The sequence below is a fragment of the Pelophylax lessonae genome (genome assembly GCF_965119305.1).
Source record: "Pelophylax lessonae genome assembly, chromosome: 8".
Lineage (NCBI taxonomy): Eukaryota > Metazoa > Chordata > Amphibia > Anura > Ranidae > Pelophylax > Pelophylax lessonae.
The window spans coordinates 296,108,028-296,252,206 of NC_138775.1; the positions used below are offsets into that span (position 1 = coordinate 296,108,028).

Consider the following 144,179-nt stretch of genomic DNA (forward strand, 5'->3'; position numbering starts at 1 on the left):
CTAGTCCCAACTCCACAGGATGTGCAGTCACAGCCAGCAAAAAGATTTCTCCTCTGATGTTCAGCACCAGTGATTGTACACACAGTATCACTAATCCTTCACCCCCTATGAAGTGGCCACTCACCGAATTGCCCTTGAAATATCGCCTTTATGCATAAGCTGCATGAGCCCTTGCTTCTAGTCGGTCTGTCGTCGCTTAGGCACGTCCAGATCCTATCCGTCCACCAGGGGTCACTATCAGGCTGTATATCTCCTCAGTGCAATTTGTAAGCAAACGACATGAAGCAAGAGAGTAGTGTAATACTGTTTCGACTTTATTAATTAAATAAAACTTCCCTCCCCTTCAGCGTATATGCTTACATTTCAATCACCCTTTGCACGCATATCATAAACACAGAGGCTTTGAAAGGTACCGCCGCTCGCCGACCGCGAGCTAGTCCCTGCTGTGGATTACAGCGCTCCTGCGGCTAACAGGCGAGATCCAGAACAACAGCGGTATCCTCCCTTCGTCTCCTCAGCAGCAGCGTACGTGCATCCTGACCGGTTTCGTCTGGTAGACTTCAACAGAGGACTAACGTGCGCTGCTGCAATCAAGATTAATGTATGCAGCCGGAGGACCTCCCTCCCATCATGATTGGTTTACACCACTGATGGGTTCAAACACCTCTTCATTGCCATTACCTGGCCTGAAGGAAATTCAATATGGACATACCATAGAATCATTTTCTAAATACCGGAAAAAACAAGATTAATCGATACAAAACAAAGTTTAATACCGCTATCAACTCTCTTATTACTGCAACCAGTATCTGAATGGGTATTCCCCGGGTTTGAATCACACAGAACCCCAGTTTTTTTCAGATTGGCCATCTTTGCCCGATCTGAGCATGTATGTTCAAAATTTCCAAACCTATCGATTTGTAAAAATTGGTCATGGAGTTCTTTCTACCCCTAATTCTACATGCCATCTTGCCCTATCCGGATGCATACATCTTAAGTACTACTAATATTTAAAACGGTTATGCTAAAATCGATATAACCAAAATTTGACACAAAAATAAACCTACAGCACCTGGTATTCCCAGGTGGTCTCCCATACAGGTACTAACCAGGCCCGACCCTGCTTAGCTTCTGAGATCAGATGAGATCGGGCATGTTCAGGGTGATGTGGCCATAGGTAAAATGTAAAGTGCATTCTAATGGTGAAACCATCATGTATGACCACTATCCTCAAGATGTCATACTTATTACATAATTAGCACATGTCATGTAATTTCTGATATGTTTTAAAACCAGTAAATGTCAAATCTTAAATAAATCATTTCATAAATAGTAGATACATAATAAATACATTAACTTCATAAATAATAGGTACAATTCATATGTTGAGATTACAAGAAAATGTTGTTCATAGAGGCCAAATCGCAAATATAATATATAAAATTCGCTCTAAAATATCTTAGTCCATAACCAATGGTACTAAAGGTTAAAATATATAAAAAATAAAGGCGTGTTGCCATAAGGAATCAATGGTCGAGGCATAATCGTAAATTCGAGTAAAATTGGAGAAGGATAAAAGTATATATAAAATGGAATCCATAAAACGTCCTGTCTAAAAAATATACTTAATAGTTGCTTAAAAAACAGTTCAGGTCAAGTTCTATATTTAACCCGTTGGGCGCCAAGGAGTTTGTCTTGTAAATCCATTCAGTTTCCTTTTTGGACAGTTCTCTTACTCTATTGCACCCTCTCCAGTTGCTTGGCATCTTTTCTATACCCCAAAATTTCAGTGCTGAGGGGTCTTTATCATGCTTTTCCCTGAAATGTAGTGGGACACTGTGTTCCTTGAAGCCTGTTGTTATTTTATAAATGTGCTCAGAAATCCTGATGCCCAATTTTCTCTTTGTTCTTCCTATATACAACATACCGCAAGGGCACTCCATTCCGTATACCACGTGGGTCGTGATACACGTGATACACTCCTTTATTTCAAAGGTCTTCCCATTTGCTCCTGAAGTGAACTCCGTTAGACCCCGAAAGTGTGTATTCACTTGTCTGCAAGCCTTACACCTTCTGCATGCGTGAAATCCAGACAAGTCCCAGAACATCTTTGGTGGTCTGGGAGGGTCCAAAACTTTCCTCACCACTCTGTCTCCAATAGTGGGAGCCTTTTTGTATATAAATATTGGGTTATCCGAAATCACGGGGCCCAGAACCTTATCAAGCTTCAATATTCCCCAGTGCTTTTTCATGATAGATTCAAATTCCCTGAACTGGACATTATAATTTGTTATGAAGCCCCATTGGTGCGATTCATTTGGAATCTTATTAGTTGGAGCCAGGCAGGACTCATGTGAAACCGCCAGTACTTCTTTCACTGTCTCCTCCAGTACCTCCGGTCTGTATCCCTTATCGGTAAATTTGTCTGTTATCACGCGTGATTGTTCCAAAAAATCCTCCTCCAAGGTGCAATTCCTCCTTATCCTCAGCAATTGCCCCTTGGGGATGTTCCTTAGCCAGCACGGGTGATGGCCACTGTATACTGGAAGATAGCCGTTTCTATCTGTAGGCTTAAAATATGCCTTAGTGATGATCCGTCTGTTTTCGATCCGCACAGATACATCTAGATAGTTAATTTCTTTTTTGTCCCATGTACATTCTAATTTGATGTTGTGTTTATTTATATTTAAATGCTCAGTGAACTCTGCTAGCGATGTCTCTGTACCAGCCCAAATAAAAAATAGGTCGTCGATGTATCTTTTGTAGAAGACCAGCTGCTCTTTTCTGTGGGCATATATACTCCTATCTTCCCACTCGCCCATAAATAGGTTGGCGAGGCTGGGTGCATATTTTGCACCCATCGCCACACCTTTCTGCTGCGTGAAGAATTGTCCCCCATACCAGAAATAGTTGTGGGTTAAGCAAAAGTCCATAACTATCCCCAAGAATTTTTTCTGGGTATGTGGTATGTCCTCTCTCTTACTCATTGCCCAATTGAGGGCTAGTAATGCATCCTCGTGCTGGATAATCGTGTAGAGAGATGCTACATCAGCTGTTACAAGATATATCTCAGGGGCATCAGGCAGAGTTAGATTGTCCAACAAGGTTAAAAATTCCTTCGTATCTTTCAAATACGCTTTTAATTCAACCACACTTTTTTGAAGGAATACATCCAAGTATTCCCCAATTCTTGAGGTCACTGATCCGATACTGTTTACTATCGGTCTTGCTGGAGGGCAAGACTGATTTTTGTGGATCTTCGGGAGCGTATATATGGTAGGTACGCGATTAAAACTAGGGAATAAATATTTTTTCTCCTTCGTAGTTAAAATGCGTTCATTAAAACCAAATTCAACCAAATTGCACAAATCCCTTCTATACATCAATGTGGGGTCCTTAGGTAAAATCCTGTACGTGGTGACATCATTAAGCATGCCTATCAGTTGCTCGTGATAGAATTCTTTCTTTAAAATAACCACTCCCCCTCCTTTATCTGCTGGTCTGATCACGACCTCTTTTCTGTTTTCTAGGGCCTCAATGCCCTCTTGTATGTATTTAGGATTGGCATTCCTTATTGGTTTTATTTTCTCCAAGTCTGTCGTTATTAATTGTTTAAAAACCTCGATGTTGTGGTTGGACGTCTGTGGAGGATTAAAAAGCGAATTGTTTTTGAGTCCACTATTAACACTTGTTGTTGCCGATGGGACAATATTCTCCCGATTTTTACCTGGGTTTATATTCAAGAAATACTTCTTCATATTCAATTTTCGTGTGTATTTTTGAATATCCATGTAGACATCAAATTTGTTTAGCGACTTTTTAATACCGCATTTGAGTCCCGCATTTAATACGTTGATTTCTTTTTGGTTCAGCTCTATTTCAGCCAAATTATAAATCCCTTTTAATCCTGTCCCAGCCTTCTTTTTTTGGATTTTTCGTCCAGCTCGGCAGCCCCTACGTGTTGATTGTTTGTTGGCATATACTGGTTTGTTGGTTGTGGGCCATAGTCCCTCATGTCTCTGGGCGCTTCCCTGTTCCAGGGTCGACCCCTCCATGGTCTCCCGGAGTTCACTTCAGGAGCAAATGGGAAGACCTTTGAAATAAAGGAGTGTATCACGTGTATCACGACCCACGTGGTATACGGAATGGAGTGCCCTTGCGGTATGTTGTATATAGGAAGAACAAAGAGAAAATTGGGCATCAGGATTTCTGAGCACATTTATAAAATAACAACAGGCTTCAAGGAACACAGTGTCCCACTACATTTCAGGGAAAAGCATGATAAAGACCCCTCAGCACTGAAATTTTGGGGTATAGAAAAGATGCCAAGCAACTGGAGAGGGTGCAATAGAGTAAGAGAACTGTCCAAAAAGGAAACTGAATGGATTTACAAGACAAACTCCTTGGCGCCCAACGGGTTAAATATAGAACTTGACCTGAACTGTTTTTTAAGCAACTATTAAGTATATTTTTTAGACAGGACGTTTTATGGATTCCATTTTATATATACTTTTATCCTTCTCCAATTTTACTCGAATTTACGATTATGCCTCGACCATTGATTCCTTATGGCAACACGCCTTTATTTTTTATATATTTTAACCTTTAGTACCATTGGTTATGGACTAAGATATTTTAGAGCGAATTTTATATATTATATTTGCGATTTGGCCTCTATGAACAACATTTTCTTGTAATCTCAACATATGAATTGTACCTATTATTTATGAAGTTAATGTATTTATTATGTATCTACTATTTATGAAATGATTTATTTAAGATTTGACATTTACTGGTTTTAAAACATATCAGAAATTACATGACATGTGCTAATTATGTAATAAGGATGACATCTTGAGGATAGTGGTCATACATGATGGTTTCACCATTAGAATGCACTTTACATTTTACCTATGGCCACATCACCCTGAACATGCCCGATCTCATCTGATCTCAGAAGCTAAGCAGGGTCGGGCCTGGTTAGTACCTGTATGGGAGACCACCTGGGAATACCAGGTGCTGTAGGTTTATTTTTGTGTCAAATTTTGGTTATATCGATTTTAGCATAACCGTTTTAAATATTAGTAGTACTTAAGATGTATGCATCCGGATAGGGCAAGATGGCATGTAGAATTAGGGGTAGAAAGAACTCCATGACCAATTTTTACAAATCGATAGGTTTGGAAATTTTGAACATACATGCTCAGATCGGGCAAAGATGGCCAATCTGAAAAAAACTGGGGTTCTGTGTGATTCAAACCCGGGGAATACCCATTCAGATACTGGTTGCAGTAATAAGAGAGTTGATAGCGGTATTAAACTTTGTTTTGTATCGATTAATCTTGTTTTTTCCGGTATTTAGAAAATGATTCTATGGTATGTCCATATTGAATTTCCTTCAGGCCAGGTAATGGCAATGAAGAGGTGTTTGAACCCATCAGTGGTGTAAACCAATCATGATGGGAGGGAGGTCCTCCGGCTGCATACATTAATCTTGATTGCAGCAGCGCACGTTAGTCCTCTGTTGAAGTCTACCAGACGAAACCGGTCAGGATGCACGTACGCTGCTGCTGAGGAGACGAAGGGAGGATACCGCTGTTGTTCTGGATCTCGCCTGTTAGCCGCAGGAGCGCTGTAATCCACAGCAGGGACTAGCTCGCGGTCGGCGAGCGGCGGTACCTTTCAAAGCCTCTGTGTTTATGATATGCGTGCAAAGGGTGATTGAAATGTAAGCATATACGCTGAAGGGGAGGGAAGTTTTATTTAATTAATAAAGTCGAAACAGTATTACACTACTCTCTTGCTTCATGTCGTTTGCTTACAAATTGCACTGAGGAGATATACAGCCTGATAGTGACCCCTGGTGGACGGATAGGATCTGGACGTGCCTAAGCGACGACAGACCGACTAGAAGCAAGGGCTCATGCAGCTTATGCATAAAGGCGATATTTCAAGGGCAATTCGGTGAGTGGCCACTTCATAGGGGGTGAAGGATTAGTGATACTGTGTGTACAATCACTGGTGCTGAACATCAGAGGAGAAATCTTTTTGCTGGCTGTGACTGCACATCCTGTGGAGTTGGGACTAGTTTGCAATTGCAGGCTCTGAAGCACTGCAGGAACTGACTAATATACTTGCACACATACATTGTGTGTGCTGAAGCGCCGCTGAATGTATGATATAACGAACTGAGACGCACAGATTGGGCTATTATTATACATTTGATTTTGCAAGTTTTACGTTTACAGTGGCAGCTAGTGCATTAAAAGGATGCACAGAGTGACATGTTTTACATGATTTTATCTACATGATTTTATTTACTATTGATTCATGATTTGAGTAGATATATTTATTTCTTTATACCTTACACTGATTTATATATATATTTTAGCGCCGGGCGGGTGGTTGACGTTTTTTAGCATCAGTTACCTTTTACATTAGGAGGAATATGATGTTAGAATGTATAAGCTAACGTGCAATGAGATGATGATTGTCTTTACTGGTTGTTTTTCTTTTCTATATTTTCTTGAAGTTTATGATGGTGAACCAAATGCCTGTTATTCCTGATGAAGCAGTGACCAGTCTGCGAAACGCGTAGAATCGCCAGGCTTTAGGACACCCAATCACATATGTATTTTTCCAACCAAACCATTTGCACTTTTGCTGGATGAACTGTTTTTATATATGTTTCTATGAATAAAATATTTGATATATTTTTTATATGCTTGCCTTCTTTACTGTATGTATCAAATCCTATAAAGTCCCATTCACAAGCATGACCAGGACTGGATTCTAGGACCAGCGGGTCATGTATCTGTTTATTTCGTTTTTATACCAGTATACCTTCAGGGATGTGGATTTGATACAGAGAACAGAGCTGACATTCTCTTTAATGTTTACAATATAAATAATTCTAAATAAATATACAAATAAAAAATAAATAAAATGTAAAATAAATAAATAAATAATAATAATAATAATGAAAATGCTGTGGCTGCGATGTGAAAAATGGTATCCAGCATATTGCGTTGGACAGGTGTTGGTACAATGTATGTGCCAAATGTGTCTATTGAAGTAATGGGACTAAGCCACAGCTGTGTGCCGACCACTTGGTTGAGATTGTGCATTGCAATTCCACACCATGGCCACGTGCCAAGTGGTTGGCACGTGGCCATGGTGTGGTGTTGCAATGCAATATTCCCCTTGGAATAAAAAAAGGAACAAAAAGGCATTGAGGAGATGGAAGTTTTGCCTCCTGAACGCTTGCAAACCAATGATGGATGGAGCATTATTCCTCCCACTGACACCAATGATGGAGCACTATTCCTCCCACTGACACCAATGATGGGGCACTATTCCTCCCACTGACACCAATGATGGAGCACTATTCCTCCCACTGACACCAATGATGGGGCACTATTCCTTCCACTGACCCCAATGATGGGACACTATTCCTTCCACTGACACCAATGATGGGGCTCTATTCCTCCCACTGACACCAATGATGGGGCACTATTCCTCACACTGACTCCAAAGATGGGGCACGATTACTCCCACTGACACCAATGATGGGGTACTATTCCTCCCACTGACACCAATGATGGGGCACTATTCCTCCCACTGACACCAATGATGGGGTACTATTCCTCCCACTTATACCAATGATGGGGCACTATTCCTCCCACTGACACCAATGATGGGGCACTATTCCTCAAACTGACACCAATGATGGGGCACTATTCCTTCCACTGACACCAATGATGGGGCACTATTCCTCCCACTGACACCAATGATGGGGCACTATTCCTCCCACTGATACCAATGATGTGGCACTATGCCTCCCACTGACACCAATGATGGGGCACTATTCCTCCCACTGACACCAATGATGGGGCACTATTCCTCCCACTGACACCAATGATGGGGCACTATTCCTCCCACTGATACTAATGATGGGACACTATTCCTCTCACTGATACCAATGATGGGGCACTAGTCCTTCCACTGACACCAATGATGGGGCACTATTCCTCCCACTGATACCAATGATGAGGCACTATTCCTCCCACTGCCACCAATGATGGGGCACTATTCCTCCCACTGATACCAATGATGGGGTACTATTCCTCCCACTGACACCAATGATGGGACACTATTCCTCCCACTGATACCAATGATGGGACACTATTCCTCCCACTGATACCAATGATGGGGCACTATTCCTCCCACTGACACCAACGTCCCACCCCCCCCAAAGTCTGAAGGACAGTAAACTGGCCCTTTGTTTAGAAAGCTTGGAGACCGCTGTCTAGAGGAACAAGGTCACTTATCTCTCAGGTGATCACTTATCTCTTAGGTGATCACCTATTTTTCAGGAGATTACTTATCTCTCAGGAGATCACTTATCTCTCAGGTGACATTAGTTGTATCTTCATAATGTCCTTCTCACCATCCTTTTCTGAAAAATACTCCACGCAGGAAGAACAAAATCCCAATATGACCACATGAGGGCGCTATGTGATAATCATTGTAAGAGATCTGACCCAAATTAAAACATTATCCACCTCAGCCCTGGAAGGTTTTACCCCTTTCATGACAAGGACATTTTATGCTATTCAGCACTGCGCTATTTTAACTGGTAATCGTGCCGTCATACAACGCTGCACCCAAATGAAATGTATACCTGTATTGTGTTGTCTTTTTTACACAATTAGAGCTTTCTTTTGGTGGTATTTGATCACCACTGGGTTTTTTTAATTCCTTATAATATAAACAAAAAAAAAATGAACATTTAAAAAAAAAAAAAAACAATATTTTTTACTTCCTGGTATAAAACATATGCAATAAAATCAAATTTCTTCATAAATTTTGACCAAAATCTATTCTGCTAATTGTCTTTGGTAAAAAAAAAATAATAATGCCAATAAGTGTATATTGATTGATTTGTGTGAAAGTTATAGTGCCAACAATCTATTGTGTATGTACTGGAAATTTTATTATGTTTTTTTTATACTAATAATGGGGGTTATCAGAGACTTATAATGGGACTGCGATATTGCGACGACAATGTGACACTATCTGACACTGGGCGGGAACTGACTAGCGGCCACTGACATCACCAGTGACAATAATACAGTGATCAGTGCTAATACTGTACTAATGACACTGTACTAATGACACTGGCTGGGAAGGGGTTAACATCTCGAGGTAATCAAGGATTTGAATGTGTGCCTAACAATGTGTAATGTGTGCTGCTTTTTACTACAGATCTCTTTGTTTCTTTTCTCTGCAAAGCAATGATGGGACACTATTCCTCCCACTGACACCAATGATGGGGTGCTATTCCTCCCACTGACACCAATGATGGGGCACTATTCTTCCCACTGACACCAATGATGGGACACTATTTCTCCCACTGACACCAATGATGGGGCACTATTCCTCCCACTGACACCAATGATGGGGCACTATTCCTCCCACTGACACCAATGATGGGGCACTATTCCTCTCACTGACACCAATGATGGGGCACTATTCCTCTCACTGACACCAATGATGGGGCACTATTCTTCCCACTGACACCAATGATGGGGCACTATTCCTCTCACTGACACCAATGATGGGGCACTATTCCTCCCACTGACACCAATGATGGGGCACTATTCCTCCCACTGACACCAATGATGGGGCACTATTCCTCTCACTGACACCAATGATGGGGCACTATTCCTCCCACTGACCCAATGATGGGGCACTATTCCTTCCATTGACACCAATGATGGGGCACTATTCCTTCCACTGACACCAATGATGGGGCACTATTCCTCCCACTGACCCAATGATGTGGCACTATTCCGCCCACTGATACCAATGATGGGGCACTATTCCTTCAACTGACACCAATGATGGAGCACTATTCCTCCCACTGACACCAATGATGGGGCACTATTCCGCCCACTGACACCAATGATGGGGCACTATTCTTCCCACTGACACCAATGATGGGGCACTATTCCTCTCACTGACACCAATGATGGGGCACTAGTCCTCCCACTGACACCAATGATGGGGCACTATTCCTCTCACTGACACCAATGATGGGGCACTATTCCTCCCACTGACCCAATGATGGGGCACTATTCCTTCCATTGACACCAATGATGGGGCACTATTCCTTCCACTGACACCAATGATGGGGCACTATTCCTCCCACTGACCCAATGATGGGGCACTATTCCGCCCACTGATACCAATGATGGGGCACTATTCCTTCAACTGACACCAATGATAGGGCACTATTCCTCCCACTGACACCAATGATGGGGCACTATTCCGCCCACTGACCCAATGATGGGGCACTATTCCTCCCACTGACACCAATGATGGGGAACTATTCCTCCCACTGACACCAATGATGGGGCACTATTCCTCCCACTGACACCAATGATGGGGCACTATTCCTCCCACTGATACCAATGATGGGACACTATTCCTCCCACTGACACCAATGATGGGGCACTATTCCTCCCACTGATACCAATGATGGGACACTATTCCTCCCACTGACACCAATGATGGGGCACTATTCCTTCCACTGACACCAATGATGGGGCACTATTCCTCCCACTGATACCAATGATGGGGCACTATTCCTCCCACTGACACCAATGATGGGACACTATTCCTCCTAGTGACACCAATGATGGGACCCTATTCCTCCCACTGACACCAATGATGGGGCACTATTCCTCCCACTGATACCAATGATGGGGCACTATTCCTCCCACTGACACCAATGATGGGACACTATTCCTCCTAGTGACACCAATGATGGGACCCTATTCCTCCCACTGACACCAATGATGGGACACTATTTCTCCCTCTGACACCAATGATGGGGCACTATTCCTCCCACTGACACCAATGATGGGGCACGCATTCGCACGCACGAAACCCAGAAGCAGGCAGTGACATAACAGTACGTCGCTTTGCCTGTATGGGATGCCCATCTGCGGGAGGGATAGCCAGGCAAGGGTTGTGGGGAAGAGACACTTGTCTTTATTAACATGGGGACAAAGTGCTTCGCCAGAGGGATCCCCCCTGGCAACGTAAGGTTCCCCACCCCCTCCATGTAGAGGGCATTTGGCCTTATATTGTCTGGGGGGGGGGGGGGGGTTGCAGCTTGTTCCCCCCACCTACTTTCTTGGCCAGTAAGGTTGCATGCTCAGAAAAAGGTCTGGAATAGATTTATTTGGGGCGGGACCTTATTATTCTTTTTGTTTCTTGATTTTTGTGTGGGGGTTCCTCTTAAAATCCATACCAGACCCAAAGAGCCTGGTATGTTTTATGGGGGAACCCCCATACCATTTTTTTTATGGGGGTCCTCCTCTGATATCTAGAGCAGACCCTCGTCTAGGATGATCTAATCATTCCACACTCCGTCCAAATCTAAAAAACACACGTTTTGGTATGAGATACATTGTGACAGATATGAGGATCTGCTGGCACTTGTGGTTCCTCAGCAGCAGGTGTCCAGATCAGGTGAGATCAGGTAGCAGAGTGACACCGGCAGTGACAGATTTCTGGTCTGAGTGTGTGGGTGGTCTGTCTGTATCTCAGACATAGGAGTGTTTACTGATCCTTCCCTCCATACATCAACCACAAGCACCTCACTGACACATGGAAACCTGCGACTGGACCACCCACAGCCCCCGCCAACCACATTCACCAGGATGTCTGCCGGGAAATATCCCCCAAAACTGTCTGTGTGTTATTAATGGGGGTCCGCGTTCTTCCCAAATCTGACCCCAAATCTTCCATTCTTACAGAATAATATTCCAAACAGAATCTCCTCTAGAGATCACATGTACTGATCACTGAACAATGACACCCTGACTACCGGGGTCCCAGAAGAATGACACCCTAACACTGGGGGGTCCCAGAACAAAGACACCCTGACACCTGGGGGTCCCAGAACAATGACACCCTGACACCTGGGGGACCCAGAACAATGACACACTGACACTTGGGGGTCCCAGAACAATGACACCCTGACACTTAGGGGCCCGAGAACAATGACACGCTGACACTTGGGGGCCCCAGAACAATGACACCCTGACACCTGGGGGTCCCAGACCAATGACACCCTGACATTTGGGGGTCCAAGGACACTGACAACCTGACACTTAGGGGTCCCAGAACAATGACACCCTGACACTTGGGGGACCCAGAACAATGACACACTGACACTTAGGGGTCCCAGAACAATGACACCCTGACACTTGGGGGACCCAGAACAATGACACCCTGACACTTGGGGATCCCAGAACAATGACACACTGACACTTGGGGGTCCCAGAACAATGACACACTGACACTTGGGGGTCCCAGAACAATAACAACCTGACACTTGGGGGTCCCAGAACAATGAAACCCTGACACCTGGGGGTCCCAGAACAATGACACCCTGACACCTGGGGGTCCCAGAACAATGACACCCTGACACCTGGGGGACCCAGAATAATGACACCCTGACACCCGGGGGTCCCAGAAGAATGACACCCTGACACCTGGGGGACCCAGAACAATGACACCCTGACACCTGGGGGTCCCAGAACAATGACACCCTGACACCTGGGGGTCCCAGAACAATGACACACTGACACTTGGGGGTCCCAGAACAATGACACACTGACAGTTGGGGGTCCAGAACAATGACTCACTGACACTTGGGGTTCCCAGAACAATGACACACTGACACTTGGGGGTCCCAGAACAATGACACACTGACACTTGGGGGTCCAGAACAATGACTCACTGACACTTGGGGTTCCCAGAACAATGACATACTGATACTTAGGGGTCTCAGAACAATAACACACTGCCATTTGGGGGTCTCAGAACAATGACACACTGACACTTGGGGGTCCAGAACAATGACTCACTGACACTTGGGGTTCCCAGAACAATGACACACTGACACTTGGGGGTCCAGAACAATGACACACTGACACTTGGGGATCCCAGAACAATGACACACTGACACTTGGGGGTCCCAGAACAATGACACACTGACACTTGGGGGTCCCAGAACAATAACAACCTGACACTTGGGGGTCCCAGAACAATGACAACCTGACACTTGGGGGTCCCAGAACAATGACAACCTGACACCTGGGGGTCCCAGAACAATGACACCCTGACACCTGGGGGTCCCAGAACAATGACACCCTGACACCTGGGGGGTCCCAGAACAATGACACCCTGACACTTGGGGGTCCCAGAACAATGACACACTGACACTTGGGGGTCCCAGAACAATAACAACCTGACACTTGGGGGTCCCAGAACTATGACAACCTGACACTTGGGGGTCCCAGAACAATGACACCCTTGCACATGGGGGTCCCAGAACAATAACACCGGACACTTGGGGGTCCCAGAACAATGACACCCTGACATTTGGGGGCCCCAGAACAATGACACACTGGCACCTGGGGGCTCCCAGAACAATGACACACTGACACTTGGGGGTCAAGGAACAATGACACCCTGACACTTGGGGGCCCCAGAACAATGACACCCTGACACCTGGGGGTCCCAGAACAATGACACCCTGACATTTGGGGGTCCAAGGACACTGACAACCTGACACTTGGGGTTCCCAGAACAATGACACACTGACACTTGGGGGTCCCAGAACAATGACACACTGACACTTGGGGGTCCAGAACAATGACACACTGACACTTGGGGATCCCAGAACAATGACACACTGACACTTGGGGGTCCCAGAACAATGACACACTGACACTTGGGGGTCCCAGAACAATAACAACCTGACACTTGGGGGTCCCAGAACAATGACAACCTGACACTTGGGGGTCCCAGAACAATGACAACCTGACACCTGGGGGTCCCAGAACAATGACACCCTGACACCTGGGGGTCCCAGAACAATGACACCCTGACACTTGGGGGTCCCAGAACAATGACACACTGACACTTGGGGGTCCCAGAACAATAACAACCTGACACTTGGGGGTCCCAGAACTATGACAACCTGACACTTGGGGGTCCCAGAACAATGACACCCTTGCACATGGGGGTCCCAGAACAATAACACCGGACACTTGGGGGTCCCAGAACAATGACACCCTGACATTTGGGGGCCCCAGAACAATGACACACTGGCACCTGGGGGCTCCCAGAACAATGACACACTGACATTTGGGGGTCTCAGAACAATGACACACTGACACTTGGGGGTCCAAGAACAATGACACCCTGACACTTGGGGGTTCCAGAACAACGGCACACTGAAACTTGGGGGTTCCAGAACAATGACACACTGACACTTGGGGGTCCAGAACAATGGCACACTGACACTTGGTTGTGCAGAACAATGACACACTGACACTTGGGGGGGGGGGGGTCCCAGAACAATGACACCCTGACACTTGGGGGTCCCAGAACAATGACACACTGACACTTGGGGGTCTCAGAACAATGACACACTGACATTTGGGGGTCCCAGAACAATGACACATGGACACCTGGGGGTCCCAGAACAATGAAACACTGACACTTGGGGGCCCAGAACAATGACACCCTGACACTTGGGGGTCCAGATTAATGGCAAACTGACACCTGGGAGCTCCAAGAACAATGACACACTGACACTTGGGGGTCCCAGAACAACGGCACACTGACACTTGGGGGTCCCAGAACAACGGCACACTGACACTTGGGGGTCCAGATTAATGGCAAACTGACACCTGGGGGCTCCAAGAACAATGACACACTGACACTTGGGGGTCCCAGAACAACGGCACACTGAAACTTGGGGGTTCCAGAACAATGACACACTGACAGCTGGGGATCCCAGAACAATGACACACTGACACTTGGGGGTCCCAGAACAATGACACACTGATAACCGGAGATCCCAGAACAATGACACATTGACACTTGGGGGTCCAGAACAATGACACACTGATAACAGGGGATCCCAGAACAATGACACCCTGACACTTGGGGGTCCAGAACAATGAAGCACTGACACCTGGGGGTCCCAGAACAATGACACCCTGACACTTGGTTGTGCAGAACAATGACACACTGACACTTGGGGGGGGGGTCCCAGAACAATGACACCCTGACACTTGGGGGTCCCAGAACAATGACACACTGACACTTGGGGGTCCAAGAACAATGACACGCTGACACTTGGGGGTCCCAGAACAATGACACACTGACACTTCGGGGTCCAAGAACAATGACACACTGACACCTGGGGGTCCAGAACAATGACACACTGACACTTGGGGTTCCCAGAACAATGACACACTGACACTTGGGGGTCCAAGAACAATGACACCCTGACACTTGGGGGTTCCAGAACAACGGCACACTAAAACTTGGGGGTTCCAGAACAATGACACACTGACAGCTGGGGATCCCAGAACAATGACACACTGACACTTGGGGGTCCAGAACAATGGCACACTGATAACCGGGGATCCCAGAACAATGACACCCTGACACTTGGGGGTCCAGAACAATGACACACTGACACTTGGTTGTGCAGAACAATGACACACTGACACTTGGGGGGGGGGTCCCAGAACAATGGCACCCTGACACTTGGGGGTCCCAGAACAATGACACACTGACACTTGGGGGTCTCAGAACAATGACACACTGACACTTGGGGGTCCAAGAACAATGACACACTGACACTTGGGGGTCCCAGAACAATGACACACTGACACTTGGGGGTCCCAGAACAATGACACACTGACGCTTGGGGGTCCCAGAACAATGACACACTGACGCTTGGGGGTCTCAGAACAATGACATACTGATACTTAGGGGTCTCAGAACAATGACACACTGACATTTGGGGGTCTCAGAACAATGACACACTGACACTTGGGGGTCCAAGAACAATGACACACTGACACCTGGGGGTCCAGAACAATGACCCACTGACACTTGGGGTTCCCAGAACAATGACACACTGACATTTGGGGGTCCCAGAACAATGACACATGGACACCTGGGGGTCCCAGAACAATGAAACACTGACACTTGGGGGCCCAGAACAATGACACCCTGACACTTAGGGGTCCAGATTAATGGCAAACTGACACCTGGGGGCTCCAAGAACAATGACACACTGACACTTGGGGGTCCCAGAACAATGACACACTGACACTTGGGGGTCCAGATTAATGGCAAACTGACACCTGGGGGCTCCAAGAACAATGACAGACTGACACTTGTGGGTCCCAGAACAACGCCACACTGAAACTTGGGGGTTCCAGAACAATGACACACTGACAGCTGGGGATCCCAGAACAATGACACACTGATAACCGGGGATCCCAGAACAATGACACCCTGACACTTGGGGGTCAAGAACAATGACACATTGACACTTGGGGGTCTCAGAACAATGACACACTGATAACAGGGGATCCCAGAACAATGACACCCTGACACTTGGGGGTCCAGAACAATGACACCCTGACACTTGGGGGTCCAGAACAATGGCACACTGACACTTGGGGGTCCAGAACAATGACACACTGACACTCGGGGGGTCCAGAACAATGACACACTGACACTTGGGGTTCCCAGAACAATGACACACTGACACTTGGGGGTCTCAGAACAATGACACACTGACACTTGAGGGTCTCAGAACAATGACACACTGACACTTGGGGTCCCAGAACAATGACACACTGACACTTGGGGGGTCCAGAACAATGACACACTGACACTTGGGTTCCAGGACAATGACACGCTGACACTTGTGGGTCCCAGAACAATGTCACACTGACACTTGGGGGTCCAGAACAACGACACACTGACATTTAGGGGTCTCAGTACAATGACACCCTGACATCTGGGGATCCCAGAACCACCCGCCCTCCCAATCACGGTGGGTACAATCTTTCAGATGTGGCAATTGACGTCTATGGGGCACTCCTAATCCTCACCATATCTGGTGAAATGTCCCCCGTCAGTCTAGGACAGAATCATCCAATCACAGGTCATCAGGGGTCCTGTGCCCCCCCCCCCCCCCCAGTCACACGCTCTCCCCAGGATCTATGTCTATTGACAAAGTGCGGGTGGAAGGAGCCATGACACACAATGCAGACAATGGGTTAGGTGGGAAGTTTGGGATTAGTTACAGAGGGGAGGTGGAGGAACATCTCATCCTTCTCTTTAGTAACCTGTGCCCCGGGGGAGGGGAGGGGGGAGAGTGACAAGACACTTAATTAGACAACAGACCACCCAACAAGACCCCCCCAAGCACAGAGAACACTACCAGGGTCATAAGGGCTCCGCAAGACGCCTTAACCCTGCAGGGGCCACATCCAAGTCTGACCGCCGTGTAATGTACTGACACCGAAATCCGGCCAGTAAATGCCGGACCCCCAAATCCCCGGACCACCAACAGACAGATGTGATAGATGTGACCGGCTCAGTGATCTCTGTACAGCGCTGCGGTATATGTCAGAGCTATATAAATGTATAATAATAATAGTGTGTGACTGTGGGGGGACATTAGAGTGTAAGCTCCTCTGGTACACAGACTGATGTGACTGGCTCAGTGATCTCTGTACAGCACTGCGGTATATGTCAGAGCTATATAAATGTATAATAATAATAGTGTGCGAGGATGGTGAAAGGGTTAATGTCTGGTCAGAGGAGGGGGGGGGGGGGAGGGCGTCCTGCCTGGGTGGGCTGCAGCCATTGTTGTGATAAAAGGCTGCTCTTCCCTCCATGTGGATTAGTCCCCTCTGTCACCGTGCAAGGCTGCTGTGTCCAGTCCTGGGTGGCCTCCGTCCCAGCATCATCACCCCCCCCCCCCCCAACAACTGCCCACCATCACTGACAGGAAGTGCACTCATCACAGACAGCGAGGATGTGCGATAGTACATAGGTATGGACCATTCACCGCTCTGCGCTCCGTACCGGCTGCGTGCTCATCGCCAGTCCGGACTTATATTGTAAAACTCAGATTTACTATTTATTCATCAATATTGATCATAACAATTCACTGATGTAAAATCTGATACAATGATACAAAATCCGATACAATGATATAAAATCCGATACAATTATTTAAAACATGATACAATGATCTAAAATCTGATACAAGGATACAGAAATCCCATACAATCATATAAAATCCGATATTTGATAAAAAACCTGATGCAATGATATAAAATCCGATACAATGGTATAAAATCCGATACAAGAATATAAAATCTGATACAAGGATACAAAATCCGATACAATTATTTAAAACACGATACAATGATATAAAATCCGATACAAGGATACAAAAATCCCATACAATGATATAAAATCCGATACAAGGATATAAAATCCGATACAAGGATATAAAATCCGATGCAATGATATAAAATCCTATACAAGGATATAAAATCCGATACAATGATATAAAATCTGATACAAGGATACAAAAATCCCTTACAATGATATAGAACATGATGCAATGATATAAAATCCGATGCAATGGTATAAAATCTGATACAATGATATGAAATCCAATACAATGATATGAAATCTGATACAATGATATAAAAAAACCAACACAATGATATAAAATCCTATATAATGATATAAAACCCGATACAATGATATAAAAACTGATACGGTGGTTTTGAATCTGGGACAATTAAATAAAACCCAATACAATGATATCAAATCCGAGACAATGATATAAGACTTGATAGAATGTCTTTTTAAATCTGCAAATTTCATTAAAATAATCCCTGGTCATCCTGCCATGGGGGTCAGATACTTCCTGTTATGGGGTGACAACGCTCTGTCCCCAATCCCCAGTTGTGCTCTTGCTTTGTCACATAATCCCCTGATGGAGGCTACAAGAGGCTGGGTGACACACGTTGTGCAGGTATTGTGTGCAGTTGTAAGTATCAGGGCTCTGGTCTACAGGAATGATGTGCAACAATTTTTTTCCTGAGGGGGGGGGGTTCAGCCTTGGACACCAAGAAGCAAAATATTTGGATGTTGTGCTGCCCGTGTCATCACTCGATTGCCCTAACAATGGGAGGGGCTTAAAACTTAACACCTTTCACTGTGTACATTGTAACATATAGCACAAACCTGGTATACGAAAATATTCTTTAATTATTGTGCTACAAAAAGAGTGTACTGGGGGTCAGGACTGTGTGATGCACAGAGTGCAGGGGTCAGGAGTGTGAAATGCACAGAGTGCAGGGGTCAGAAGTGTGAAATGCACAGAGTATAAGGGTCAAGAGTAAGCAATGCACATAGTGCAGAGATCAGTAGTATGTAATGCATAAAGTGAAGGGGTCAGGAGTATGCAATGCACAAAGTGCAAGAGTCAGGAGTATGCAAAGCACAAAGTGCAAGAGTCAGGCGTATGCAATGCAGAGAGTAAAGGGGCCAGGGGTGTGTAATGCCCAGAGTGCAAGAGTCAGAAGTATGCAATGGACAAAGTGCAGGGGTCAGGAGTGTGTAATGCACAGAGCAATGAATAGAGTACAACAAAAATAATCGTCCTCCATAAGCCTAAATCCCTCCAAAAATAATTAAAGGAGTAGTGGTGCGCTTCAAGGGTTAGCTCTTGTGGATCTCTATTTGGGTTGGTGGTAGTGGTGTGTGTAAATCTTGATTTGAAAGTGCTTGGCGTGATAGATTTAACATTTATATTACAAAAAAAAATTAGATAATGAAAGTGCAGGTGTGTCAATCAGATCAATGCGTGTGTCAATAAATACATAGATCAATAAACATCAAGGTTTTTCTTCTTTACAAACAAATAAATATATGAATACGGTGTTTGTTTTCAATGTGTGTATCAATAAATGAATAGATAAATAAATAAATAAATATCAGAGTGCTTCTTCTTTGCCAGCGAACATCAATAAATAAAATATATAAATCCAGTGTTAGTCTTCAATCTGATTCATAAACAGTAAAAGATATATATGTGCTCAAAATAAAGTGCTACATGCAATTTCTATTAAAACAGTGCTGGAAGAAATATATGTAAACAGTTCAATTGCAATCCTTCAAATACCAATATCAACTGAGATAGTCCAAAAAAAGAAAAAATATTTTAAAATATATAGAGAAAATCCAAAAAAAACTTGTGTGAATACGTTCCTCGCTTATATCCGTGCTTCACTCATGCAATTAAGTGACTGTGATCTCCTTCACCTTGTGTGTCACCTCTATGTGCTCTAGCCTCTCACCTTATAGGCAAGATCAATATGCCTTTGGTATCTATCCAAGCTCAACGATAGACTCAGTTTCTCTCAATCCGGATCCTTACTCTCTTAATGGAGCTGATTTCTTGGATTCCTATAAATGTTTGTCTCGATCGTTTTTCTAGTACTATCCTCCTTGTCCGGTCTTTAGTGTGCCTCAGAAACAAAGACTATTCATAGTGCAGTATATCCAACTCATTTATTAAAATATAAAGATTTGCACTTACAAATGAGGAAGTCACGTGACCTCGTGACGTAGCGCGTAGGAGGAGCCCTATACCCGGAAGTGACGTTACAACGGAGCCCGATCTCCACAGCGGCGGCTGGTTTTTTGTTTACATGCTGAATTATCATGCCCAAATTGTAAGTGCAAATCTTTATATTTTAATAAATGAGTTGGATATACTGCACTATGAACATGGAAAACAAACACCGTATTCATATATTTATTTATTTGTAAAGAAGAAAAACCTTGATGTTTATTGATCTATGTATTTATTGACACACGCATTGATCTGATTGACACACCTGCACTTTCATTATCTAATTTTTTTTTGTAATATAAATGTTAAATCTATCACGCCGAGCACTTTCAAATCAAGATTTACACACACCACTACCACTAACCCAAATAGAGATCCACAAGAGCTAACCCTTGAAGCGCACCACTACTCCTTTAATTATATCGTTTACTGCTTTAGTATCAGTCCCAGTGGCGCTGCAGCAGGGATTCTCTTGCCACCTCAGATAGCGCAGGGATCACACACACCCCTCCAAAAATAAGATTTCCTCCCCAGTACAAATTCACCCTCAGCAGAAATCCCCCCTCCCCCAGTGCAGATCTCCCCCCAAAGTATAAATCTTCCCCCCAGGACAGATTTATCCCCCAGAACAGATCCCTGCCCCAAGATATATTCTCCCTCACAAAACAGATCTCCCCCCCCCATCCCTTGTATTTGGTTCCCCCAAAAGATTTTTTCCCCTCTCTGTACAGATCCCCCCATCAGTACTGCATTTTATAGGTGGATCTGACAAATCTCCACGAATTGAATGTCATAATACTGAGCAATATTGGTACAGAGACTGATGTGACTGTGGGGGGCAGGGGGGGGGGGATTAGAGTGTAAGCTTCTCTGGTACAGAGACTGATGTGACTGTGGGGGGGGGGGCATTAGAGTGTAAGCTCCTCTGGTACAGAGACTGATGTGACTGTGGGGGAGGGGGATTAGAGTGTAAGCTTCTCTGGTACAGAGACTGATGTGACTGTGGGGGAGGGGACATTAGAGTGTAAGCTCCTCTGGTGCAGAGACTGATGTGACTGTGAGGGAGGGGACATTAGAGTGTAAGCTTCTCTGGTACAGAGACTGATGTGACTGTGAGGGAGGGGACATTAGAGTGTAAGCTCCTCTGGTACAGAGACTGATGTGACTGTGAGGGAGGGGACATTAGAGTGTAAGCTCCTCTGGTACAGAGACTGATGTGACTGTGGGGGAGGGGATATTAGAGTGTAAGGTCCTCTGGTATGGTACAGAGACTGATGTGACTGGCTCAGTGATCTCTGTACAGCACTGTGGTATATGTCAGAGCTATATAAATGTATAATAATAATAGTGTGTCACTGTGGGGGAGGAGACATTAGAGTGTAAGCTCCTCTGGTACAGAGACTGATGTGATTGGCTCAGTGTTCTCTGTACAGCACTGCGGTATATGTCAGAGCTATATAAATAAAATAATAATATCCCAGTGTGAATACAGCATAATATTGCTCCTGGGTTTCCTGGCACAGGACTGCGGACACCCCTCTGTGGTGTTGTGGGGTCAGGGGGATTTTGTCTTTCTCTAGAACAGCTGCTCACTGTGGCTGTGATCTATTATTTCCTAATATCCTCATTCGTATCGGCTGTCCGCTCTCTTGTCTCTGATGTTTAAATTGTAGCAATTTGTGTAATTCTTTTAAAGCAGCAGGATGTGTGTGTGTGGGCTTCCTGTGTCATGTAAATTCACTTTTCACTGTGATAAAAGGCTCTGCTCACTTCTTACCATAGGGGGGCGCTAGACACTGGGGAAAATCTTCAGCAAGGAGCTCAGCTGGGGGGGTTCAGTGCTTTCCATATGGAAAGTGACAGCATCAGACCGGGGAGAGCAGAACACAAGGCCAGGCCAAATCATATCAGGCATCCAGGATCATTGATACAATGTTTATTTATTATGATGATTAATATTATTAATAATAATAATATTGTTAAGCTGTAGCCACTTGACCTCTGGAAGGATTCCCCCCCCCCCCCCCTTTATGACCAGGTCATTTTTTTCTATTCACACTGCGCTACTTTAACTGGTAATTTCACAGTCATGCAACACAAATTTAATTTATATCATTTTTTTTACATAAAGAGAGCTTTTATTTTGTTGTATTTAATCACCACTGGGTTTTTTTATTTTTTTGCGATATAAACGGAAAAAGACTGGAAAATTAGAAAAAAGGTATTTTCTACTTTCTGCCATAAAACATATCCAATAAAATCAAATTTCTTCATAAATGTATTCTGCTACATGTCTTTGATAAAAAAAAAAAAGTTACAGCATCTACAAACTTTGGGATATACAGTATAGCTGAAAATTGATCAGTCCTGATGTACTACTGACGGCCTATTTCATTTCTTGAGGCCCGAAAACTCCAGGGCAGTACAAATACCCCCCCCCCCCAAATGACCCCTTTTTGGAAACTAGACAGTCCAATGTATTTAGTAAGAAGCATGGTGTGTTTTTTTAAGTTGCAATTTTTTGTCACAATTTTTTGAAAATTAAGAAATTACATTTTTTTTTTTTTTTTTTTTTTACATTTTTCATGTTGCAATTTTTTGTCACAATTTTTTGGAAAATGAATAAATGAAATAATTTTTTCTTCACTTTTTTTTTTTTTTTACATACTGTCACCAGTGCAGTACACTGTCATCATGTGATTGGGGTAGCCGTGATCAGGGACAATGACTAGTGCAGGGCCAATGGGACCTGGCGCCTGGGATTTGTCGAGCCCTGGACTGATGACAGTATGTAAAAAAAAAAAGAAAGAAAGAATTTTTTATTCAATTTTGAAACTTTTTTTTAACATTGTATTTCCTTTTTTTTAATATTTTTTTTCATTTGGTTGAATTTAATCAGCACTGGGTTTTTTATTTTCTGCGATATAAACAGAAGAAGACTGGGAATTTTGAAAAAAATGTATTTTCTACTTTCTGCCATAAAAACATATCCAATAAAATCAAATTTCTTCCTAAATGTATTCTGCTACATGTCTTTGGTAAAAAAAAAAAAAAAAAACCCACATAGTGTATATTGATTGGTTTGTGTGAAAGTCAGAGGTATTTAGTAAGAAGCATTGTGAGTTTTTTTTAAGGTGCAATTTTTTGTCACAATTTTTTGAAATTTAAGAAATTTAATTTTTTTTTCACAATTTTTCAAGTTGCAATTTTTTGTCACAATTTTTTGAAAATGAAATTGAATATTTTTTTTTACTTTTTTTTTTTTTCCATACTGTCACCAGTGCAGTACAGTGTCATCATATGACTGGTGTAGCAGTCATCAGTGACAATGACTAGTGCAGTGACAATGACTAGTGCAGGGCCAATGCGACCTGGCGCCTGGGGTTTGTCTAGCCCTGGACTAGTGACAGTATGTAAAAAAAAAAAAAGAAAGAAATCATTTTTTACTCAATTTTGAAACTTTTTTTAACATTGTATTTCCTTTTATTTAATATTTTTTCATTTGGTTGAATTTAATCACCACTTGGGTTTTTTATTTTCTGCGATATAAACAGAAGACTGGAAATTTTGAAAAAAAGGCTTTCTGCCATAAAACATATCCAATAAAATCAAATTTCTTCCTAAATGTATTCTGCTACATGTCTTTGGTAAAAAAAAAAAAAAAAAAAAAAATCCCACATAGTGTATGTTGATTGGTTTGTGTGAAAGTTATAGCATCTACAAACTTTGGGATGTACAGTTTATCTGAAAATTGCTCAATCCTGATGTCCTGACGGCATTTCTTGAGGCCTGAAAACTCCAGGACAGTACGAAAAACCCCCAAATAACCGCTTTTTGGAAACTAGACAGTCAGAGGCACTTTGTAAGAAGCATGGCGAGTTTTTTTAAGGTGCAATTTTTTGTCACAATTTTTTGAAATTTAAGAAATGTAATTTTTTTTCACATTTTTTCAAGTTGCAATTTTTTGTCACAATTTTTTGAAAATGAAGAAATAAAATATTTATTTTTACTTTTTTTTTTTTTTTTTTCACATACTGTCACCAGTGCAGTACAGTGTCATCATATGACTGGTGTAGCAGTGATCAGGGACAATGACTAGTGCAGGGCCAATGCGACCTGGAGCCTGGGGCTTGTCGAGCCCTGGACTAGTGACAGTATGTTAAAAATAAATAAATAAATAAATCATTTTTTATTCAGTTTTGAAACATTTTTTTAACATTGTATTTCCTTTTTTTTAACATTTTTTTTTTCATTTGGTTGAATTTAATCACCACTGGGTTTTTTATTTTTATTTTCTGCGATATAAAGAAAAGAGTGGAAATTTTGCAAAAAAAAAGGTATTTTCTACTTTTTTCTTCTGCTATAAAACATATCCAATAAAATCTAATTTCTTCCTAAATGTATTTTGTTGCATGTCTTTGATAAAAAAATAAAAAAAATCTCAAATAGTGTATGTTGATTGGTTTGTGTGAAAGTTATAGCATCTACAAACTTTGAGATATACAGTATATCTGAAAATTGATCAATCCTGATATACTGACTGTCATCATATGACTGGTGTAGCGGTGATCAGGGACAATGACTAGTGCGGGGCCAATGCGACTTGGTGCCTGGGGTTTGTCAAGCCCTGGACTAGTGACAGTATGTTAAAAATAAATAAATAAATAATTTTTTATTTAGTTTTGAAACATTTTTTTAACATTATATTTCCTTTTTTTTAACATTTTTTTTTTCATTTGGTTGAATTTAATCACCACTGGGTTTTTTATTTTCTGTGATATGCAATATATTTTAAAAAAAAAGAAAGAAAGAAATATTTTTTTTTTCAATTTTGAAACATTTTTTTAAACATTGTATTCCTCTTTTTAATATCTTTTTTTCTTACTATTCTTTTTTACATACTTTCAGTGGAGTTCATTGTCACCAGATCAAAAAGTTTGGAAAAAAAATAATATTTTTTTCTTCCTGTTATAAAACAGATATAAACAAAATTTAATTTCTTCATAAATTTACGTCAAAATGTATTCTGCTACATTTCTTTTGTAAAAAAAAAAAAAAAAAAAATCCCATTGGGGGGATATTGATTGATTTTTGTGAAAGTTATATTGTTTACAAACCATGGGATATATATTTGAAAACTGCTCAATCTTGATGTACTGGTGGCCTAATCTAATTTCTTGAGACTCTAAAATGGTAGGACAGTAAATACCCTCCAAATTACCTCTTTTTGGAAAGTAGACAGTCATAGGTATTTAGTAAAAGGCATGGAGAGTTTTTTGAAGTTGCAATTTTTTGTCACAATTTTTTGGAAAATGAAGAAATGAAATACATTATTTTTTTCACATTTTTCTAAGTTGCAATTTTTTGTCACAATTTTTTGGAACATTTTTACATTCTGTCACCAGTGCAGTACAGCATCATCATATGATTGGTGTGGTGGTGATATCAGGGACACTGACTGGTGACAATATGTTTAAAAAAAAAAAAAACCTTCAGTCCTGGAAGCTTAACCGCCCCCCCCCCCCCTTCATGACCTGGCCATTTTTTTTGCGATACAGCACTGCGTTATTTTAACTGACAATTGCGCAAAAGTCATGCGATGCTGTACCCAAATAGAATAAATAAATACATTTTTTTCCCCCACAAGTAGGGCTTTCTTTTGGTGGTATTTAACCACTTTAGCCCCGCTCACATGGAGGCTACTGCGGCAAAGTGCCGCGATCCCGTCCAGCGACATAGACCTACGTCGCTGGACTCCGCCCCTTGTGGGCGGCGCTCGCGTGCGCCGCCGGAGGCTCGCTCCCGCTGTGTTCATTCACAGCGGGAGTCGGGCCAGGGGAGGAGCAACGGCGATTGCCACTGCTCTGCCCCGATCGTCGGGGATCGAGTCTGGAGATCCGCCCGCTGTGTGTAAACACAGCGGGCGGATCTCCATAGTGACAGGGACTGACAGATCAGAGTGTTCAGCATAGCTGGACATCCGATCTGTCCTTCTGTCACACAGTCACCTCCCCCCCCACACATCAGTAAGCACCAGGCATACATTAACCCCTCCCTCTCCAATAAAATTAACCCCTTCCCTGTCAGTGTCATTTTTACAGTAACAGTGCATATATATAGCACTGATTACTGTAGAAATGTCACTGGTACCCCCAAAAGTGTCAAAAATGTCAGTCAAGGGTCCGATCTGTCCGCCGCAATGTCGCAGTCCCGCAAAAAAAATCGCAGATCACCGCCATTACGCGTTAAAAAAAAAACACCAAAAATGACAGAAATCTTTCCCTTAGTCAGTAAACGCAATAACTTTTGCGCAAACCAATCAAAATACGCTTATTGCGATTTTTTTTACTAAACATAGGTAGCATAAAACAAATTGGCCAAAAATTTAAAAAAAAATTGATTTTTACATTTTTTTGGGGGGGGGATTTCATATAAAAAAATGTGAAAAATATTGTTATTTTTTCAAAATAAACGCTCTTTTTTTGTTTATAGCGCAAAAAGTAAAAATCGCACAGGTGATCAAATACCACCAAAAGAAAGCTCTGTTTGTGGGAAAAAAAGGACGTAAATTTCGTTTGGGTACGGCGTCGCACGACCGCGCAATTGTCAGTTAAATTCGCACAGCGCCGAATCGCAAAAAGTGGCCTGGACGGAAGACAGCAAAATCCTCCGGTGGTAAAGTGGTTAATCACCTCTGTGGTTTTAACTTTTTGCACTAAAAACAAAAAAGACCACCAATTTTGTAAAAAAAAAAAAAAAATATATATATATATATATATATATTTTTTTTTTTTTTACTTTCTTCTATAAAGCACATTCAATAAAAAAAAATGTAGAAAATCCAATTTCTTCATCAATTTAGGCCAATTTGTATTCTGTTACATGTTTTTGGTAAAAAAAAAAAAAAATTCCCAATAAGTGTATATTGATTGGTTTGCGCAAAAGTTATAGCGTCTAAAAACGATGGAATAAATACAGAATTTGTTTTATTTTTTTTTACTAGTAATGGTGGCGATCAGCGACTTATAGTGGGACTGTGGACAAATCGGACACGTAACTGACACTTTTTTGGGGAAACCAGTGGCACTAATACAGCGGTCAGTGCTAAAAATATGCACTGTCACTGTATTAATGATCCTGGCTGGGAAGGGGTTAACATCAGGGGCGATTGAAGGGTAAAATGTGTGCCTTGGGAGTGCTTGCTAACTGTGGGGGAGGTGCTTGTAGCAGAAACAAAGGATCACTACCTTCCCTATTGAGAGAAGAGCAATCTGCCTGGTTTACAATCGAACGATCGCCGGGTGCTGGCAGACATTGAGTTCATCAAACCCGCTGATTGGCTCCCGCTGTGTCCACACCCGGAAGTGCTGAATCACGTCCAGGTACGCGGATCTGCGCAAAGGAGCCGCCGCCCCGTAGGAAATGTACGAGGGGCAGTCAGCAACAGGTTAAACATTTGTTAACATTGTATTTCCTTTTTTTTTTTTTTTTTTAATATTCCAATATAGCAAATTATTCATTTTCTTTAGAGCCAATGATGTCATCAATGGGTTTCTATGCCTCTCTATGCATCGCAGGCAGATCATGGCTGGTGGGAGAGGCCAGCAGGGGGCAGTACTGAGCTTCCTGAAGTGCCGGTTCACATTTGTGCGATCACAGACATCGCATATGATTCGGAGCGCGCTGCTCATAAAATCACATGCGATCTCTGTGCGTGTGCATACAGTTTGTATGGCTGAATTTGCACCGCAATCGCACTAAAACACGCACAGGACCCTTTTTTATTGGTCCGCGGCAGAATCGGATCGCATGGTGGTTCACACTAGTGCGATATCCGATTCTGTGTGAACTTGCAGATCGCACTGCGATATGCGATCTGATCTGGGGGTGACGTTAACTTTTAATTGACACCCCCAGTGTATCGCATATGGCAGTGTGAACTGCCAGGGGTGCGGATGCGATGCGGGATCATGCTGTATATTCGCAGCCTTCCCGCACCCCGGAAATGTGAACCGGCACGAAAGGATCAAAGCACCGCCCCCCTCAGTCCTGATGTAAGAAGTGGGCGGGCTCTTGGAAGGAATTATGCAAATAGCAAAATGCCTTAAAGAGAGGGCTTTCCTAGGCAGAGTGTATTTGCATAGGTAACGCCCACACGTTATGCTGAGCCTCCATGATTGGAAGAACTAAAATCCAATGAATAAAAGGAGCAGGGCAGGGACAGGCAGGCTGGGGAGCAGAGAGCTAGATGATACTGGACGGCCTCCAGCCAGGAAAGGAGGCGGGGCTCTGTCTGACTTGCTGCAGCTTCTAATGCACATGGTGAGAAGCTCACAGTGTGAGGGAAAATCAGAGGAAGCCGCATCAGTCCAAGTGAGGAGCCGCTACACCTGTGCAAGACTGGAGGGAGGGGCAGAGTTAGAATTAACAAATGGCACTGTGAGCAGAATGAGGGGAGGAGCCTGTGCTACATCTGTGCAAGACTGAAGGGGAGGCCGAAGGGAGGATTTTATGTTGGGGGGGAGAAATCTGGTGTGATCTCTGTGGGGGGGGGGGGGAGAAATCTGGTGTGATCTCTGTGGGGGGGGGAGAAATCTGGTGTGATCTCTGTGGGGGGGGGGGGAATCTGGTGTGATCTCTGTGGGGGGGAGAAATCTGGTGTGATCTCTGTGGGGGGGGGGGGGGAAATCTGGTGTGATCTCTGTGGGGGGGGGGAATCTGGTGTGATCTCTGTGGGGGGGGGGAATCTGGTGTGATCTCTGTGGGGGGGGGGAGGGGAAATCTGGTGTGATCTCTGTGGGGGGGAGGGAAAATCTGGTGTGATCTCTGTGGGGGGGGGGGGTCTGGTGTGATCTCTGTTGGGGGGGGGGAATCTGGTGTGATCTTTGTGGGGGGGATCTGGTGTGATCTCTGTGGGGGGGGGGGGAGAAATCTGGTGTGATCTCTGTTGGGGGGGAGAAATCTGGTGTGATCTCTGTGGGGGGGGGGGGAGAAATCTGGTGTGATCTCTGTTGGGGGGGAGAAATCTGGTGTGATCTCTGTGTGTGGGGGGAGAAATCTGGTGTGATCTCTGTGTGTGGGGGGAGAAATCTGGTGTGATCTCTGTGTGTGGGGGGAGAAATCTGGTGTGATCTCTGTGGGGTGGGGGGATATGGTGTGATCTCTGTGTTCGCAGTCACGTACCTCACTTACTAATGGAAAGTGCAGAGGAAGATGATGTGATATGTTCGGAGGGGGGGGGGGGGGGTAATTGCACTGTGTGAGTAAAGTGCAGATATCGATCAGCAGAAACTGTAATTGCCGTGAAATAGACAAAACATTCCGCAGTGAATTCCACTATGATGTCATCAACAAGCGGAGAGCAAGCAGTACGACACCCACTACGGGCGACCGAGACACTGCGCTCAGTCCTCATGTTATATGTCCGCCCCCCCCCCCCCCCGAATTCAGGACACCAAACACCCCAACTAATGTGAGATCTTTCATTATTATTATACATTTATATAGCTCTGACATATACCGCAGTGCTGTACAGAGATCACTGAGCCAGTCACATCAGTCTCTGTACCAGAGGAGCTTACACTCTAATGTCCCCTCCCCCACAGTCACATCAGTCTCTGTACCAGCGGAGCTTACACTCTTTTGTCCCCTCCCCCACAGTCACATCAGTCTATGTACCAGAGGAGCTTACACTCTAATGTCCCCTCCCCCACAGTCACATCAGTCTCTGTACCAGAGGAGCTTACACTCTAATGTCCCCCCACAGTCACATCAGTCTCTGTACCAGAGGAGCTTATACTCTAATGTCCCCCCACAGTCACATCAGTCTCTGTACCAGAGGAGCTTACACTCTAATGCCCCCCCCCCCCCCACAGTCACATCAGTCTCTGTACCAGGGGAGCTTACACTCTAACGTCCCATCCCTCCACAGTCACATCAGTCTCTGTACCAGAGGAGCTTACACTCTAATGTCCCCTCCCCCCACAGTCACATCAGTCTCTGTACCAGAGGAGCTTACACTCTAACGTCCCATCCCTCCACAGTCACATCAGTCTCTGTACCAGAGGAGCTTACACTCTAATGCCCCCCCCCCCCCACAGTCACATCAGTCTCTGTACCAGAGGAGCTTACACTCTGTCACCTCCCCCACAGTCACATCAGTCTCTGTACCAGAGGAGCTTACACTCTAATGTCACCTCCCCCACAGTCACATCAGTCTCTGTACCAGAGGAGCTTACACTCTAATGTCCCCTCCCCCACAGTCACATCAGTCTCTGTACCAGAGGAGCTTACACTCTAATGTCCCCTCCTCCACAGTCACATCAGTCTCTGCACCAGAGGAGCTTACACTCTTAATGTCCCCTCCCCCACAGTTACATCAGTCTGTGTACCAGAGGAGCTTACACTCTAATGTCCTCTCCCCCCACAGTCACATCAGTCTCTGTACCAGAGGAGCTTACACTCTAATGTCCCCTCCCCCTCAGTAACACACTATTATTATTATACATTTATATAGCTCTGACATATACCGCAGTGCTGTACAGAGAACACTGAGCCAATCACATCAGTCTCTGTACCAGAGGAGCTTACACTCTAATGTCCCCTCCCCCACAGTCACATCAGTCTCTGTACCAGAGGAGCTTACACTCTAATGTCCCCTCTCCCACAGTCACATCAATCTCTGTACCAGAGGAGCTTACACTCTAATGTCCCATCCCTCCACAGTCACATCAGTCTCTGTACCAGAGGAGCTTACACTCTATTGTCCCCTCCCCCACAGTCACATCAGTCTCTGTACCAGAGGAGCTTACACTCTAATGTCTCCTCCCCCACAGTCACATCAGTCTCTGTACCAGAGGAGCTTACACTCTAATGTCCCCCCACAGTCACATCAGTCTCTTTACCAGAGGAGCTTACACTCTAATGTCCCCTCCCCACAGTCACATCAGTCTCTGTACCAGAGGAGCTTACACTCTAATGTCCCCCCACAGTCACATCAGTCTCTTTACCAGAGGAGCTTACACTCTAATGTCCCCCCACAGTCACATCAGTCTCTGTACCAGCGGAGCTTACACTCTATTGTCCCCTCCCCCACAGTCACATCAGTCTCTGTACCAGAGGAGCTTACACTCTAATGTCTCCTGCCCCACAGTCACATCAGTCTCTGTACCAGAGGAGCTTACACTCTAATGTCCCCTCCCCCACAGTCACATCACTCTCTGTACCAGAGGAGCTTACACTCTAATGTCCCCTCCCCCACAGTCACATCAGTCTGTGTACCAGAGGAGCTTACACTCTAATGTCCCCTCCCCCTCAGTCACACACTATTATTATTATACACTTATATAGCTCTGACATTACCGCAGTGCTGTACAGAGATCACTGAGCCAATCACATCAGTCTCTGTACCAGAGGAGCTTACACTCTAATGTCCCCTCCCCCACAGTCACATCAGTCTCTGTACCAGAGGAGCTTACACTCTAATGTCCCCTCCCCCACAGTCCCATCAGTCTCTGTACCACAGGAGCTTACACTCTAATGTCCTCTCCCCACAGCCACATCAGTCTCTGTACCAGAGGAGCTTACACTCTAATGTCCCCTCCCCCCACATTCACATCAGTCTCTGTACCAGAGGAGCTTACACTCTAATGTCCCCTCCCCCCACAGTCACATCAGTCTCTGTACCAGAGGAGCTTACACTCTAATGTCCCCTCCCCCCACAGTCACATCAGTCTCTGTACCAGAGGAGCTTACACTCTAACGTCCCCTCCCCTCAGTCACATCAGTCTCTGTACCAGAGGAGCTTACACTCTAATGCCCCCCCCCCCCACAGTCACATCAGTCTCTGTACCAGAGGAGCTTACACTCTGTCACCTCCCCCACAGTCACATCAGTCTCTGTACCAGAGGAGCTTACACTCTAATGTCACCTCCCCCACAGTCACATCAGTCTCTGTACCAGAGGAGCTTACACTCTAATGTCCCCTCCCCCACAGTCACATCAGTCTCTGTACCAGAGGAGCTTACACTCTAATGTCCCCTCCTCCACAGTCACATCAGTCTCTGCACCAGAGGAGCTTACACTCTTAATGTCCCCTCCCCCACAGTTACATCAGTCTGTGTACCAGAGGAGCTTACACTCTAATGTCCTCTCCCCCCACAGTCACATCAGTCTCTGTACCAGAGGAGCTTACACTCTAATGTCCCCTCCCCCTCAGTAACACACTATTATTATTATACATTTATATAGCTCTGACATATACCGCAGTGCTGTACAGAGAACACTGAGCCAATCACATCAGTCTCTGTACCAGAGGAGCTTACACTCTAATGTCCCCTCCCCCACAGTCACATCAGTCTCTGTACCAGAGGAGCTTACACTCTAATGTCCCCTCTCCCACAGTCACATCAATCTCTGTACCAGAGGAGCTTACACTCTAATGTCCCATCCCTCCACAGTCACATCAGTCTCTGTACCAGAGGAGCTTACACTCTATTGTCCCCTCCCCCACAGTCACATCAGTCTCTGTACCAGAGGAGCTTACACTCTAATGTCTCCTCCCCCACAGTCACATCAGTCTCTGTACCAGAGGAGCTTACACTCTAATGTCCCCTCCCCCACAGTCACATCAGTCTCTGTACCAGAGGAGCTTACACTCTAATGTCCCCTCCCCCACAGTCACATCAGTCTCTGTACCAGAGGAGCTTACACTCTAATGTCCCCCCACAGTCACATCAGTCTCTTTACCAGAGGAGCTTACACTCTAATGTCCCCTCCCCACAGTCACATCAGTCTCTGTACCAGAGGAGCTTACACTCTAATGTCCCCCCACAGTCACATCAGTCTCTTTACCAGAGGAGCTTACACTCTAATGTCCCCCCACAGTCACATCAGTCTCTGTACCAGCGGAGCTTACACTCTATTGTCCCCTCCCCCACAGTCACATCAGTCTCTGTACCAGAGGAGCTTACACTCTAATGTCTCCTGCCCCACAGTCACATCAGTCTCTGTACCAGAGGAGCTTACACTCTAATGTCCCCTCCCCCACAGTCACATCACTCTCTGTACCAGAGGAGCTTACACTCTAATGTCCCCTCCCCCACAGTCACATCAGTCTGTGTACCAGAGGAGCTTACACTCTAATGTCCCCTCCCCCTCAGTCACACACTATTATTATTATACACTTATATAGCTCTGACATTACCGCAGTGCTGTACAGAGATCACTGAGCCAATCACATCAGTCTCTGTACCAGAGGAGCTTACACTCTAATGTCCCCTCCCCCACAGTCACATCAGTCTCTGTACCAGAGGAGCTTACACTCTAATGTCCCCTCCCCCACAGTCCCATCAGTCTCTGTACCACAGGAGCTTACACTCTAATGTCCTCTCCCCACAGCCACATCAGTCTCTGTACCAGAGGAGCTTACACTCTAATGTCCCCTCCCCCCACATTCACATCAGTCTCTGTACCAGAGGAGCTTACACTCTAATGTCCCCTCCCCCCACATTCACATCAGTCTCTGTACCAGAGGAGCTTACACTCTAATGTCCCCTCCCCCCACAGTCACATCAGTCTCTGTACCAGAGGAGCTTACACTCTAATGTCCCCTCCCCCCACAGTCACATCAGTCTCTGTACCAGAGGAGCTTACACTCTAACGTCCCCTCCCCTCAGTCACATCAGTCTCTGTACCAGAGGAGCTTACACTCTAATGCCCCCCCCCCCCACAGTCACATCAGTCTCTGTACCAGAGGAGCTTACACTCTGTCACCTCCCCCACAGTCACATCAGTCTCTGTACCAGAGGAGCTTACACTCTAATGTCACCTCCCCCACAGTCACATCAGTCTCTGTACCAGAGGAGCTTACACTCTAATGTCCCCTCCCCCACAGTCACATCAGTCTCTGTACCAGAGGAGCTTACACTCTAATGTCCCCTCCTCCACAGTCACATCAGTCTCTGCACCAGAGGAGCTTACACTCTTAATGTCCCCTCCCCCACAGTTACATCAGTCTGTGTACCAGAGGAGCTTACACTCTAATGTCCTCTCCCCCCACAGTCACATCAGTCTCTGTACCAGAGGAGCTTACACTCTAATGTCCCCTCCCCCTCAGTAACACACTATTATTATTATACATTTATATAGCTCTGACATATACCGCAGTGCTGTACAGAGAACACTGAGCCAATCACATCAGTCTCTGTACCAGAGGAGCTTACACTCTAATGTCCCCTCCCCCACAGTCACATCAGTCTCTGTACCAGAGGAGCTTACACTCTAATGTCCCCTCTCCCACAGTCACATCAATCTCTGTACCAGAGGAGCTTACACTCTAATGTCCCATCCCTCCACAGTCACATCAGTCTCTGTACCAGAGGAGCTTACACTCTATTGTCCCCTCCCCCACAGTCACATCAGTCTCTGTACCAGAGGAGCTTACACTCTAATGTCTCCTCCCCCACAGTCACATCAGTCTCTGTACCAGAGGAGCTTACACTCTAATGTCCCCTCCCCCACAGTCACATCAGTCTCTGTACCAGAGGAGCTTACACTCTAATGTCCCCTCCCCCACAGTCACATCAGTCTCTGTACCAGAGGAGCTTACACTCTAATGTCCCCCCACAGTCACATCAGTCTCTTTACCAGAGGAGCTTACACTCTAATGTCCCCTCCCCACAGTCACATCAGTCTCTGTACCAGAGGAGCTTACACTCTAATGTCCCCCCACAGTCACATCAGTCTCTTTACCAGAGGAGCTTACACTCTAATGTCCCCCCACAGTCACATCAGTCTCTGTACCAGCGGAGCTTACACTCTATTGTCCCCTCCCCCACAGTCACATCAGTCTCTGTACCAGAGGAGCTTACACTCTAATGTCTCCTGCCCCACAGTCACATCAGTCTCTGTACCAGAGGAGCTTACACTCTAATGTCCCCTCCCCCACAGTCACATCACTCTCTGTACCAGAGGAGCTTACACTCTAATGTCCCCTCCCCCACAGTCACATCAGTCTGTGTACCAGAGGAGCTTACACTCTAATGTCCCCTCCCCCTCAGTCACATCAGTCTCTGTACCAGAGGAGCTTACACTCTAATGTCCCCTCCCCCACAGTCCCATCAGTCTCTGTACCACAGGAGCTTACACTCTAATGTCCTCTCCCCACAGCCACATCAGTCTCTGTACCAGAGGAGCTTACACTCTAATGTCCCCTCCCCCCACATTCACATCAGTCTCTGTACCAGAGGAGCTTACACTCTAATGTCCCCTCCCCCCACATTCACATCAGTCTCTGTACCAGAGGAGCTTACACTCTAATGTCCCCTCCCCCCACAGTCACATCAGTCTCTGTACCAGAGGAGCTTACACTCTAACGTCCCCTCCCCTCAGTCACACACTATTATTATTATATATTTATATAGCTCTGACATATACCGCAGTGCTGTACAGAGAACACTGAGCCATAGAGTGCAGCTCTTCCACTACGACTGGATCAGCGTTCCTCTGCTCTACACACAGGTCAGTACCGTCTATCTGTAACCTGACAACGCCTTCTCCCATAACCCCCTGCAGTAGGCCGGCCTTTCGCTTTTCTTTATTTGCATAACCCTAATGTATCCTGGGTAATATATTTTGTCATTTGTAGCTTGATAAACTCTTGCAAGTGGTGTTTTTGTTTGACTTATCATTTTGGGCAATCAATTCTGCACCTTATTTGGCTATGTTTTTGCTTAGAAATGATACCGTCTACGGAGTCACCCTGACTGGAGCAGCATCCGTCTGCCCCCGGAGACCTCCTTTAGAGCGTTGGTCCTTTATACTCTGGTTTCTCTTCAGATCGAATAAATCTTTCGCCTTTTACTAAAGATTTCCGTGGAGAGGAACAACCATGAGTTTCAGAGAATTTTTTTATGCCCAGCTGATGCTGGGCTTGCTAATTTGTTAAACATATAGAGTGAGTTCCTTTGGTTTGGAAAGACGATGAAACAGTGTTGAAGTTGTCACTTCTTTGTCCGTTGGTGAAGTGTAAGAACAATTATGAGTTTCAGAGAATTCGCTGATGCTGGGTTTGCTAATTTGTTGAAGAATAGAATAATTAGCTTTACTATGAAGGAAATCAGGAAACTTCAAATTTAGGTCTAGAGAGATTTGTTCCATGAATTGCACTGATAGTATCTTCATTTCAATGTAAATTTAGGCAGGCCATAGATGAGTCGAAAAAACGATCGTTCTGTCGCTTTACAATGGCAATACTGTACACGTTTGTGCCATCATTTGTTTCGTTTTTCAAAACAAAATCCGGCATTTTGGATCGGGCATTTTTCGATTGCGACACAAAAATCGCTTGACACAGCTGGCACACTAATGGTGCGAAAAACGAACGACCAAGAATTTTAGTTCGGTTTGTGACCTGTCCATGGCCTGCTTTAACCCCTTCAATACCGGGCACAGTCACCCCCTTCCTGCCCAGGCCAATTTTCAGCTTTCAGCGCTGTCACACTTTGAATGACAATTTCACATCATGCAACACTGCACCCATATGACATTTTTATAATTTTTTCCACACAAATAGAACTTTCTTTTGGTGGTAATCACCGCTGGGTTTTTTATTTTTTACAAAAAAAAAAAGGAAAAAAGAGAAAATTTTGAAAAAAAAAAGTTTTTCTTCCAAGTTTCTTCCAGTAAATTTTGTAAATAAGTAATTTTTCTCCTTCACTGATGTGCGCTGATGAGGTGACACTGATGGGCACTGATGGGCACTGATTAGGTGACACTTATGGGCACCAATGAGGCGGCACTGATGAGGTGACACTTATCGGCACTGATAGGCTGCACTGATGGGCACTGATGAGGTGGCACTGATGGGCACTGATAGGCTGCACCGATGGGCACTGATAAGGTGACACTTATGGGCACTGATTAGGTGGCACTTATGGGCACTGATGAGGTGACACTTATGGGCACTGATAGGCTGCACCGATGGGCACTGATGAGGTGACACTTATGGGCACTGATAAGGCAGCACTGATGAGGTGACACTTATGGGCATTGATGAGGTGGCACTGATGAGGAGGCACTAATATGCCGCACTGATGGGCACTGATAGGTGGCACTGATATGCAGCACCATCCAAAATAACCTGCCTGGATGGTGGCTAGAAAAAAAAAAAAAAAGGAGAGTAAATGGGTGGTGATGTGCACAATTAAAATAATTAAAATGAAAAATGACGGAAAGATAAAAAATCAGCAAGGGAAAATATCTATATATATATATAATATTATATTATATTGTAGAATATTTATTTTCCTTACTGATTTTTTACCTTTCCATCATTTTTACTTTTATTTATTTTGATTGTGCACATCACCACCCATTTACTCTCCTTTTTTTTTTTTTTTTTGTTCTAGCCACCATCCTGGCAGGTTATGTTGGACGGTCCTGTTTTGAGCTGCTGGCCCATTATGGAAACTTTTCTCACAGCTCCCAGGTCAGACGTCTCCGGTGGCTGCCGGTGCGATTTTGGCATGCAGCATCCTGAATCCATTTTTATGAGTATGGATCCCTTAGTCTGATTCCCACATTCCTATCTACCTGATACATTCCCATGTTCATTACTGTGTTATATTCTTTTAATCATTTTACTTTATAGATTATGTCTATGCATCAACCCCTGAAGAGTGAGACTGAACTCATGAAACGCGTCGGGTAACCACAGATGCCATGACACATTTACTATGTACTTTTTGATTACTGTATGTACCAATGTAATGGATTTGTATACTTCGGCCAACTGTTCGGCATTATGACACCTTTTCCCAGTCTAATTGCTGGTATATACTCAATAAACTTGTACTATGTTTTTATTACTGGTTGTGTGGCACTTCATCTAAAGTCCCAATGGGCAAAACTCTGCAAATGTATATGTAATAGGAAAGGAGGCGCTTCGCAGGGTACTACCAACCATATTTTGTTTCTTTTGGGTCTGGGATAAGATGTAGACAGTTGGTTAGGTCTTCAGTATTGGGTCTAGGTAGGATATGGATTGGGGGTTTGGTTGAGTGTTAGGTGTTGGGTTTAAGATATGGATTAGGGGTTTGATTGAAGGTTAGTTGGTGGGGCTAAGATAAGGTTTTAAGGTTCGGTTAGATTTAGGGAGTTGACAAGAATCAGGAGTGAAGGTTTGATTGAAGGTGAGGTGGTGGGACTAAGATAGGCTGTAGAGGTTTGGTTAGGTCTTTGGTGTTGGTTATAGGATATGGATGGGAGGTTTGGCTGTGTTTTAGAGGTTGGATCTAGAATAAGGTGTAGGGTTAGTTTAGGTCTACAGTGTTGGGTTTGGTTGAGTGTTAGGTGTTGGGTCTAGGATATGGATTGGGGGTTTGGTTGAGTGTTAGGTGTTGGGTTTAGGATATGGATTAGGGGTTTGGTTGAAGGTTAGTTGGTGGGGCTAAGATAAGGTTTAGAGGTTTGGTTAGGTCTTTAGTGTTGGGTCTAGGATATGGATGGGAGGTTTTGCTGAGTTTTAGGTGTTGGGTCTAGGATAAGGTCTAGGGTTGGTTTAGGTCTTCAGTGTTGGGTTGAAGATACAGAGTGTGTACTAACATGTACCCATTAAACTCCTGTTTTAGGATGCATAGCAATGATTAACCCATTCAGTGAGGATGATGGTTTTAAAATCTACCAATTAATAGACCGGAATCTGCAGGTAAGGACTGGTAACACTGCATGTGCTACAACAGGCATATCCTAAACTTCCCTTGTGTTATGAGTGGTCTGGGGACTGTGAACCCACAATTTTTATTTGCTATCAGCTTTGTGTTTATTGAGGGCTCAATTATCCCATGTTTACATTCAATGGACCCTTAAAACCCAATACCATTTCCCCCTCCCCCACATATATTTTTTACCTTGTTTTTATACTGACAAAAATGGACAGTCATGTGACATGCGGGATCATCTTCCCCATCGCTGGGCGGTCTTTAATAATGGAAAGTGTGGTGATGATATCAGTGCCTCTCTCTGAGCCATTTCTTTGTGACTGCAAGGTGATATAGTGATGCAACCCCCAGGCGGTGGACCAATGACATGCTGCACTCATCCAAGGAGCAGGCCAATGACACCTTGCGCTCACCCAGAGGGCGGGCCAATGACACCCTGCACTCATCCAGGGGCAAGGCTAATGACACCCTGCACTCACCCAGGGGGTGGTCCAATGACACCCTGCATTCATCCAGGGGGAGGGCTAATCACACCCTGCACTCATCCAGGGAGAGTGCTAATCACACCCTGCACTCATCCAGGGGGCAGGCTAATGACACCCTGCACTCATCCAGGGTGCAGGCTAATCACACCCTGCACTCATCCAGGGGGAGGGCTAATCACACCCTGCACTCATCCAGGGGGAGGGCTAATGACACCCTGCATTCATCCAGGGGGAGGGCTAATCACACCCTGCATTCATCCAGGGGGCAGGCTAATGACACCCTGCACTCATCCAGGGGGCAGGCTAATGACACCCTGCACTCATCCAGGGGGCAGGCTAATGACACCCTGCACTCACCCAGGGAGCAGGCTAATGACACCCTGCACTCATCCAGGGGGCAGGCTAATGACACCCTGCACTCATCCAGGGAGCAGGCTAATGACACCTTGCACTCGTCCAGGGGGCAGGCTAATGACACCCTGCACTCATCCAGGGTGCAGGCTAATGACACCCTGCACTCATCCAGGGAGCAGGCTAATGACACCTTGCACTCGTCCAGGGGGCAGGCTAATGACACCCTGCACTCATCCAGGGGGCAGGCTAATGACACCCTGCACTCGTCCAGGGGGCAGGCTAATGACACCCTGCATTCATCCAGGGGGCACGGCTAATGACACCCTGCATTCATCCAGGGGGCAGGCTAATGACACCCTGCATTCATCCAGGGGGCAGGCCAATCACACCCTGCAATCACCCAGGGGGCAGGCCAATCACACCCCTGTGCTCACCCAGACGGTGGGCCAATCACACCCTGCACTCACCCAGGGGGCAGGCTAATGACACCCTGCATTTATCCAGGGGGCAGGCCAATCACACGCTGCAGTTACCCAAGGGGCAGACCAACCACACCCCTGTGCTCACCCAGAGGGTGGGCCAAAGAAACCCTGTACTTACCCAGGGGGTGGCCCAATGACGCCCTGCACTCACAGGTGAGGAAGTCATTTAATCTGCAATGTTTTTTTATCCTACCTAAAACATCCTGACCCCTTTAACCCTGAAACTAACCAAAACTAACCCTGATCTGCTGTAGCTATTTTATTCTTATTTTTTAACAGTTTTATCCTCTGACTAGTACAAACTGAGTACGGGGCGGGCTTTACTGAGTGACCACTGTGATAGCCAATCATAGGTTGTCACAGCAATCATGTGATCGGGAGCACAGATGGTACAGAATGGCCAAACCTCTGCGGGAGTGATGGGGACCTGGAAGGTACTGTAAGTACCGGCAGGAATTGAAACTGGAGAGCCCAAAGGTAAATGGGGGCCAGGAGTAAATTCTCCCCGGGAAAAGCTGGAGGGGTCCATTACCTCCTGATTTGAACGTTCGGGGGTGGGTGGGGGTCTCCCGAAGGCTTCAGCTGCCCAGAAGAACAGGGTCTGCCAGGCCTTCTGGCTAGGCAGATCATTGGAACCCTTTGTCCCTGTCAGGAGCCTTGTGCCCCGGGGGATCAGGGTAGAGGTCCAACCCCTTCTGTGGGTAGACAAAGCACACCCCTAAGTGCACTTTTTGTTTTCACTTACCAGGTTTTTTCGTTTAGTTTTTGCACCACCGCGGATTTGAAAAAAAAAGAAAAAATTGTACCATGTGGTTGCTCTAGGCCATTTCATCATTATTTTAATAATTTCTCACCAATTTTTTAACATCATTTTTTATTTAATTAAATTTTTTTATTTAATTTTTTATTTAATTTTTTGATTTAATTTTTTTATTAAATTTTTTAGTTAATTTTTAATAAAATTTTTAATTTATTGTGCACATCACCACCCATATACAGTAGAACCTTGGATTGCGAGCATAATTATTTCAGGAAACATGCTTGTAATCCAAAGCACTCTTATATCAAAGCGAATTCCCCCATCATGGTGACTGCGCAGTTCTTTGCAATGATTAGTAGCTGGTAGGAAGGGCTCCCGATCATCTGATCATTTTGCCAGCCAATCACATTAATCACATGATCAAAAAGCCCAGATTTTTTTTTTTTTTTTTTTAAGGCACGCCTCCCCGGAAGGGGGTTTAAAAACACTGTGGAAAAAAAAGTCTCACATAATTTTAATAACAATCACCCAACAAACGACAGGAGACAGAGATTTATAATTATATATAATATATATTTTACTCTTTTAAAAATATGCCTCCAGTTGAACGGCTAAACTTCTGTACAAACTACAAAAATAAATTCCTTTTTTCTTTTTAATATAAATAATTTATAGAGCACAGTGACCAAGCTTCAGTCTATAAAATAGACACAAAACACGTAGACCGACCCTTTACGGAGGCCGCCAAGAGGAGCCACGGGCAGCTTGGTAGGGCCAGCCCCCGCGGATCCCGTCGGAAGCCTGTAAAGGGTTATATTATTATTATTATTTATATACTTTAAGAGGTTAGACAAGCTGCCGGTTCACAACAACAAAAAATATATACAGCACGCTAATAATAAAAAATAATAATTAATATTATATTAGGTAAAACTGTCTGAATACTATGAGGGTCCCCTAAACAGGGACAAATAGGAGAAAGTCCCAGATGGGACGGGGGTTGGGGGGGGGGGGGTGATAAAAAAACAAAAAAGGGATAAAGATTTCACAGCGAAGATATTAGTGGGCATTAACCACTTCAGTGCTGGAGCAGTGTGTGGCAAAAAGGTGAACTAGACGTGTTTTCGTGAATAAGAATTTGCAGTGCTACAAGTTATTGGGACGTGTATGGAGGGGGAGGGGTTTAACGGTCACTCATAAGCTTATCCTGGACCGTTGTGGTTGGCTTACTTTGTACAAAATTGTAACTTTTCGTTACTGAAACATTCCATAGGAAGCATTTTGTCGGGTGAAATATTGGCCATGTGGTGATGGAAAGATTTAAGGCATGGGAGGTCCTACTGAACTGATCAGAAGTGTTTCAAGCCACAAAATAATGTTTGTGGTGGACACGGCCAGGAGATACCAGGTACCTCACCAGCAGGTCATCCCTGTCAAGGTTTGCATAGATGTCGGGTAGGACTGAACATTCTGGGCAATGGAGGACACCTGTACATCGCCATGGAGGAAATAAAGATGGACAAGTACACTTCATGGCTAAATGGAGGATGAACGCAGAGAACGATGGACAAAACAGAGGCTGTGCATATATCACTCAGGACAACATTGAAGATGTATCTAAGAATGGACAAAATTTAGAATTTATGTAAAAATTATGAAGTAAATTGAGGATGTATGTAAGAATTATGGATATAAATTGAGGATGTATGTAAGAATTATGGATATAAATTGAGGATGTATGTAAGAATTATGGAAAGAAATTGAGGATGTATGTAAGAATTATGGATAGAAATTGAGGATGTATGTAAGAATTATGGATAGAAATTGAGGATGTATGTAAGAATTATGGATAGAAATTGAGGATGTATGTAAGAATTATGGATATAAATTGAGGATGTATGTGAGAATTATGGATATAAATTGAGGATGTATGTAAGAATTATGGATAGAAATTGAGGATGTATGTAAGAATTATGGATAGAAATTGAGGATGTATGTAAGAATTATGGATATAAATTGAGGATGTATGTGAGAATTATGGATATAAATTGAGGATGTATGTAAGAATTATGGATAGAAATTGAGGATGTATGTAAGAATTATGGATAGAAATTGAGGATGTATGCAAGACTTATGAACAAAATTGAGGATCAATGTAAAAATGATGTACACAATTAAGGGTCTAAGGAAGAATTATGGACAAAATTGAGAATGCATGTAAAAATTATGAACGAAATTGAGGATCAATGTCAGAGATATGGATTTGGGTAAGAATTATTGACAAAATTAAGGATCTATGTAAGAATTCAGGAAAAAATTGAGGATGTATGTAAAAATGATGAACAAAACTGAGGATCAATGTAAAAATGATGTACAAAATTGAGGGTCTAAGTAAGAATTATGGACAAAATTGAAGATCCATGTAAAAATGATGGACAAAATTGAGAGTGCATGTAAAAATTTTGAAGAAAACTGAGGATGTATGTACAAATTATGAACAAAATTGAGGATCAATGTCAGAGTTATGGACAAAATTGAGGATATATATGTAAAGATTATGGACAAAATTGAGGATCTAAGTAAAAATGATGATCAAAATTCAGGATCAATGTAAGAGTCATGGACAAAAATGAGGATCTATGTAAACGTTATGACCAAAATTGAGGATCAATGTAAGAATTTGCACAAAATTGGGAACCTATGTAAAAATGATGACCAAAATTGAGGATCAATGTAAGAGTTTTGGAAAAAATTGAAGATCTATGTAAAGATTATGGGCACCATTGAGGATCTATGTAAAAATTATGGAAAAGATTGAGAATCTTTGTAAAAATTATGACCAAAATTGAGGATCAATGTAAGAGTTTTGCACAAAATTTAGAATCTATGTAAAAAATTATGGACACAACTGAAGATCTATGTAACATTTATGGACAAAATTGAGAATCTATGTAAAAGTTATGATCAAAACTGAGGACCAATGTAAGAGTTTTGTACAAAATTGAGGATCTATGTAAAAATGACTTACACAATTGAGGGTCTATAGAAGAATTATGGACAAAATGGAGGTTCTATGTAAAAATTATGAACAAAATTGAAGATCAATGTAAGAGTTATGGACAAAATTGAGAATCTATGTAAAATGATGGGTACAATTGTGGATCAATGTAAGAGTTATGGACTTTATGTAATAATTATGGACATAGCTGATGATCTTTGTAAGAAGTATGAACAAAATTGAGGATCCGTGTAAAAATTATGAAGGATATTGAGGGTGTATGTAAAAATTATGAACAAAATTGAGGCTCAGTGAAGGAGTTTGACAAAATTGAAGATCTATGTAAAAATGGTCTACACAATTGAGGGTCTATGGAAGAATTATAGACACAATTGAGGATCTATGTAAAAATGATGGATACAATTGAGGATCTATGGAAGAATTATGGACAAAACTGAGGATCTATGTAAAAATTATGAACATAATTGAGGATCTATGTAAAATTATGAACATAATTGAGGATCTATGTAAGAATTAGGGACAAATTGATGATATATCACAAATATGGACAAAATTGAGGATCTACATAAAAATTTGGGACACAATTGAGAATCTATGTAAGAATTTTGGGCAAAATTTAGGATCTCTGTAAGAATTGTGGACACAACTGTGGATCTATGTAAGAATTATGGACACAATTAAAGAGGCACATAAGAATTTTGGACAAAATTGAAGATCTATGTTAGAATTTTGTACAAAATTCAGAATATATATGGAGTGATGGACAAAACTGAGGTTGTACCTTTATCCCAATGGTCACAATAAATGATAAAAGTTTACAAAGTCAGCAGCCAACCCCGTTATATGAGAATACAGTAACCCAAAATAATTCTCTTTATGAATACGAATGTCATGAATAAAAATATAAAAGGCTCGGCATCTCATAGAACTTTTTATCGGTTATTACAGAATGAGATTAACCTCTTGCTGACCGCTACATAAAGGACCACCATCACCCAGCAGAGCCCTACATTGTCCTCTATGGAATTGCTCCCTCGTGACTGGCCCAGCTGGCGAGAGAGAGACTTCATGAAAACAAGTGGAGACTGCCGCTGGGGAAAACGTGATCCGCTCACGTGACACGGCCGATTAACATGTTTAATAAATATCTTACATAATAATTCACCTTGACAAGAGGTTAGCCTCAGTCTGCAGACTTTTTTTTTTTGCTGCGCCCTAATGACAGCAGATTTACCGATGGTTGGCTATGCAGGCGTCTAGCCTCTGCGATACGCCATGCGACTGATGGTAAAATATATATCTCGTCTGCCTGCCTAGATAATCCTTACTATGGAGCACTTGGTACAGCCAGAAATGTCCTAAAGTATAAATTCTCTCCGGGGGGGGGGGGGGGGGGGGCTTTTCTTCATCAGGAAGGCACACTGCGTAGAACGCCATCATGGCGGTAAAGTCCGTGGGTTTTTTTTCTTTTTTTTTCTTTTCCTCCAATTCCACTCCAGCATCAGAACGTTAACATTAGCAGCAAGACTGGCGCGTTGATTTGCGGGTTAAATAGGGGTCGAGCGTAGATGTCGGCGGAGGGGGGGGGGGTCGCCGCCTGTCTCGAATCAGGCTCCGGCGAGCAGCGCCCCTCCCCCTCCTCACAGTACATTATCGTCGTCAGCTTATTAAATAGAATTTTTTTTCTGTTGATTTCCATATTAAAATATAAAGGATGTAGTCTCTAATACTTCTCTTGTATTAATAATATTATTATAATATTTATAATCAGTGTCCTTTTATTTTCTCTGTACAAGTTCCTGTTGGGTTTATATACAGGGGGGCAGCTTGTCACGAGGGGGGAGTCACCTAAAAAAAAAAAGAATAAAAAAAAGGTTAATATTTTTTGCAAAATTTGTGCTTCCATTACATTTATTTACTGCCCTTTTATGAAGCCTATTAGAGCCTCTGGCTCTAATCACGTGCTTCAAAAACCCCCATTGGAATCCATGCATCCGGCGCCCTGCATGTAGATTAGGGTGCCGGACGCAAGGATGGGGGGCGGCGCCCCTGCGCCCCCAATGGATGGGCCGCCACTGGTCCATGAAAGTCACACCTGAAATTGAAAAAAAAGTTCCTGCACTATTTTTTTTCAAAGTCAGTGTTGCATCGATTTGAACAGTTATATTAGCCGACAATGGGGTGCGACTTGTCGTGCGATATTGACCTGTAAAATCGCATGACAAGTCGCACTTGTGTGAACGGGGGGTCTAATCAAGGTATTACATGAAACAAGGTCTGAAAGATGGAGTTAACCTTGAAGGACTTCCTAAATCTTGCAATGCTGTCATTGGCCACCTGGTGGCAGAGGAAGGCTACTTTGGCCAAAAGGCTCCTTGAAATTCAGTGGCTTTAAAGTGCCAAGTGACTGTCTGAACACATACATTGCAAAACGCACACCCTGTAGTTTGCTGACTCCACTCGGGCTGAAAACGGTCATTAACTCCCTACACTGGCCAATCACATTCCAGGGCTAACGCTGGTCGTACGCTTTTGTTGGCAATGTTGGTTGTTATGTTCCCATACGTGGTCTGAGGCAGCCTGAACCTCTATGGTCTCCTTCACTTTCCAGTTTCAATTGATTAAAATAAACTTCCTTTTGGATTTTATTGATTTCTATGATTAAAACAGCTGAAAGCGGATGGAGAAATTTCTCAACCACCCAGTACATGACCAGCATAGAGTCTGAAATAAGAACTGTCTGATGCCTTCAGCCACCACTGAGATTCTGGCTAGCAGAAGTTGGGTTTTTGGGTTACTGTTAAGCAACACCAACAGTTCTTACTTCAGACGCAGGCTGGGCGGAGCTACTTTTAGGAACTGGAACTACTTCCATCAATACCATAGATTCCAACTGTCCCGGATTTTCTGGGACAGTCCAGGATTTCAGTCCTCTGCCCTGACGATGATCCACAAAATTGGCGTCACCCTTATTTGAGTTACTAAGCAAACTTCGGGGAATGCGACCACTTTCCAGGTAGACCCACCCTTAAAAATGCGGGAGCTGCCTAGAAAGTGGGCGTGATTTGGGTGGAACCATCTTAAGGGGAACGTCTCATGTATGAGCGCGGGTGAGACAGGTCCGCCCAGAAGCTGGGGTGGGACTAATATGTTGGTAAGTATAGATGCCAACTGTCCCAGATTTGCTGGGACAGTCCAGGATTTCAGTCCTCTGCCCTGACGATGACCCACAAAATTGGAGTCACCCTTATTTGAGTTACTAAGCAAACTGCGGGGAATGCGACCACTTTCCAGGTAGACCCACCCTTAAATATGTAGGAGCTGCCTAGAAAGTGGGCGTGATTTGGGTGGAACCATCTTAAAGGGGACGTCTGAAGTATGAGCGTGGGTGAGGCAGGTCCGCCCAGAAGCTGGGGTGGGACTAATCTGTTGATAAGTATGATTTACTGAGCAGGATGAGTTCCCCCTTGAACACTGACCTAGTGCACAGCGGAGGAGCCTTCTTGTCTCCGGTCTTGCTTTAGATCCTCCAGCTCGTACACTTCCACCTGGTTGCATTTGCTCCGCCCCCACGTGGGCTTGTGCTCTGTACAGTTCTTTTCATTGTCCTCAAAGCCGCCGTGGCTGTAACTTTGCGTGGCTCCCGGCAAGGTGGGATGAACGGCGACGGTCACCGACGCAGTGGTGGTCACCGTGGTGATGGAGCCGCTCGGCCCGGTCACTTTGGCGCAGTAGGCCGGAGGGGCGGTCCTGTGACCTTGGGGCCTGTGTTGAGTCCTAGAACTGGGGGCCTGCTTAGTCCATGCATGGGGCCCCTGTGAGACGGGAGGCGGCTGATACCTCTTTCTCCAGTCTCTCGCCTCCTGAAAGTCTTTTAAGTCCGGCCCGGCGCTCCTGATTATTTCCGACAGCGGAGGGGGATCAGCGTGCCCATCACCGTCTTTGGGGGAATCGTCTTGGCTCCCTTTGCAAGGCTTCACCAACTGCAAAATAAAATGGAAAGTATGAAAATCTGCAATGTGGACGGAGATAGAGAACACAAGGTATCAAAATGTTTCAAAATATTGCAGTTCAACTTCCTGAAAAGTTCAAAAAGAGCTTAGAGAGGATCTGGGTGCAGATGAGGTCAATTCAGGAGGAAGGCCAAAGAAGGGGTCTTCCTCCTGAATTGTAATACTACAACAATGGACAAATAGGAGACCAGCGGGAAACTGAGCACTTTAGCATCCACCCATAACTGGAATATTGGGGATGGTGGGGGACAACTTCCAGAAATGGCAACCCTAACCCAACGAATGCATAATAGACCCACAGATGATTGGGCTCATCAGTAGCCACCCATAACTGGAATATTGGGGATGGTGGGGGACAACTTCCAGAAATGGGAACCCTAACCCAACGAATGCATAACCGAACCACAGATGATTGGGCTCATCAGTAGCCACCCATAAATGAGGGGCAGCTCGCCTTGAGTTTTTCGGCACCATGGTCACTGCACCTACGCACACTTTTTTAAGCACCTGCCTCTTGGGCAAGGCCTTTTGGCTTCGACCAGAGGAATTTTTATTCCGGCCGGAAGGCCTGCCCTTGTATTTTCACAAGGGCACTAATTCACCTCTCCACTTCCCCTCCCCCACTTTTTTGTTTGTGTGTGCTTTTTCTTTGTAGTTTGTCACTTTCTATCACCTTTTTTCACTTGCACGACTTGTAGGGTGTGGGTCCTCGGGCCCTACCTTGAGTCTTGGGAGGGGGTGGATATGGCCTTTTGGCTTAGTCTGCCCTCTCTCATGGGGTCTCCCTTCGGGGGAGCCCCACTTAGTACTCGGTGGGGGCTGTTTCGGCAGTCCCCCTGAAGAACGGGGTCAGTCTGGTTTCGGCCAGACAGACCATGAGTACCTTAAATCCCTGTCAGGAGTCTTGCGCCCCGGGGGATCGAGGTTCGGGTCCTACCTCTTTGGAGGGAAGACCATTTGTTTGCACACCCTGTGCACTTTTTGTGTTCCTCACGTTTGTGTGTGTGCACTTTTTTATGCACCGGGTGAAGTCTTTTGAGTGTGTTTCACACGCTACGGGCTTTAAAAAAAAAAAAAAAGTAGCCACCCATAAATGGAATATTGGGGATGGGGAGGGACAACTTCCAGAAATGGCAACCCTAACCCAACGAATGCATAATAGACCCACAGATGACTGGGCCCATCAATAGCCACTCATAACTGGATTATTGGGGGTGGGGGGACAACTTCCAGAAATGGTACCCTAACCCATTGGATGCATAATAAACCCACAGATGACTGGACCCATCCGTAGCCACTCATAACTGGAATATTGGGGGGGGGGGGGGGGACAACTTCCAGAAATAGTACCCTAACCCAATGGATGCAACAGACCAGCAGATGACTGGGCCCATCAGTAGCCACCCATAACTGGAATATTGGGGGTGGGGAGACAACTTCCAGAAATGGTACCCTAACCCAATGGATGCAACAGACCAGCAGATGACTGGATGACTGGGCCCATCAGTAGACACTCATAAGTTGAATATTGGGGGGCAGGGGGTCCAAGTCCTAGAAATGGTAGCAGTAGCACAATGGAAGCATAAGAGACCTGTAGATGACTGGGCCCATCAGCATCCACCCATAACTGGATTTGGGGGGGGGGGGGGTATTTGTAGTTTCTCTGCAGCAAGAGGTCCACCCCCATCCCCGCTTAGTGTGCATCAGGAAATCTCACCATGATTTTGGGGTAGGAGGGGTTCTTGCTGGCCTCCAGCAGGATGTGTGATGGTTTTGGGGGGATGATATAAGGGCTGCGCTCGTAGAGTTGCGGATCGTCTTCCTCTATCCCGGAGGTGGCAGTGGTCTCGGAGTAATAATCGGAGGAGTCCTCCATGTCACTGAGCCCCTCCCTTCCTCCAGACTTGCGGCTGACAAAGAAGGCGTGGTGGTTCAGGTGGGGCGGCTCCGGGCTGGGGGTCGGCAGGCGGTCGCTGTTGTCTGCAGGTGTCACCTAAATGACAAGATATCATTGTCAGATAATATCCAAATATCACATACTACATCCTGATAGCTGATTGGTTGTAGAGGACAGTGGGGGATGGGCACAACTCTGGTCCCTGAAGCTCACACAATGGTTGTAAAGGATGGTGGGGGTTTGCACAACTTTGGCCCTCAAGGGCCAATCACTAGTTGTAAGGGATTGTGGGGGATTTCACAACTCTGGCCCTTAAGGGCCATATACTAGTTGTAAGGGATTGCACAACTCTGGCCCTTAAGGGCCATATACTAGTTGTAAGGGATTGCACAACTCTGGCCCTTAAGGGCCATACACTAGTTGTAGGGGATGGTGGGGGATTTGCACAACTCTGGCCCTCAAGGGCCATACAGTAGTTGTGGGGGATGGTGGAGGTTTGCACAACTTTGGCCCTAAAGGGTCAATCACTAGTTGTAGGGAATTGCACAACTCTGGCCCTCAAGGGCAATACACTAGTTATGGGGGATGGTAGGGATTTGCACAACTCTGGCCCTCAAGAGCTATACACTAGTTATGGGGGATGGTGGGGGTTTGCACAACTTGGCCCTCAAGGGTCAATCACTAGTTGTAGGGGATTGCACAACTCTGGCACTTAAGGGCCAATCACTAGTTGTAGGGGATTGCACAACTTTGGCCCTAAAGGGTCAATCACTAGTTGTAGGGGATTGCACAACTCTGGCACTTAAGGGCCAATCACTAGTTGTAGGGGATTGCACAACTTTGGCCCTAAAGGGCCAATCACTAGTTGTAGGGGATTGCACAACTCTGGCCCTCAAGGGCAATACACTAGTTATGGGGGATGGTAGGGATTTGCACAACTCTGGCCCTCAAGAGCTATACACTAGTTATGGGGGATGGTGGGGGTTTGCACAACTTGGCCCTCAAGGGCCAATCACTAGTTGTAGGGGATTGTGGGGGATTGCACAACTCTGGCCCTCAAGCGAACATACACTAGTTGTGGGGGATGGTGGAGGTTTACACAACTCTGGCCCTCAAGGACCAAACACTAGTTGAAGGGGGTGGTTGGGGGGTTTGCATAACTATGGCCCTTGAGGGCCTGCATACTGGCTATGATTTAGGACTAGTCATATTTGTGGTATTAATCAGTCAATTTCAACCACTTGGAGCTGGGTACATTTATTTGCTAATCCCCTCTAGCGTTGTCTAGAATTGCTACGTTGTACCTCTTATTACAAGGACGTATGTATTTCCTGTGCTCCTCAGCTCCACCTAGTGGCCATAATATGGTACTTTACTGCTGCCAGTAATAAAAGAACATTCGTTCAGAAGTTGAAATAGCCTAAAGAACATTCGTTCAGAAGTGAAAATAGCCTAAAGAACATTTGTTTTTTTTGCCCAGTTTGCACAGAACAAATGTACATGCAGATTCGCTGGATGAATGGCTATGCAAATGTTTTCATAAATAGCCCCTTTTATGTAGCTAACTGATTATCTCTCCTGCATGCTGACCGTGCTCCCAGATGGACAGGAAAGCATTAAATTGAGCAAATAATGCAAATCAATATCAATGGAAATATGAAACAGCAGGGATACAAAAATGTAACGGCAGCTAAAATGATTGTTCAATAACAAACCAAAAATAAAAATACAATTAAAGCTCAACCACTTTCATTTCCCAGTGTCTGACTATCCTGACCCTCGTTCATCCCTGTGCTGTCTGTGCTGTCTGTGTGTGTGTAGGTCAGGTGACTCACCTCTGCAGGCGGTCCAATCAGAGAGAGCAGCACCGGCAGCAGTACCAGTCCGTTCAGAACTCCCAGGATGGTGAGGATGGTGAGCACAGCGAAGAAATACCTGCCGAGCGAACGGAAGAAGACGGTTAATAAAACTGTAAGAGAAACATTCCGCTACAATTCTGTTACATTTATATTTATTTATATAACAATTTACTAATAAAATGAATGATTGACTTATGAGATATAAAAATTCTCATCTCATTTCAAAGATTGTTTTACAGAATCTGCAGCTTCCATTAATAACAATCGCTGGTGATCCCGCCATGAAGGTCCCAGTTCAGGCACTTCCTGTTATAGGATGACAACCCTCTACCTCTGTCTCTCTGTTCTGCTCCTGTGTTGTCACCATGTCATAATGTTGTTTTCTAAATTTATAGCTTTCATTAATAACAATCCCTGGTGATCCTGCAATGAAGGCCCTTGCTCAGGCACTTCCTGTTATAGGATGACAACCCTCTGCCCCCGTTTCTTAGTTCTGCTCCTGCGTTGTCACCATATCATAATGTTGTTTTCTATATTTACAGCTTTCATTAATAACAATCCCTGGTGATCCCGCCATGAAGGTCCCAGTTCAGGCACTTCCTGTTATAGGATGACAACCCTCTACCCCTGTCTCTCTGTTCTGCTCCTTCCCATATGGCAGTGTGAACTGCCTGCAAGTCGGGTGCGATGCGGGAACCCGCGGTGGATTTGCAGGGTTTCCCGCACCGGCACTCAAACTGGTGCACACAGAATCTGGTGCATCTGTACACAGCAACCAATCAGCTTCCAGGTTTGATTCTCAAAGCTTGAATTGAACAAGCTGAAGCTAGAAGCTGATTGGTTGCTGCACCAGATTCTGTGTGTGCCAGTTTTAGTAAATCTCCTATAAGTCATCCAGTTTGGCTTTACATTAACTTTTATTTTATTTATTTTTTTTTGGTCCAAGGAAAGTTTGGGAAACCATTTTTAGTGGAAACACGTATAAAAAAATAAATAAAAACTTAGGGGTGAGATTTAGATAGCGGGCAGCGCCGGGCGAGCTCCGGCAGTAAACGGGTGAAGGTTTTGGGGGCCCCGACCTGTTGCTCCTGGGTCTGAGGTTGTAGCTGGAAGGGTCTGCAGTGTCCCCAGAGGCTGCATGCCTGTCAATGCCGCTGCCCCTGGCTTCCTGAACTCTGCTCTCCCTCCCCCCCCCCCCCTTTTCCATCCATCAGAACCCACGGGAAGGGGGGGGAAGGGAGATCCTTGGAGCCTGTGAGAGCCGGGGATAAAGGGAAGGGAGTAGGAGCGTCCTTGGCACCGATTTAAACCGGAGCGAGTTGACGTGAGCAAAACTGGGTCACCTGCTCCTGCGCCAAGAACGCGGTCTAGCCAGAATTTTTTTTTTGCTGCGGCTTTGACTGCATAGCCAAAGGTGTACACACAAACACGCGTTAAAAAAAAAAAAAAAAAAAAATGTCCGCACACTATCCAACCTCCAGCGTGACGAAGCGGCGAGGGCGGAAGGGTTAAGCGCGGTCGGTGCCAAGCCGTGAATCAGTATAGTTCTTAGAAGTGGGCTGTGATGTTTATGTTGGGTCTTGTAATCTCCCTCCAGTCAGTGTTTAGTTTAGGAGGGGGTCCGCATACGCAGGCCTGCTGGGATGGTGGTTGGGGTGGGGGGGGTAGGGCTGCTCTCAGATCTCTGTAGGGCTTTTAGCTGTTTATACCGAGCTCCGCACAAAACGTCTGTTTACATGAGGGATAGTTGTGCTATTTCCTGATCAGCTAGGACTTGCCCGGCTCCCTCCGCCTCCGCTCTTCTAAACAAGACCTCCCAGGTTGAAAGGCTCTGGATGGGATTCAGAATGCTGTGTGTCTTTGGAAAAAAAAAAAAAAAAAAGCGCACGCAGGCTATCATTCCTCGCCAACAAAGCTTTAGGAATCGCTCAAAGTAAAAAAAATACGTCAAACCGACGCGGGGATTTTTTTTTTTTTTTTTTTTTTGGACCCAAAACTGAATCTAACCCCTTCGCTCCTGGAGGAGGCAAATTATTTCTAACCAGAGGATAATTAGACACATGAAAAAATATAGGGAAGGGAATGGATGGTGGGGTCTGGAAAGTAAGGGGGTCAGAGGGGGGGAGACCCCGTTGTACAAATCAGTATGTGGGGTAGGTGAGGAATGGGACAGTTCGGAGAGTTAGGACTTTGTTCTACAGATCAGGTTTTGCATATGTGGGGAGCTGTATGGCTTAGGGGGGGTGAGACCCCGATGTACAGATCAGTATGTGGGGTAGGTGAGGAATGGGACAGTTTGGAGAGGATGGACTTTGTTCTACAGATCAGGGTTTGGAAAAGTTGGGAGCTGAAAGGCCCAGAGGGGGCGAGACCCCAATGTACAGATCAGGATGTGGGGTAATGAGGAATGGGACAGTTTGGAGAGGTGGGACTTTGTTCTACAGATCAGGTTTTGCATATGTGGGGAGCTGGATGGCTGAGCGGGGCGAGACCCCATGTACAGATCAGGATGTGGGGTAGGTGAGGAATGGGACATTTCGGAGAGGTGGGACTTTGTTCTACAGATCAGGGTTTGTAAAAGTGGGGCGCTCGATGGCTCAGAGGGGGCAGGACCTTGCTGTACAGATCAGGGTGTGGAGAAGAATGGCTTGGAGGGGTGGTTTGTTGTACAGATCAAGTCGTGGATAGGTGGGGATCTGGACAGCTCAGAATGGGTTGGACCTTGTTTAACAGATAAGGGGGTGGATAGGTGGGAAGCTGGATGGCTTAGAGGGGTGGAGCTTTGTTGTACAGATAGGTGGGGAGCTAGATGGCTCAGCAGGGGTGGGACCTTACTTTACAGATCAAGGTGTGGATAGGTGGGAAGCTGGATGACTCAGAGAAGGCAGGACCTTGCTTTACAGATCAGGGTGTGGAGCAGGATAGCTTGGAGGGGTGAGATTTTGCTATACAGATCAAGTTGTGGATAGGTGGGGAGCTGGATGGCTTAGCAGGGGTGGGACCTTACTTTACAGATCAGAGCATGAATCGGTGGGAAGCTGGATGACTCAAAGGGAGCAGGACCTTGTTGTACAGGTCAAGCTGTGGAGCAGGATGGCTTGGAGGAGCGGGACTTTATTGTACAGATTAGGTTGTGGATAGATGGGGACCTGGATGGCTCAGAGGTGGTAGGACCTCAGGTTGTGGATAGGTGAAAAACTGGATGGCTCAGAGGGGGTGGGACCTCTGGTTGTGGATAGGTGAAAAAATTGATGGCTCAGAGGGGGTGGGACCTCTGGTTGTGGATAGGTGGGGAACTAGATGGCTCAGAGGGGGTGGGACCTCTGCTTGTGGATAGGTGGGGAGCTAGATGGCTCAGAGGGGGTGGGGCATTGCTGTACAAATCAAGTTGTGGATAGGAGGGGAGCGAGACAGATAAAGAATGACATTTGGAATCATACCTTAAAATAAAATCGAATTCAGACCCTGCGAGCATAAGGACTCCGAGAAGAGTGGAAATGGCACCATCCAACACCGGAGCGAACATGTGTTCCAGAGCCAGGACCGAACGCTGGTTCCGGTCGCCGATAGCAGTAAGGAAACCCTGGAAGAAAAAACATATATCCTTGTACATTCCACAGACTAATCAACTTTAGTGCAAATCTCGTAAACTCGAGAACATTGGGGTTTAACTAAGTGAAAATTCTCCAGCATGCTGACAAATTTCTGACAACATTATGATTTATTTTTTTGCGTTAAAATGGTAAGAATAATTTTACTGGTAAAAAAGGATAAACTAGAAGGAAATCTGTGTCAAGTTTGTTTGCTAAATCTGGCGTGTGGGGGGGACCTGTTGGTGACTTACCAGAGCCACATGGACGGTGAACTCGACACCAATGCCAACGGAAGCGATGAGAATGACCACGGGAATGGCGCTCAGCTTAATGCCGATGAGACCCATAATTCCGAACAGCTCCACCGTCATCATAGCCAGGATGAAGACCTACGGACACAAAGGAACACAGTGATAACCTGAAGTCTGGTTAATGATGGTACTTCTAGTCCAATGGTAGTCACCTTGAGATATAAAGGGGACTCCAGAGGTCCCCAAAGGGCCAAATATAATATGCAATCTATGTAATGCTTCAGAAGGCAGATGAAGAATAACTACAGGAAATAGTAAGGGACATGTGACATAGGACTTCTAGAGATCCACTGTTATCACCCTTGGGCAGGGCGGCTGATAAAGTGGTAGAACATGTCCTCCTGTACAAGGTCCAGGCCCTGAAAGTTCCACAGGGCAGCAGGAGTGGGCACAATTACAGAAACCAAAACTCCTGTGGCCCTCCCTGTGTTAACAATGCTTACGTTTGTAAATGAACAGAGAGCCTCTGGACAGAGTGCTTCCTGTTCACTCAAAAAAAGGATTGAGGAATCTGTGTCCTCAATCTCTTTCTCTGTCCAAAAAGTGAGACGTTGGGTGTCTGTTTAGACCCCTGATATCTTACCAACCCCAACAGGGCTGATCAAAAAAATGTAAAAAACAAAAAAACCTGAATAAATAGGGAGCCTCTGGAGAGAGTGCTTCCTGTTCAATCGAGAAAGGATTGAGGAATCTGTTTCCTCAATCTCTTTCTCTGTCCAAAAAGTGAGACATTGGGTGTCTGTTTAGACCCCTGATATTTTACCAACCCCAACAGGGCTGTTCAAAAAAATTTAAAAAACAAAAAAACTTAATAAACAGGGAGCCTCTGGACAGAGTGCTTCCTGTTCATTCACTCTGCAGCTTAGGCTTCAAGAAAAAGGAATTCGGAATCTGTATATTTAAAAAAAAAAATCGAATTTCTTCATAAATTTAGGCCAAAATGTATTCTACTACATGTCTTTGGTAAAAAAAAAAAAATAAATAAATTACATTAAGTGTATATTGTTTCAACTAGGCTGTACGGTGCCCCATGAGTTCTACCAGCAGCCTTGCCCTTGGGCCACGGGTTGGGCAGTTGGGCACCAGCCATATGGTGGTAATACTAGCCAAAATCTAGTAATGCAATCTGAAAATGTAAAAAAAGTTAGAACATCTGCAGGTACTTACAATGATGCCAGCGGTCCAGGGATTAAGCAGGAGGATGGCGCACACCAAGAAGGTACATGCCAAGACGATGCTTATGGCCAGGAGGAACCAGTGCCGGAGCCCGATGTACTGCTCCCAGAAGAGGAACGGGTACCCGCTGGGGTAGCTGTACACTCCTTGCTTCACAAACTCATCGCACACTGATCTCACGCTCTCGATCGCCTCGATAAAGTCCGACGTCTGGCGCAGGCCGTTCAGGTAGAATGGAAATTGGGCAAACTCAATGGGTTCTGCCGCTGGGACTGAAGAGAGGGAAGCAGAGGTCAGAGACCTTTAAAGATCCGGCTACGGTTAATTAGTAATAATCAAGTTTTTGCCACCATAAACTTACTTCTCAGGTTCTCCCCGGTGGTGTCGTAGCGGTCGTGGATCCACTCGGGTGGCTGGGGGTAAAAATTCGCCTGGGAGGCAGCGTAGCCCAGGGGGTCGTTACTGACCCAAACCGTTAGATAGATATAGAAAGCGTCCTGAGGGATGAGGCCATTCTCGTCCACCAAACGCCGACTGGTTAGCTGTTCAGGAGAAAATATGTGATAAGAGACGGCTCATTGAGGAATGACGGAAGCTGAAGTTTAATCTGCTCATATTTTGCCTTCCTTGGTCCCTCCCTCCTCACCAACATGATGAGGACAGTATTAACCCCCTGGGGCTGGCGCCTTCTGACCCTTTAAGGGATTTGAGATGCAGGGCAGGGTTTATATTTATGTGACTGCTGTGATTGGCTGTCACGGCCGTCACATGATCGGAAAGCTTAGTTTTCCGTTAGCTGTCGGTAACTGTGCTGTGAGCGCGCAGGGTGCGTGCTCTCTGCACAGCTGCGTTTGCAATGTTGTACGCAAATATGCGATCGCTTGGCGCCAAGGCCCACCTACCAGAGGTTGAAAAAAAACCTTTTGCCTTCATCACATACCCTATTTTAGCCCTAGTGATGTCATCACTGGGTCGCTGTTTCTCTATGTCTGGGGTCTCCAAACTACGGCCCTCCAGCTGTTCAGGAACTACAACTCCCATCATGCCTAGTCTTGTCTGTGAATGTCTGCGGTTTACAATGTCTCATGGGATGTGTAGTCCTGCAACAGCTGGAGGGCCGTAGATTGAAGATCCCTGCTCTATGTGATGCAGGCAAATTTTGGGTGGTGGAAGACATCATAGCGCCTTGCCTCAGATGCAAACAGTGGGCTGGCTCTTGGGAGGAGTTATACAAATATGATGGATGAGTGTCAGATTGGAGGAGTGTGTATTCCTAAGCATGCCTTACCTGGTCAAGATTAAAGGGATCTTTCTTATTCCCAGTCTGAATGAGAAGTTTGTAGGCCAGGACTCCATCTTCGGTGCCGTTGCGGTAGTTATCTGGCATGATGCGGCCAGATTCCCAGTCTTTGTCAAACGCGGCCTGGAGACCTAGGCGAGAGGTGGAGATCATAAAAACAATGTCCTTACTACTTTATGATTGATGCCATGCCTGTACCATGACCTGTGCAATGCCTGTACCATGACCTGTGACATGCCTATACCATGACCTGTGACATGCCTATACCATCACCTGTGCCATGCCTATACCATCATCTGTGCCATGCCTGTGCCATGACTTGTGCCATGCCCTTACCATGACCTGTGCCGTGCCTATACCATCTCCTGTACCATGACCTGTGCCATGCCTGTACCATGACCTGTGCCATGCCTATACCATGACCTGTGCCATGCCTATACCATCATCTGTGCCATGCCTATACCATCATCTGTGCCATGACCTGTGCCATGCCTTTACCATGACCTGTGCCATGTCTATACCACCTCCTGTACCATGACCTTTGACATGCCTGTACCATGACCTGTGACATGCCTGTACCATGACCTGTGCCATGCCTATACCATGACCTGTGCCATGCCTATACCATCACCTGTGCCATGCCTGTACCATCACCTGTGCCATGACCTGTGCCATGCCTATACCATCTCCTGTACCATGACCTGTGACATGCCTGTACCATGACCTGTGACATGCCTGTACCATCACCTGTGCCATGCCTATACCATCATCTGTGCCATGCCTGTACCATCACCTGTGCCATGCCTATACTATCACCTGTGCCGTGCCTATACCATCATCTGTGCCATGCCTGTGCCATGCCTGTACCATGACCTCAAAGTCACGCAATTTTTTACCGCGTTTTTTTGCCATGAAGCAATACCTATTACATTTTTCTTTTTGCTCCACCCCAAAAATTTTGAGCACCAGCCGCCACTGGGGCCTGCACATCCCAGCCAAGACCACCAATCTTCAGCTGCACAATTACTAATGAAGCAGTAGAGCTTGGGTATTGTATTCAGTTGTCTCACCTCTCAGCCAGTCCTGGAAGTAATGGAGCCACATTTTAGGCAGCTCCCTCCCTTCTTCCCGTACAACGTATTTGACAGAGTCGAAGGACTCGTGAAGGTCGTAGAGCGACGCCTGGGATTTTGGGTAGTCGAAGCCGCCTTTGGTAATGATGAACATGTTGTAGAAGGAAAAATATTTGAACTGGGCGGAGATGAAGTTGTATTCTTTAGTCTCTCGTGGGACAATGTCAGTCAGGTAAAGACCATCGTGAACCATAGTTGTTCCATACAGGCCAAGGCCTAACAGTGCCATGAACATGGCCACCACAATGCCCTGCAAAGGTAAAAACAGAAGTATAAGTATCTGGGTTCATTAAGACCCATACTGTTTTATCTAGCAAGCTGCGGTGCGCTTGGTGCAATACCTTGGTTTCGGGTTTGAGCAGCAGAGGGGCGTACTTCTCTCGAGCAAACTGAGACAAGCTCCACTTTAGGAAAGGCAGCGGAACGCACTCTCGGCCGGCTTTGGTGTCCTCCATCTGGGCCAGCAGATCCCGAGTGGAACTGGAGGAGTTGAACACCTGGGAACCAAGAGGATCCATCGTGGGCATAATGACCGATGGTGAGGTGGAGATCTGGGAGGTGGGCGGCAGAATAGTAACAATATGGTGTCCAGAGGAGTCGCACTGAGTGAAGGCCTGCACGGTGGTGGTGATCTGGGTACTGGTAGTGATGGTGGGGTTGCCATACGGGGACGGGTGGTAAGTGTGATTGTCATTGGCATCAGGGATTTCCTGAGGCTGAATCTGGATTACTCTGGAAGAGCAGGGGCTGCGTGAAAGGGAAAGAAAGGCTGGTCACTTCAGAGGTACAAAAACAAAATTTGAGGTCTGAAGCATTGGTAAACGTTTGGTAGATCTATGCGCCCTACCTGTAGAAGCAGCAGAGGATATCCAACCTCTGGTCCTCCCGACGCTGCAGGTCCAAGCTCAGGATGGCCGGAAATATTAACAACACCATGGCAAAGTTGAATACGACCACCACGGCAGCCTGGAAGAGACACAACGGAGAAATGAAGGAGATACGTGACACGCATCTTCCCCATCTGCTCAAGCTTTCGAGCTAAGAGCCATAATTAAAAAACAAATCACCCTTTGGATAGAAGCCAATAAACCTACCAATATATGTCTTGGAGGAAACACAAACCCTGGAGGACATACTCCATGCCGGGACAAGTTCTAATTATGAAGCCACCCGTCTTGCCTAATTTTATTCAAACACTTTTTATAATGAGGTGTTCTGTAGGCAGCAGGATACACAATAACCATACGGTCTCTACAACTGGAGATAAAGCTGAAATAACATTCCACACAGCACACTGTATATTGCTTCGTGGACACATCCTGACATCTCCAGACCTTCTGTCCATCCTTATGTTCTGGCCTTATCTCCCGGACCACCCAGAGAGGCAAAGTGGAGAAGCCCTCCCCTCCCCTTCTCCAGCTGCCCTCAGGGAAGTGACATCTGAATGCATCCGAGCCCTTTGTACTAAAGTCACCTTTCACCTGATCAGCTCTGCGGATCGCCATTAGAGACCTCTGGATGGGTGTCACCTTTCACCGGCCTCTGGGGTCACTGGGATGGAAGGACAGCAATGGACAGACCCCTCCCCCACTGCTTCGGATATCACTTTCTAGACTCTAAAATATAAGTTTTTCAACATTTGTCCTCTCTGCTCCTCCAAAGACCTATCTCCCTTGTCCTCTACTCTCATGATCACCTTCAGGACTTCTCCAAAGCCTCCCCTGTCTTCTGAAACTCCCTACCCCAATCTATCAAGCTGTGTCCTACATTTTCTGACTTTAGGCAATTCTTTAAAACAGGAGTCTCCAAACTTTCCAAAGAAAGGGCCATTTCACTGTCTTTCTGACATTGGGGTGGGGGGGGGGGGTGATCGTAAAAACTGGATATATTGCGAAAGCCATCATCCAATTGGAATGGCTGAGGCTTTGACTTCAAACACCTCTTTGAGGAACCTACAAGAGGAACACCAACTTTCAATGTGGTACTTCTCAACCCCACACAGCATTATAATGCTAATAACAAAGTAGATGTCCTAAATGAAAACCAAGGATCCCTACAAAGAGCTCAAAGAATGGAGAGCTGGCCTTACCTGCAGAGAAAAGGCCCTCAGTGCCGGGATCGGCACCAAAGCCGCCATGAAAAAGGCAATCATGTTATTGATGGAAGTCAGAGCCACACTGGTTCCGGTACGCCTGAGACATTCACCTGTCCTTTCCTGAAAGAGGGGGAACAGAAGTATGAGATGTCTCGCCCACCCATGGTTGGCAGTGATGGTAGTGGTGGGGGTGATTGGGTGGCAGTTCTTTACAAACCTTAAGTGGGGTACTTCGGCCGGTTTCGGTGAAGGCGTGCGCCAAGAGGAACATGTCATCCACGCCGATCCCCAGAGCAAGAAAGGGCAGAACCTGTAAGAGATGACAGATGGTTCGTCAAAGGACATGAGGAACAGACCTTCCAAAAGATTTTCTTATTTAACCACTTGACCTCCAGAAGGTTTTACCCCCTTCATGACCAGGACTTTTTTTTTGCTATTTGGCACTGCACTACCTAAACTGGTAATTGCACATTATGCAACATTGTATCCAAATGAAATTTATATAATTTTTTTCACACAAATGGAGCTTTATTTTGGTGGTATTTGATCATTACTGTTTTTTTTTTTAATTTTTATTATATAAAAGAAAAAAAATCTCAAACTTTGAAAAAAACAATATTTTATTTCCATTATAAACCATATCCAATTATATTTAAAAAAAAAAATCTAATTATTTCATAAATTTAGACTAAAATGTATCCTGCTACATGTCTTTGGTAAAAAAAAAAAAAATCCCAATATAGCATCTACAAACTATGGGATATATACTGGAATTTACGCAGCTATGACTCTATACGAGTAATGGCGGTGATCAGAGACTTATAGTGGGACTGTGATAGGATGGCGGGAAATCTGGTGCTAACAGACACTATACTGGTAATGGCGGTGATCAGCGACTTATAGTGGGACTGTGATAGGATGGCGGGCAATCTGGTGCTAACAGACACTATACTGGTAATGGCGGTGATCAGCGACTTATAGTGGGACTGTGATAGGATGGCAGGCAATTTGGCACTAACAGACACTATATTGGTAATGACGGTGATCAGCGACTTATAGTGGGACTGTGATAGGATGGCGGGCAATCTGGCACTAACAGACACTATACTGGTAATGGCGGTGATCGGCGACTTATAGTGGGACTGTGATAGGGTGGGGGGAAATCTGGCACTAACAGACACTATACTGGTAATTGCGTTATCAGCGACTTATAGTGGGACTGTGATAGGGTGGCGGGAAATCTGGCAAGACTGGAACTCTGTGTGTGATTGGACACAGCCATCCAGGTGATTTTAGGCTAAATCATTGGCTGAAATCAGCTGCCAAACTTATGCTGTGTCCAATCAGGTCAGCAGGGGGAACCTGCATGCGCGCCCCAAACCTGGAAGAAGGCCGGTCATGTACGTATATTTACTGTGAGCGATCGGCAGGTGGTTAAAGTATTATAATGTATTTTTAGCCGTTATTGGGACGTTTATTGGCTCTTGTTGACCTTTTCACTTTTTTACTGGCTTGTAATGTTCACATATGGCTGACCTTTTATATATCAATATAATCTATACATAGACAGCTTGTGACTCACAACGGGAAAAGGACGGACCGCTTTCACCTAAAATAACTTTAATAGGCTATAACCTCCCCATTAGGAGAACTGACGTACCTGGGTGGTTGCGGCATTGAAGGATATCCCGAGCAGAGAGCAGAGCCCCAGGCCCGAGGCCACGGACAGGGCCACCAGGAGGACGCCGGCCAAACCCACCGCGCCTTGAGACTTGGAGCAATCCCAGCGCAGCATGGTGACGCAAGCATACGCCAGCTGGAAGAAGAGAACACTTTGTATGTAAGTATTACGGTATTTTCAATTTCCCATCATGCAGCGTGGCAAGATACATTTAAGATCAATCATCTCTGCACTAGTGATCGACCGATATTGTTTTTTTATTGCCGATACGATACTGATATTTTGGTCATCGAATATCGGTATCGGCCGATATTTTCATACATTTAAAAAAATCTGTGGAGGGATCTGGGGGTCTAAAAGACCCCAAACCCCTCTTCTGCATGTAAAAGCATTCAAAACGGCAAGTTTGGCTGTTTTGAATGCTGTAATTTTTTTGAATCTGGCGCCGATTACCCGGAAGTGATGTCATGACGTCACTTCCGGGCTTTTGCATGGAGACCCGATCAGAGCCGAATGTGGCTTTGATCGGGTCTTCTCTTCGGCGGCTGTGCAGGCTGGTTGCCCGGGTCTCCCGTCCGGGAGACCCGGGCAACCAGCCTGCACAGCCGCCGAAGAGAAGACCCGATTAAAGCCGCATTCGGCTCTGATCGGGTCTCCATGTAAAAACCCGGAAGTGATGTGATGACGAGCCGCGGAAGGCGGTGGGAGGGGGGGGGGGTGTCCCCTCCCATGTCCCCTCCCACGTCCCCTCCCAAGTAACCTCCTGCTCCTTGTAATGACATCGTCGGCTATGGACGCCGGTACCGGGGTGATGTCTCTAGCTGCAGGCATCACTCCGGTACAGCACTTTCCCGAAATATCGGTAACCTCCGGGGCCGATTCCGATATATTTCGAGAAAATGCATATCAGCCCCCGATATATCTGCTTTGCCGATAATCGGTCGATCCCTACTCTGTACAGCAGAGCTCAGGTTTGCAGAAGAAGAAGCAGCACACAGAGCCAATCAGTTGTGCTGCACTGCTAATATGAAAGCAATGCAGAGCAGAGTGATAGACAGATGTGCTGCTTCTCCTTTCACCGTCCAATCACAGGCTGGGGGAGGGACAAGACTCATCAGTGTTACTGAACTGAGGCGGAGAAGAGTTAGGTCTGCTGCCCTGCCGTACAGGACTGTGCTGGGCGGCAGAGATATCAAACGGAAGAGCAGAAATACAAAATCCTTTGGCAGGAAACTTTCACTAAACGTTCACTGATGGTGAATCAATCGCTGTCATGCAAATGAAAGATTCCCCTGCAGTGAATGTTTGTTGCAATGCTTCTATTACAGAACAATGAAAAACGATGAAGCGTCAGTAATATTTCTTACCATCAGCAGGTAGCCGCCGGCGACGCGGATGGCGCTGACGTCGGAGAAGGACTTCATGATGTCATTCAAGGTGGTGGTGGAAAAGGCGTGGATGTCCTGTGAGGCGTTCTGCCCGATGGACTGCTGCGCTTGCTGCGGGAAAGAAAAAAAAAAACGTGTGGTCAGAGATCGGTCCAAGCCGCGGTAAAGCAAAGCGTCAACTCCTGGCCAAGTCTTTAATACTAAAGAGGAATTTTCAAATAAATTGGATCCCCAGGTTCCCCCTAATGGCAGCATTCGGGGGGGGGGGGGGGTCCTCTCAGAATCCAGAAGAGGAGGAATGTCAGAGCAAGGGGATTGTAGGGGACTGACCAGCAGGGGGCGCATCTGCATTATTGGATTAGCAGCCCCCCCATGCAGGATGGGTTAGAAGGGGGTAATATTTGCCCAGGCTGGGCTCTCACTCACCCCTGACCTAGCGGAGCAACACAATTTATTTAGTTTTTTGTTCACCTCAACAAATTTCCTTTGCCACGCCTCCAAAATGGCGGCCGCCTTCTCCTCGTTCCAGTTGATGTCATGGATCTCGTAGTCATCTTTGAAGTGCTCATAGAGCTGGCCGGGGCTCATCAGGAGGTACATGGTTTGCAGAGCTTCAGCACTGCAAAGAAAAAAGATGGCGGTTAGTGAAGGGGTTAGATTATACAGATTTGGCATCAGATTGTGCAGACATTTGTTCAGGTTTACCACCAAATTGTACAGATTTGGCACCAGATTGCACAAAATTGGAACCAGACTGCACAGAATTGGCACCAGATTATACAGATTTGGCACCAGATTTCACAGAATCGGCACTAGGTTATACAGATTTGGCCATAGGTTATACAGATTTGGAACCAGATTATACACATTTGGTACCAGATTGTGTCAATTTTGCACCAGAATGTGCAGACATACATAACTGTGCAGGTTTAGCACCAGATTGTACAGATTTGGCACTAGATTGCACAAAATTGGAACCAGATTGCACAGAACTGACACCAGAATATACAGATTTGGCACCAGATTGCACAGATGTGGCACCAGATTGCACAGAATTGGAACAAGATTATACAGATCTGGCATCAAATTGCACAGAATTTGCACCACATTACACAGATGTGGCACCAGATTGCACAGATTTGGCACCAGATTGCACAGAATTGGAACAAGATAATACAGATCTGGCATCAAATTGTAAAGTCCTGGACCAGATTATGCATATGTGGCACCAGGTTGCACAGATTTGCCACCAGATTGCACAGAATTGGCACCAGATTATACAGATTTGGCAGCAGATTGTACAGATTAGTCCCCAAATTGCACAAATTTGGCACACAAATATACAGATTTGGCATCACATTGCACACAATTGGAACAAGATTATACAGATATGGCATCAGGTTGTACAGTTTTGGTACCAGATTGCACATATTTGGCACCAGATTGTACAGATTTGGCACTGGTTAAACACAATATGCCTCATACCTCTTCAGCTCTCCATTTGCTCCTTTCGCCATCCCGCCCATGATGAGATCCTTCTGCCAGTACATAAACTTCTTTGAAAAGCCGTGACAGCCGTTCTGGAGAGTGGCGACGATATCCGGGCTCTAGAGGAGAAGAATTCATAAAACTTAGAAATAGGATTATAATAAATTGAACAAACAAGGAAATCCAAAAGGTCCATCAGATATTGCGGTCCTACCGGGGCACAGTGGGACCAGAACCGGGCCGAGGGGAAGGCAGGAGAGGCAGCCAGCTTAGGTGCTTCAGCAGGAAGGGGGCAGTAAAAGGAGTGCTAATTCAGGACGGCCTTGAGTGCTAACTGTTCCTGGCACGGTGGGACTGCCAGTTCCTGGGGATCCCCTTATCGTAACCCCTTCCCCCGTCATTTCAATAGACTCACCTTTTGGGACTTCTTGTTGGGGGCGCTGTCTGGGCATTCAGAGTCGGTAGGGTCGAGACACGGACGTTCCATGTACGCCTGTCCCACTTCCGCCTTGTCCAGCATTTCTTTGAAGCCGTCCAGGCTGGTGAACTGCCCGAGCTCCTCCATGAGCTGGATTGGGTCCAAGTTTGTCCACTGGATGTCCCGCCTTCCCCTGAAACAAAAAAAAAATCATCTAAGTTATTTTCACTGAAATATCTCTATGCAGGGGAGACTGCACTGAATCAATAAAAGGCGGCACCGGATTCTGGGGAAATGCTGCTGTTAGAGGAAAGCATGATCAGGCTTAGAGTGTAAGCTCCTCTGGTGCAGAGACTGATGTGACTGTGGGGGGAGGGGACATTAGAGTGTAAGCTCCTCTGGTGCAGAGACTGATGTGACTGTGGGGGGAGGGGACATTAGAGTGTAAGCTCCTCTGGTACAGAGACTGATGTGACTGTGGGGGAGGGGACATTAGATTGTAAGCTCCTCTGGTACAGCGAATGATGTGACTGTGGGGGGAGGGGACATTAGAGTGTAAGCTCCTCTGGTACAGAGACCGATGTGATTGGCTCAGTGATCTCTGTACAGCACTGCGGTATATGTCAGAACTATATAAATGTATAATAATAATAGTGTGTGACTGTGGGGGAGGGGACATTAGAGTGTAAGCTCCTCTGGTGCAGAGACTGATGTGACTGTGGGGGAGGGGGACATTAGAGTGTAAGCTCCTCTGGTGCAGAGACTGATGTGACTGTGGGGGGAGGGGACATTAGAGTGTAAGCTCCTCTGCTACAGAGACTGATGTGACTGTGGGGGAGGGGACATTAGAGTGTAAGCTCCTCTGGTACAGAGACTGGTGTGACTGTAGGGGGAGGGGACATTAGAGTGTAAGCTCCTCTGCTACAGAGACTGATGTGACTGTGGGGGAGGGGACATTAGAGTGTAAGCTCCTCTGGTACAGAGGCTGATGTGACTGTGGGGGGAGGGGACATTAGAGTGTAAGCTCCTCTGGTACAGAGACTGATGTGACTGTGGGGGGAGGGGACATTAGAGTGTAAGCTCCTCTGCTACAGAGACTGATGTGACTGTGGGGGAGGGGACATTAGAGTGTAAGCTCCTCTGGTACAGAGACTGGTGTGACTGTAGGGGGAGGGGACATTAGAGTGTAAGCTCCTCTGCTACAGAGACTGATGTGACTGTGGGGGAGGGGACATTAGAGTGTAAGCTCCTCTGGTACAGAGGCTGATGTGACTGTGGGGGGAGGGGACATTAGAGTGTAAGCTCCTCTGGTACAGAGACTGATGTTACTGTGGGGGAGGGGACATTAGAGTGTAAGCTCCTCTGGTACAGAGACTGATGTGATTGGCTCAGTGATCTCTGTAAAGCACTGCGGTATATGTCACAGCTATATAAATGTATAATAATAATAGTGTGTGACTGTGGGGGAGGGGACATTAGAGTGTAAGCTCCTCTGGTGCAGAGACTGATGTGACTGTGGGGGAGGGACATTAGAGTGTAAGCTCCTCTGGTACAGAGACTGATGTGACTGTGGGGGAGGGACATTAGAGTGTAAGCTCCTCTGGTACAGAGACTGATGTGACTGTGGGGGAGGGACATTAGAGTGTAAGCTCCTCTGGTACAGAGGCTGATGTGACTGTGGGGGGAGGGGACATTAGAGTGTAAGCTCCTCTGGTCCAGAGACTGATGTGAATGTGTCTTACGCTCTCCAGGAACTGCTCTGGAATACGTTGGTGCCATATTACTGTTAAGATTCCCAATGATCACATATATAACCTTTAAAGGACTGGTTGTCCTAAACCCAGAACTCAGCAGATAATGGAGGCACGGGACCGCAGCTGACACCCAGACTGTTTACATTCCACTTTAAGCACTTAAGAGGGAAGTTGAGGTGAAGGAAAAAAAAAAATTGATATTAAATCTCTCTTTGTTATTGAAATGCTGCTGTCGCTCGCTCCCCTTCACCTCGCAGGATGGGAGTTTGCTCCCGGGGGCCGGATCCCCCCTTAACCAGCGAGGCGTGCCAGATGCCCGAGAAAAAGAGCATGTATTATCCTGTTACACAGAGGAACAAAGCTGTGTGCTGCCATTACTTCAGCGCGCAGCGCAAGTCAGGCCAATTAACAGCGACTCCGTAACATCTTGATAGAGCTGGGGAGCCCGCAAGGCACTCTGGGTAAAGGGGATGCGAGAACGCGGGGGTCGCTTGGATGCCTGAGAATAAGACATTATCAGGAGGGGAAGGGGATTCCTCCGGATCTGATGCCGGACTGTCCAAATGGGAACAATCCCGCCAGGCTAACGGCCGTCCATTAAAGGAGCAGCACACCTAAACCAATCAATGATACATATGTGTCGAACGTTTCTGATATATTGTATTGCTTTGTGTTCGCTGCCATTTTAGGCTAAAAAGTGACAATTGGTATCTTTTTTTTTTTTTTTTTTTTTAGGGATGTTTTAGGGCTTAGTGCACAGGAAATCAGTGGTGGGTAGGAAAATGCTGCCTCATTACCATTCTAACCAGATATGGAATCTTCCAATTTATAAAAGAATCATTGTCCGCTGAAGGCTGTACATGTTTGTGAGAACATCAGTTGTATCTAAAATTAGAATTTAGGAAACAAATATTCCGATTGGGACAGAAGTCTACATAAATCTATCTGAATAACTTAACCAATGAAAAAAAAATGGCGGCCATACTGGGGAACTCTATGAAAGTTTGGGACCCATCGATAACTGCCTATCTTATGATTTTGATTGCTCTCTATTGGCAATTTATTATCCACTCTTGGATGCTTTAAAAATTTGAGTTTAGGAAAGAAATATTCCCATTGGGAGAGAAGACTACACAAATCACTCTGAATAACTTAACCAATGAAAATAAAAAAAATGGCGGCCATACTGGGGAACTCTATGAAACTTTGGGACCCATGGATAACTGCCTATCCTATGATTTTGACTGCTCTCTATTGACAATTTGACGGCCATATTGGGGAACTCTATGAAAGTTTGGGACCCATCAATAACTGCCTATCTTATGATTTTGATTGCTCTCTATTGACAATTTATCATCCACTCTTGGATACTTTAAAAATTAGAGTTTAGGAAAGAAATATTCCCATTGGGACAGAAGACTGCATAAATCTCTCTGAATAACTTAACCAATTAAAAAAAAAAATGGCGGCCATACTGGGGAACTCTATGAAAGTTTGGGACCCATCGATAACTGCCTATTTTATGATTTTGATTGCTCTCTATTGACAATTTATCATCCACTCTTGGATGCTTTAAAAATTAGAGTTTGGGAAAGAAATATTCCCATTAGGACAGAAGACTACATAAATCTCTCTGAATAACTTAACCAATGAAAAAAATGGCGGCCATACTGGGGAACTCTATGTTTGGGACGCATGGATAACTGCCTATCTTATGATTTTGATTGCTCTCTATTGACAATTTATCATCCACTCTTGGATGCTTTCGAGATTTTAGTGGGGTTTGCCCAGCCCCGAAGTCCTAATCCCCCTTACCCCTGATCTGCCCTTTTCTTCTCCTCCCCCATGCCTCCACTTTCTCTCTTGTCCTGAGACTCATAACCTACTGCTCTCCTTGGCAATGACTTGGCCATTGGGTTGCCCCAATAATGGGTTAAAATATCCCATCTTTAGGTAATAAAACCAATGTGGCCATATTGTTACTTTTTGGGTAGTAATGTTCCAGGTCTGTGGCTGTGCCCTTGGCCAATCCCAAGTATTTTGCCGTCTTTTTAAATGATAAAACTTCAATAAAAAATGTATTAGAATGAAATTTCTCTGAATAAATGTATTAGAATACATTTTGAAGAGCATTCCGCACCTTTTCAACCCTAAGAATATGATGGGAAAATCCAAAATTCTGAATTGTCACCAGAACAGGAATAGAGGGGAAATCTTTCATGGGGGACACCTTTTCTTAGAATACATTTTGAAGAGAATTCTGCACCTTTCCCACTCTAACCCTAAGACTGAATATGATGGGAAAATCCAAAAGTCTGAGTTGTCACCAGAACAAGTAGAGAGAAAATCTTTCAAGGGGGGACACCTTTTCTTTGGAATACATTTTGAAGAGAATTTCGCACCTTTCCCACTCCAACCCTAAGACTGAATATGATGGGAAAATCCACATTTTTGAGTTGTCACCAGAACAGGAATAGAGGGCAAATCTTTCAAGGGGGACACCTTTTCTTTGGAATACATTTTGAAGAGCATTCCACACCTTTCCCACTCCAACCCTAAGACTGAATATGATGGGAAAATCCAAATTTTTGAGTTGTCACCAGAACAGGAATAGAGGGGAAATCTTTTGAGGGGAACACCTTTTCTTAGTATTCATTTTGAAGAGCATTCTGCACCTTTCCCACTCCAACCCTAAGACTGAATGTGATGGGAAAATGTAAAATTCTGAGTTGTCACCAGAACAGGTAGAGAGGGGAAATCTTTCAAGGGTGGGACACCTTTTATAAATCTTAAGTATGAAGCATCCTGTTTAGCTTATATTGAGTAAGCCAGACTAGTGAAGGCTAGATATGGTAATGACGGACCAATGGCATAGCACCATCATTAAATGTGGCGCTGTACATAGAGGCTGTAGCCCAGGGCAATGTGGGCTCCATCTATGGATCCAGCAGCCCCCGTGATGAGTCAACCCTCCTCCTGGTCCTGAATGGGTTAAACTGAGTAATACAATCTTGCCTCATGAAAAGGGGGCTCCAGTGCCCGTTTTCGGGCCCCCCAAACAACTGGCTTAGAGAGAGTACGGGTCTCTGCGTCCCCCTTCTTTGGAAGCTGAGAAATTCCCATTTCTTCTCCTCCAAAAGATGTGATGACCCCTCAGGAGAAGGTTCTGTGTTTTCTCAAGCCCCCTGATAAAAAGAGGTGAACGAGGGGGGAGACGGGAGGGGGAAGGAGGTCCGCAGAGGAGAATGAGAGGTAACGTGCACCAAGAGGCAGGGGTCCCTCATTCACCAAGCTTACCCATCATCCAAAACATCCCCCCAGTACAAGGTTCAAAACAGCAGAAAATTCGGGGGAACGGCGGTCCCCGGGTCCGAAGCCAACGAGAGAATTGGATCTCTGCGAGAGGGACATAATGTCTAGAGAAAAGGGGACACACAAGCGCACGCACACACACACATTTTGCTGGGCGAGGGAGGGGGCAGTGCCATAATTCATTAAAACTGGCTAGAAAAACAAGGCCCCGCTTCTCGCAGGATTCCCACATACCAAGCGGCTGCTTCCACAGTGAAGCCCCTTTATCTGCCCTTTCTTGCTTCACTGAAGCCAACTCGCCTCTTTTGTTTATCGCACACATTGCTGCTCCTTTGTTGAGCGGGCTTCACTCTCTCTGCCTCTCGCTTATAAAAAAAAAAAAGAGGGAGAGATCCCCAGGGCTGAACTGAAGCGGAAGAAGGGGAACAGAGCGACCCTCACGAAAAATCAAAAAAATTTTAAAAAAGAATTACAGGTTGCCAGGCCTACTGCCACCATTTTCAAATTCTCTTCGGGGCAAGATCTCCTTTGCTTTTGGACTACAAGTCTAAGCAGGCCCTGGAAGAAAAAGTTGGGACTTGTAGTACCTTGTTGGTCAGAGGGCTTTCGGTTTGCACTGCATGAACGCCCAAAAACAGAATAAATTAGAAGTCCGCATTTTACTTCTTTGTATTTTTTAAATTTTTTTGTTAATTTTTGATGGGGACGGGGTAGAAACCCATCAAACTGACGCAGCGGTCAGTGCAGCGTCCCCTCTCTCCTTCTTGCAGTACCCCCTCTCTCTCTCTCTCTCTCTCTGCCTCGTTCTTTATTCCAGCCGGACTCTGAATAATGGCAGCATTTCAATTTGTTTAGCAACTGCCTGCTATTTACTGGATCATTAGCATGAGAATACACTGTGTTACCATTTGCTGACAAAGCAGCAGCTCGGCCTGGGCCCCATATAGATAAACACACTTGTAAACAGAAAGAATGGAGGCTTTTGTCCCAGCTTCCATCTTCTCTTCCCTCCCTCCCCCCCCCCTCCACTTACCCTCCCCTCGTCAAAAAAAAAAACCCTCCACTCTTCTCCGCAGTCCCTCGGCCTTAATAGACACATAATTGGCAGGACAGAGAACGAGGCAGGGTGGCCTGGAAGGTATAAGGTGACGTTAGCTTGGTCAAGATGGCTGGAGGGCGGAATCTGAGATGAAGGGGACACCAACGATATCTGGGGTTGCAACAGAAGAAGTCCAACTGGTCTTTAGTAAGGAGACCAAAACCATTCCCAGTGAATGGCTGTCTAAGTGACATTAGCTTGGACAAGATGGCTCAAGGGGCAAGATCTGGGATGGGGTGTGGGGTTTTAGGCGCCAATGATATCTGGGGGGTGCAAAAGAGGAAATTCAACTGCTCTTGGCAAGGAGACCAAAACCATTTCCAATGAATGGCTGACTAACTGACATTAGCTTGGACAACATAGCTGAAGGGCAAGATCTCAGACGGGGTGGGGTGTTTGTGGGTTCCATCAATATCTGGGGTGCAACAGAAGAAGTCCAATGGGCCTTTGGCAGGAGGACCAAAACCGTTCCCAGTGAATGGCTGACTAACAGACGTTAGATTGGACAAGATGTCTGAAGGACGAGATCCGGGGCAGGATGGGGGATTCCAGGCGCCAATGATATCTGGGGGCGCAACAGAGAAAATCCAACCGGTCTTTAGCAAGGAGACCAAAACCATCCCCAATGAATGGTGGACTAACTGATGTTAGCTTGGACACGGTGGTTGAAGGGCGCAAGCTGAGACTGGGGGGGGGAGGGGAGATTGTGGGTGCCTTTAATATCTGGGGTGCAACAGAAAAAGTCCAACAGGTCTTTAGCTAGGAGACCAAAACCGTTGCCAGTGAATGGCTAACTAACTGACATTGGCTTAGACAGGATGGTAGAAGGGCAAGATCTGAGACTGGGGGGGGGGGGGAATTGTGGGTGCCAACGATATCTGGGGTACAACAGAGGATGTCCAACGGGTCTTTGGCGAGGAGACCAAAACCATTCCCAGTGTACGGCTGACTAACTGACATAGGCTTAGACAGGATGGTGGAAGGGCATGATCTGAGATGGGGGGGGGGGAGATTGTGGGTGCCAACGATATCTGGGGTGTAACAGAAGAAGTCCAACAGATCTTTGGCGAGGAGACCAAAACCATTTTAGATCCTTGTTCAACCCATTGTGTTTAGTTTGGGGAACTAAAAAATGAACGACCCATTGGATGCATGGCAGAAATTAATCTAATTATCAGGTGAGACAGGAAACCCGGCTTATTTTATCCCTAGAACCCAATTAAAGTAGATGTAAACCCAATCTACAGCTTTCAATAATGCAATCTCTAGTGATTCTGCCATTAAAATCTTTGTTCAGGCACTTCTTGTTATTGGGTGACAACGTTCTGTCCCCGTCTCCCAATTGTGCTCCTGCGTTGTCATCCTGCTCTACGCTTACGATAGAGACTAAAAGTGGCTGTTTCAACACACAATACACAGGCATGGTTTACTGCCATTATAATGGTGAACATTGCGTTTTGACCATATGATACCGTACATGCGCACAATTCTAAACAGGGAAGGATGTGGGTTTACTTACGGTAAGTAGGCAGAGCCTCCTTGTAGTTGTGACCCTTCCCAGAAGCAGTCCAGTGGGGTGACGATCACACAAGGGAACAGTTTTTCGATCATCTGTTAGAAAAACCATGAATACAGACGATTAAACAAATACGGTATGTTGCGAAAGCCAAGTTAGGTTAACCAATAAAGAAGAACGCCTATCCTTCAAATTCTTTACAGAGAGATAAAAAAAGAACTCATATAAACCAAAAATTCCAGCTAAAGCTCTAAAAAATGGTCAAGTGTGAAACTCTGGGTAAGAACCCTGCATATTTGGAAGTTGTTATGAAAAAAAAACTCTATAATGGCTGAACAGCCAGCAATGTTCCTGGGGGTATAAAAGAAGAGCATTGCTGTTCCCGACCACTTACCCTCTCAATCATCCCGTTCTCGATAATCGGCACACCAGACTTGTAGCAAATCTTGTTCAGATCCCATGACCTGTAAGACAAAGATATATAGATGATGTTCCTGGAAGATTGAGATACTTCTGTTCCCACCCGAGAAGTTGTGAAGCATCGGAGATCCTTTAGAGTAGTACTTGTAGGAAAGTATAAGAGGGTGCCATGCTTAGAAGAGCCATGTTAAAGTGTAACTCTACTTTTCTTTTTTTAAAACCTCACTGTCTGGTTGATCTATGTACATTGCACGGAATTTAACTAATTTTCTTGCAGATTGCTAAATTTTGTTGCTCTGAAGAAATGGCTGTTTAAGCATGTCCTCTGCAGACTGATTCTGAATGGGATATGTCTGAGGTTTGTGAATGGGAGGGGTCTGATTCCAGAATGGGAGGGGTCTGAGGTTTGTGAATGGGAAAGATCTGGGGTTTGTGAATGGGAGAGATCTGGGGTTTCTGAATGAGAGGATCTGGTTCCAGAACGGGAATTGTCTGAGGTTTGCGAATGGGAGGGGTCTGAGGTTTGTAAATAGGAGGGGTCTGAGGTTTGCGAAAGGAAGGGGTCTTGGGTTTGTGAATAGGAGAAGCCTGAGGTTTGTGAAAGAAAGGGTCTGGTTCAGCTCTCAAATGAGAAAAGCTGCAGGGTCTACACCCCTTTAGGAGTAGCATTTAACCTTTGGGGGTGCCAAAACTGAAACTGGTATTACAGGGGATGCCTAAAATTTGACTTGTATCTTAGTGTAGACTTCTGGGGAAATCAATGAGCCAATCACACAAGCAGGAAACAATATTTTTGTGGGCGGCCCATACACCAGGGGTATACATAGCACCTCCAGGTTGCCATACTGAATTTTAAAGAAAGTTACATGGGCTGAAGATTTTTTTTTTACTCTTTAATGGAGGAACCTGAATCCGAGGAAATACTGGCCATGCCTACCGCTAACAGACATCTACCACTGATATCAGAACAGATACAGAATGCCATATCTGTGTGTTCATTAAAACCCCAAAATCCCACCAAGCCTCCGAAACTGGCCAACTTACTTTCCATACATGGAGACCTGCACTTTGCTGGCGGCCAGCGCTGCGTTCAGGTGGATCATCATGGCTTCCTGAGTCAGTACATTCTCCCCTTCCTTCTTTGGAGTCTGGATCAGCATTTGAGACGTGTAGACCGATTCCTCACCCAGCTTTTCCTTTGTGTACCGGAGCTCCTGGCTAACTCGGCTCCCGGCTAGAGAAGAAATGAGAAAGATCAGGTGTTAACACACGTACAGCTTCTCTACATCCCGGCTAGAGAAGAAATGACAAAGACGAGGTGTTAACACACGTACAGCTTCTCTACATCCTGGCTAGAGAAGAAATGAGAAAGACCAGGTGTTAACACACGTACAGCTTCTCTACATCCTGGCTAGAGAAGAAATGAGAAAGACCAGGTGTTAACACACGTACAGCTTCTCTACATCCCGGCTAGAGAAGAAATGAGAAAGACCAGGTGTTAACACACATACAGCTTCTATACATCTATTATTCCCCATTATTAAGCTCCAGGGGAGGTGGAGCAAAATGCATTGGGGTTGGAGCCACTGCCGGGACAAGGTCATCCAGTGCCCAGGGCAGAGATGCCAAACCGCCCCCCCTTCCCTTAGGGTTAGGGTCAGGGCACCCCCCATCCCTGCAAAAAACCATTGCGCCCAGCCCCTCCGGCCCACCCCTTGTCCCGGCCTTGGTTGGAGCCCTGGCTGAGGGTGCCACATACTCCTTTACAGTGGGCTTGCAGCGATGTTCAGCTTATAGGATACTTTTCCTTCTCTACATCTATTAGTACATCGAGCACAAGGAACCAGAAATCCCAGCATGCTTTTGCACACAACCATCAGGCCTTAGAGGGAGCACCACCCAAGAGGATTCTGGTTAATAAGAATAAGCAGATTGATAAATCGCTGTAAGAAAATGTTGATCCCTACATCTCTCCAGTGTCCTACTATGAAACGTTTCCCTCTGGCCACGGGGCGAAGCAGCTCCTTGCGACGGGACCTCACAATATCTCCCGGTAGGAAGCGGGTTAAAACGTGCCTGTCATAATGAACTGTCAAGACTATGGGAACCGCATCACCCGGGTATTCAGTCCTCCGCTTGCGAACTTTGTGAGGAAGAAAGAAAGTTTCTCGTCATTAGTGCTAATTTGAAGCAGCGCGGGTCCATCTGGGGCTTCAAAGCCCATTGAGAGAGGCTGAGGAATTTCAACTCCCTAATTAACCCAGAGAACAGACATGAAAAGAGGAGGCAGGGGGACCGAGGAGACTCAACTTCAAACAGCGAGATGCCTAGGAAGATGGGAGGAAGAGGAGCCGCTAGAGGTGAACCGCTTTTTTCCCCAAATGAGGCCGGTGACAAGTTTAAGTTATAGGAGCACCTGTTGGGGGGGGGGGGGGGGCGACCGCTTGCGGGGACTGACAGATTACACACATAGTAAACACGCCGCGTTCCCAGCTGCGCAACTCTATAAAGCTCAGTATCTGGGAAGGATCCTGAGGAAAACGTGACTGCGAATTACACTCACCTGACGTTGTTTTGAAAATTTTGGTAAAATTTTGCAACAAAGTCTTCGATACTAAAACTTTTTAATAACTTTTGGGCCATCATTTGGTGCGCTGAAAGATTCATACTGATGTTTTTTTTTTTTACACAACTTTTTTAAACTTATATTTTTGTTTTAAAAATATATTTTTTTTAATGGTAGGCTTGGCTACTTTGATATCAAACTCTAAAGTGGGGTAGACGCTATAAGAAAATTGGGTGAATGATTGTCCGATTTTCGTTGTTGTTTCACAGCAAGTCAGAACCGATGAAGGAAAATTCATACAAAAATTCTCGCGTGACAATGGCTTTTTTTTTTTTTTTGTTGTTTATTGTTTCTGATCATGCGCAGTCTTTCGGTTCTGATTTTTCCCGTATGAAAATCATACGAAAACGGTGCTCATTAAACAAAAATCGTTCGTTCTGTTCCCGTACAAGAAACATTTTGGAGCTTTTCCCTTCGGAAATTTTCTTTCAGAAAGGTCAGAATTGGCTGTAGAAAGTTGTGTACACACTATACGAAAATCGCACAAAAGTTTCTTACAGTGAGTATGAGCCATTAGGCTGCTTTCACACTGAGGAGTTTTTGAAGCGCTTTTGCGTTAAAAAAATCACCTGAAAAGCGCCATTCCCTCCTAGAAGACAAGAGTAAGAAGGAGGTGCCCCAGCCTAGCGCATTACTTGGATTGTAATTGTACTCTCTGCCCTTATGTTGTAAATCGCTGCGTATACTGTTGGCGCTATATAAATCCTGTATTATAATAATAATAATAATTACTGTAAGATTCTTTAATAATTAAAATACACATTCCAATATACTCACAAAGGAAAACAACGTAAAAGCATGACAATGTCAATCCACCACCAAAAGGGCACAGTGCTCAGCTCTGAGGAAGAGGGCATAGCCATTGAAACGCGTAAACCACGCCCTTTTCATGGACATGCGTTTGGTGGTGGATAGACATTGTCATGCTTTTACGTTGTTTTCCTTCCTGAGTATATTGGTATATGTATTTTTATTATTAAAGAATCTTACAGTAATTATTATCATACAGGATTTAGTACGGCAAACAGTACAATGTACAATACACTGTAACCCCCTTGGAGCCAGGGCCAGGTGTGCTGAATTACCCAGAATTACGGAACTACAAAGTCCCATCATGCCTCTGCCTATGGGAGTCATGCTTGTAACTGTCAACCTTGCAATGCCTCATGGGAATTGTAGTTCTGCAACAACTGGAGGGCCACCAGTTTGAAACCCCAGCTACAGAGCTTACAGTGGTGGTTGGGATTGGTGGAGATATCCAGTGGTTGACATTGACCAGGCTGTCTTCATCCTGATTCTGCACTCGGTAGGACACCGGTGGAGACTTTTTACTCCTCTTCACCGGGAAGCCTTTAGGCTTGTCTGCAGCGGAAGTGGTGCAGCCCTTTGACGGGGCATCAGGCAATTAACCCCCCCCCCCCAGCCCAATCCTCCACTGCAGCAACCTAGGTATTAAGACCTCTGGTTGTACACTTTGAGACTCATTCTTCCTCTGGAGACAAAATTAAAATGAATCTTGACGTATATCTAAAGCCAAAACTGTTCTTTTTTCCAGTTCGGCTCAAGCAGTGATTGGTTAAAGCCAAGGTCATCCCCGTGAAGGTTCTCGTTGATCCAGATTTGAAGATTTGTGCACTGTGCTCGGTCTTCATCCTGATTCTGCACACGGTAGGACACCGGTGGAGACTTTTTACTCCTCTTCACCGGGAAGCCTTTAGGCTTGTCTGCAGCGGAAGTGGTGCAGCCCTTTGCCGGGGCATCAGGCAATTGCCCCCCGGCCCAGTCCTCCCCTGCAGCAACCTTCGTACTAAGTCCTTTGGTTGTACACTTTGAAACTCATTCTTCCCCTGGAGACAAAATTAAAATTAATCTTAACATATATCTAAAGCCAAAACTGTTCTTTTTTCCAGTTTGGCTCAAGCAGGGATTGGTTAAAGCCAAGGTCATCCCCGTGAAGGTTCTCGTTGATTCAGGCCATAGTCTATCTAATAGTAGGTGGTCACATTACTCTGGACTTGTTCTGTAATTTGGATGACGTTTCGTAGCGTCTCCAAGCCACTTCTTTAGTTGTAATGAGTGTGAGGAACATGCCCCAGAATTTATGGAAGGAGCTGGAATGATACCGGAAACTGAATGAGAGTTTATGAGGTCGCGCTGGAATTTTATACATAAGAAACTCTGTTTTTGGCCACCGCAGCTGGCTGGATAACTGAGGAGTTTTAAGACAACTGAAGTCACCCTGAAATATTGAAACGGCACCAAAGGCGGCCAGATGTACCACCGGAGACCAGGAACCGTTCAATGGCTTCACCTCTCACAGCCATAGACATGAAGACAAGAAGAAGTTTGTATTGGAGGAAATTTAGTAATTACAAGGGGCCTAATATCAACCCCCCCTCCACTGTCTTCCCTCACCCATCTGGACCACCCAGGGTGCTGTGTCATCTGCTCGCCATGTGAACTAGACGAATGTTACAGTCATCGGCGAGATGCAGACACACACTCCCACGCAAGATGGGGCTACAGCCCAGACCGGACGGAAAGAGAGGTTTAATTGTCCAAGACCGAAGAACGAAAGGTCAAAACCCCAAATACGAGGAATCTCCAGAAATAACATCGGGTTTTCATGGATGGCAAACAATGTGGGCTAGAAAGAGACCAAGATTGGTCAAAACGACTCCAGCTGATGGAGAACTACAAGTCTCAGCATGGCCCGGCAACCATTGGATTGGCAGTTTGGCAACCGTAGTAGATGAGTTGGTTGCCCATAGCAGACAATGGCACTTTGGTCATGCTGGGACATGAAGTTCCTCACCCAATGAGTGTATATCTCAACATAAACATTCATCTTGGGTTATAAAGCTCTGACATATACCGCAGTGCTGTACAGAGATCACTGAACTAGTCACATCAGTCTCTGTACCAGAGGAGCTAACACTCTAATGTCCCCTCCCCCACAGTCACATCAGTCTCTGTACCAGAGGAGCTTACACTCCAATGTCCCCTCCCCCACGGTCACATCAGTCTCTGTACCAGAGGAGCTTACACTCTAATGTCCCCTCCCCCACAGTCACATCAGTCTCTGTACCAGAGGAGCTTACACTCTAATGTCCCCTCCCCCACAGTCACATCAGTCTCTGTACCAGAGGAGCTTACACTCTAATGTCCCCTCCCCCACAGTCACATCAGTCTCTGTACCAGAGGAGCTTACACTCTAATGTCCCCTCCCCCACAGTCACATCAGTCTCTGTACCAGAAGAGCTTACACTCTAATGTCCCCTCCCCCACACTCACATCAGTCTCTGTACCAGAGTAGCTTACACTCTAATGTCCCCTCCCCCACACTCACATCAGTCTCTGTACCAGAGGAGCTTAGACTCTAATGTCCCCCCACAGTCACACACTATTATTATTATTATTATTATACATTTATATAGCTCTGACATATACCGCAGTGCTGTATAGAGAACATCAGTCTAGACCAGAGGAGCACACACTATAAATGTGATAAATACACAGACCTAGCGGGTAGTGGGCCCAAGTCTCCAGTGTAACCTTCACATTTTTTTGAGAGTTTAGCAAAGATCAGCTGCCAGAAATATTTGGCATGGTTATGTGACTACAACCCCCAGCATGTCCTACCAACAAGGAAGATGGGATTCATATTTATAGCTAGACTGGACCTTCTCATTGGCAGTCAATGGGTCAAGGTGTAGGCGCATGGGTGCCCAAAGTGTGGCCCACCAGCTGTTGCGAAACTACAAGTCCCATCATGCTCCTGTCCTTTGGGAGGCATGTTTGTAACTGCCAGCATCATGGGAATTGTAGTTCTGCAACAGCTGGAGGGCCACCAGTTTGAGATCCCTGCTATAGAGAAATGCATAAAAAACGCTTGATTTGAGCGTTTTAGTGCGTTTTTGTCACACGTTTTTGAGGGTTTTTCTGCTCGAATGCAATAATTACATGAAAAAAATGTTAATAAATGAATATAAAAATAAATAAATAAATAAATAAATAATGAAAGAATAAAAGAGATATAAACTATATAATAAAAATAAAATAATTAAATAATAAATAAATAAAAAACCCTTAATACTCAACCCTTTACCCTAATATTAACCCCTAACCCTAATACTTTTTTTCTGCATAAATGCAATATTTAAATGAAAAAAAAATATTAATAAATTAATATAAAAATAAAAAAATACAAAACTAAATAATGAAAGAATAAAAGAGGTATAAAATATAATAAAATAAATAATAATAATAAATTAATTAAATAATAAATAAATTAAAAACCCTTAATACTCAACCCTTTACCCTAATATTAACCCCTAACCCTAATACTTTTTTTCTGCATAAATGCAATAATTAAATGAAAAAAAATATTAATATATTAATATAAAAATAAAAAAAATACAAAAATAATGAAAGAATAAAAGAGATATAAAATATAATAAAATAAATAATAATAATAAATGAATTAAATAATAAATAAATTAAAAACCCTTAATACTCAACCCTTTACCCTAATATTAACCCCTAACCCTAATACTTTTTTTCTGCATAAGTGCAATAATTAAATGAAAAAAAATATTAATAAATTAATATAAAAATAAAAAAAAATACAAAAATAATGAAAGAATAAAAGAGATATAAAATATAATAAAATAAATAATAAAAATAAATGAATTAAATAATAATAAAAAAAACCTAATACTCAACCCTTAACCCTAATATTAACCCCTAACCCTAATATTAAACCCTAATCTCTAACCCTAATATTAACCTCAAATCCTAATATTAAACCCTAACACTAATTTTAAATCCTAACCTAACCCTAATATTAACCCCTAAGACTAATATTAAATCTTAATCCTATTAACCCCTAACCTAACAAAAATATTTAATAATTAACCCCTAAACCGTTAACCCCTTACAAAAAAATAAAAATAAAATAAATAGCAACAAATAATAAAACATTATACTTTTCTCCATTGGCTCATTAAAAAAACACCAAAGTGAAAAAAGACTTTAAAAATGCTGGACACAAACGCTCAAAAAAAAAAAAAAACACCAAAAAAATAAAGGCCTCAAGCTCACTACATACATTACAACCTGACTGTACAATCCCCATAGGGCTAGGTTCACGCCATACAGGTGCAATGGGCTTCCCAATACACAAGAATCTCGGAAAAGAAGTCTTGTACGCTTTTTCAAAAACACGTCGCACCAAATCACAATTATTGACACCGCCGCACGTCTGCTAAAGGGGATCGTGTTTTCTGTGAGTGTTGAGAAAGCGTACACTTTTGTTCCTGACCAAGCAATAGATCTACCACAAGCTATGAGCCTGACTGAATACAAATTACAAATTGCATAGTTTAGGTAGGTCCTCCCATTCCAAAATGTTGGTAAATCTAAAATTGTTTGTACAAAGATTGTATGGTCAGATTGTAACAGATATGGCAACCTTTAGGTCAACAAATACAACCAACCACTACGGGAAAGCGTGGATCCTTCCTGATTGGTTACAAAAGAATTGGATAGTTTAGGTAGGTCCTCCCATTCCAAAATTTTGGTAAATCTAAAACTGATTGTACAAAGATTGAATGGTAAGATTGTAACAGTTATGGCGACCCTTAGGTCAGCAAATCCAACCAACCGCTATGGGAAACCGTTGATCCTTCCTGATTGGTTACAAAATAATTGGAGGGTTAAGGTAGGTCCCCCCATTCCATAATTTTGGTAAATCTAAAACTGATTGTACAAAGACTGAATGGTCAGATAGTAATAGGTATGGCGACGACCCTTAGGTCAGAAAATCCAACTAACCGCTACGGGAAAGCGTGGACCTTCCTGATTGGTTACAAATTAATTGGATAGTTTAGGTAGGTCCTCCCATTCCATTATTTTGGTAACTCTAAATTTGATTCTACAAAGATTGTATGGTCAGATTGAATTGGATAGTTTAGGTAGGTCCTCCTTTTCCATAATGTTGGTAAATCTGAAGTTCATTGTACAAAGTTTGTAACAGGTATGGCGACCCTTAGGTCAGAAAATCAAACCAACCGCTACGGGAAAGCGTGGAACCTTCCTGATTGGTTACAAATGAATTGGATAGTTTAGGTAGGTCCTCCCATTCCATAATTTTGGTAACTCTAAAGTTGATTCTACAAAGATTATATGGTCAGATTGTAACAAGTATGACAACCTTTAGATCAGAAAATCTCACCAACCGCTACGGGAGAGCATGGAACCCTCCTGGCGACAAAAAGTTGGTACAGGCCGCTCAGCCCAAGGTACGCCAACTGTTAATGAATGAGCCCTTTGGCTGCAGCCAGCGCATGAATCGGAGGGGCCCGGCCCGCCGCAGGATCCGCTGCCGGTTGACTGGTGCTCAGGAATGGCTGACATTTCCTGAGACAGAAACCAGCACACACGTGCGAGCGCGCCCGCGCCATATTTCACCTCCCGCGGCAGGTCTTAAAACGGGCAGGTAAGCGTGTGGTATGGGTGGACGCCGCCGTTTTTTTTTTTTATATGGCCAGTCCTGGACTTACGCTGTTTGGATTGCCTGCGTCATTAACTCCTTTACTTCCACAGGGCCTTGGCGGCGAAGTCCCAGCACCCAGTAAAAATAAAGCGAGGGGAACATTATACATTCCCAATATTTGGATACGGCTGCTGCATTAAATCTGTCAATCCCGGCCTACTCACAAAATAAACAGCGCATTCCACTGGCGGAAGGCGTAGCGAAGGGGTGGGTGGGGAGGGTGGAAGGCGCGGAGCAGAAAGGGTTAACACAGGTTTTTTTTTTTTTCTGGTCTCGCACCCAGTCATGTTTAAACAGGAAATCTTCCCACCCTACGGTTACGTTTCCCTTCAGCAGCAGATGTGATAACAGCCACACACATGCACTTTCCACGGCTCTCTGAGGCCCTGCCAGCGCACACACCGCCGCCTTGGCATACACTCCGCGCCAAAGACCGGGGGAAAGAAAATACCAGCCGGGCAGCAACGGGAACCATTAACTCATCCCAGGTCACGAGTACAGAACTTGTGCAAAAGTACGTGAATTGCATCGCCACAATAGGCTCACGTTACATAGTTATATAGTTATATAGTTACATATTTATATAATTACATAGTTAGTGAGGTTGAAAAAAGACATCAGTCCATCCAGTTCAACCTATGATGTGTGTGTGTGTTTGCTGTTAACCGTACATTGTATACCCCTGTATGTTGTACATTGTATACTCCTGTATGTTGTACATTATATACCCCTGTATGTTGTACATTGTATACTCCTGTATGTTGTACATTGTATACCCCTGTATGTTGTACATTGTATACCTCTGTATGTTGTACATTGTATACCCCTGTATGTTGTACATTGTATACTCCTGTATGTTGTACATTGTATACCCCTGTATGTTGTACATTGTATACCCCTGTATGTTGTACATTGTATACCCCTGTATGTTGTACATTGTATACCCCTGTATGTTGTGGTCTTTAAGGTGCCCATCTAATAGTTTTTTGAAACTATCAATGCTCCCTGCTGATACCACTGCTTGTGGAAGAGAATTCCACATCCTTACCGCTCTTACAGTGAAGAAACCCTAAACCCTACATTCTGATTGGTTGGATCAGAGAGGCGGCCATGATTGGCTTAGCTAAGTAACCGGCGGTTCCTATTGTAGAGTTGGTAGCAGGGGTGGGATCACAATGCTTGGGACAAACATAGACCTACACACAAAAAGAAAAAAAAAAGAAAACCCCAAAAATGTTAAAGCTTAGTACTAATACTAATTCTAATATTAGTAATAATAATAATAAATATATATATATGATTAAAAAAAAATAAAAAGATTAACTATATATATATATATATATATATATATATATATATATATATATATATCACACAAAGAAAAAAAGTAAAGTTATTACATCACAATGCTTGGGTCAAACATAGACCTACACACAAAAAATAATAATAAAATAAAACCCCCAAAATTGTAAAATGTAAAAATTTTGTACTAATACTAATTCTAGTATTAGTAATAATAAAAGTAATAATAATAATAATAATAAAATAAATAAAAAAAATTAAAAAAAAAAAAATATATATATATATATATATATATATATATATATATATATATATATGATAAAGAAAAGAAAAAGATTAACTATATATATATATATATATATATATATATATTTTTTTTTTTATTTCTTTTTATTTTTTTACTAATTCTAGTATTAGTAATAATAATAATAAAATAAATAAATATATATATATATATATATATATATATATATATATATATATATATATGATAAAGAAAATAAAAAGATTAACTATATATATATATATATATATATATATATGTGTGTGTGTAAAATGTAATTTTATATAAATATTTTATATATTTAATTTATTTATTTATATATATATATATATATATATATATATATATTTTTTTTTTTTTTTTTTAGAAAAAGTAATTATATATAAATAATATCTCTCTATCTATCTGTATATATTTTTAGAAAAATGTAAATATATATATATATATTTTTTTTTTTTTCTAAAAATATATACAGATAGATAGAGAGATATTATTTATATATAATTACATTTTCTAAAAATATATACAGACAGACAAATAGATATTAAAGAATCGAAAACATGTAAAAGTAAAACATTTGGGCAGACCTGACGGACCACTTGGTCTCTCCTATGTTCCCATTAACTGCCAAATATTAATAAAGTGCCGTAGAAAACGTGAAGGCTGCCATTGCTAATTTTTCTTCCTGCAAATGCTACTTGCCTGGCTGTCGCGATGAACCAATGATTTTGCCGCTTTGAGTCGCTAACATTGAACATGTCAAACCTAAAACTTTTTTTTCCCCTAGCTTTGGACAGAGTGAGGAAGGATCCCTGTTGTATTTTTGCTGCCAACCAAGGATCCTTTGAAGAGATTTCCCCTCACTTCCTGTCCTGGTGACAACAGATGGGGAAGTGAAGGAAAATCTGCAATGGGGACACAGAAAGAGATACAGACATGAGGGGGTTGCAGACTTCTGCACTCTACTAAAAAAAAAAAAAGCATTTTTATTTCTGTCTTTGCTGCTGTTGCAAAGTTCCCCTCATTTCCTGTCTGGGATATTGTTGTCCCTGGGACAGGAAGTGAGGGGAAATCTATCTAAAGGAGCCCCAGATAGAAGGACTCCTCCTCCATCCATCGGAATTTAAGAAACAAAGTTTAGGTTGGATAAAAACTTCACTGGTTGAATGCTAATAATAGACCGAAGAGAATACTGAGAGCCAGTCAACTAGCATTTTCAGAGCAGAGCCAGCAGTGTTAGACTCTAAATTTCCTCCAGAACAGGTTTCCTTTCACCTTTTCTATGTTTCCTCCATTCTTTTGCCCCTCCTAGAAACCAGCAGGCAAAATCATGGTAGATGACATCATCAAGGTCTTAGTGATGTCACCACTGTACTAGCGAATGGCGGGGCTGCACAGAGCGATGACACGCTCACAATGTTATTCCTAAATGATCTAATAAATATTATCAATAATTATTCAATTCCCCCTCGCCACAACAAAGCGAAGTGCTGATGAAGCTGCCGGAGGGATGACATCACAGCCGGCGTTTTATAGCGTATTCTCTCTCGGAATGTTTCCTGGCAGAAAGACGCGAGGAATGAAAAGCAGGAAAATACCTCGCAGATGAAGGCCGGGACAGCGCTGCGCGGATTAAAGGATTACTTTAACGGTCAGAGGATTGCCGAGGAACGTCACAGAATTCCGGCTCAGCGCAGTGCGGGCCGCGACCGTTACAGGGGGCCAATAATATCTACTCATGTATCGTCCAATCAGATCTCATCGTACGACAAAGACTGCTAAAGTGTGTGTATGGGAAAGATTGGCTTTAATATTTTCACAATGTGACCATTGCAGTAATTAGAATAGGATCATTCCTGGGTTAGTTCATTCATTCATTCAGTATATACATCATTTAGGATCATTCCTGGGTTAGTTCATTCATTCATTCATTCAGTATATACATCATTTAGGATCATTCCTGGGTTAGTTCATTCATTCAGTATATACATCATTTAGGATCATTCCTGGTTAGGTCATTCATTCAGTATATACATAATTTAGGATCATTCCTGGTTAGGTCATTCATTCAGTATATACATAATTTAGGATCATTCCTGGGTTAAGTCATTCATTGAATGTATAAATTATATAGGTCCATTCCTGGGCTGGTTCATTCATTCAATATATAAACAGTATGGATCCAGTCATTGGCTAGTTCATTTATTCAGCATATAAATAGTATAGGATCATTCCTTGGCTGGTTCATTCATTCAGCATATACATGGAATAGGATCATTCCTGGACTGGTTCATTCATTCAGCATATAAATAGTAAAGGATCATTCCATGGGCTTGCTCATTCATTCCGTATATAAATCATACAGCCCCATTCCTGGGCTTGTTCATTCACTCCGTATATCAATAGTACAGAACCATTCCTGGGCTGGTTAATGCATTCTGTATATAAACAGTATAGGTCCATTCCTAGGCTTGCTCATTCATGCATCTATTCATTCAGTATATAAATCATATAGGTCCAATTGTGGGCTGGTTCATTCATTCAATACATTAATAGTATACAATCATTCCTGGGCTGTCTCATTCAGTCAGTAAATAAATAATATAGGATCATTCCTGGACTGGTTCATTCATTCAGTATATAAATAGTATAGGATCATTCCTGGGCCGGTTCATTCATTCAGTATATAAATAGTATAGGTCCATTCCTGGGCTTGTTCATTCATTCAGTATATAAATAGTATAGGTCCATTCCTGGGCTGGTTCATTCAGCATATAAATAGTATAGAATCATTCCTGGGCTTGTTCATTCATTCAGTATATAAATAGTATAGTATCATTCCTTGGCTAGTTCATTCATTCAGTATATAAATAGTATAGGATCATTCCTTGGCTAGTTCATTCATTCATTATATAAATAGTATAGGATCATTCCTGGGTTAGTTTATTCACTTATATATAAATCATTTTTACCTGCAACAAGTGAAAATAGTGAACAGCCAAAGCTGAATATTGTGGAGGTTCTGGTCAAGGGCTCAGAGTCCAGATTCATAAGTCAACTTCCCTCTCTCTCTACCTACAGCAAAGAGCCATCAGTGGGTGGAGCTGAGAACACCCAGACAGATTATTCATGTGGCTCAGGAACTGGTGTTCCCAGAACTTCGCATTCTCCATATTAAGAGTATTTGAAGCCATGGCATACACTACAGTATGGGGCCATCAGTGGGTGGAGCTGAGAACACCCAGACGGGTCATTCACGTGGCACAGGAACTGGTGTTCCCAGAACTTCGCATTCTCCATAATAAGAGTATTTGAAGCCATGGCATACACTACAACACATGTGTCAAACACAAGGCCCGTGGGCCGAATCCGGCCCTCCAAGCCATTTCAAGTGGCCCTCACACCTCTCCTAGAGCTTCAGTAGAGCTCCAGCCCTCCTTTGGGCCTCCTCCAGACCCTACACTTTCTGCTTCCTAGCTCTGCTCCCAGCTTCTTCCCAGCAGCAACACAAGGTAAGGGGGTGCACTTCCATGTAAGGGGGGTGGGGGGGGGGGACTCTTGACACCTGATGTAAGGGGGTTGGATACTCTGGACTTCTAGTATTACAGATACAACCGGCCTTTTGAGGGAAATCATAATGCTGATGCGGCCCTCAATGAAGTTGAGTTTGACACCCCTGCGACTACAGTATGGGGCCATCAGTGGGTGGAGCTGAGAACACCCAGGTGGATCCATCACATGGATCAGGAACTGGTCTTCCCAGAACTTCGCATTCTCCATTATAGGGGATTCGAAGCCATGGCGTACGCTACAGTAGGTGGCCATCAGTGGGTGGAGCTGAGAACACCCAGATGGATCATTCACATGGGTCAGGAACTGATGTTCCCAGAACTTTGCATTCTCCATTATAGGGGATTTGAAGCCATGGCATACACTACAGTAGGGGGCCATCAGTGGATGGAGCTGAGAACACCCAGATGGATCCATCAAATGGGTCAAGAACTGGTGTTCCCAGAACTTCGCATTCTCCATTATAGGGGATTTGAAGCCATGGCGTAAATTATAGTAGGTGGCCATCAGTGGGTGGATCTGAGAACACCCAGATGGATCATTCACATGGGTCAGGAACTGGTGTTCCCAGAACTTCGCATTCTCCATTATAGGGGATTTGAAGCCATGGTGTACACTACAGTATGGGCAGGGTCGTCTTTACCACAGGGCAAAAGGGGCAGCCGCCCCGGGCCCAGTCATTGTTTTGGGGCCCAAAGCAGCTCCCCCTTGAGCCCACACTGGCCACAAATAATTGAAAAGGGGGATTTCGGAGGGCCCAAAAAAATGTTTGCCCAGGGTCCAATCAATATTAAAGACGGCCCTGAGTATGGGGCCATCAGTGGATGGAGCTGAGAACACGCAGTTGGATCATTCACATGGGTCAGGAACTGGTGTTCCCAGAACTTTGCATCCTCCAAAATAAGAGTATTTGAAGCCATGGCATACACTACAGTAGGGGGCCATCAGTGGATGGAGCTGAGAACACCCAGTTGGATCATTCACATGGGTCAGGAACTGGTGTTCCCAGAACTTTGCATTCTCCATTATAGGGGATTTGAAGCCATGGCATACACTTCAGTAGGGGGCCATCAGTGGATGGAGCTGAGAACACCCAGATGGGTCAGGAACCAGCACCAGACATCGGATTCCCCACAATAAGGTGATACGAAGCACACTACAGCAGAGCTCAGATGGAAAGCAGAATCCTGCACCGATTGGCGGTGTTCCATTGCAAACATTTCAGGCTCAATTTTAACTACAGAGTACCTTTAAACCCGAGACAAATGCAGACACCCCCCAAGGCTGAATTACATCCCCCTGACGCCATCAGGACCCCTCCGAGGAGATCTGCATTAGTGTTCCCGGGCCGAGTCACTTTTGAGTGTTCAGGGACTGGATTATCGGGATTAAGGCCTGTGTGAAAGGCCCCACATTGCTTCAAGAGGATGTGTCTCGCAGGCAACATTTCTTTTTTTTTTTTTTTTTTACCTGCTTCAGACAACATTGAGGATTTAATGAATCCCAAACTCAACAAGGTCTCTTTAATGAAAGGCCGGCCAATCGCGGCCCTCTGTGTCATGGAAAAATTAGCATAATCCTGTCTAAAAACAAAACGCTTTTCCATTCAGATTTCGTTTTTTTTTCTTTATATCTTAATACCTTGTGCATAATTATTCTCCTCCTCCAACTGTCACAATGCGGCGCTTGGTAAAGAGTTTACAAATCGATCGGCGGTACGATATAAATGGGGCGTCTTTTGATGTCTGCTTTACCTAGATGAAGTGCTGCTGTAAATTGTACCTTGTCTTCTGAAGGCCCTTAATCATGGCTAAGTACAGGATTTGGAGGAATGGCGCATACATCAAGCAGCGTGACCTCGCTGTCAGATGAGTGGCGCTTTAAATTATGAACACGCATTTTATGGGGTGGTTACAGCCGGTGATGCAATAGCCTTTCCAGGCAATGTTAGATTGCATGCCGGATCTCGCCTAAAGCCGAGCACACACCGCATCGGATTTTCTTACGATGCAATTGGCGGAATCGGGAAAATTGACCAATATTGGTGGCTATTTATAATCCTCTAATACAAGGGGCCTCCAAACTTTCTAAACAAATAGTGCCCCATCCTTGGGGTCAGTGGAAAAATAGTGTCCCATCTTTGGTGTCAGTGGGAGGAATAGTGTCCCATCATTGGTGTCAGTGGAAGGCATAGTGCCTCATCATCGGTGTCAGTGGGAGGAATAGTGCCTCATCATCGGTGTCAGTGGGAGGAATAGTGCCCCATCATTGGTGTCTGTGGGAGGAATAGTGCCCCATCATTAGTATCAGTGGGAGGAATAGTGCCCCATCATTGGTATCAGTGGGAGGAATAGGGCCCCATCATTGGTGTCAGTGGGAGGAATAGTGCCCCATCATTGGTGTCAGTGGGAGTAATAGTGCCTCATCATTGGTGTCAGTGGGAGGAATAGTGCCCCATCATTGGTGTCAGTGGGAGAAATAGTGCCCCATCATTGGTATCAGTGGGGGGGAATAGTGCCCCATCATTGGTATCAGTGGGAGGAATAGTGCCTCATCATCGGTAGCAGTGGGAGGAATAGTGCCTCATCATTGGTGTCATTGGGGGTAATAGTGCCCCATCATTGGTGTCAGTGGGAGGAATATTATTATACCGGATTTATATAGCGCCAACAGTTTTCGCAGCGCTTTACAGTGGAATAGTGTCCCATCATTGGGGTCAGTGGAAAGAATAGTTCCCCATCACTGGTGTCACTGCAGGAACTATTGCCCTTCTGTTGGTATCAGTGGAAGGAATAGTGTCCCATCCTTGGGGTCAGTGGAAGGAATAGTGCCCCATCATTGGTGTCAGTGCAAGAATTATTGCCCTGCTGTTGGTGTCAGTGGAAGGAATAGTGCTCCATCACTGGTGTCAATGCAGGGAAAATTTCCCTGCTGTTGGTGTCAGTGGGAAGAATAGTGCCCGAATGGCCAGAGAAAAATTAACATTCATTGCAACGTTTGTTTATTGGCTTCATGGCAGAATATAGCAGTAACATGCTCATAGCAATATGAGTAAGGCTTTGGACGAAACATGTAAGGGTGTTACTGCTGCATTACTGCTAACGCATTTCGGCTGAAGCCTTACTCATAGCAATGTAAGACTTCAGACGGAACGGTTGTACTGCTGCATCCTGCCATGTAGCCAATAAGGAATTGTTGAAATGGATTATACAGAGTAGCCGGTATCATTGTATTAGAGGATTAGGCATCTGGGCAGAGCACCGGTTTCCAGTCTCCAAGGTAATTTACCATAAAGAATGTTATGCAGCAAATAAATTCCTTAAAATGTCTAAAATTGAATGCCGATTGGATCAACCCAGCAGCAGCTTTTGGAGGAAGTACAGCTCCCAGCATACCAGAGGCCTGGTAGATATTATTTCACTCCCCATACAGCACCAATATATTGAAAGAAGAGCTTACAATCACATATTGATCCAAAAATCAGGATTATAGATGACTCAAAGTGAAGGATGTAGGGATTGCAACATTCTTTTTTAATGATGAAAAACGGTTTGCTGGGACTTGTAGTTCATTCAAAATGACACAACATGCATTAATACACCAGAAAGCTGAGGTGTGAAGATGACCCCAAAGTGAAAATTTAAAAAAAGTTAATCGCATATATTAAAGGATTTTTGAAAGCTTTAGTGCTGGCTGTTACCTGCTACTTCTCTGTAGATCCCGTGAGAGACCGAAGTGGCAACTTCCTCAAACTAAAGGAAGTTGGCGTGCTCAGTGAGATTGCCCTACTCCAATCACATGATACTGGAAAAAGCAGTGAGCCAATCACATTAGGAGGAAGGAAGAGTTCTGCGCACCCAGGAACGCAACATTTGAACTTTTTGGATATTTCATCAGAAATTGAAACAGAAAAGTTGTTTGTAATCCTAATGTACACAATGGCCGCTATGCGTCACTATAAAACATTAAGGAAGGCGGAGATATCCTTAATAAAAGAAAACTTCAGGGTGGAGTGTTTAGTGCAAAAGGCGCACTGGCGAATTTGTATTCCAGGCCAAAGGAAAAAAAAAAGAAAACCTTCAACCACAGACATTTTTCTTTCCCTTTTCCCACACCCTATATAAACGCCGCAACAACGCTCCGGCCCCAGCCAAGCACTCCACATCATAAATACCAGGAGCAGATGCCGGAGGACTCCGGCCTGAAAAGGACTTTACCCACTCAGACTGGCCCATTGTGTGCAGCCATGAATGTCCTGCTAGATTGTTCTCGCCCAAACAGGACAGAGGGGAGAAAAAGAGACACAAGACATCCCCCAACCTTACCAGAGCCTCAGACTTTCCCCCTGAGTTTCTGCCGAAACTGGCCCTGAAAAGGCCGGTGTTCTGCCAAAAACTTCCACTTGCCAAGAACTCCAACCACTTCACTTCCGTTGACTGTACACCAGGAATAACTGGAGATTTCGACCACTTGGTGTTTTCACAGAACACCGGCTGCCTATACACTCCGGTACACGCTATAATGTGTGGACATTTATGGGCCGTAACCAACAACATGGCCGCCTCTAAGGCAGTAAAAACTAGCAGGCAGACTAACAATGTCCACTCATTATAGAGTTTACCGAAGTGTATAGGCGGCCGGTGTTCTGATGAAAACTCCCTACTTGCCGAGAATTCCAACCACTTCACATCCGTTGACTGTACAGAACACTGGCCGCCTATACACTCCGGTACACGATATAATGAGTGGACATTTTTAGTCCGCCCGCTAGTAACCAACAACATGGCCACCTCTAAGGTGGCGACATCTAGCGGGCATACTAACAATATCCACTTATTATAGCATGTATCAGAGTGTATAGGCGGCAGGTATTCTGTATAGTCAACGGAAGTGAAGTGGTTGGAATTCTCGGCAAGTATGGAGTTTTCATCAGAACACCGGCCGCCTATACACTTCGATACATGCTATAATGAGTGGACATGGTTAGTCTGCCTGCTAGTTTTTGGTGCCTTAGAGGCGGCCATGTTGTTGGTTACGGCCTAAAAATGTCCACTCATAGCGTGCATCGGAGTGTATAGGCGGCCGGTGTTCTGCCAAAAACTCCAACTTGCCGACAACTCCAACCACTTCACTTCCATTGACTGTACAGAACAACGGTCGCCTATAGACTCTGGTACACGCTATAATGAGTGGACATTGTTAGTCTGCCTGCTAGTTTTTGCTGCCTAAGAGGCGGCCATGTTGTTGGTTACGGCCTAAAAATGTCCACTCATTATAGAGTGTATCGGAGTGTATAGGCGGCCGGTGTTCTGCCAAAAACTCCAACTTGCCAACAACGCCAACCACTTCACTTCCATTGACTGTACAGAACACCGGCCGCCTATACACTTCGGTACGCGCTATAATGAGTGGACATTGTTAGTCTGCCTGCTAGTTTTTGCTGCCTAAGAGGCGGCCATGTTGTTGGTTACGGCCTAAAAATGTCCACTCATTATAGCGTGTATCGGAGTGTATAGGCTGCCGGTGTTCTGCCAAAAACTCCATCTTGCCGACAACTCCAACCACTTCACTTCCATTGACTGTACAGAACAACGGTCGCCTATAGACTCCGGTACACGCTATAATGAGTGGACATTTTTAGTCCGCCCGCTAGTAACCAACAACATGACCACCTCTAAGGCGGCGACATCTAGCGGGCAGACTGACAATGTCCACTCATTATAGCGTGTATCGGAGTGTATAGGCGGCCGGCGTTCTGCCAAAAACTCCAACTTGCCGACAACTCCAACCACTTCACTTCCATTGACTGTACAGAACATCGGCTGCCCATACACTTTGGTATACGCTATAATGAGTGGACAATGTTAGTATGCCCGCTAGATGTCGCCGCCTTAGAGGCGGCCATGTTATTGGTTACTAGCGGGCCGACTAAAAATGTCCACTCATTATAGCGTGTACCAGAGTGTATAGGCGGCCAGTGTTCTGCCGAAAAACTCCAGCTTGCCGAGAACTCCAGACACTTCACTTCCGTTGACTGTACACCAGGAATAATTGGATATTTCGACCACTTGGTGTTTTCACAGAACACCGGCCGCCTATACACTCCGCTACACGCTATAATGAGTGGGCATTGTTAGTCCGCCCGCTAGTAACCAACAACATGGCCGCCTCTAAGGCAGCAACAACTAGCGGGCAGACTAACAATGTCCACACATTATAGCGCCAAAAACTCCAACTTGCCGAGAACTCCAGCCACTTCACTTCCATTGAATGTACAGAACAAGTTATTTACCGTCCATATATAAAATTAATTGTTAAAGTCTTCAGGCAGAAATATATATATATCGGCCTGAAGTATTAAAAAAAAAAAAGATGTTTTTGAATTCTTAGTCACTACCGGTCAGGCTTCGGCCTACACCAGCCACTGTTGCTAACATGGAAACCAAAACTCCCAAGAACAAAACATGGCTGGAAAAAAAAAAACCTATCTAAGGTCTCATGCACACGGGACTTTTTGAAAACTCTACTAGAAGCCTTTTCTCCTGGCAGCAGCGTTTGTGCAAAAAAGAAAAAATGCCTGACGCTTGTAAAAGTCTCTAACACTTTTACAAGTGTTCAGGCGCATTTACAGGTGTCAAGCACTTGGGCATTAATTAATTGAAAGTCGCTCCGAGGTCCCCCCCGAAGTAGTACAGGACCCTTTTTCTAAGTCGGAACGACTTGTGTCGCTCCTATTAGAACGGGTCCTGTAGCACTGCATGGACCGCGACGGACCGCGGCTTGTAAGGCTGACAAGTCGCCTGACAAGTCGCGGTAGTGTGAATGGACACTAAGGCTTAATATTTCAGAAGCAAATTGAAATTAAACATAAACGTTAATTAGTTGCATTATTGAGATAAAGCCATGGCATTGTTTATACAAAGAAAATAAAGTATTTTTCACATATACAGTATATAACATATATATTGACTGATATTGTGTATGTATTTATACATATACATATATATATATGTATATGTGTGTGTGTGTGTGTGTGTATATATATATATATATATATATGTGTGTGAAGGATCCTAAAAAAAGATGCTATTGAATTCTTAGTTACTACCAGACAGGCTTCGGCCTACACCAGCCATGAAAACCAAGACAACAAACAAACCTAATTAAAGATGATAGAACACAACAAGCTTCTAATTGAGATTTTGGCTAATAATCCCATTACAGGACGATATTAGCCCACCTCTGAAAAAAGCGTTTGTTTAATTAGACACAGTGGTTGTTGGGCTCGCTACACCAAAGTTATCCATTTTGCAATTAACTAAGGTGACAAGTTACTATCGCCTGATAGGAAAGAGATTATAAGGCTTAATTTTTCAGAAGCAACTTTAACCACTTTACCACCGGAGGATTTTGCTGTCTTACGTCCAGGCCACTTTTTGCGATTCGGCGCTGTGCGACTTTAACTGACAATTGCGCGGTCGTGCGACGCCGTACCCGAACAAAATTTACGTCCTTTTTTTCCCACAAACAGAGCTTTCTTTTGGTGGTATTTGATCACCTGTGCGATTTTTACTTTTTGCGCTATAAACAAAAAAAGAGCGTTTATTTTGAAAAAATAACAATATTTTTAACATTTTTTTATATGAAATTCCCCCCAAAAAAGATGTAAAAAACAATTTTTTTAAAAATTTTTGGCCAATTTATTTTCTGCTACCCATGTTTGGTAAAAAAAATCACAATAAGCGTATTTTGATTGGTTTGCGCAAAAGTTATTGCGTTTACTAACAAAGGGAAAGATTTCTGTCATTTTTGGTGGGTTTTTTTTTAACGCGTAATGGCGGCGATCTGCGTTTTTTTTTTGCGGTACTGCGACATTGCGGCGGACAGATCGGACCCTTGACTGACATTTTTGACACTTTTGGGGGTACCAGTGACATTACTGCAGTAATCAGTGCTATATATATGCACTGTTACTGTAAAAATGACACTGGCAGGGAAGGGGTTAATTTTATTGGAGAGGGAGGGGTTAATGTATGCCTGGTGCTTACTGACGTGTGTGGGGGGAGGTGACTGAGTGAGACAGGGACAGATCGGATGTCCAGCTATGCTGAACACTCCGATCTGTCACTCCCTGTCACTTGGGAGATCCGCCCGCTTGTGTTTACACAAGCGGGCGGATCTCCACACTAGATCCCCGACGATCGGGGAAGAGCTGCGGCGATCGCCGCTGCTCCTCCCCTGGCCCGACTCCCGCTGTGACCGAAAACAGCGGGAGCGAGCCTCCGGCGGCGCGCAAGCGCCGCCCAGAAGGGGGAGTGTCTGACGACGTAGTACTACGTCGTCAGACGATAACGAGCCACTCTGCCGCAGTAATATTACTCTGGGCGGTGGTAAAGTGGTTAATTAAACAAAAATGTTAATTAGTTGCATTATTGGGGTAAAGCCATGGCATTGTTTATACTAAGAAAATAAACAATTTTACATTTATACGGTGTATAACATATATATATTGATTGTATTGATTGATATTGTATATATATATATATATATATATATATATATATATGTGTGTGTGTGTATATATATATATATATATGTGTGTAAAGAGATATATATATACTGTATATGTGAAGGATCCTAAAAAAGATGCTTTTGAATTATTAGTTACTACCAGACAGGCTTCGGCCTACACCAGCCATGGAAAGAAAGACAACAAACAAACCTAATTAAAGATGATAGAACACAACAAGCTTCTAATTGAGATTTTGGCTAATAATCCCATTACAAGACGATATTACGCCTCCTATGCAAATAGCGTTTGTTTAATTAGACACAGTGGTTGTTGGGCACGCTACACTAAAGTTACCGTTTTGCAATTAACTAAGGTGACAGGTTACTATCGCCTGATAGGAAAGAGATTATAAGGCTTTATTTTTCAGAAGCAACTTTAATTAGAAATAAACAATAATTAGTTGCATTATTGGGGTAAAGCCATGGCATTGTTTATATTAAGAAAATAAAGTATTTTACATTTGTACGGTATATAACATATATATATTGATTGTATTGATTGATATTGTATACATATATATTTGAAGGATCCTAAATAAGATGCTTTTGAATTCTTAGTTACTACCAGACAGGCTTCGGGCCTACACCAGCCATGGAAACCAAGACAACAAACAAACCTAATTAAAGATGATAGAACACAACAAGCTTCTAATTGAGATTTTGGCTAATAATCCCATTACAGGATGATATTCGCCCACCTCTACGAAGAGCGTTTGTTTAATGAGACATGGGGGGGGGGGGGGGAGGGGCTCGCGACACCAAAGTTATCTGTTCTGCCATTAACTAATGTGACAGGTTAGTGTCGCCTCGCACGTTTTCAAAGCCATCACCCCCAGACAGATGTTTACACTTTGTCCAGCCTTAATCTGCAATCTGTTCTTTATTTCGCTGACTAATTCTCTGGAAATTGAAGTTTATGTACTCCAGACTCAATTTTAAAAAATCGATTTGCGCTGTTGGGCCCCTGAGATTGGACGCCAAGGGGGGGGGGGGGGGGACCCCGGTTGCCAGACTTATCAGAAATATTCTCAAATAAAAGGCAAAACTCTTCAACTGCATGAAAGGGTCTTTGGCTCAGCAGCAAACGAAGGCGGCTGGAGGCCTCTGAACATCTGTTACTGTCTTTATGACTCTGTTATCAGGAGTGACATGACTCCATCGCTTTTATCTGCGCTGACAGGCCAGGTTAATTGAGCCATTCGTTATTTTGCCATTTACACTAATATATCACAATCAGAAATATAAATTAGACTCATTGACCTTCCTAGTAGAGGAAGATCCCCCGCTAAGGTCAGCCCAGGATACAAGATGGCCTCCTGCTATATAGACACCAACTTCCCACATGTGTAAAGAGATTGTCTGGGGTGCTGAAAGGATCCGGGCCCCCCGATGTAATTCATTTTCATCCCTTTTACTCATCTGGTAATGTATGATAGGACATTAGAGTGTAAGCTCCTCTGGTACAGAGACTGATGTGACTGTGGGGGAGGGGACATTAGAGTGTAAGCTCCTCTGGTACAGAGACTGATGTGATTGGCTCAGTGATCTCTGTACAGCACTGCGGTATATGTCAGAGATATATAAATGTATAATAATAATAGTGTATGACTGTGGGGGAGGGGGAATTAGAGTGCAAGCTCCTCTGGTACAGAGACTGATTTGACTGGCTCAGTGTTCTCTACATCACTGCGGTATATGTCAGAGATGTATTAATGTATAATAAAAATAGTGTGTGATTGTGAGGGGACATTAGAGTGTAAGCTCCTCTGGTATAGAGACTGATGTGATTGGCTCAGTGATCTCTGTACATCACTGCGGTATATGTCAGAGCTATATTTTATTTATTTATTTTATTTCAGGTACTTATATAGCGCTGTCAATTTACGCAGTTCACATCAGTCCCTATCCTCAAGGAGCTTACAATCTAAGGTCCCTAACTCACATTCATACATACATAGTAGGGTCAATTTTACACAGGATCCAATTAACCTGCCAGCATGTCTTTAAATATATATAAATGTATAATAATAGTGTGTGACTGTGGGGGGACTTTAGAGTGTAAGCTCCTCTGGTACAGAGACTGATGTGACTGTGTGGGAGGGGACGTTAGAGTGTAAGCTCCTCTGGTACAGAGACTGATGTGACTGTGTGGGAGGGGACATTAGAGTGTAAGCTCCTCTGGTACAGAGACTGATGTGACTGTGTGGGAGGGGACATTAGAGTGTAAGCTCCTCTGGTACAGAGACTGATGTGGCTGTGTGGGAGGGGACATTAGAGTGTAAGCTCCTCTGGTACAGAGACTGATGTGACTGGCTCAGTGATCTCTGTACAGCACTGCGGTAATGTCAGAGCTATATAAATGTATAATAATAGTGTGTGACTGTGGGGGAGGGGACATTTAGAGTGTAAGCTCCTCTGGTACAGAGACTGATGTGGCTGTGGGGGGACATTAGAGTGTAAGCTCCTCTGGTGCAGAGACTGATGTGACTGGCTCAGTGATCTCTGTACAGCGCTGCTGTATATGTCAGAGCTATATAACTGTATAATAATAGTGTGTGACTGTGGGGGAGGGGACATTAGAGTGTAAGCTCCTCTGGTACAGAGACTGATGTGACTGGCTCAGTGTTCTCTGTACAGCACTGCGGTATATGTCAGAGCTATATAAATGTATAATAATAATAGTAAATTACTGTGGGGTGACATTAGAGTGTAAGCTCCTCTGGTACAGAGACTGATGTGACTGTAGGGGAGGGGACATTAGAGTGTAAGCTCCTCTGGTACAGAGGCTGATGTGACTGTAGGGGAGGGGACATTAGAGTGTAAGCTCCTCTGGTACAGAGACTGATGTGACTGTAGGGGAGGGGACATTAGAGTGTAAGCTCCTCTGGTACAGAGACTGATGTGATTGGCTCAGTGTTCTCTGTACAGCACTGCGGTATATGTCAGAGCTATATAAATGTATAATAATAATAATAATAATAATAATAATAATAATAGTGTGTGACCGTGGGGGAGGGGACATTAGAGTGTAAGCTCCTCTGGTACAGAGACTGATGTGACTGTGGGGGACATTAGAGTGTAAGCTCCTCTGGTATAGAGACTGATGTGACTGGCTCAGTGTTCTCAATAGTTTGTTGTAAGATTTTTTAGCACTTCAAATTTTCAAATTAAATAATTTTTTATATATTTATGAATTTCTTGATGTATCTTTTATACAATGCATCGCTCTGAGCTTCCTCGATCTCTCCATATATAAAGTCCAGTATAGATCGAAGGTATTTTTAACCCATATATATGGCAGTATATGTTTAACAGACTTCCCATCCCCCTCCCTTACGAGACACAGCTGCTTACCATCTCGTCAGCTTCAGCAACAAGCCTTTTGTAGCCCTCCTATTAGGTCCTAGACCACCCACTACCTATGGTGACCACCCAAGTTTGAAGCAGTCCCCTCCGCCACCCCCCTCTGCTCTTCCTGCTTACAGAAAGCAGCCTATGAGAGCCTTGAGCTCTAATACTCAGTTTGTTTTCACTGACTTTGTATATGCTACGTTCCTGACTGCTTGAGAAAAGTATGGAGCCCTTGTGTGTGTCCCCTTCCTTGGACCCCCATACCCCATCCTTTACAATCAAGCACACACTGCCTGGGGTCCTCATCTCAGCAGCCTCAGTCCTTTTATTTAGCTTATCTAGATAGAAGGTAGGGGAGGGGGGCTGCTGGGGTGTGAGGGCTCTATAGTTTAACCCCTGGGCCTGATCCCGGGTCATGAACTACAACTCAAAAGGAGCAATAACCAAGGGCATGAAATGCACCCAGCGAGCAGAATAAAGCAAAAATAAGCGAGAAACAACAAAGAGACATTCAACATGAATTAGACTTAAAACATTGACCAGTTGGGTAACGCAGAACTACAAAACCAGCACTGATAAGCCAATATTTGATTATAGATTCTAAATCTGTGGAGTAACAGTCTTTCAGAGAGCCAGGAACACAGAGATGGACACACAACGTTCACACAAAGATGGAGTCACAACGTTAACACAAAGATGGAGTCACAACGTTAACACAAAGATGGAGTCACAACGTTCACACAAAGACGGAGACATATTTTTCACATAGAGATGGAGATATAATGTTAAAAAAAAAAAAGAAGACACAACGTTCAAAAAGAGATGGAGATACAACGTTCACACGAAGCTGGAGACACAATGTTCACACAAAGATGGAGACATAATGTTCACATAGACATGGAGACACAATGTTCACACAATGATGGAGACACAACATTCACATAGAGATGAAAAAACAACATTCACATTGAGATGTAGAAACAATGTTCACACAATGATGGAGATATAATGTTCACATGAACGTGGAGACACAAAGTTCATAGAAAGATGGAGGCACAACGTTTACGTAGAGATGGAGGCACAACATTCATATAGAGATGGAGACACAATGTTCACACAAAGATGGAGACACAATGCTCATACAAAGATGGAGACACAAAGTTCATAGAAAGAAGGAGAAACAATGTTCACATAGAGATAGAGACACAACATTTACTTAGAGATGGAGACACAATGTTCACATAGAGATGGAGACACAACATTTACTTAGAGATGGAGACACAATGTTCACATAGAGATGGAGACACAACATTTACTTAGAGATGGAGACACAACATTTACTTAGAGATGGAGACACAATGTTCACATAGAGATGGAGACACAAAGTTCATACAAGGATGGAGACACAACATTCACAGAGATGGAGATACAACGTTCACGTAGAGATGGAGATACAACGTTCACGTAGAGATGGAGATACAACGTTCACGTAGAGATGAAGATACAACGTTCACGTAGAGATGGAGATACAACGTTCACACAAAGATGGAGACACAATGCTCATAAAAAGATGGAGACACCAAGTTCATACAAAGAAGGAGACACAATGTTCACATAGAGATGGAGACACAACATTTACTTAGAGATGGAGACACGACATTCACATAGAGATGGAGACACAAAGTTCACATAGAGATGGAGACACCACGTTCACATAAAGATAGAGATACAACGTTCACATAGAGATAGAGATACAACGTTCACATAAAGATAGAGATACAACGTTCACATAGAGATGGAGATACAACATTTACTTAGAGATGGAGACACAATGTTCACATAGAGATGGAGATACAAAGTTCATACAAGGATGGAGACACAACATTTACTTAGAGATGGAGACACAACGTTCACATAGAGATGGAGACACAATGTTCACATAGAGATGGAGACACAATGTTCTCGTAGAGATGGAGACACAATGTTCTCGTAGAGATGGAGACACAATGTTCATATAGAAATGAAGACACAAAGTTCACAGAGATGGTAACACAACCACAACGTTCACTAGATGAATTGAAAGCTCTCTAGATAACTCAGTAAAGTATTTTGGAACAATATAGTACAATATAGGTTAATATAGGTCAGAAATGTTTTTAGTTCTTCATGGTCACACACAGTCCAGGATCCCAAGATAGAGGGTCATTCTACTTCCTGGACCTTACTTTACTCACTCCTAAAAAACTGCAGATCTTGGTCCTCCAGGACTGGAGTTGGACACCCCGATATCACCAACTTTAAAGTATTTTTTCCAAAATGATGCAGCTGATCAGTATAGCTAGTAACTCGACGTGTATCCAAATTTTGGATGGAGTAGGGAAGGGTTTTTGCTGTCTGTGTCCCCATTAGAGAGATTCATCCTCTTAACTTGTCCTGATGACCACTATCACCAAGACTGAGAGGGATGGGCAATCTCAAATCTCAAGTTGCCACCAAAACAGCAGTAGAGCGGAAATTTTCCAGTGGAGGCATTTATTTTGGTGACAGCTAAGAGAGATTTTCCCATTTTCTTCTTGCTTCCCGTTGTGTCTTCAAGACAGGAAGTGAACGGAATTCTCCTCAATGGGACACAGATGGGCAGAAACCTAACAGAAGATCACCCTTTAGATAGACTTTAACATATCTGAGCAAAGTTACTTCTTAACGATTGATCGCACACTCAAAAGTTCTACCACAAACAAGGCGACGACCCAAAAAGACCAACAGAAAGAGCTTCTGCATCAGCTAACGTTTCACGTTTCTGGGAATTCATACCAAGCCTGGTGGTCGCCCCTTACGGCTGGACGTCAGAAGCAATATTTTTTTCCCCACTCCGCTCATGTCCAAGCGTTTTATAGAAACACCTCTGGTTCTGTTTGCCGAGGCGCTCTTCCTAACATTTCGCCTAGCGAAGTTGTGAATTGTAAATGCGCCCCTGCTTGTATTTACTGCCCAGCGGCCCAGTACCGGGGGAGCATAACTGGCGCTCTGTCTGCGGTGCATAACACCTCTCTGTTACACGGCGCTCCCCTGCAACACTGCTTCCCCTGTACGCCGAGCCTCTCGGTTTTTTTTTTTATATTATAGTACACTAACAGCAGCCAGGCTTTCCAGCAGAGAAGTGTCGAGTTTGCACAATAAATCTGAAGGCGACCCATGCACGGACTGAGCGGGACAAGCCAGCACACAAATAATCAACAAACTTTTTAATGCCACAATAAATTTTGAAGGACGTTTCGGAGCTAAAGACGTTCAGTTTCTGCTCACGTTTGCCAGACTACAACTCCCAGCCGGCCTCGAGGCAAAGTCAGAAAACCAGAGCCTTTTTTTTTTTTTATGACACGTCAAACAGCATCAAAACTTTGCGATCACTCACCTTCCACCCACAGCCGTTCGATGTCCGTCTCGATGGACGCCACCCGTAGGCCCACGGCCAGAGCGCCGAAAACCAAAAGTCCGACAAATAGTACTTTCCCGCAGTGCCTCTGGATGGAGCATCCCAAGGAGAAGAGCAGCGCCTGGAACTGAGCACGGAGCCAAAGAGGAGCCTTCTGGCCTACCGCCTTACCCTAGGGACGAAAGTGTCAAGAAAAAGTTGGCGCCATTAATACGTGACATAACACATGACTGGGCCAAACATAAAACCATTTGTACCATTTGATAAACACTACTGGATTGGTCTACATTCTAGTTCAATGAAAAAAAGTCAACACGTTTCAGGTGGTGTCATGGTGGGCAGGGGAGGACTGGCAAGGGGGGCAGGGGGGCAATTGCCCCCCGGGCCACTCTGAAAAGTAGTAAAAACTGGTAAAAAGGCCTCACTCAGGGTTGGATTAATGTAGGGGCCAGACACTGTATACAGCTGCAAGTCCAAAACCAGGTGGGCATGGATGGTAAGCTGATTCGATGGTTCAATGGGCCACTTGACTAGACTTACCCCCCAGACCTAAGGCTGCCAGCCCTCCCCTGATGGTGGGTACCTGCTCAGGAGGACTTTGGCACATAAGGAGCAAATACAATGACGCACAAACTTGCCACGATGTTTTTGTATGTTGTGCCAGCAAAATGATTAAATGCAGATGTCCCCGTCCCCCCACCTTGTACAGGAGCGCTCTGCAACATGTGTCATGCCCTGACCTCTTGCTCCACGCAGGTTGTACTAACTTTTATGGGACAGATAATGCACATGAGCTTTCAGGGTCATAAAAGTTTGTTCTGAGGATAGGAAAAACCCAGATGACTTATTAAAGAGCCCACTGGCCCACCTGGTCTGCTGGACCCTTATGGCTTGTGTTCCCAGCAATGAAGTGGGAAGGGGGGGGGGGGTTGTAGTTGACAGGTTTAAAGGAAGAGAGGATTATGGGAAGAGGAAGCTGAGCTATGGCACAAATTAGAGAGAAGCCTTCAGAAATTCAAGGGTGAGGAGGCCATGGTGTCCGCACATTGCTGTGGCCAGTGACAGAAGCCTGCCAGTCCCCTGTGGCTGGAAAACTGAACCGGTGCCAACCGCAGAGGGGGGGGGGGCTGAGGGAAGGGGGGGGGGGTCGAGTGCCATGCTGCGGCAAAGAGAAGTTTTTTTTTTCTTTTCAAACGCAGGTGGTCCTGCTTATGTAATGCCCGCAAGACTTCCTCCCTCTGACTAACGTCAAGTCACCGCGCTGATGTTCTGCCCAAGGAGGACCTAATCCAAAAATCGATAAGTGATGAGTAGACCCCCCAACTTGACAGCCACCGCCTGCGGAGAGTTTGCCCCCTGGTAACTCCTTCTGTGCCGGAGCAACCCATAGGCATTCACCCAACACAGCAGGAGACCATTCTTTGCTTCCTGGGAGAACTTTATATAAACTCTCGACATGTGTCACATTCCACCGATAAGGACAACTTAGAGTAGACATAACAAATGTCCCTCCAGGAAGCAGAGGTTGTCACAGCTCTACAACAATACCAACAACATTTACCGGGATGGCAAACTTCGGCCATGCCAGACTCCCGACACACCACACCTGCAGATCGTCAGCTCTTTGGGCAGCCAGTAAAATAGATGGAGAACAAGGACACGAAAGTGGAAGAGGGGGGGGGGGGAGGATTAGGATATTAGAGCTCCCTAAGCCTGAGAGGTAGGAGAAGGGGGCTTTAACGCTTCCCCTGCCGGAGCCGGCCCGGGTTTCTGCCAGATTCCAGAGTCTTGATCCCCTCCACTGTTCCCTCTGCTTTCCCACCCCGGCGATAAAAACCAAAATACAAGAGGAGTCGTGCAGGGGAATGGGTTTTCCATTCACACATGTGCTGGGTGGGAGTGTGGCCCCCCGTCCCACACAAGACTTTAAGTGAAAACAAAAGTTTAATACTTCCAAAAAGCCACAAAAACGTCCAACCCCGAGAGTCAGACGAACGCAGGATTCTGGCAAAGCAATAAATGGTTTAGCAGCAGGACGGTGAAGGAGGGACTTTTGAACATCTGAGAACCAACGGGAGAAGTTTTGGGGCATATATTCGATTATTGTCATATGTCCAGTGCTGGAGAACATACAAGTCCAGGACCGCTCGGCCAGTCGCCTGGCAGGACATGACAGGACCTGGAGTTCCTCCGACATTGGAAGACCAAAAGTTGCCTATAGTCGGCATTCTTAATACATAAATACAGTTACATATAATGTGTTAGATCACCCATTCTCAACCTCGGTTCCTCCAGAGAGTGCTAGGGGTTCCTTGAGCTACAGCTGATTGACCTCCCATCTAATGGTGTCTACAAGGTTTGGGGCCCAGGACACTCGGCAGAGCCGGCTCCATGACACCAAAGATCTTTATAATTGTCTGTAAGGAGCATTCTTCCCACTGACCACCAATCTAAGGGACATTCTTCCCACTGATCACCAATGTAAGGGACATTCTTCCCACTGATCACCAATGTAAGGAGCATTCTTCCCACTGACCACCAATGTAAGGAACATTCTTCCCACTGACCCCCAATGTAAAGGGACATTCTTCCCACTGACCACCAATGTAAGGAGCATTCTTCTCACTGACCACCAATATAAGGGACATTCTTCCCACTGATCACTAATGTAAGGAGCATTCTTCCCACTGACCACCAATGTAAGGGGACATTCTTCCCACTGACCACCAATCTAAGGGACATTCTTTCCAATGACCTCCAATGTAAGGAGCATTCTTACCACTGACAACCAATGTAAGGGACATTCTTCCCACTGACCACCAATATAAGGGACATTCTTCCTACTGACCACCAATGTAAGGGACATTCTTCCCACTGACCACCAATGTAAGGGACATTCTTCCCACTGACCACCAATGTAAGGGGACATTCTTCCCACTGACCACCAATCTAAGGGACATTCTTCCCACTGACCCCCAATGTAAGGGACATTCTTCCCACTGACCCCCAATGTAAGGGACATTCTTCCCAATGACCTCCAATGTAAGGAGCATTCTTACCACTGACCACCAATGTAAGGAACATTCTTCAGACTGATCACCAATGTAAGGGACATTCTTCCCACTGATCACCAATGTAAGGGACATTCTTCCCACTGACCACCAATTTAAGGGACATTCTTCCCACTGACCACCAATTTAAGGGACATTCTTCCTACTGACCACCAATGTAAGGAGCATTCTTCCCACTGACCACCAATGTAAGGGACATTCTTCCCACTGACCACCAACGTAAGGGAGATTCTTCCCACTAAACCCCTTACGAGTTGGTTTAAGTAGGGGTACCCTGACCTCTGAAAATTATTTTAGGGTTCCTCTGGGGTAAAAAGGTTGAGAAAGGCTGCATTAGATAGTAGAATGTAAGCTCTTGTGTTGCACCAGCCCAGGAAGTCAGCTAAGGGCCCCCTTGAACCCTGCAGGGCTGGTGACACACATCAGAAAACCACCCAACGCTATTGGTCAGGAACCTACGTTCCACCACTCACCTTGGCAATCTGCTTTAGCGCAAAAGCAGCGTGGCAATAGCTGGGTCTCCGCAGAAGGTCGGCGCTCGTAGCCGGGTATGAAGTTTTGTAGCCAGAAGGTAAATTTGCAAAGCCACCTTCCCCCGTACTGGGGGGAACAGGGGCCATTGGAATCCTATAGCAAGCGGCTGGACGGCGGGGGTACCAGAGGCGTCAGCGACCTCAGGTTCTCAAAGGTTCTCGAAAATCACCGGCTCAGCCAACCGTTTGATAAAATCCATGCAGGAATTATCGGCATCCAAAAAACGACGGGGTTCCATCTAGGTGGGCAAATCCTTAGATCCCGGGTTGCTCTTCATGCTTCTTCTTCAAGGGCAAATCGCAAAATAGGTGAGGAGGGTGGGGGGACGACTATTCGGAAGCGGCGTCCAGGGCAAATAGCGTGTCCCAGAGTGACGGGAAGGCAGGAAATCCCAGGAAGAGAGGAGAAGGGTTCAGTTCTGTGTCTTGATTCCAAGCATCTGTGCTGAAGGCTACTCTTTACAGTCCCTGAAAAGAGAGAGAAAGGGAAGGGGGGGGGGGGGGGGATTGCATGGAAATGTGCGGAGAATCTCATTGGCTGAGGAAAAGGCAAATTACTCTCTAAACAAGTCCTATTATTAGCTGCTAAGCAACAGCTCCCCAACGTGAGGAGGGAGAGGAGAGCCCGGGACCACCCAGGCTGCAGCTTCTCTCTCAAATCAATGTGGGGACACAGGAGGAGGAGGAGGAGGAGGAGGAGGGGGGTCTCAGCCAGAGAAGCCGCACAATTCTTTACAGGAATCTTGCTTCACAGACCTCCAAATGCTACAAATTTCTTACCACCCTGCTCTGTCCAAACAGCCCTCACCCCACCCTTCCCACATAGCCCTTCACCTCTTATTTAGTGCAGCAGAGAGACAGCTGCAACCTCCAACTATTGTAAGTCTGGCACAAAAAAAAAAAAAAAAGGACCCCAAATTTTACCCCCCCCCCAAAAAAAAAAAAAACAGCAGACTCCAAAATTTAACATACTAGGTAAAAAAAAAAAAAAAAAAATAATAATAATAACAGACCCCAAATCTAACCCCCCCCCCCTCCAAAAAATAAAGCAGACTCCAAGATGTAACATAACCTGCAAAAAAAAAAAAAATAATAATAATACCAGACCCCAAATTGTACCCCCCCCAAAAAAAAAAAAGAAAACACACTTCCAATTATTACACCCTGAAAAAAAATAAAACAATGAAGGAACCCACATTTTAAACACTCCCTCAAAAAAAAAAAAAAGACTTCACATTTCTACACCCCGAAAAAACAAACACCCCAAATTTAACCCCCCAAAATAAAAAAAAAAAAAACAGAAGACTCCAAAATTTAACATACTAGGCAAAAAAAATAAAAAATAATAATAATAATAATAACAGACCCCAAATTTAACCCCCCCCCCTCCAAAAAATAAAGCAGACTCCAAGATGTAACATAACCTGCAAAAAAAAAAAAATAATAATAATACCAGACCCCAAATTTAACCCCCCCAAAATAAAAAAACAGCAGACTCCAACATTTAACATACTAGGCAAAAAAAATAAATAAATAATAATAACAGACCCCAAATTTACCCCCCCCCCTCCAAAAAATAAATAAAAAATAAAGCAGACTCCAAAATGTAACATACTAGGCAAAAAAAAAAAATATTATAATAATAATAATAACAGACCCCAAATTTAACCCCCCCTCCAAAAAATAAAGCAGACTCCAAGATGTAACATAACCTGCAAAAAAATAAAAAAAACATAATAATAATAATACCAGACCCCAAATTTTACCCCCCCCCCCCCAAAAAAAGAAAAAACACACTTCCAATTATTACACCCTGAAAAAAAATAAAACAATGAAGGAACCCACATTTTAAACACTCCCTCAAAAAAAAAAGACTTCAAATTATTACACCCCAAAAAAACAAACACCCCAAATTTAACCCCCCCAAAATCCAAAATAAAAAAAAAAACAGAAGACTCCAAAATGTAACATACTAGGCAAAAAAAAAATAATAATAATAATAACAGACCCCAAATCTAACCCCCCCCCCTCTCCAAAAAATAAAGCAGACTCCAAGATGTAACCTAACCTGCAAAAAAATAAATAAATAAAATAATAATAATACCAGACCCCGAATTTAACCCCCCCCCCCCCCAAATAAAAAAACAGCAAACTCCAAAATTTAACATACTAGGCAAAAAAAAAAAAAAAAGTAATAATAATAATTCCAGACCCCAAATTTAACCCCCCCCCCCTCCAAAAAATAAAACAGACTCCAAGATGTAACATAACCTGCAAAAAAAATAAAATAATAATAATACCAGACCCCAAATTTTACCCCCCCCCCCAACAAAAAAAAAAAACACACTTCCAATTTTTACACCCTGCAAATAAATAAAACAATGAAGGAACCCACATTTTAAACACTACCTCAAAGAAAAAAAAAGACTTCAAATTTCTACTCCCTGAAAAAACAAACACCCCAAATTCAACCCACCCAAAATAAAAAATCAGCAGACTCCAAAATGTATCATACTAGGCAAAAAAAAAAAATAATAATAACAAACCCCGAATTTAAACCCCCCCCCCCTCCAAAAAATAAAGCAGACTCCAAGATGTAACATACCCGGCAAAAAAAACATAATAATAATAATAATACCAGACCCCAAATTTAACCCCCCCCAAAAAAAAAGAAAACACACTTCCAATTATTACACCCTGGAAAAAAATAAAACAATGAAGGAACCCACATTTTAAACACTCCCTCAAAAAAAAAAAAAAGAAAAAAAGACTTCAAATTTCTACACCCCGAAAAAATAAACACCCCAAATATAACCCTCCCAAAATAAAAAAAAACTGAAGACTCCAAAATTTAACATACTAGGCAAAAAAAAAATAATAATAATAATAACAGACCCCAAATTTAACCCCCCCCCCTTTCCAAAAAACAAAGCAGACTCCAAGATGTAACATAACCTGCAAAAAAATACAATAAAAATAAAATAATAATAATACCAGACCCCAAATTTAACCCCCCCCAAAATAAAAAAAACAGCAGACTCCAAAATTTAACATACTAGGCAAAAAAAAAAAAAATAATAATAATAATAATAACAGACCCCAAATGTAACCCCCCACTCTCCAAAAAATAAAGCAGACTCCAAGATGTAACATAACCTGCAAAAAAAAAAAATAATAATAATAATACCAGACCCCAAATTGTACCCCCCCCCCAACAAAAAAAAAACACACTTCCAATTATTACACCATGAAAAAAAAATAAAACGATAAAGGAACCCACAATGTAAACACTCCCTCAAAAAAAAAAAAAAAGACTTCAAATTTCTACAACCTGAAAAAACAAACACCCCAAATTTAACCCCCCCCCCCCAAAAAAAAAGCAGACTCCAAAATTGAACATACACTGCAAAAAAAAAAATACTAATAATAATAATAACAGACCCCAAATGTAACCCCCCCCCCCCAAAAAAAATAAGACTCTGAAATGTAACATACCCTGCAAAAAAAAATAAATAAATAATAATAACAACAATACCAGACCCCAAATTTTAACCCCCCCCCCCAAAAAAAAAAGCAAACTCCACATTTTTAACCCTCAAAAGAAAGACTTAAAATTGTATGCACCCTGAAAAAACAAACACCCCAAATTGAACCCCGACCCCCCCAAAAAAAAGCAGACTCCAAAATTTTATATACCCTGCAATATAAAAAAAATAATAATAATGATAACAGTCCCCACATTTTAACTCCCCTCCCCCCCCCAAAAAAAGCAAACTCCACATTTTTAACCCTAAAAAAAAAGACTTCGAATTTTATACACCCTGAAAAAACAAACACCTCAAATGTACCCCCCCCCCCAGGAAAAAATAAAAAAAATAATAGTAATAACAGACACCAAATTTTAACCCCCCCACCCGAAAAAAAAAAGCAAACTCCAAATATTTAACTCTGCAAAAAAAATAAAAAAATTATATATATATATATATATATATATATATATATATATATATATATATATATATATATATATATATATATATATATATATATATAATTATTATTATTATTATTAATAAAAATAACAGACCCCAAATTTTTTACACCCCTGCAAAAAAAAAAAAAAAAAAATTCAGATTTTTTACACCCTGAAAAAAAAAATTTGCCTCCAAATTTTATATCGTCCTAAAAGAAAAGCAGGCTCCAAATTTTACACGCTCTGCAAACATAATGATAATAATAATAATAATAAGATTAATACAGAGTCCAAATTTTTATTCGTTATTTTTTTTTTTACAAATCCTGCAAAATTTTAACCATCTCTAATAGGCACAAAAAATGTAAAAAAAAAAAAAAAAAGTATTCATAAAGGATTATTCAGCTGCTAAATTTTAAAATTCCCATTTAAAAACAATTTTGGGGAACACACAAAAAAAAAAACTTGTACCCAATCTGAGTGTCACAATTAATTATTAAAAAAAAAAAAAATTGAAAACAAAGTCTGCCATTTTTTTTTTTTTTTTATACCTCCCATCCAAAATAAAAATGGTGGGGCAGACCGAGCGGCGTGAAATAAGGGTCTAAAAAGTCAAAGTTTTATTTTAATTTTTTTTTTTTTGCGATAGAATATGTTTATCATTAAAAATGGTGCATTGGATTTTTTTTTTGTTTTTTTTTTTATTCAGCTTTGGAAATAGAAAAAGAATAAAAAAAAATAAAAAAAAAAAAAAAAACCCCAGGCAGGCCGCGGCTGAGCCAGACCTTTGCAGTTGATTTTTGCAGACATGTGTTTATAGAAAGGAGATTGCAGCGTTGAGATGGATTATTTATGTAAGGGGTTGTGTATATTTCGGTGAAAGGCCGGGCCCCCCTTTCTTCCCTCCCACCCTCTAAATGCTCCATTTCACTTCTCTGCACAAACAATGTGTCACAAAATACAACCCCAAAACTCTTCTTCCATCCATCCTGCCAGCTTGCAGCAATTAAATAACATGACTGATTTCTGTAATCTCCTTGTATCTGTCAGGACTCCATCAGGGGGCCGACATCCGGGGGGGGGGGGGCCCATTTACATGTGACTTCATGCATTCCTTGGCTGGCGGAGGAACTGCAAGAGCCAGCACACCCGGGTCAGTCTGGGAATTGTGGGAATCGAAGACGCCTTTCCAATATTATTGTAAGATTTCCCTGAAAACCACGTTCGAATCAATAAAAACGACTCTAAAGTTGTGCGGCTTTAATGTGACTTTGGACCCCATTCACACTTTGTCATGCAACTTTAATCTCCAAGTGGTGCCCCATGTTTTCCAATGATAACCATTCAAATATGAGTGACTTAAAAATGGTGCGATTTCCATTGTGACTTTACAGTGGATGAGTAGGACTTTGTTGCGACTCTCTACAAAGTCGCACACAAGTCACATATCTATCATGCAGGTGCAACTTTTATGCGGGTTTTGAGGGTTTACATTGAAGTCTATGGCCCTCAAGTTGCATGAAAGTTGGTGCAGGAACTACTTTAAAGTCACTTCGACTTTAAGTCACACAGATATGATTGGTACTCATTGGGAATCATGGGAATGCGACTTGTCATGCAACTTGAGGGCCTTTCCAATTGTAACCCCTCTAAAGTTGCATGAAAGTCGGTGCAGGAACTACTCTAAAGTCGCTCACATATGAACGTTACTCATTGGGAATAATGGGAATGCGACTTGTCATGCAACTTGAGGGCCTTTCCAATTGTAACCCCTCTAAAGTTGCATGAAAGTCGGTGCAGGCACTACTCTAAAGTCGCTCACATATGAACGTTACTCATTGGGAATCATGGGAATGCAACTTGTCATGCAACATTGTGGTCCAAAGGTGCATGACAAGCTGCACAAGTGGGGCCTTAAAAGTCGTAGCAATTTCAGATTAGTTCATGCACTACTTTGGTACGAATTCCATGCAACTTGAGGGCCATAGACTTCAATGTTAACCCTAAAAAGTCGCATGAAAGTGGTAGCTGCGTGTTTTACATGCAACAGTGGGTCCGACTTTGCAGAAGGAAAACAGGTCACATCCAAGTCGCACACATCCAAAGTTGCACTCCAAAGGAGTTGTACAAGTGTGAATTGAGCCTGATACTCTCTTGCCTCAAGCTGCAAGAAAGTTGCATCAAAGTAGTGCAGGGTTGGGGATAGGGTTAGGACTTGGGGGGTTGGTGTTAGAGGGATAGGGGATTGGGGTTAAGGTTAGGAACTGAAGTTAGGATTAGAGAGTTGAGTTTAGGGGGTTAGAGTTCGAGAGTTGGGTTTAGGGGGTTGAGGTTAGGACTAGGGGTTTGAAGTTAGAAGGTTAAGGAAATGGGGTTAGGGAGGTATGGTAAGATTTGGAAAATTGGGGTTAGGATTAGGGGTTAAGGGGGTTAAAGGATTAGGGTTAGGGGGTTGGGGGTTGGGGATAGGTTTAGAACTAAGGGGTTGGGGTTAGAAGGTTAGGGATAGGTGGTTGGGGGTAGCGTTAGAATTAGGGGGTTGGGGTTAGAAGATTAGCGATAGGGGATTGGGATTAAGGTTAGGGATTGGAGTTAAAATTAGAGGGTTGAGTTTAGGGGGTTAATACTAGGGGTTGGGTTTAGGGGGTTGGGTTTAAGACTAGGGGGTTGGAGTTAGAAGGTTAGAGAATTGGGGTTAGGGAGTTATGGTATAAATTAGAGGATTGTGGTTGGGATTAGGGATTGAGGGGTTAGAAGGTTAGGGGGTTGGGGATAGGGTTAGGATTAGAGGGTTGGGGTTAGAAGGTTAGAGTTAAGTTTAGAAGTTTAAGGGTTTGGGGATAGGGTTAGGACTTGGGGGGTTGGTATTAGAGGGATAGGGGATTGGGGTTAAGGTTAGGAACTGAAGTTAGGATTACAGAGTTGAGTTTAGGGGGTTAGAGTTCAAGAGTTGGGTTTAAGGGGTTGAGGTTAGGACTAGGGGGTTAAAGTTAGAAGGTTAAGGAAATGGGGTTAGGGAGGTATGGAAAGAGTTGGGATTAGAGGTTAGGGATTGGGGTTAAGGTTAGGGACTGGGGTTAGAATTAGAGGGTTGAATTTACGGGGTTAGTACTAGGGGTTGGGTTTAGAAGGTTGAGGTTAGGACTAGGGGGTTGGAGTTAGAAGGTTAGGGAATTGGGGTTAGGGAGTTATGGTATAAATTAGAGGGTTGGGATTAAGGATTGAGCAGTTAGAGGGTTAGGGGACTGGGGATAGGGTTAGGATTAGGGGGTTGGCGTTAGAAGGTTAGAGTTAGGTTTAGAGGTTTAGGGGGTTGGGGATAGGGGATAGGGTTGGGACTAGGGGGGTTGGGATTAGAGGGTTAGGGGATTGGGTTAAATTTAGGGACTGAAGTTAGGATTAGAGAGTTGAGTTTAGGGGGTTAGAGTTAGACGTTGGGTTTAGGGGGTTGAGGTTAGGACTAGGAGGTTGGAGTTAGAAGATTAAGGAAATGGGGTTAGGGGGGTATGGTAACAGTTAGAGGGTTGAGGTTAGGATCAGGGATTGAGTGGTTAGAGGATTAGGGGGTTAGGGACTGAAGTTATGGAAATGGGGTTAGGGAGGTAAGGTAAGAGTTAGAGAGTTAGGGTTAGGGGGTTGAGGGGTTAGAGGGTTAGGGTTAGGGGTTGAGGGGTTAGAGGGTTAGGGTTAGGGGGTTAGGGACTGAAGTTAGGATTAGAGATTTGAGTTTAGGGGGTTAGAGTTAGAGGTTGGGTTTAGGGGGTTGAGGTTAGGATGAGGGGGTTGGAGTTAAAAAGGGAAAAGGGGTTAGGGAGGTAAGGTAAGAGTTAGAGAGTTAGGGTTAGGATTAGGGGTTGAGGTGTTAGAGGGTTAGGGTTAAGGGGTTGGGAATAGGTTTAGAACTAAGGGGTTGGGGTTAGAAGGTTAGCAATAGGGGATTGGGGTTAAGGTTAGGGACTAGAGTTAGAATTAGAGGGTTGAGTTTAAGGGGTTTAAGTTCGGACTAGGGGGTTAGAAAGTTAGGGACTTGGGGTTAGGGAGTTAAGGTAGATAGTCTAGAAGGTTTAAGGGATTGTGGTTTAGGATACGAGGTTAGGGTCAGAAGGTTGGGTTAGGTTTACAGGGATAGGAAGTTGGGGTTAGAAAGTTAGGGTAATGGAATTTGGGTTAAGGTTGTGGATTGGAGGGGTTAGGATTAGTGGGTTGATATTTTGGTGTTAGGGAGTTCAGGTTGCAAGGTTAGAACTAGGGGGTTAGGGGTAGAAGGCTATGGGATTGGGTGTAGGAATAAGGGGGTAGATTTAGAGTTAGAGAATCAGGGAGTTGGGGTTAGTGCTAGGACTAGGGGTTGGGGTTGAGGGGTTAGGGAGTTAGGGTTAGAGCGTTGGGGTTAGAGGGTCTGGATTTTGGGGTTAGGATTAGCGGATTGGAGTAAGGGTTAGAAGGTTGGATTTAGGGAGTTAGGGTTAGAGTGTTCAGGTTAGAAGGTTAGGACTAGGGAGTTTGGGTTTAGAAGGGTAGGGCAAGTGGTTCCCAACTCCGGTCCTCGGGACCCACCAACAGGCCAGGTTTGCAAGATAACTAAATTACATCACAGGTGATCTAATTTGCTGCTCAGTGATTGCAGTATTCTAGTCTGCATCCCCCAAGGTAATACTTAAAATCTGGCCTGTTAGTGGGTCCCGAGGACCGGAATTGAGAACCACTGGGGTAGGGGATTGGAGTAAGGGGTCATATTTGGGATTTAAGGGTTAGGAGGTTGGAGCTAGGGGGATAGGAGTTAGGGTAAAAGGGTTGGGGGGTTGTTTTTAGTATTTTTGGGGATTGGAGTTAGGGATAGGGGTTAAAATTAGAGGGTTGGATTTTTGGAGGTAGGGTTAGGGAGTTAAAGCGGAGTTCCACCCAAAAGTGGAACTTCCGCTTTAGGGAGTCCTGACCCCCCGACATGCCACATTTGGCATGTCATTTTTTGGGGGGGGGAGCGGGTACCTAGTTTTGACAGGTACCCGCTCCCACTTCCGCTCGGAGCGCCGCGGCGCCCTGAGCGGAAGTTCTCCTCTCCCCCTCCCTCCCTGCAATCTTCTGGGACACGTCAGAGGTCCCAGAAGATTGCCGGCCAATCACGGCGCGCAGCGCGACTCGCGCATGCGCAGTGGGTACCCGGCTGTGAAGCCGCAAACTGTTACAGCCGGGTGCCCACAGCAGTGATGCCGGCGCCGAGGGAGAGGATCGAGGCTTCCGGCGGCCGCATTGCTGGACCGTTGGACAGGTGAGTAAATGGCTGGAACTCCGCTTTAAGGTTAAAAGGTTAGAACTGGGGGGTTAGGGGTAGAAAGCTATGGGATCGGGTGTAGGAATAGGTGGTTAGATTTAGGGTTGGAGAATCAGGGAATTGAGGTTAGGGCTTACACTAGGGTTGGGGTTGAGGGGTTTGGGTTAGAGCGTTGGGGTTAGAGGTTCAGGATGTTGGTGTTAGGGGATTGGAGTTTGGATTTAGGGGGTTAGGGTTAGAGGGTTCACGTTAGAAGGTTAGGACTAGGATGTTTGGGGCTAGAAGGTTAAGGGATTGGGGTAAGGGGTCAAATTTGGGGTTGGAGGGTTAGGGGGTTGGAGTTAGGGGATAGGAGTTAGGGTAAAAGGGTTTGGGGGTTGTGGTTAGGATTTATGGGGATTGGAGTTAGGGATAGGGGTTAGATTTAGGGTTAGGGGGTCAGGAGTTTCTGGTTAGAGTTAGGAGGTTGGGATTAGGGTTAGGGGATTGAAGTTGGAGTTAGGATTTAGGGGTTTGGGGTTAGAGGGTTGAGGGTTCAGGTTGGAATTAGGGGGTTCAGGTAAGAAGGTTAGGACTAGGGAGTTTGGGGTTAGAAGGTTGGGGTAAGGGGTCAGATTTGGGGTTGGAGGGTTAGGCGATTGGGGTTAGGGATTGGAGTTAGGTTCAGAGAGTTAGGGGGTTGTGGTTAGGATTTATGGGGATTGGAGTTAGGGATAGGGGTTAGATTTTGGGGGTTGGGATTAGGGTTAGGGGATTGAAGTTGTGGTTAGGATTTAGGGGGTTGGGGTTAGATGGTTGAGGGGTTCAAGTTACAAGGTTAGGACTAGGGAGTTTGGGGTTAGAAGGTTGGGGTAAGTGGTCTGATTTGGGGTTGGAGGGTTAGGCGATTGGGGTTAGGGGATTGGAGTTAGGGTCAGAGAGTTAAGGGGTTGTGGTTAGGATTTATGGGGATTGGAGTTAGGGATAGGGGTTAGATTTAGGGTTAGAGGGTCAGGGGGTTATAGTTAGAGTTAGGAGGTTGGGTTTAGGGTTAGGGGATTGAAGTTGGGGTTAGGATTTAGGAGTTTGGGGTTAGAGGGTTGAGGGGTTCAGGTTGGAATTAGGGGGTTCAGGTAAGAAGGTTAGGACTAGGGAGTTTGGGGTTAGAAGGTTGGGGTAAGGGATCAGATTTGGGGTTGGAGGGTTGAGGGGTTCAGGTTGCAAGGTTAGGACTAGGGGTAAGGGGTCAGATTTGGGGTTGGAGGGTTAGGCGATTGGGGTTAGGGGATTGGAGTTAGGGTCAGAGAGTTAGGGGGTTGTGGTTAGGATTTATGGGGATTGGAGATAGGGATAGGGGTTAGATTTAGGGGGTTGGGATTAGAGTTAGGGAATTGGAGTTGGGGTTAGGATTTAGGGGGTTGAGGGGTTCCAGTTAGGATTAAGGGGTTCAGTTTATGATTGACTAAATACGTCTGTTCCAACACCCACACACTTCGTACACAAACAAGGTTTGGAAACAATAAAGCGCACGTATAAAGTAATGAAATGAAGCGAATGGCGTGCGCCCGAGGCTCTGAAGGTCGATAGATTTCCATCGGGGGGTCAGTAATCTCGAAATTTCTTCTAAAAGAAAACTAACAGGTAAGGAGTATATTTATAAATGTCAGACTACAGCAGGACTAATTTTGTTTTTAGTAAATATGCAGTCTCGTCCCCAGATCAGGTTTTACATTGGGAGGGTTCGGGATAGCTCAACAAATGTCTCTCTTGTGGGCGGGGTATGCGGGCTGGTTGCCTAAGTTACACTGTGCTATAAAAACTGTCAGGAACGGCAGTATGGCACTGCTCCAGATAACGTCAGTGTGACGAAACACGTAGGGTGGAGCCTAGCGTCATTACGTCACTTTCGGTTTCTGTCTGTGGAACGCAGAAAGAGCCCCGGACGCTTTGATTAGACAGAAAAACGCTGGTTTTTATCTTGTCTGATGTAAGTGAGGTATTTATTTAATAAAGGAATACTTTCTTGAGCATATTACGCTATGGGTACTCTGTTTGTATATCCCTGAGGAATAATAATAATAGAGTAAAAAAAATTAAAATAAATACACAAATAAATAAAGATAATCATAAATAAATACAATAAATGAATACTATGTAACAATAAATAAATAATTAACCCCTATCCCTTAAAAATAATAATAATAATTATAATAATAAAATAACAATAAATAAACACCCTAACTCTAACACAAAATAAATAAATGATTATTAAATATTATTAGTAATAATGCATTTTTTGTTCAGGTTTGGGTGTTTATTATTTTATTATTACAATTATTTTTTTTTTTTAAGGCTAGGGATAATTATTATTTATTTACTATTACATAGTATTCATGTATTGTATTTATGTATGATTATTTTTTTTATTATTATAATTTTCATTAATTTATTGTAATTATTTATTATTTATTTATGAGGATTTTTTGTTATTTTTGCATTTATTTTACATTCATTTATTCATATATTATTACAAATTTTTTCTTTTTCATTTAAGCAGAAAATCACGCAAAAACAAATGACAAAACGTGCGAATTCACACAAATACACGCAAGCTGCGCATATACATTAATTTTTATGGGAATAAAAATGTGCCAAAAACGCACAAATCTGCCCACATGGAGCTACAAAAAAAAAAAAAAAGAGAAGCTCCAGAACTTTTTGGCTCTTCAGGGGACTTGTAGTGGAGATGTGAACAGTCTCCATAGGGAATAATTAATTATTCTTTTTCAGCGTGTGCATGTGATAGGGCGACAATGCAGGAGAGCAAAGAGATGTTGTCACCCTATAACAGGAAGTGCCTGAACAAAAATTGCAGATGTAAAAAGATTGAATGGCTTCCCAAGTGACATTAAAGCGTATCTTTGGTAAAAAAAAAAAATAAAATAACAATAAATAAAACCCTAACTCTAACACAAAATAAATAAATAAATGATTATTAAATATTATTACTAATAATGTATTTCTTTGTTCAGGTTTGGGTATTTTTTTAATTAATATTATTATTTATTCATTTTTTTTAAGGTTAGGGGTTAATTATTATGTATTTATTATTACATAGTATTCATTTATTGTATTAATTTATGATTATTTGTATTTTATTATTATAATTTTCATTAATTATTTTTATTTATTTATTTGATTTATTTATGAGGATTTTTAATTACTTTTGTATTTATTTTACATTCATTTAAGCATTATTACAAATTTTTATTTATTTTTTTTTCATTTGAGCAGAAAACCACACTAACACTAACACAAAATAAATAAATAAATAAATGATTATTAAATATTTTTAGTAATAATGCATAAGGCATTTTTTGTTCAAGTTTGAATGTTTGTTATTTTATTATTATTATTATATATTTATTTATTTATTTTAAGGTTAGGGGTTAATTTTTATTTATTTACTATTACATAGTATTCATTTATTGTATTTATCTATGATTATTTGTATTTTATTATTATAATTTTCATTAATTCATTTTATTTTATTTTTTATTTATTTATGAGGATTTTTAATTATTTTAGTATTTATTTTACATTCATTTAAGCATATATTATTACAAATTTTTATAATTTTTTTTAATTTTAGCAGAAAATCATGCTAACTCTAACACAAAATAAATAAATAAATAAATAAATGATTATTAAATATTATTAGTAATAATGCATATTGCATTTTTTTTGTTCAAGTTTGGATGTTTGTTATTTTATTATTATTATTATTATTTTCTTTTAAAGGTTAGGGATTAATTATTATTTATTTATTATTACATAGTATTCAGTTGTATTTATTTATGATTATTTTTATTTTATTATTATAATTTTCATTAATTCATTTTTTTTATTTATTTATAAGGATTTTAATAATTTTTGTATTTATTTTACATTCATTTAAGCATATATTATTAGAGCAGAAAACCACGCTAACTCTAACACAAAATAAATAAATAAATGATTATTAAATATTATTAGTAATAATGCATAATGCATTTTTTGTTCAGGTTTGGATGTTTGTCATTTGATTATTATTTTTTTTTTAAGGTTAGGGGTTAATTATTAATTTTTATTATTACATAGTATTCATTTATTGTATTTATCTATGATTATTTGTACTTTATTATTATTATTATTTTCATTAATTCATTTTATTTATTTTTTTAATTAATTATGAGGATTTTTAATTATTTTTCTATTCATTTATTCCTATATTATTACAATTTTTTTATTTTATAATTATAATTTTTAAATTAGATCATTTTTATTTTTATTTATTTTTGGGGATTTTTAATTATTTTTTGCATTTATTTTACATTCATTTATTCCTATATTATTACTAATTCTTTATTTTATTATTATAATTGTTATTAGATCATTTTTTTTTTATTTATGGAGATTTTTTAATTATTTTTTGTATTTATTTTACATTCATTTATTCCTATATTATTACTAATTCTTTATTTTATTATTATAATTTTTATTAGATCATTTATATTTTTATTTATTTATGGGGAATTTTAATTATTTTTCTATTTATTTTACATTCATTTATTCCTATATTATTACCAATTTGTTTTTATTTTATAATTATAATTTTCATTAGATAATTTTTATTTTTATTTTTTATTTATGTATGGGGATTTTTTAATTATTTTTGTATTTATTTTACATTCATTTATTCCTATATTATTACTAATTCTTTATTTTATTATTATAATTTTCATTAGATCATTTTTATTTTTTTATTTATTTATGGGGATTTTTTAATTATTTTCTTGTATTTATTTTACATTCATTTATTCATATATTAATACTCATTTTTATTTTTTTCATTTGAGCAGAAATTCGCGCAAAACGTCAAAACGTGCAAATGCACACAAATACGCACCAGCTGCGCATTTCCATTAATTTCTATGGGATTAAAAACGCTCCAAAAGCGTACAAATCTGCCCACGTTGAGCTACAAAAAAAACAAAAGGTGAACCATCTGCATAGAGAATAATAAAAAGTGTATCTTTTGTTAAAAAAATAAAATAAAATCACAATATATAAACACACTAACTAACACAGTTCAGTTTTGGGTATTTATTATTTTATTATTATTATTATTATTTTTATTATTTTTTTAAGGATAGGGGTTAATTATTATTTATTTACTATTACATAGTATTTATTTATTGTATTTATTTATATTTTATTATTATAATTTTCATTCATTCATTTTATTTATTTTTTATTTATTTATGGGGATTTTTAATTATTTTTCTATTTATTTTACATTAATTTATGCCTATATTATTACAATTTTTTTATAATTATAATTTTCATTAGATTATTTTTTTTATTTATTTATGGGGATTTTTAAATTATTTTTTGTATTTATTTTACATTCATTTATTCCTATACTATTACTAATTCTTTATTTTATTACTATAATTTTCATTAGATCATTTTTATTTTTATTTATTTATGGGGATTTTTAAATTATTTTTTTGTATTTATTTTACATTCATTTATTCCTATATTATTACTAATTCTTTATTTTATTATTATAATTTTCATTAGATCATTTTTTTATTTATTTATGGGGATTTTTTAATTATTTTTTTTGTATTTATTTTACATTTATTTATTCCTATATTATTACTAATTCTTTAATTAATTATTATAATTTTCATTAGTTTATTTTTTTTATTTATTTATGGGGATTTTTTAATTATTTTTTTGTATTTATTTTACATTCATTTATTCCTATATTATTACTAATTCTTTATTTTATTATTATAATTTTCATTAGATCATTTATATTTTTATTTATTTATGGGGATTTTTAATTATTTTTCTATTTATTTTACATTCATTTATTCCTATATTATTACCAATTTGTTTTTATTTTATAATTATAATTTTCATTAGATCATTTTTATTTTTATTTTTATTAATGTATGGGGATTTTTTAATTATTTTTGTATTTATTTTACATTCATTTATTCCTATATTATTAAAAAAAAATATTTTATTATTATTATTTTCATTAGATCATTTTTATTTATTGTTTTTATTTATTTATGGGGATTTTTTAATTATATTTTGTATTTATTTTACATTCATTTATTCATATAGGGAAAAAATTGTTATACAGTCAGATCGAAAAAGCTACTAAACCAAGCCCACATCCTAGTTATTATATATCAAAAAAAAAAGGGAGGTATTGAATGGGATTGTGGTATATCCATAGGGTGGGGACCAAAAGAGACCCATTGGAATTCCCAAAAAATGGACTTTAAAGGGCTGGTAAAGTAATAGGTGAGCAAACAATGAAGTAAAAGTATGTAAATTTATTGAAATATATTATTAAAAACAGAAATCAGCATGATTACTTCACATATGGTAACTACCAACATAGTTGGACATGAAGACATAGAATTAGTCCATATACAATTCAACCATGTTGACACATTGAAGGTATTTTCTTGGTGATGGTTCGACGCGTTTCGCCAAAGAAAAGTAATCGGCTTCTTCAGGAACCAATTGTTGGAGGCTAAGTAGGGCCTCTAACATTAGACATATACAGAAAGGAAAAGAAAAACAAACATAAACATTCATAAATAACCTTCATGTTATATCATTGGAGCATAGTTGATACATAACATATCAGGCTCCTGTTAAATGGAATAGAAAACAGCTATACATTATTGATCAACTTGCTCACCTAGTTTACAATGGGGTTAACATAATAGGATTCGAGATATCCCTAGTTATCCAGTGAGGCCAGGATGCAGATAGCCCTCTCCAAAAAATCCTCAAGTAGGGCTCCTAGGAACTCCTTTATGAGGGTAGGTGGACCGAACCTCTTCCAAATTTCCCAAGGGGATAAATACATCCAATAATCAATGCCAATGAGTAACCTCAATGTTGTCACCATGGGGTCCTCAGCAACGATACGATGTTGAAGGCAAGGGATTGATAAAATAAAAGCCCAGAACCACTCTGTAGTGTATCCATAATAAAAGAAAAAGAAAGCACAAAGAGAGAGGACAAGAGATAAGGATAATAGCAAATAATTATAACCCACCAAAACAAATAAAAATCTGCTTGGAGGTAAAGTGTATAAGCCCATAGTTGAGGGCTCCATTCAAATAAAAGAACCTACCTTGTCATGGAATCGACACTATGTGGAGGTACTGGACGCCTGTGTCCGCGGTATCAAATACCGCAGCCATCGGCGTCTCTGCCTCGTGGGCTTATAAGCAGGAAGAGGTCCCGCCGGAAGTGCGACGCCAGAAGCGTCCCGACGTCACTTCCGGCGCGGGCGCTATGCAAGTGCGCCACTTCCGGTATGGCTGAAAGATAGTATTACAGCCATTGGATACGGCGCAACTGATTCCCATTGCTGGGAGAGGATCGGATGTTTACCAAAAACATCCTACCTCTGCTTTGCGCCCGAGTCCACCTGGAATGGGGAGGGAGAGACAAGCATACGCTGGTTCAAACCGGGTCTGTCAGTACATCCCGATCCTATCAAAAAACAGAAAAAAAAAAAAAATTTGGTGATTGATAAAAATACTTCAGAGGTCCCAAAGTAAGGAAAAGAAAGGGAAAGAAAAGAGCCAAACATAAGAAAGGGAGCATATATGTATATATATAAAGAAAACATACATGCAGCCTAAAACAATGATTAGTAAATAAGAACATAATATACAGCCCCTCAACAAGGGAGCATATTTAATAAGCATGTCTCATTGACACAGTTGCCACATAGATGGCTCACATCGGAGCAAAAGGGATGGCTGGTCATGGGGATATAGTCACATTATATCTTGAAATGGGAAGAAAAAGTGAGGGGGGGGGGAAAAAGGAAGGAAAAAGAAGGGAGGGAAAGGGAAAGGGGGAAAAAGGAGGGAGGGGGGGAAAAAGAAGGGGGAAAAGAAAAGAAGGGGGGAAAAAAAGGGAAAACGAAAAAAAAAAAAAAATATATATATATGAGAAAGATAATAAAGTATATAAAGAGTATATGAAAAATGTAAGGAGTATATGAAAAATATAAAAAAAATATAGAAAAAGTCCTAGAAGTGGGCAACAGACAAATTCCAGAGGTGGATCATCATTGATGGATTATGGATTCAATTAGAGAAATGGTTTATATGACACGGCTGAATTTAAGCCGGGCCATTTAGTAGCTTGCTGATTAAAGATCCATTTTGCTTCCTTCTGGAGAATGATTTTATCGATATTTCCACCTCGTGGGTTTCTGTTGACCACCTCTAGGACTGAAAAGGAGACCATATAAGGGTCAAAGCTATGGTTGAGACCGACATGCCTACATATTGGTGTATAAATTAGACCAACCTCCAAGTAATAGAGGTGGTCACTGATCCTTTGCCAAAATTTCCTTTTGGTTTTGCCTATATAAAAGGCACCACATTTACATGTGGCTAAATACACTACCCCTTCCGTCTGACAGGTGGCTGAGAATCTCGGCCGTAGCATTCCTCCTCGTGGCAGGGGAAGGGTAATACCCTCCCTTATCCATGGGCATAGGTCACATGTCCCACATCTGTGGGTCCCCAGTGATCCCTCCAATCCCACAGAAGTGGGAGACTGAAAATGGCTGTGCACCAATGAGTCGCCCAGAGATCTAGCCTTCCTAAATACTAATTCTGGTGTTGATCGAACATATCGGGAGATAGTTGAATCCTCCGTCAAGAAGTGCCAGTTTTTGGTCAATATGGAGCGGATCTCTTGATGGTGGGCATTGAAGGTAGTGATCATTTTAGTTGTAAAGGAAGATTCCTGTTTTTTGGGGCGGTAAATCAATTCTTCCCTTTGCTGGGATTTAGCCTTTTGATAGGCACTTTTTAGGACCCGATTGCTGTATCCCCTAAGTTTTAGTCTCTGCTGAAGGGCTTTTGCTTCCCTCTCGAAGTCAACATCCCTTCCGCAATTGCGGCGTATCCTAAGGTATTGGCAGTAAGGTATATTACGTACAAGCGATCTTGGATGACCACTCTGGTAATGAAGAATGGTGTTACCAGCCGTCTCCTTCCGGTATAGGGAGGTAAATAAAGTTCCGTCAGGAGACATGTGTATATAGGTGTCAAGAAAAGGAATCACCAACTTGCTGCATTGCATTGTAAATTTTAAATTGAATTGGTTGATCGAAAGATATTGCATAAATTCCAACAGTTGTTCATGAGATCCCGTCCACACCACCAGGACGTCATCAATATACCTTTTCCAGGTAAGGACATGTTCAAAGAGGGGTGACGCCTTCTCGTCAGAGAACAGGACGCGCTCCCATCCCCCCAGGTACAGGTTGGCATACGATGGGGCACACGCTGTCCCCATCGCTACCCCCTGTACCTGGAGGTATGTGTCATCGTTGAAGGAAAAGATATTGGAATTTAAAATAAATTCCAAAAGTCGAAGAACAAAGTCAGTACGAGCCCAATTAGAGCGCTCCTGTTCCCGGAGGAATGAAGACGCCACCCTTAGACCTTTGATATGGGGAATTGAGGAGTATAGCGCTTCAATATCAATCGCTACTAATAGCGATTGAGTAGGCACGACAAGTCCCTCGATGGTCTTAAGTAAATCCACCGTATCTTTAAGATAAGATGGTAAACTAGCTACTAGTGGGCGTAAATGGCTGTCAATGTATCGACTTGCCATTTCTGATATGCTTCCTATGCCAGATATAATTGGACGTCCTGGTGGTGGGACGGTTTTTTTATGGATCTTAGGTATAGAGTAAAATGTTGGCGTGATTGGCCATTTGACCCAAAGATATTCAAATAATTCCTTATCAATCATATTTTCCTGAACAGCGTTGGAAATCAGAGTATAAAATTCAGTATTTTTGGTGGTGATTAATGTTTCCGGCACCTTAAGGTACCATTCCTCGTTAGAGAGAATGGCTACACACATGTCAATATATTGATCGCGATCCATGACGACCACATTGCCCCCCTTGTCAGAGGGTTTGATGACAATGTGGTCGTCATGGATCAAGCGATCAAGAGCCTGCCTCTGCGGAGGGGACAGATTAGATCTGTAAGGGGAGGAGGCGGCGAGGTTTTCAAAGTCTTTAGCTGTTTGTTTTAAGAAAGCCCACACTGCGGGGCATGTTTGTAGCCGGGGGAAGTTAGTAGACTTAGCTTTGAATTGGGGTTCAGAGGGGAGCCCCAACTCATCGTCAGAGGAGGATTCCGACCCAGAGTTCTCAATCGGTCCACCACTCTCATCTAGAAGCTGGATGAGTATTTTCAACATCTTGAAGTCATTAATTTTAAAACCTTTATAGGGGTCCTCATATTTGCCATCAATACTACACTTATTTTTATTTTTATCAAATAAATACTTAAACGTGAGGTTCCTCGCAAAGAGGTGGAGGTCCTTTGTAATTTCAAATTTGTTTACCCTTTCCAATGGGCAGAAACCCAAACCTAGTTTCAAAACATTTAATTCATCATTCGATAACTGTCGCGATGATAGATTTACTACATCTAATCCGAATGAGGGAGTATCGGTTTCACCATGTAAATGTCCATGGTCCCTGCCCTCCTCTCTCCCAACACCTGTTGACTCTGTTGAGCCAAAGGTGTTGGGATTGATCCCAAAGGGGACTCATTAGGTAAGTTAAGTTGTTTGGTTTTAGGTTTGGTTCCTGTATTAAGAGGAGGCTGAGAAGAATCAATGTCCAAATTGAACATTGAGCATTGATTCTGCTCGGTTCTAGGTAGGTGAGAACTGTAATGACTCCTATCTGTACCAGGCAGTTGTTTCGGTTTAGGTGTTATTTCGTGAGGTGATACTGTCCTTTTTTGAGCCTTTTCCTGTTGAAAATCCATGCGGTTTGGGCCACCCCTCAGAGATGGTCTGCCCCGTCTTGCCTTCCCTCTTTGAGGTTGATTTACACTCTTATAAGAGGAGGCTGAGGATGACAAAGATGCTTCAGATTCTGTTCTAATAATATTGTTATTCTTAATATTCCTTGGAACATATGGCCTATTCTTTTTCTGCCAATTATTTTTATTGTTCCATTTGTAGGCTGTACCGCCTGCAAAGGCCAATCTGTCCTTCATATATTTAAAATCCTTCTTTTCAACTATTTCCTTATTAAATCGTTCTAGGAATTGAGTTAATTCCTGTTCTTTTTTCGTAAAGTCAATCGTTTGTGAAGCTGGTTTATTAGTTTGGAGTAAACCAATTTCTTTGTCTACCTCTTCTAGGTCTTTCAGATATTTATTTCTCAAGAGTTGCATCATTCTTGCTGAACACGCGGTGAGATTACTCTCCCATTGTTCACGAAATAGGGGGTCGAGGACCTCAAACGAAGGAAAGACTTGTATGCGTAAACCAATTGGGTTGACCTCATCACGTAGGTACTTATCGAAATACCTGATGTGCCAACCCAGATTTGATTTACGCTCCATAAGCTTTTTAAGTTTTTGAAAGTATACCTCCACACTGATGTCGTTCGGGGCATAGGTCACACATGTTTGTTGGATGGAGTCCAAGAACTTCTCCCATGCAGGGCCTGTTAGTTGTGCCATAGTGTAAAATTCTCACCACTTCCAGTACGTATCTAGTACAGAGAAAATCATTGGCAACTTCTAATAGAGAGGGGGATGAAGGGTAGAAAGAGAAACAAAAGAAAAAAGAAGGAAAAGGAAGGGAAAGGGGAAGGGGAAGAAGAAAGATATGGGACTAACACCAAAAATGAGACATGCTTGTACAATTAACATATAAAGATTAGTTTTTAACATAAAGAACAAATTCAAAAAAAAGAAAAAAATTTTTTATATAAAAATTGAACACCATGTGTACATACAAGTCAAAACTCCTATTGGAGAGTCGACCTCAACACCCACACATGGGTCAAGAGGTGTATGCACACATGTGGGTCAGTAAGCCGACTCCAGTGAGCTCCAAATAGGAACCCAAAAGAGTTAACCCCTTAACACATGCGTACACACAGCTCACATACTAACATATATATAATTATGATTATATAGATTAATCACAAAGAGCAACAGATATTAGAGGAAATGACTGTATTGAGAATGGGTTTTACACCCCGAAAGTCAATATTGGGAAAAAATTGTTATACAGTCAGATCGAAAAAGCTACTAAACCAAGCCCACATCCTAGTTATTATATATCAAAAAAAAAAGGGAGGTATTGAATGGGATTGTGGTATATCCATAGGGTGGGGACCAAAAGAGACCCATTGGAATTCCCAAAAAATGGACTTTAAAGGGCTGGTAAAGTAATAGGTGAGCAAACAATGAAGTAAAAGTATGTAAATTTATTGAAATATATTATTAAAAACAGAAATCAGCATGATTACTTCACATATGGTAACTACCAACATAGTTGGACATGAAGACATAGAATTAGTCCATATACAATTCAACCATGTTGACACATTGAAGGTATTTTCTTGGTGATGGTTCGACGCGTTTCGCCAAAGAAAAGTAATCGGCTTCTTCAGGAACCAATTGTTGGAGGCTAAGTAGGGCCTCTAACATTAGACATATACAGAAAGGAAAAGAAAAACAAACATAAACATTCATAAATAACCTTCATGTTATATCATTGGAGCATAGTTGATACATAACATATCAGGCTCCTGTTAGATGGAATAGAAAACAGCTATACATTATTGATCAACTTGCTCACCTAGTTTACAATGGGGTTAACATAATAGGATTCGAGATATCCCTAGTTAAAAAAACCGTCCCACCACCAGGACGTCCAATTATATCTGGCATAGGAAGCATATCAGAAATGGCAAGTCGATACATTGACAGCCATTTACGCCCACTAGTAGCTAGTTTACCATCTTATCTTAAAGATACGGTGGATTTACTTAAGACCATCGAGGGACTTGTCGTGCCTACTCAATCGCTATTAGTAGCGATTGATATTGAAGCGCTATACTCCTCAATTCCCCATATCAAAGGTCTAAGGGTGGCGTCTTCATTCCTCCGGGAACAGGAGCGCTCTAATTGGGCTCGTACTGACTTTGTTCTTCGACTTTTGGAATTTATTTTAAATTCCAATATCTTTTCCTTCAACGATGACACATACCTCCAGGTACAGGGGGTAGCGATGGGGACAGCGTGTGCCCCATCGTATGCCAACCTGTACCTGGGGGGATGGGAGCGCGTCCTGTTCTCTGACGAGAAGGCGTCACCCCTCTTTGAACATGTCCTTACCTGGAAAAGGTATATTGATGACGTCCTGGTGGTGTGGACGGGATCTCATGAACAACTGTTGGAATTTATGCAATATCTTTCGATCAACCAATTCAATTTAAAATTTACAATGCAATGCAGCAAGTTGGTGATTCCTTTTCTTGACACCTATATACACATGTCTCCTGACGGAACTTTATTTACCTCCCTATACCGGAAGGAGACGGCTGGTAACACCATTCTTCATTACCAGAGTGGTCATCCAAGATCGCTTGTACGTAATATACCTTACTGCCAATACCTTAGGATACGCCGCAATTGCGGAAGGGATGTTGACTTCGAGAGGGAAGCAAAAGCCCTTCAGCAGAGACTAAAACTTAGGGGATACAGCAATCGGGTCCTAAAAAGTGCCTATCAAAAGGCTAAATCCCAGCAAAGGGAAGAATTGATTTACCGCCCCAAAAAACAGGAATCTTCCTTTACAACTAAAATGATCACTACCTTCAATGCCCACCATCAAGAGATCCGCTCCATATTGACCAAAAACTGGCACTTCTTGACGGAGGATTCAACTATCTCCCGATATGTTCGATCAACACCAGAATTAGTATTTAGGAAGGCTAGATCTCTGGGCGACTCATTGGTGCACAGCCATTTTCAGTCTCCCACTTCTGTGGGATTGGAGGGATCACTGGGGACCCACAGATGTGGGACATGTGACCTATGCCCATGGATAAGGGAGGGTATTACCCTTCCCCTGCCACGAGGAGGAATGCTACGGCCGAGATTCTCAGCCACCTGTCAGACGGAAGGGGTAGTGTATTTAGCCACATGTAAATGTGGTGCCTTTTATATAGGCAAAACCAAAAGGAAATTTTGGCAAAGGATCAGTGACCACCTCTATTACTTGGAGGTTGGTCTAATTTATACACCAATATGTAGGCATGTCGGTCTCAACCATAGCTTTGACCCTTATATGGTCTCCTTTTCAGTCCTAGAGGTGGTCAACAGAAACCCACGAGGTGGAAATATCGATAAAATCATTCTCCAGAAGGAAGCAAAATGGATCTTTAATCAGCAAGCTACTAAATGGCCCGGCTTAAATTCAGCCGTGTCATATAAACCATTTCTCTAATTGAATCCATAATCCATCAATGATGATCCACCTCTGGAATTTGTCTGTTGCCCACTTCTAGGACTTTTTCTATATTTTTTTTATATTTTTCATATACTCCTTACATTTTTCATATACTCTTTATATACTTTATTATCTTTCTCATATATATATATTTTTTTTTTTCGTTTTCCCTTTTTTTCCCCCCTTCTTTTCTTTTCCCCCTTCTTTTTCCCCCCCTCCCTCCTTTTTCCCCCTTTCCCTTTCCCTCCCTTCTTTTTCCTTCCTTTTTCCCCCCCCCCTCACTTTTTCTTCCCATTTCAAGATATAATGTGACTATATCCCCATGACCAGCCATCCCTTTTGCTCCGATGTGAGCCATCTATGTGGCAACTGTGTCAATGAGACATGCTTATTAAATATGCTCCCTTGTTGAGGGGCTGTATATTATGTTCTTATTTACTAATCATTGTTTTAGGCTGCATGTATGTTTTCTTTATATATATACATATATGCTCCCTTTCTTATGTTTGGCTCTTTTCTTTCCCTTTCTTTTCCTTACTTTGGGACCTCTGAAGTATTTTTATCAATCACCAAATTTTTTTTTTTTTTCTGTTTTTTGATAGGATCGGGATGTACTGACAGACCCGGTTTGAACCAGCGTATGCTTGTCTCTCCCTCCCCATTCCAGGTGGACTCGGGCGCAAAGCAGAGGTAGGATGTTTTTGGTAAACATCCGATCCTCTCCCAGCAATGGGAATCAGTTGCGCCGTATCCGATGGCTGTAATACTATCTTTCAGCCATACCGGAAGTGGCGCACTTGCATAGCGCCCGCGCCGGAAGTGACGTCGGGACGCTTCTGGCGTCGCACTTCCGGCGGGACCTCTTCCTGCTTATAAGCCCACGAGGCAGAGACGCCGATGGCTGCGGTATTTGATACCGCGGACACAGGCGTCCAGTACCTCCACATAGTGTCGATTCCATGACAAGGTAGGTTCTTTTATTTGAATGGAGCCCTCAACTATGGGCTTATACACTTTACCTCCAAGCAGATTTTTATTTGTTTTGGTGGGTTATAATTATTTGCTATTATCCTTATCTCTTGTCCTCTCTCTTTGTGCTTTCTTTTTCTTTTATTATGGATACACTACAGAGTGGTTCTGGGCTTTTATTTTATCAATCCCTTGCCTTCAACATCGTATCGTTGCTGAGGACCCCATGGTGACAACATTGAGGTTACTCATTGGCATTGATTATTGGATGTATTTATCCCCTTGGGAAATTTGGAAGAGGTTCGGTCCACCTACCCTCATAAAGGAGTTCCTAGGAGCCCTACTTGAGGATTTTTTGGAGAGGGCTATCTGCATCCTGGCCTCACTGGATAACTAGGGATATCTCGAATCCTATTATGTTAACCCCATTGTAAACTAGGTGAGCAAGTTGATCAATAATGTATAGCTGTTTTCTATTCCATTTAACAGGAGCCTGATATGTTATGTATCAACTATGCTCCAATGATATAACATGAAGGTTATTTATGAATGTTTATGTTTGTTTTTCTTTTCCTTTCTGTATATGTCTAATGTTAGAGGCCCTACTTAGCCTCCAACAATTGGTTCCTGAAGAAGCCGATTACTTTTCTTTGGCGAAACGCGTCGAACCATCACCAAGAAAATACCTTCAATGTGTCAACATGGTTGAATTGTATATGGACTAATTCTATGTCTTCATGTCCAACTATGTTGGTAGTTACCATATGTGAAGTAATCATGCTGATTTCTGTTTTTAATAATATATTTCAATAAATTTACATACTTTTACTTCATTGTTTGCTCACCTATTACTTTACCAGCCCTTTAAAGTCCATTTTTTGGGAATTCCAATGGGTCTCTTTTGGTCCCCACCCTATGGATATACCACAATCCCATTCAATACCTCCCTTTTTTTTTTTTTGATTCATTTATTCATATATTATTACCATTTTTTTTATTTGATAATTATAATTTTCATTAGATCATTTTTATTTATTTTTTATTTATTTATGGGCATTTTAATTATTTTTTTGCATTTTTTTACATTCATCATTTTTATTTTATTTTTTTATTTATTTATGGGGATTTTTAGATTATTTTTTTCATTTATTTTACATTCATTTATTCATATATTATTACAATTTTTTTTTTTTTCATTTGAGCAGAAATCACGCAAAAAAAAAAAAGGGGAAAACGTGCGAATGCACACAAATACGCACCAGCTGCGCATTTCCATTCATTTCTATGGGAATAAAAATGTGCCAAAAGCGTACAAATCTGCCCACATTGCGCTACAAAAAAAAAAAAATAAAATAAAAACTCCAGAACTTGAGCTACAAAAAAATAAAAATAAAAACTCCAGAACTTTTTTGGATCTTCAGGTGACTTGTAGTGGAGATGTGAACCGTTTCCATAGAGCAGGGATGGGGAACCATGGCACCCCAGATGTTTTGTAACTACATTTCCCATGATGCTCCTGCCCTCTGCATTGTAGTGAAGCATCATGGGAAATGTAGTTCCAAAACATCTAAGGTGCTAAGGTTCGCCATCACTGCCATAGAGAATCATTTATTTTCCTCTTTTAGCGTTTCGGAGCTTCCAGCTGCCGTACACTGGGGTGTGAGGGGGGCCATAGAAGAGATTTACTTATCCCGGAGTGGCTGGATCTCACCATGGAGGTCTTTGTTCGGGCACTTCCTGTTTTAGGGTGACAACACTCTATCCTTGCCTCCTAATTGTGCTCCTGCGTTGTCACTCTGTCACAGTGGGGACTACAAGTGGCCAATCAGCACACATGACACACACATAAAGCAGAGCAGGGACATAGATCCATTCCTTCCCCTAGTGCAAACACCTCCCCCAAACTCTACATAAACACTGGCTAGGCACACATTTAACCCTTTGATCACCCCTAGATGTTAACCCCTTCCCAGCCAGTGTCATTAGTACAGTGACAGTGTATATTTTTAGCACTGATCACTCTATTAGTGTCACTGGTTCCCAAAAAAGGGTCAGTTAGTGTCAGGCTGAGCGCCGCAATGTCGCAGTCCCGCTATAAGTCGCCGATCGCCGCCACTTTAGTAAAATAATCAAATTAAAACGAATAAATCTTTCCACCTAGGTTGTAGACGCAATAACTTTTGCGCAAACCAATCAATATACACTTGAAGTCGCACAGATAAGAGCGGTACTCATTGGAAAGCATGGCGTGCGACTTGTCATGTGACTTTGCAGTCCCGAGTCGCAGGACAAGTCTCATAGGTGTGAAAGGGGATGCCTTAGGCGACTCTGAAAATAGCGCGACTCTGATGCAACTTGAGTCATTTTGAGGTCTATGGAGCTCAAGTCGCATCAAAGTAGTGCAGGGATTACACAGGTATTGCTTCAAGTCGCCTCAAAGTCGCATTGAAGTCGTGTCAAAGTCGCATTGAAGGTGTGTCAAAGTCACGCTACTTTCAGGTCACAAAAGTAAAAATCGCACATGTGATCAAATACCACCAAAAGAAAGCTCTGTTTGTGGGAAAAAAAGGACATCAATTTATTTGGGTACAGCGTCGCACGACCGTGTAATTGTCCGTTAAATTAACGCAGTGCAGAATCGCAAAAAATGGCCTGGTCATTAAGGGGGAAAACCTTCCAGGGGTGAAGTGGTTAAGAAAAAAAGAAAGCGGTCGAAATTGAATTTTATATTTAAGAAAAAAAGACACTAGCGTGCGATATTTGTGGAAGTCGCACAAATTTCAGGTCGCCCAAGTGTGAAAGGGGCCTAAATTGATGAAATTTTTTTTTTTTTTTATTGGATGTTTTATAGCAGAAATAAAAAATATTTTTTTGTTTTTTGTTTTTAAAATTGTTGCTCTTTTTTTGTTTATAGTGCAAAAAAAATAAAAACTGCTGAGGTGATCAAATACCAAATAATCAAAAAATGTTTTACTTTCTGCTATAAAACTACCAATAAAAAAAAAAATGTAAAAAATCAATTTTTTCATCAATTTAGGCCCCTCACACCTCTGCGGTTGTGGAGGTCCCATCAAAGTCGCCCGACTTTCAGGTCGCACAAATGTGAGAGGGGCCTGGATTGATGAAAACATTGATTTTTTACATTTTTTTTATTGGTTGTTTTAGAGCAGAAAGAAAAAATATTTTTTTTTTGTTTATTTATAAATTCCCGCAATTTTTTTGTTTATAGCGTAAAAAATAAAAGGTGATCAAATACCAAATAATCAAATAATATTTTACTTTCTGCTATAAAATAACCAATACATTTTTTTTTTAAAAAAAATCTCTTTTTTCATCAATTTAGGCCCCTCGCACCTCTGCGGTTTTTATTTTTTTACACTATAAACAAAAAAGAGTGACAATTTTGAAAAAAAAAATATATATATATATACAGTGGGTACGGAAAGTATTCAGACCCCCTTAAATTTTTCACTCTTTGTTATATTGCAGCCATTTGCTAAAATCATTTAAGTTCATTCTTCTTCCTCATGAATGTACACATAGCACCCCATACTGACAGAAAAACACAGAATTGTTGACATTGTTGCAGATTTATTAAAAAAGAAAAACTGAAATATCACATGGTCCTAAGTATTCAGACCCTTTGCTGTGACACTCATATATTTAACTCAGGTGCTTTCCATTTCTTCTGATCATCCTTGAGATGGTTCTACACCTTCATTTGAGTCCAGCTGTGTTTGATTATACTGATTGGACTTGATTAGGAAAGCCACACACCTGTCTATATAAGACCTTCCAGATCACAATGCATGTCAGAGCAAATGAGAATCATGAGGTCAAAGGAACTGCCTGAAGAGCTCAGAGACAGAATTGTGGCAAGGCACAGATCTGGCCAAGGTTACAAAAAGATTTCTGCTGCACTTAAGGTTCCTAAGAGCACAGTGGCCTCCATAATCCTCAAATGGAAGACGTTTGGGACGACCAGAACCCTTCCTAGAGCTGGCCGTCCGGCCAAACTGAGCTATCGGGGGAGAAGAGCCTTGGTGAGAGAGGTAAAGAAGAACCCAAAGATCACTGTGGCTGAGCTCCAGAGATGCAGGAGATGGGAGAAAGTTGTAGAAAGTCAACCATCACTGCAGCCCTCCACCAGTCGGGGCATTATGGCAGAGTGGCCCGACGGAAGCCTCTCCTCAGTGTAAGACACATGAAAGCCCGCATGGAGTTTGCTAAAAAAAACACCTGAAGGACTCCAAGATGGTGAGAAATAAGATTCTCTGGTCTGATGAGACCAAAATAGAACTTTTTGGCCTTAATTCTAAGCGGTATGTGTGGAGAAAACCAGGCACTGCTCATCACCTGTCCAATACAGTCCCAACAGTGAAGCATGGTGGTGGCAGCATCATGCTGTGGGGGTGTTTTTCAGCTGCAGGGACAGGACGACTGGTTGCAATCGAGGGAAAGATGAATGCGGCCAAGTACAGGGATATCCTGGACAAAAACCTTCTCCAGAGTGCTCTGGACCTCAGACTGGGCCGAAGGTTTACCTTCCAACAAGACAATGACCCTAAGCACAAGGCTAAAATAAGGAAGGAGTGGCTTCACAACAACTCTGTGACTGTTCTTGAATTGCCCAGCCAGAGCCCTGACTTAAACCCAATTGAGCATCTCTGGAGAGACCTAAAAATGGCTGTCCACCAACGTTTACCATCCAACCTGACAGAACTGGAGAGGATCTGCAAGGAGGAATGGCAGAGGATCCCCAAATCCAGGTGTGAAAGACTTGTTGCATCTTTCCCAAAAAGACTCCTGGCTGTATTAGATCAAAAGGGGGCTTCTACTAAATACTGAGCAAAGGGTCTGAATACTTAGGACCATGTGATATTTCAGTTTTTCTTTTTTAATAAATCTGCAACAATGTCAACAATTCTGTGTTTTTCTGTCAGTATGGGGAGCTATGTGTACATTCATGAGGAAGAAGAATGAACTTAAATGATTTTAGCAAATGGCTGCAATATAACAAAGAGTGAAAAATTTAAGGGGGTCTGAATACTTTCCGTACCCACTGTATATATATATATATTTTACTTTCTGCTATAAAACAACCAAAAAAACATATAAAATTAGATTTTTTTTACATTTTTTTTGATTGATTGTTTTATAGCAGAAAGTAAAAATATTATTATTATTTTTTTTTTTCAAAATTGTCACTTTTTTTTGTTTATAGCACAAAAAATAAATAAATACTTTCAGGTCCAACAAGTGTAAGGCCCCGTTCACATAAGGGCGACGCTACTTCGCGCCGCAACCTCGGAGCGGCCGCCACGGACTTCATAACATTGAAGTCTATGGCGGTCGAGTCCTGGTCGCCCCAAAGAAGCTCCGGACCCTTTTTCTAGGTCGGAGCGACTTGTGTCGCTCCTATTAGAACGGGTCCGCAGCTTCCCTATGGGAGGCGACTTGCGGCGACCTGTGAGGCGACCTCACAGGTCACCCTAGTGTGAACCGGGACTTAAAGGGGCCAAAACTGATAAAGAAATTCGATTTTTTAATTTTTATTATTGGGAATGTTATATAGCAGAAGGTAAAAAATATATATATATATTTTTCAGAATTGTCACTCTTTTTTTGTTTATAGCGCAAAAAGTAAAAATCGCAGAGGTGATCAAATACCACCAAAAGAAAGCTCTGTTTGGGGGGAAAAAAAGGACATAAATTTTATTTTATTTGTGTATAGAGTCACATGACCGCGCAATTGTCAGTTACAATAACGCAGCGCCGAATCGCAAAAATTGCAAAAATAAATCTTAGAAAATAGTATTTTATATTTAAAAAAAAAAGAAAGTCGCTGGCGTGCGATATTGGGCATTTTATCACAGTTAGGAGATTTATTTTGGGTTTAGCCGGTCGGTAATATTTGTAGCCGGATTTATAACGGGTTTTTGGGAAGGCGGGAAACGCGGCGTGCGTGGAACGTAAATAAACGCTCTCCAGGGGTTGCGGGGAAGAATGCGTTGTCACCGTTTGCTCAGCGCTGGCTATATATTACAGAGGGGGTGACAGGCGCAATTGTGGTTCTCTCCAGCAGGGGGAGGCCATGCGCTCTCATGTCAGGGTAGATTAGTGGGCCGGCTGTTCCTCTCCCGGGGGATTCTGGGAGGGAAATATAAGACACAATGTAACAATTGGAAGGAATAGAAGATATAGGGGGGGCGCCCGCTGTCCCTTTAAGGGGGATTACACACCTGCGGTGAAATGCACGCGATTCTGCGACTCACCTGCAGCAGCGCCATTCGCTGTGAGCGGCGCCCCCTGCACCCCGCACAGGAAAGTGCAACGCATGGCGCACCACAACGCACACACACCGCGGTGTCACATGCGTTTTCCTGACGCTGCCTTAGAAGTCCATTAAAGATAAAAAGGCGACTTTCCAGGAGTTTCCTCCCTTACTCACTTCTCTCCAGCAGGATGGCGCCATCTTTATTCAGGTGTCACCCGGGGTCACCATCTACTTCCTGGACTGTCAGCTCAGAGATGACAAATTCATATAATCAAATGTCTGACACAGATCAGCCCCTGCTGCAGCCTCTCACCTTGCTACAAAGTTACAATGTACAGTCTGATCACTGGGGGAGGGTAGACTGAGGAAATGCCTCTTCCTGCGTGCAGCAGACTGACGACATCATCTCAGAGTGGGCGGAGTCAGTGCTTATATTTCACCTTCAGTGGTGTCCCCCGCCCCTCATCCACAACCCCACCCCTGTCCCCGCCCCCATCTCCGCCCCCATCTCCGCCCCCACCCCTGCCAACAAGATAATGACAATTATATAAAAGCTTTGCATTCCTTATATTAGTCCCTGTGATGTCATCACTGGGCCTCTGTGCTTCTCTATGCAATGCAGGCAGATCATGGCTGGTGGGAGGGGCCAGCAGGGGGCGGTACAAAGCTTTGTTAAACACCCGAGTACCCCACCTCTCAAGAGCCCTCAGTCCTGATGGAAGCAGTGGGAGGAGTTATGCAAATATCACAATGCCTTGATGGGCGGGTGTCAGTCTGGAGGAGTGGGCGTGTCTAGGCTGGCTGTATTTGCATTCAGAGCGCCCACATTTGGTGCTGAGCTTCCATGATTGGAAGAACTGAAATCCAATGAATGAAAGGGGCGGGGCCAGAGACAGTCAGGCTGGGCAGGAAAAAGTTAGAGGGCTGCAGTTTGACATCCCTGAGCTATATGATGCCGGGAGTCCTCCAGCCAGGAAAGGAGGCGGGGCTCTACCTGATTTGCTTCAGCTTCTAATGCACATTGTGAGAAGCTCACAGTGTGCGGGGAAATCAGAGGAAGCCGAATCAGTCCAGGAGAGGAGCCGCTACACCTGTGCAAGACTGAAGGGGGAGGAGTCCCTACAACTGTGCAAGACTGAAGGGGGAGGAGCCCCTACAACTGTGCAAGACTGAAGGGGGAGGAGCCGCTACACCTGTGCAAGACTGAAGGGGGAGGAGCCGCTACACCTGGAGGAGCCCCTACAACTGTGCAAGACTGAAGGGGGAGGAGCCGCTACACCTGTGCAAGACTGAAGGGGGAGGAGCCGCTACAACTGTGCAAGACTGAAGGGGGAGGAGCCGCTACACCTGTGCAAGACTGAAGGGGGAGGAGCCGCTACAACTGTGCAAGACTGAAGGGGGAGGAGCCCCTACAACTGTGCAAGACTGAAGGGGGAGGAGCCGCTACACCTGTGCAAGACTGAAGGGGGAGGAGCCAATACGCCTGTGCAAGAGTGAAAGGGGCGGAGTTAGAATTAACAAATGGTGCTATGAGCAGGGTGAGGGGAGGAGTCTGTGTGCAACTGCGATACTGAAGGGGGCGGAGTTAAAACTAACAATTGGTGCTGTGAGCAGGATAAGGGGAGGGGTCTGTTCAAGATTGAAGGGGGCGGAGTTAAAATTAACAAATTGCGTTGTGAGCAGGATGAGGGGAGGAGCCTGTGCATGATTGAAGGGGGTGGAGTTAAAATTAACAAATAGCACTGTGAACAGGAAGGGGAGGGGTCTTACAAGACTGGAGGGGAGGGCGGAGTTATACTTAAAAATTGGCACTGTGAGTAGGAAAAAGGGGAGGGGTCTGTTCAAGACTGAAGAGGGGGTGGAGTTAGAATTAACAAATGGCTTTGTGAGCAGGATGAGGGGAGGGGTCTGGACAAGACTGGAGGGGAGGGCGGAGTTATGCTTAACAGTTGGTGTTGTGAGCAGGATGAGGGGAGGAGCCTGTGTGAGACTGAAGGGGAGGGGCAGAGGGAGGATTCCGCCCCTCTCAGATGTAGGTGACGGGTATTGCATTTATTTAATGACCGGATAGTAAAAGGAAAAGCCCCCCTACTCCAGGCTCCGCCCACTGCAGTTTACAGAATCATGTGATGAGAAGCTGCAGTCCTGTTGGGATGTACAGAGAAAAGCCCCGGGAACCTGGAAGCCGTGGATGATGTATATTATGGAGACAGTGTCTGCACAGCGCGGTAACACCGTTCCCGGATGGTCCCCGCACGTCTCTGATTGGCTGTTCCTGGGAGACGCTCGTCAGACCGATCCCCCACCCCCAACATTTTACAGCGTCCAAAGGATGACTTATCCACCTAAATCTCCCCACATGTGAGGGGACCCAAATCATCCGAAATCAGAGCAAAATCCATCCGAAAAACCTTCCGAGCTCCAACATCCACCGCAGCGCTGTACAGAGATCACCGAGCCAATCACATCAGTCTCTGTACCAGAGGAGCTTACACTCTAATGTCCCCTCCCCCACAGTCACATCAGTCTCTGTACCAGAGGAGCTTACACTCTAATGTCCCCTCCCCCACAGTCACATCAGTCTCTGTACCAGAGGAGCTTACACTCTAATGTCCCCTCACCCACAGTCACATCAGTCTCTGTACCAGAGGAGCTTACACTCTAATGTCCCCTCCCCCACAGTCACATCAGTCTCTGTACCAGAGGAGCTTACACTCTAATGTCCCCTCACCCACAGTCACATCAGTCTCTGTACCAGAGGAGCTTACACTCTAATGTCCCCTCCCCCACAGTCACATCAGTCTCTGTACCAGAGGAGCTTACACTCTAATGTCCCCTCACCCACAGTCACATCAGTCTCTGTACCAGAGGAGCTTACACTCTAATGTCCCCTCCCCCACAGTCACATCAGTCTCTCTGTACCAGAGGAGCTTACACTCTAATGTCCCCTCCCCCACAGTCACATCAGTCTCTGTACCAGAGGAGCTTACACTCTAATGTCCCCTCCCCCCCACAGTCACATCAGTCTCTGTACCAGAGGAGCTTACACTCTAATGCCCCCTCCCCCACAGTCACATCAGTCTCTCTGTACCAGAGGAGCTTACACTCTAATGTCCCCTCCCCCACAGTCACATCAGTCTCTGTACCAGAGGAGCTTACACTCTAATGTCCCCTCCCCCACAGTCACATCAGTCTCTGTACCAGAGGAGCTTACACTCTAATGTCCTCTCCCCCACAGTCACATCAGTCTCTGTACCAGAGGAGCTTACACTCTAATGTCCCCTCCCCCACAGTCACATCAGTCTCTGTACCAGAGGAGCTTACACTCTAATGTCCCCTCCCCCACAGTCACATCAGTCTCTGTACCAGAGGAGCTTACACTCTAATGTCCCCTCCCCCACAGTCACACACTGGTCTGACATATACCGCAGTGCTGTACAGAGAAGGTCATTATTGACTCTTTTGTTTCTTTCAGGAGACATTGTTTCAAAGTGAAGGGAAAGGAATATTCTATTAATCAGATTGCACTGTGTATTGATCAGATTGCACTGTGTATTGATCGGATTGTGCCGTGTATTGATCAGATTGCTCTGTGTATTGATCGGATTGTGTCATGTATTGATCAGATTGCGCTGTCTATTGATCAGATTGCGCTGTGTATTGATCAGATTACGCTGAGTAGTGATCAGATTGCGCTGTGTATTGATCAGATTGCACTGTGTATTGATCGGATTGTGCCGTGTATTGATCAGATTGCTCTGTGTATTGATCGGATTGTGTCGTGTATTGATCAGATTGCACTGTCTATTGATCAGATTGCGCTGTGTATTGATCAGATTACGCTGTGTATTGATCAGATTGCACTGTGTAGTGATCAGATTGCGCTGTGTAGTGATCAGATTGCGCTGTGTATTGATCAGATTACGCTGAGTAGTGATCAGATTGTGCTGTGTATTGATCAGATTGCGCTGTGTATTGATCAGATTGCGCTGTGTAGTGATCAGATTGCGCTGTGTATTGATCAGATTACGCTGAGTAGTGATCAGATTGTGCTGTGTATTGATCAGATTGCGCTGTGTATTGATCAGATTGCAGTGTGTAGTGATCAGATAGCGCTGTGTAGTGATCAGATAGCGCTGTGTAGTGATCAGATTGCGCTGTGTATTGATCAGATTACGCTGAGTAGTGATCAGATTGTGCTGTGTATTGATCAGATTGCGCTGTGTATTGATCAGATTGCACTGTGTAGTGATCAGATTGCGCTGTGTAGTGATCAGATTGCGCTGTGTATTGATCAGATTGGGCTGTGTATTGATCAGATTGCGCTGTGTATTGATCAGATTGCGCTGTGTATTGATCAGATTGGGCTGTGTATTGATCAGATTGCGCTGTGTATTGATCAGATTGCGCTGTGTATTGATCGGATGTCCCGGTGCTACCTCATGTCAGAGCTGCCCCCCACCCCCCACATGATTGGTGATTGGTAATTGGTGATCTGATAACTGCTGGGGTAATGATAGAGGTGGAGGAAGCAAAGATCCACAGAATGGATGAAGTAGAAGCAGGGAGATTCTTGCACTGCAGCTCCTCAGATGCAGCTTCCCCTCCAGCATGGGGAACAGAGATCGGCACAGTGGTGACATCACCAAATCTCACTCTGAATGGTGAGACTGGCAGTCAGTAGCAACAGTGCCTTTGATGATCTCACACTGCAGATATACATCTGTGAGTGCCTAGACACAGGAAGTGCACTGACATAATGAATGCCTAGACACAGGAAGTACACTGACATAATGAGTGCCTAGACACAGGAAGTGCACTGACATAATGAGTGCCTAGACACAGGAAGTACTCTGACATAATGAGTGCCTAGACACAGGAAGTACACTGACATAATGAGTGCCTAGACACAGGAAGTACACTGACATAATGAGTGCCTAGACACAGGAAGTGCACTGACATAATGAGTGCCTAGGACACAGGAAGTGCACTGACATAATGAGTGCCTAGACACAGGAAGTGCACTGACATAATGAGTGCCTAGACACAGGAAGTACTCTGACATAATGAGTGCCTAGACACAGGAAGTACACTGACATAATGAGTGCCTAGACACAGGAAGTGCACTGACATAATGAGTGCCTAGACACAGGAAGTGCACTGACATAATGAGTG

The 144,179-nt window shown here is 43.4% G+C and overlaps 1 protein-coding gene across 1 annotated transcript; it reads right to left on the minus strand.

Annotated features, from left to right (window-relative positions):
- Positions 1 to 45,780: 45,780 nt before the first annotated feature.
- On the minus strand, positions 45,781 to 108,592 carry PTCH2 (patched 2). The gene is made up of 24 exons (XM_082265258.1): positions 108,075 to 108,592; positions 104,510 to 104,702; positions 75,880 to 76,069; positions 74,810 to 74,879; positions 74,419 to 74,510; positions 66,732 to 66,927; positions 66,314 to 66,435; positions 65,300 to 65,447; positions 64,808 to 64,939; positions 63,420 to 63,575; positions 61,977 to 62,069; positions 61,754 to 61,879; positions 60,512 to 60,630; positions 60,006 to 60,411; positions 59,602 to 59,914; positions 58,520 to 58,662; positions 57,593 to 57,773; positions 57,223 to 57,503; positions 55,996 to 56,133; positions 55,592 to 55,734; positions 52,128 to 52,227; positions 50,113 to 50,388; positions 47,862 to 48,365; positions 45,781 to 46,230 (listed from the first exon to the last, which is right to left on the minus strand). The coding sequence occupies exons 1-23, from the start codon at positions 108,219 to 108,221 to the stop codon at positions 47,862 to 47,864; spliced, it is 4,269 nt and encodes a 1,422-aa protein (XP_082121384.1). The 5' UTR covers positions 108,222 to 108,592; the 3' UTR covers positions 45,781 to 46,230.
- Between the last annotated feature and the right edge of the window lie 35,587 nt (positions 108,593 to 144,179).

Bases quoted from the DNA above. Each gene is read 5' to 3' on its own strand.
- PTCH2 (XM_082265258.1), bottom strand. From the start codon at position 108,221: ATGGCCCCTGTTCCCCCCAGTACGGGGGAAGGTGGCTTTGCAAATTTA. The intron at 76,070-104,509 runs GTGAGTGATCGC...TTTCTTCTCTAG, and splicing joins CGAACGGCTGTGGGTGGAAG to CCGGGAGCCGAGTTAGCCAG. The intron at 57,504-57,592 runs GTAAGTTTATGG...CCCTCTCTTCAG, and splicing joins CACCGGGGAGAACCTGAGAA to TCCCAGCGGCAGAACCCATT.